Source organism: Myxocyprinus asiaticus, chromosome 8 (assembly GCF_019703515.2).
Source record: "Myxocyprinus asiaticus isolate MX2 ecotype Aquarium Trade chromosome 8, UBuf_Myxa_2, whole genome shotgun sequence".
NCBI lineage: Eukaryota > Metazoa > Chordata > Actinopteri > Cypriniformes > Catostomidae > Myxocyprinus > Myxocyprinus asiaticus.
This window is the reverse complement of record NC_059351.1, coordinates 45,923,225-46,067,403: the sequence shown is the minus strand read 5'-3', so window position 1 is coordinate 46,067,403 and position 144,179 is coordinate 45,923,225. Positions and strand designations below refer to the sequence as shown.

General features: G+C 38.8%; 1 pseudogene; it reads right to left on the bottom strand.

Moving 5' to 3' along the window:
* Nucleotides 1-42,851: 42,851 nt before the first annotated feature.
* Nucleotides 42,852-142,663, bottom strand: LOC127444786 (cilia- and flagella-associated protein 58-like; annotated as a pseudogene).
* Nucleotides 142,664-144,179: the final 1,516 nt, after the last annotated feature.

Below are 144,179 nucleotides of genomic sequence, written 5' to 3'. Positions count from 1 at the left end.
ACTTCCAACAAGACTCGGTAAGATCATGTGATGTATTTCTACTCAAAATACCCCCCCCCCCCCCGGGCGGGGTGTGGTCTCCGTGGTGTCTTCCCCTTGGGAGTGACACACGCCCCCTGACATAGACACTTATGGCCCCAAGCTGGTAAACAAAATTCCACTCTTTTTGGGGAGAAAAAAGAGAAAAAGAGGCCACGGCTGGGCTAGCCTGTCCCTATTTGTTGGGCAGGTTGACTTGTTCCCAAAGGACCGTTCGATGTGTTGGGGGAGGTTACGTGACGGCCTGGTGCACTGGCTACGAGGCACACAGCGGTCTGCCCATCCGCACCGCCAGTCCATGTAACACAGTTCAACTTATTGTGGCATTTCATATAGGGACCCCTAGTGTCACTACATCGACACAATGTAGAGTGAGTGACAGATAGGGAATGTCCTGGTTACTTTCGTAACCTCCGTTCCCTGATGGAGGGAATGAGACGTTGTGTCCCTCTTGCCACAATACTGAACTACCCGCCGAAATGGCCGGGACCTTGTCTTGGCTCCTCATCAAAAAACCTGAATGAGTGGTTGCGAGCCAGCTCCTTTTATACCCATATGTCCGGGGGAATGGCATGCAAATTCCCAATGGTCTTCTTTTCAAAATCATAGGTGTTTGGGGCTCCCAAGGGTGACCTCTAGTGTCACTACATCGACACAATGTCTCGTTCCCTCCATCAGGGAACGGAAGTTACAAAAGTAACCAAGACTTTTATCACTGACCTCATTTGCGCTGCTATATAATAATCTTTTAATGAAGGAAGCGCCCACCCTCCTTTATCCTTTGGCAGCTGTAGTGTTTTAAAGTGTACTCTAGGCTTTTTCCCTTGCCAAATGAATCATGAAAGCATTTTGTCCCATTCTGTGAATTGTTTTCCGGTTATTTCTACAGGTAAACATTGGAATAGGTATAGACATTTTGGTAATATGTTCATTTAAATTGCTTCAATCCTCGAGCTAAAACTGAAAAAAAAGGAAATTAAGTTCCATCTGGTTAAATCTTTGATTTTTACAATTAGCGGTCTAAAATTCTTTCTTTGTATTTTTTCTGTCTTTTTTCAAATGGATCCCTAAGTATTTAAATGATTTTGTATGCCATTTTAATGAATATGTATTTATAATATTTGCAGTGGGGTTATAATTATATGAAATTATTTCTGTTTTATCAATATTTAATTTATATCCAGAAAGAGGGCCAGAATTCTTAAATTTTTTCATGAGTTGAGGTAAGGACTTGGATGGGTCTCCAAGATAAATCAATATATCATCTGCATAGCAGGCTATTTTGTGTTCCACTCCTTTTATACTAATATCCTGAATTGTTTTATCCTGTCTGATGCTTTGTACTAAGGGTTCCAAATAGAGTGTAAATAGCTGAGGGAACCATGGGCATCCTTGTCTAGTACCACTTTCCAAAGTAAATTATTTTGATAAATAACCATTAATCGTTATTTTTGCAGTCGGTGTGTCATAAAGTGCTTGTATACTTCTGATTATAATTTCGTGAAGGCCAAATTTGTGTAGAATCTTATAGAGATTGGTCCAGCTAACCGAATCAAAGGCTTTTTCAGCATCTAGACTTAGAATCATTGCTTTTGGTTTATTTCTCCTAATATGGTTCATTACGTGCAATGTGCACCTAATATTATCCTGTGTCTGATGCTAACGAATAAAACCTGCCTGATCTTGATTTATTAGGTTAGGCAGGAATTCTTCCATTCTTCTAACCATAATTGATGTGAACAGTCTATAGTCAACATTTAATATTGATAAGGGTCTGTACGATCCACATTCTAACTTATCCTTACCTTCCTTAGGTATAATAGATATTACTGCATGCTTCCAGGATGGAGGAGTTGCCACATTCTTTAAATCCCAATTAAAAGTACGGACAAAGATAGGTATTAGTTCCTTTTGGAATGCTCTATACCACTCCCCAGTAAATCCATCCGGTCCTGGGGATTTATTAGATTTTAATTTGGTAATAACCCATTTCACTTCATCTGCTGTTATTTCTGCTATCAATGTTTTATTTTGCTCATCAGTGAGGGTAGGTAACTCCAGGGTACAAAACTGTCAATCTCCTGGCTTCTGTCTTCTAGCATTTTAGAATATCATTTTCTATAAAACCAAGACCAAAAACATCTTGAATATTCTCTTGTTTGGTCTGTGTTGTGTTGGTCACAGGATCCCTGATTTTATATATTGTTTGGTCTGCTTGTTGTTTTCTAAATTTCCACGCTAATACTTTCATAAATTTAGATCCATTTTCATTATATTTTAGCCTGGAAAACAATTTTATTCCTGTTATTTCTTGAGTATACAACATATTCATTTCATTTCTAATTGTTTTAATTTGTTGTAATTTTACCTCTTAATACTGCTTTTGCAGCATCCCACAATATGGGATGGGTCCTCTTCATTATCATTATTTTCTAAATAAGAGTGAATCTCATTTTTATATATATTTTTTGAAAGAGGAGTCATTAAGAAGGTTCAAGTTAAATTTCCACAAGGTATCCTTAGGTTTATTATCTAGTCTTACTGTTAGGTAGATTGGGGCACAATCACTGATATCTATTGTTCCAATGTCACAGCTTTTTACACTAGTTCTATCTCTATTAAACTTGAGGAAATAATCTATCCTAGTGTAGACAGAATGTGGGGGAGAAAAATGTGTATAATCCTTAGTATTCGGATATAAGTCTCGCCATACATCAATTATGCCAATATCATTCATCAATGTATTAATGGATTTAGGAAAAGCTGTTTTTTGTTTGAGGAGTCAAATTCAGGTTGTAGATGTACATTTAGATCACCTCCACAAATCAATATACCCTGTGTTTCAGAGGCCGCAATATGAAAAATCTTTTGAAAAAAGGTAACATTACTACCAGGTGGGGCGTAAATGTTAAATAAAGTAACAGGTGTTCCATTCATTATTCCATGAACAAAAATAAACCAGCCTTCTTTGTCAACAGATTCATATTTTCTTTTCCAAAATAACCTTATGGGAAATCAGAATAATAACTCCTCTCCTGTGCCCTGAATGATATAATGAGTAATAAATCTGAGTAAATCCCATTTTTTCAATTTTTCATGTTCAGTGTTACTCATATGTGTCTCTTGTAGATATACTATATGAGCATTTTCTTTTTTCATTTTACTTAAGATTTTCTTCCGTTTAATTGGGTTAAGTAAACCATTCACATTGAAGGAGATTATTTTTACTTCGTTATTTGTTATGTCTGTTCAATATAGCATCTAAATCTAAAGGATGGTAAAGGCACAGTCCCTGGAAAAGCAATATATGAACCAGTAAAGAGAATGCACACACAAAAAAGAACTTGACAAACATATTGTGATTCCAACATAGGGGTCTCAAACAAATGACCCTGTAACAAGCTAGTGGTGGCATCTACCGTGGGGGGAAGACCTTCTCTACCACAGTGGTGATCAGGGTCCCCCAGTTCACCATCTTTACATGAGATGTAAAAGAACATAACTCACATGTCCAACATAGTATCTGTCATTCAATAATGCAAAGAAAGAAGTTAAATACTCAATAGTTTATGGTCCAAACATGTGAGTAACCTCTACCTTTTTTTTTCTTCTCTCAATTGTAGAGGGCATAGTCAGCCTCAAATTATCTTCTATATGCCTGTAATCGTTCTCTGATGTCTGTCGATTTCGGAACCTTTTTACCTCTTGTCTTTTGTTGTGCAACAGTCTCCCAAGACGTGCGTTCGAGTTGTTCCACTAATGATTCTGTCGGTGGTGTTTTCTCTACATTGAACCCTCTTTTCACCATATCCAGATATGCCTCTTCAGCAGTGTGGTAGATATGGGTCCCGTCCTCGTAAAACACACGTAGCCTTGTCGGATATGGAGTCTGGAATCGAATCTTCTTCTCTTTCAGCACTTTCTTCATCTCAGATTATTCCTTTCTTTTCTGAAGAACCGCAGGAGGATAATCACGATCGAAGTAGATTTTTTGTTGACCTACAAAGATATCCTTTTTCTTCCACGCCTTCCGGATCACTTCTTCTTTCATTTTGTACCTGAGGGATTTCACTACAATCGATCTGAGTCTCGCATTCACTCCAGGTTTGGATATAAGTGCCTGGTGGGCTCTCTCCACATACAGTTCTGTATCCGGAGGAAAATCCGGATACAGAACTGTGCTGTGAGTGTCTCACAGCAATTGTTCAACGTAGTCAGTCATGGAATTACCCTCTGCATCCTCCGGCATGTTGTATATCCTTATATTATCTCTTCTTGACCTGCCTTCTTGATCAATCTGTTTGTTTTCTAGCTGAGACGGCAGTTTTATCATTTTTTGCATTTTTCTCTTCCAAGTTTTGCATTCGCATTCAATTGCTTCAGTGCGATCTTCTGCGTGACTGATTCTTTGATATGTCTTGTTTAATTCAATCTTGTTTTCATCCAGCTGACGATTGTTCTCTTTGTGAAAGTTTTGAATTTCCTCCAGGATTCATTCCAGATTGATTTGTGTGTTATCCAGGTGAGACTGCTGGCAATTAGCATCTTGTTTTTGTACTAATGCATGTGCCGTGCCACCTTGTTGTCTACCTTCAGTTTCCATGACCTCTGTGTTAGTTTTCCTAGTCTTCTCTCTTGTTTCCATTGTTGTCCCACTATGATAAGCTGTTTTAACTAAAAGTTTTCTCAAGATTTAGTGGGACTATTAGTTATATCGTCAGAGGAAACGATGAACTATGCTGCCATTCCCTCAGTCCCCGGAACCGGAAGCCCCGAATGTCACCCTTTCACATCCTTATTTCGCAATTATAAATGAGCGATTGTATAGAGTGATGCAGGATCCTCAAACAAAGGAAGATAAAACCCAGCTCTTAATACTGCAGAGCCATTGGGAAATGGTGTTCCAGGCGGCTCATTATAATCCCATGGTGGGTCATCTAGGGGAAAGAAAAACACTGAACCGCCTAATAGCCCATTTTTATTGGCCGGGCATTGACGGCGATGTCCTCAGGTCGTGTGCGGTATGCTGCGAATGCCAGCTGTTGAATCCACCGGCCACATAAAAGGCACCATTGCGCCCTCTTCCGCTGATCGAGGTCCCCTTCGAGAGAATTGGAATGGACCTCATCGGGCCATTGGAGCGGTCAGCTCGCGGACATCGCTTTGTATTGGTCCTAGTGGACTATGCAACGCGATATCCGGAAGCAGTGCCTCTGCGCAACATCTCAGCACACAGTGTTGTGGAGGCACTCTTCAAAATAATCTCCTGGGTGGGGATTCCGAAAGAAATCCTCACCGATCAGGGCACAACTTTTATGTCACGGACACTACGTGAGCTTTACAAATGATTGGGCATTAAATCAATCCGCACCAGTGTTTACCATCCACAAACAGATGGCCTGGTGGAGCGATTTAATAAAACCCTTAAAAACGTGATTCTTAAGTTCGTGCATGAGGATGCTAGAAACTGGGACAAATGGCTCAATCCCCTGTTATTTGCAGTATGAGAGGACCCGCAAGTCTCCACTGGGTTTTCCCCATTCGAGCTGCTGTATGGGTGGTGCCTGTGTGGCATGCTTGATGTTATACGCGAAGCTTGGGAGGAGGGACCTTCAAACAGTAAGAATGAAATTCAATACGTTCTTGATCTTAGAGCAAAACTCCACACTTTGGGGCAACTAACACAGGAGAATTTGCTCCAAGCTCAAGAACGACAGAACCGACTGTATGACAGGGGAACTCGACTGCGGGAATTTGCACCGGGAGGTAAGGTACTCATATTACTTCCTACATTGAGCTCCAAATTGCTCGGCAAGTGGCAAGGAACCTTTGAGGTCACACGATGAGTGGGGGATCTCGATTATGAGGTAAAGTGAACCAATAGAGGGGGCGCACGTCAAATATATCACCTCAACCTCCTGAAATTGTGGAGGGAGGCGGTCCCTGTGATGTTGGCTACGGTAGTCCCGGAGAGGGTGGAGCTTGGGCCAGAGGTGAATACAAAACACAATCATTTCACCCCGGTCACTTGCGGAGACCACCGCTCACCGTATCAACTCGCAGAGGTTGCCAAGTTGCAAAAGGAGTTTGCAGACGTGTTTTCCCCTCTACCGGGTCGTATGAACCTCATACAGCACCACATCGAGACCGAGCCGGGGGTGGTGGTACGTAGCCGTCCCTACCGATTGCCCAAGTACAAAAAGAAAATTGTCCGGGAAGAATTGGATGCAATGCTCGATATGTGGGTAATAGAGGAATCCCACAGGGATTGGTCCAGCCCGGTTGTGCTAGTTCCTAAGAGCGACGGGTCTGTACGGTTCTATGTGGATTATAGAAAAGTCAATGTGGTGTCTAAATTTGATGCATACCCAATGCCTCGCGTTGATGAGTTGCTTGATTGGTTGGGCACTGCTTGATTTCATTCGACACTGGATTTGACAAAGGGTTATTGGCAGATCCCCTTGACACCAATTTCCTGTGATAAAACAGCCTTCTCCACGCAGTTTGGATTACACCAATTTGTGATGCTTCCGTTCGGTTTGTTTGGAGCCCCAGCTATGTTTCAGCGTCTCATGGACCAAATCCTCAGACCGCATTCGGCTTGCACTGCTGCCTACTTATATGACATCATCATTTATAGCAATGATTGGCAGCAACACATGCAGCATCTGAGGGTGGTTCTGAGATCGCTGAGACTAGCGGGACTCACAGCAAACCACAAGAAGTGCGCGATTGGGCGGGTGGAGGTACGGTATCTGGGGTTCCACTAGGGCCATGGGCAGGTGCGTCCACAAATTGACAAGACTGCGGCAATTGCGACCTGCCCGAGTCCCAAGACAAAAAAGGGGGTGAGACAGTTCCTGGGACTAGCTGGCTATTATAGGAGATTCGTGCCTAATTATTCGGAAGTCACCAGCCTGCTGTCTGATCTCACTAAAAAGGGAGCTCCAGACCTGGTCCAGTGGACGGAGCAGTGTCAACAGGTGTTCATGCAGGTTAAAGCCGCACTTTGCGGGGGGCCACTTTTACATTCACCCGATTTCTCTCTCCCTTTTGTCTTGCAGACAGACACTTCAGACAGATGGCTGGGGGCCGTACTCTCGCAGGTTGTGGAGGGGGAGGAGTGCCCGGTGCTGTACATTAGCCGCATGCTCTCGCTGAGGGAGATTAAGTTCAGCACCATAGAGAAGGAGTGTCTTGCCATCAAGTGGGCTGTCCTCACTCTCCAGTACCTGTTGGGGTGGGCCTTCACCCTCTGCTCGGATCACGCCCCACTCCAATGGCTCCACTACATGAAGGATACCAATGCGCGGATCACCCATTGTTATCTGGCTCTTCAGCCATTTAAGTTCAAGGTGGTCCAGAGACCGGGAGCACAGATGGCTGTTGCCGACTTCCTTTCCAGAAATGGGGGGGGGGGGGCTGGTAGACAGGCCGGATGTCTTCCCGGCCTGAGTCGGGCGGTGGGGATATGTGGCAGCGGGGTCATATAAGCAGCCACGCCACCAGCAGAGAGGGAGAGAGAGTCTGGCACAAGGAAGGCCACGGTGCTCCTGAAGCTGCTATGTTTAATCTGTTATGTTTGTGAAGTTGTAAAGCATTGAAGTGACCGATTAAAAGTCCTACATGACTGCTGTTACAGTCTCCTATCCAGGTACTGGCCAGGCTCAACCCTGCTTAGCTTCAGTGGGCAACCGGTCTTGAGCTACAGGGTGATATGGCTGCTGTATATGCACTGAGTTACTCTTATGGTGATCACGTGTTCACTGCCATTAACTATGAGAGCCGAATGCTCTATTGAAATGAAATATTAGCTCTTGATTTTGATATTGATGCCAGTGATGGTTATGATGAACAGACAATATACCACACGAACCCGGAACCCGGAACCCAGAGGCAACAGAAAGCCTAGACCCATAAACCATCCTCTGAATGCATTTGATGGATATGATTGAGAACTTAGCTTATTTCTGATGGGAATCAGCTGCTGCCTTGAGGCGATGATTTTGATGGACTTGGCAAGGAGCGCGCTCCTTTCGCATTGGGTCGTGCATTCCAATTGTGATAGATGCAGTGGCTCGACTGAGGGAGGTCTCCTATGTGACTGAGACATGGATGAAGATCGAGGTTTGCTGATCGTTTACGCCCATAGGTTTGATGCGGGGCAGAAAGTTGTGATGAAGCGGCAGCATTGTTGGGGAGGGAAGGCGGGCTTCCCGAGATGTTATGTGAACTGGTTCATCTGTGGCCTGGAGAGATTGGACTTGACGGAGATGCCATTAACATGTCCATTATCATTCCAAGAGGGCCACGATCCTACTGACAATCCGGAAATTGCAGATGTGTGTTATGGCGAGGAGCTACTGATCCTGGATAAAAGGTAAGGAGCAGTGACTAATACATGTCCAGAGCTGTAACTCATCGGTGGAGCGAATCTGACCCGACGTCAGACATAGTGAGCTATCGAATGATGTTTCCGTGTTGGCATACTGAAACAGCAATGTGATAGATTGTGAGCAGGCTTATAAAGCGATGGTTGACGCATGATTGTGTCTTCACAACATTTGAAGCATTTGGAGCATTTGGAGCTCAGTTCTGTGAAGACAGTGGAGATGGTCATAGATTTCAGAAAAAACCCAGGCCCACCCACCCCCATCATCCTTTGTGACTCTCCAGTTGACATTGTGGAGTCCTTCCACTTCCTGTGAACCATCATCTCCAAGGACCTCAAGTGGGAGCTGAACATCAGCTCTCTAATTAAAAAAGCACAGCAGAGAATGTACTTCCTGCAGCAGCTGAAGAAGTTCAACCTGCCGAAGACAATGATGGTGCACTTTTACACCTTCATCATTGAGTCCATCCTCACCTCCTCCATCACCATCTGGTACGCTGCTGCCACTGCCAAGGTCAAAAGCAGACTGCAGCATGTCATTCGTTCTGCTGAGAAGGTGATTGGCTGCAATCTGCCATCTCTCCAGGACCTGTATGCCTCCAGGACCCTGAGGTGGGCAGAAAAGACCCAGGACACAATCTCTTTGAGACACTCCCCTCTGGCAGGAGGCTATGGTCCATAAGGACCTTAACCTCACGCCACAGGAACAGTTTCTTCCTGTCTGCAGCTGGCCTCATAAACAAGGCCTAGGACCCCCCGACACTGTCTCTTATCCCACCTCCGTAGACACTACACATTACATTAACATTACATAACATGTGTGAACAGTGAACATTTGCACATTCTATGGTTCATATTCTGCACATATTTTGCACATCCCTGCACAACTGCACATATTTTGCACAACTGTACAGCTCCTTTATTAAAACCAGTCAGTTTACTTTTCTGTATATACTTTATCTTAAATATAGTTTATTATTTATCTAACTATGTTTATTGTTTATTGTTACTGTATGCATCAACACCAAAGCAAATTCCTTGTATGTGAAAACTTACTTGGCAATAAAGTCAATTCTGATTCTGATTCTGATCCTGATTGGCTAGGAGTAACATAGCTAATGGTGTGATGATGTACAGCTGTGAGTCTTCCTGCTAGTACTACACTGCGCTTACATTTCCAGATGTTGAAATGGTTAATTACTTCTGTAATGTGTGAGACTGAACTTAGACGCTTGAAACAATGGGTGCATTTCAAAATCTAAAGAGCTGCCTACAGAAGCAGCAATTTAAACGATAAGTTCACAAAAATGAAAACTGTTGTTGGGACTCATGTATTCAGATAGAAGACAAAGGCAGGCCTAACCCAGTCGTAAAACCTAACTGAGGACCACATACAAAGTCATAAATTTTACTGATAAAAACCGCGCCAAAATCAAACAAAGGGAGTCCAAAACAGACTACAAATCCCATGAAGCCTTGCTCACTAAATAATCGAACTCTCAACTCCTATTGGATGAGGCACATGACAGAATGCTCCTCAACCATGACATCATCAGGAGTAGAAATACCTCTGAAATGCTTCTGGGATTTGCTTCCAGCAAGTTTGCTCACCTTGTGTAGATGCAGCTCATCGCTGCTCTCAGGTGTAGCCTTGTGGCACAAGGAAGTAATGTCCGAATTGAAACTGTGGCCATACAATCTCCATCTCACTGGACAAGTTGAGATTACTCTGTGTTCCACCAAACACTCTAACGGATCCGAAGGACACCGCCGAGCAATCCACATCTTCATCCGTTTGCCTGCAGAAGTGAAGAGAGAAAAGTCGATGTTGCTGATATCTCCGCCAGCCCGCCGAGAATCAGCAGCCGTACCGCCCGCCGACAGAGCGAGGAAACGGCCTCCCGTCATCACTCAAGCCTCGAGGAAACGAGTCGGAGTCAAATGACGAATTAACACACATTCTAGCTGCATCCTCATGCAATTCAAGTAAGAGGTTTATGTCTGGGCAGAGATAGAATATTATAGTGTGTTATTCTTGTGTACCAAGGTTATTGCTTGTACAGTTTACGGACCGCCGAGTCCGCTCATTGCTAATAATAATACTCAAGGTATTACTGTAATGACTTATCACGAATGAGATCTGCTGTGTTGTAGTCCAACCACATTGGACTGTTGTGCATTTTCGCCATCGCGGGTGAGACCGGCACACTGAGTTTATCCATTAAAGAATCAAAGACTGCGGGACGGTTTACGAGCCATCCACCGCGTCTCTGAGTGATAAACTAACAGCTGCTTTCTCTCCCACAATCGCGAAACCGGCTTTGGGGCCGTCACTTTATTCTCTCTCTCTCTCGTACTAACCACACACACACACACACACACACACGCGACCCCTCACAAACATTCTCACACACATTTTTGGCTAGTAGATAGCTTCGTGATGAAGCTCAGCTTTGTCCCTAAGCTATCATACAAGTGGATACACGCGGTAAACTGGCAGACGCCATTGACTGGTTTCTCTCCGCCCACATTCGCGGCCATATTCTCTGGCCGGAAGTCTCGCGTGACATACTCTCCACGAGAGTCACGTCCGCCATTTTGTGCGCGTCCCTCCTTACACACACACACACACACACACACACACACTCTCTCTCTCACACACACACACACACCCTCATGTGTTATAGGATTATTTTGGTTACCATATCTAATCATATCACTGTTAGTTTGTAGTTGTAAGTCGGAAGTTTATTGACTGCATTGTATTAATTATTAATTGATATTACTGCATAAATAAACTTTGTTATATTTTAAAGAGAAGTGTTTTAGTTTGTTTTGCATACACCTGTGTCCAATGCTGATGGGATGTCAGTGCTCGGATTCAAGCCTTCATTCATTGTTTTTTTTTTTTTGAAAAACAATGTCGATTTTCCTAAGAGAACAATCTAATGTTGAGACTGTTATACTATCTGGTTATTAGTCCCTGATTCCAGGGTGGTGCCCCGGCGAAATTAATCCTAATTAATATTCTATTGATTTTTTTGATAATTGATAATTATCTTTGATGATTGTTGAATTTGAAAGATCAATAAGCTAGTGTTAATTTTAATTAATGTTTCATCGATGTTAACAATTAACGATTATCTTTGATAATTGTTGATTTAAAGGATTAAAAAAAGCTAACATTGATTCAAATCAATGTTCTATTGATTTTAATAATTAATAATTATCTTTGATAATTATTAATTATTGCTAATATACAAACCCGCTCTTAAACGTAGCACACTACATTTACTGGAGCCCCATATGAGGTTTTAATGAGTTAGATTCTATTATTTAATTTAAATATTAATTAATAACTAAAGAAATAATTATTAATTATTTCTGATAGTAACACTGATCTAAACAACCAGTAAAGCCCTACACTGTCATCGTTTATTCACTTCATATGTCATTTCAAACGCCTATGACTTTCTTTCTTTCATGGAACACAAAAGGAGATGCTAGGCAGTATGTTAGCCTCAGTCACCATTCACTTATATATAAGTGAATGGTGACTGAGGCTAACATACTGCCTAGCATCTCCTTTTGTGTTCCATGAAAGAAAGAAAGTTAAAGTGAATGGTGTAATTAAAGTGTATTTAATGGTGTAATTAAAGGAATTAAGTGCAATTAAAGTGAATGGTGACTAAGGCTGTCATTCTGCCAAACATCTCCTTTTGTGTTGCAAGGAAGAAAGAAAGTTATATGGGTTTGGAACCACATGAGGGTGAATAATGATTACAGAAATTTAATTTTTGATTGAACTATCCCTTTAAATTCAGAATGAAACAGAAACATTTCAGTGATGACAATACCCTTTATTTTATTCCAGAAGGCAACAAAAACTGCCCTAGTGTCAGTGTGTTGACTATAGTGACTGACTGAAGAGCTGACTGACCTGAATAAAAAAGAGAAAGCATGATATAAGAATAGGGGATGATGGGAGGATGGGTGAATGGGGTCCTGTGGGGCAGTGGTGGGCATCAGGATTGCTGTTCCAGGACTTGAAGTGACATCTTGTTGTGCTGCCTAAGATTGAAGCCCCCTCCAATGAATCTGGGGCCATCCGGTCGCTGCGGCTGGATCACAGGCTGTCCTGCCTGGGCAAGACTTTACTCCTCCCTGCAGAGATGACAGAGGAAAGATAGAGATCAGATACAAGAGTTACGAGACAAACACAATGATGTCTTCTGGGGGCCTGGGTAGCTCAGCGAGTATTGATCATGATTAGTGGTCACGATTAGTGGTTCTCGCTCTCAAAGGGGCGTGTGGTAAATTGTGCATGGATCGCGGAGAGTAGCATGAGCCTCTACATGCATAGTCTCCACGGTGTCATGCACAGCAAGCCATGTGATAAGATACGCGGATTGACGGTCTCAGAAGCGGAGGCAACTGAGACTTGTCCTCCGCCACCCCGATTGAGGTGAGTAACCATGCCACCACGAGGACCTACTAAGTAGTGGGAATTGGGCATTCCAAATTGGGAGAAAAGGGGATAAAAATTATTTAAAAAATAAATAAATAAAGGATGTCTTCTTGGGTTCAATTTGCACTAGTTTGTATTTATTGGTCTCTCTCTCTCTCTCTCTCTCTCTCTCTCTAATATATATATATATATATATATATATATATATATATACAGGGTTGGGGAGTAACATAATACATGTAATGGGATTACGTATTTAAATACAAAATATAAGTAACTGTATTCCACTACAGTTACAATTTAAATAATTGGTAATTAGAATACAGTTACATTCAAAAAGTATTTTGATTAATGAAGAGATTACTTTGCATTTTCTTGTCATTTGTTTCATTTAATATTTAGTCCTTCCAGATGGAAAACATTTATTCATATAAATGATGCGATCCAAAGTGCATTTGAACAGTGGTGAAACACTTTCTTAAGACATGTTACATTCATTCGAGCAGTAAGTTTGGAGCAGAAGAAATAGAAATAAACCTTGTGTAAATTGTCAGATTTATACTAAGCTAAAATGCTATTTCTAGCCATTTTGCATGTACATGTTACCAGACATGATCATATTTTTTTATCAAGAAAATTCACGTTGGTGGCCTGGGTAGCTCAGCGAGTACTGACGCTGACTACCACCCCTGGAGTCGCGAGCTCGACTCCAGCCAGGTCTCCTAAGCAACTAAATTGGCCCGGTTGTTAGGGAGAGTAGAGTCACATGGGATAATTTGTAGGAAAACTATTTGCTCTAGAATTTATTTATTTATTCATTTATTTTGCTTGTTTATTAGGTGCTACTAGTTACAAATCAAAAAGGGAAATGGAAAATGCACACAGCAGTCACACGAGGGTCTCAGGAGGTTAAGATTGTGTGTGTACCTAAACAGTGAATTTAAGTGAAATTATAACTGGATGCCAATCGTGGTATTAAAGAATGCTGAAGAAAGAAAGTCACACACATCTGGGATGGCATGAGGGTGAGCAAATGATGAGAGAATTTTAATTTTTTGGTGAACGATCCCTTTAAACGTGTATGTAATTAGATCATGTGACAACAATTGTGTAAACTACCGTTTGAAATGTTCATCAATGCATATTTTATACTGTTCACATACTATTTTTAGAAAATAGCAGGCAGTATACACTATATATTCTGTAAGCAGTATTCTATTATTCCATTCTGAACATAGCCTCTTTCTACATCCCAATAGAGAACATCTGCTATCATCCAGCTCGCTTTCAACTGTGCTCCAGTGATCATAGAGCTCACATCTCTCGTTAAACTCACTATTATTCCAGGACCACACAAACACACACACACACACACACACACACACATCTCTCTAACTTTGTTTGTCCAGTACCAAATGTCATCAATTAATATTCACTGACTGTGTAATGCAATTTCACAGTGGGACCGATGAAGACATTTGGCAACAAGCTTGAACAAACAAACAGCTCGTCCAACCTTTGTTTCTCCCATTGGTAAACAAACAGAAATTAATACGATGAAATATGCTGATTCTTGGATGTGGGTCTAGACATCTGTAAAATGAGCTTGACAAGTATTGTCATTGTCATCTGAAACAAATGACTTCTGACAATCCGAAGATCGGCCGATTGATTAACAACTCAGGCCTTTGGCCAGGATGTGTTGAATGAGGACAATATGAATTAGCATCTGAGGAAATTATCGCTTTTGTCTGCACCAGGAATGAGTTGACTGGATGCAGTTCTCTGGTGTCATCTCTGTCTGATCTCTTTTGCCATCTTTACAGTTATATAGAAAATCACAGTAATCTAGACAATAGTACAAACAAAAACAAAAAAATCTACAGTATACTGCCTGACAAAGGCAAAATGCAGTAACTACGCCAACACTGAAACTGAGAAAAATGGCTTAAAATGTGGATTACACAATAGAATTTTAACATAGTTGAGCTCTCTGTCAAAGGACAGATCAAACTCCCAACTGAGGTTATGCACACTTTAGGGATTACATAAGTAAGTTCCAAGAGGTTTGTGAAAATAATTGTATTTTGCTATGTTGAGCCTAAAAAACAAAATGCATGTCTTCAAATAAAAATAACAGATATCAGGGATGAGTAAAAATAAAAATGTTCAGATTAATTGCGCTCTTCATTTGAACAATTCCAATACTGGTTTTTAAAATCCCAAGACTGGTCTTTTAATAAGCTAAGATAATGGATTAGTTCACCCTAAAATGAAAATTATCTCATCATTTGCTCACCCTCATGCCATCTCAGATGTGTATGGCTTTCCTTCTTCTGCAGAACAAAAATGAAGATTTTTAGGGGAATATCTCAGCTCTGTAGGTCCATAAAATGCAAGTGAATGGGTGCAAATTTTTTGAAGCTCCAAAAAGCACATATAGCCATCATAAAAGTAAAATCATTAAAGACTCCAGTGGATTAATTCATGTCTTCTGAAGCGAAACGCTAGGTGTGTGTAAGAACTAGATCAATATTTAAAACTTTTTTACTAAAAATGTTTGCTTCCGCCAGCACGTTGATGAGGGTGGAGTTTAAACTGCCTCTTATGTGACGTAAGCACGTAAGCTTAATCGCGGAAGCACAGTGTTGTTTACAGTAGAGGAGCATAGACAATCATACATAGATGTCTCATTTGGCTGGTTTGTATGTGTCAGTTGCACCGCCATCTTGGAATAGTCAATAAGGAGAGCTATTTGAATCGGTTTGAATGCAAGTGAATGGAGGAGATGCCTCAGACCGAGCTCCTTGCTCAGACCACAGCATAAACTGCTTTTGTGTGGAAACAGTATCATGTTCCATAGGAACAGCTGCTAATAAGTCAATTAAATTCCTCAATTTAATACACTTTCAGCTTTTTACAGTCACCAAAAAAACACCCAAAAAAGAAACATTTAATTCTAATTACACATAGGTTTGGTAAAGAAGCTCTCTCGTTAATATCTACTCAACCAAAACCAAGGAGCTCTAAAATACCTGGAGAAAGCTATTTTGTTAGCAATCCCATTCATTTCAAAGGCATCTGCTCAGCTAGCACAGGGTTCACGGAAGTACACAAACTGGAGGCTGCCATCTTTGCTTTTTGGACACTCATACATATGTGAGATCAGATTTCATTTGACCGAACTCTTGGTAAGGGATAGGGAAAAATAGAAGTCTCTTCATAGCCCTTCAAAAACAACTTGCCCCTGGAAAAAAGATGTACAATATTGAATTGAAATATATGCAATACATTTTTTTTTATATTATTATTTTTTTTTAATGGTCGTCAATAAAAAAAAAAAAAAAAATGTTTTGCCATCACAGTACCAGCATCTACCAGCCTACCAGCTAACAGGGAACTTCTAACCAGCAAATTCACTTCGGTCACATGCTCGCTTCTCCTTTGAACTGACAACATGATCACACTGGAAGTTGCCATGTAGTTTCCGAGAGCTCTGGAACACTAGGATTGGCCACATAAAGCTGACTCAGTGACAAGCCCCATCTCCTATCAGACATTTTTGCAATGTCTCCAGTGTGTTTATCTTCCCTTGTGGTGCGACTGGAAACGCATTACATCACCAGCGTGGGAGACCCAGGTTCAGATCCTGCATTGAAACCAGGCAGTAATTACATTTGCATAATCAGTGACGAGCGTGATTTGGAGGCTGCATTTTTCCCTCTATCATTATGTTTTTACTACACTGATGGTTAGGTTTATGTTTGGGGTTTGGGTTGAGAAGTACAGTTTATAAAGATGCATTCCTCTTCACTGTATTACAGCTTGTTCAGCTGAATTCAACTCACTTCACAACTTGATTTTGGTGCCCCTCCGTGGAAAAAACACCCGCAAAATGGAGCTCACACGTGCTCACACTATATATATATATATATATATATATATATATATATATATATATATATATATATATATATATAGAAAGCAAGTGGTAAACAGAATTTCATTAAAAAGTGATTTTCTATCTATCGTGGCAGCATTAATTCATCAAATAATGATGAAATGATGGAGAAGAGTGTTATAAGCGGGCATATTACGAGACACAAGACAAATGAGTGCACTTTGTGCATTTTTAAAGAGCCGATTTAGCTGCTTGGATCACAGTGGCATGATTCTGTACAGTCCATGTAAAGTATGCCAAAATGTAGTAATCTACTGCATCCTTCATAATCTTGCTCTCAGAAACAGCCTACAAGATGGGGAATTGTGCTGCGCAAATTGCGTTTTTTGGGCAAGTTTGTGCCGTTCACTGATTTGCATAATTCCTTCAGAGAATGGGGAACTAAAACAACACAAACAGCACACTATTCAATTTTAGTGAATTCCGTCCTGAATCAGACCTGCACACTGACTCAACAGAACCACAGGTTCTGATATCTCTTCCTGTGCTCTGACCCTTGTTGTTATTGCCAGTGACATCTAAATATTTCCCGCTGTGCTTTCCAGTACATTTAAATGCCAAAAAAAAAAAAAGAAAAAGTAACTGCGGTGACGTTTTTGTCCCTGGTTTCCAATTACACCGTGGCCCTCCATCAAATTAAATACATGTATTGTTTATTAAATGCGTGATTAATTCATTGGAGCAAATAAATCTATCAGCATGTTGAGCAGGGCTGTAATAACAGTCTACGGGGAGTTTCAAAATCAGCGAATTAGGAATCAGGACAGGAGCATATTATATGGAATTACGGGGAAAGCAGTTAGGTTCTGTGCAGAGTTTATCCAATACATCCACATGCAGGCAGGAATAATAAAGGGGAAGATATGGTTATTTGCCTGTCTTTCAAATCAGTCCGCTCACTCCATCAGGCTGATTATATGTCCCTTTACCATAGTAATTCAAATATGATCTATAGTTTCCTGTAGGCAGAGAGAAACAGAGAATACTGTAAAAAAGGGAGAGTGAGAGAGAGAGAGAGGGTGGGGAGAATGGGCACTCTAGATCTTGTAAATCAATAGCAGATGATGTGTGTGCTTGGAATGTGAAGGTTTGAAAATCTTTGAAAGTGAATATTTTTCTCACATGCTTTACTTTTGCTCCATAACCATTCATTAGTGGAATGGTATTTTCTATTAAAAACGTTTCTTCTTTACCACAAAACTTGCTCTCTTACTGTTAAATATTTAAAGAGTAAGGAAAGATGTCCAGACTTAAATTGTTAGCACGTATTAACGTCTACTCACTCTCAACCCTAATGGTATAATCAATGATTAATGAATAATGAAACACTGAGAACTTCAATCCAATAGACTTTAGATTTATTTGGTGGCATTTAATTCAGGGTATTATAATTCACAGTATCACAACTTAAATTGTGTTGGTGGCAGCTATTATGGTTTTATTGTCTAATGTAGCATTGACAAATTGTATGTGTATCTTTTTGTTTTGTGTGAGCAGTCTAGCCTGTCTAGAATCAACTTTTGTGCCATTTGAATAAATTTGGTTACTTTTAATCTCTCATTTCTTCTTTCATTCTCTACTTATTTCATGTCTCTTAAGCTACTTTTCCACCATCATGCTGAACAGTTCTTGTTGCAAAATCGAGCCTTTCCGTGCTGATCTGGGCCCTCTGGCAAGGTTTCCGTTTCTTTTTCCACTGTGGTGCTTGATTGTACATAACAAATTCATCAGTTGGCAATGAGAGGGAAGCATTGAAGAGGATGCAAATCATGAAGATACACCAAACATACAGTATTTTTATTTTTTTATTTTATTAACCTCACCATAGTGAACATTGCCAGCTACCTAAAAACAAATTAGTTACCTTGGCGTTGGCAAATTGACAATCGTGAGTTGTCACGTACTAAAGCCATTTTACCAGCAGGTTTGAGCACAGTAAAGCACAGTTAGGTACTGTGCTGAGAAAGTTGGATTGAGAAAGGTCTGTAATCATGCTGTGCCGAACTGTGCTCAAGTGGAAATGCTACTTGAAACCGTTCCTCACTGTGCACAGAACTGTTCCACCAGATGGTGGAAAAGCAGCTTTAGATGCATGTGGCTAAGTACACACTGCAGCTAAAAAAGGTAATGACTTCTCTGATGAATGCTTAATCACGTTCATGAGCGCTATGAAGTGCTAAAATGCACGTTTCCATATGAACATGCGTGCCACTGTGAAAGAGCTTCGCGCATAGCTCTCATGAACTTTCAACAGACAACTTTGGGTGAACTATTACATTAAATGTAGTTGCCACAACCAAAACATGGCAGTGTGTACAGGGCTGTCTCAAGTAAAGGACGTGGCCTATGGCGAAGTTGAATGTGTTTGGCCTCTTGCCATCTGATGTTGGGGGGGGGGGTGCGCATTGCTGTCCCTGTCAATAGTGATCACAGTCTTCCGGGGTCCCCCGTGATAGGGATCACCTTCCTTGGGAGTCCCCCTCAGTAGCGTTGTGCGGGGCCTGGTGTGACTGCTTCGATTGCGCCCTCATTGTGTACATGACCTATGTGTCTGTGTAAACAAATCTCCCTTTACAGTTTCATACACACACAAACACTCACATCCCCAGATGAATCCATGAAAGATTTGAAACGTATCCCCCTGTAAATCAAGTTTACAGAGACGTCAAACAGATCTATAAACTCCAGGTAAATGGACAATGTTATTGGACCCGAACATATTATCCCTTTTTGAACATCACTGGACACGTTTCAATCTAGTATCAACTGCATACTAATGATTCAAACATTGGAAGCTGCTGTCTGTGAGATGAGATTTTTCCAGAGTGCACAACAGAGGATCTGCATTATGTTTGGGCACAAACACAAACAAACTCACACACACATCTCACCCATGAGACCATGGTGTTTATTGTGATGGCCTGAAACATACTGCAGCAACACAGTGACATCCCTCACTCAGCAATGCAGCTTTGATTAGACTACTTCCTAACTACTAGACTTGGCTAAATGCCAAGGTCCACTCCCTAATTAAAGTTCAAAATGTTTCTTTTAAAATGCGGAGACAAAATGGCAGTAAGCGGAGCAATGACCCACCTCAATGCTAGCTAAAAAAATAGCAAAGGTTGTGTAAACCCAATACAAATCAGTCCCCACATTTGTGTTGTCAGGCAATCAGATTATCAAACCATCAAAAAGCTTTTTAATACTTTATCAGAAAGCCAGGGTCGGCGCTGGCCAACTTGATGCCCTATGCAGAGTTCCACAACTGTCAGACAGCTGGGTTGGAGGCGATGCTTGGCAATAATATGAAGTGGTGCAAGCTGCGATGTGATAATCTGTGTCCCTTGACTTTTATCGGGTCCTTAAATAATGCATAACATGCAAGGAAGGGCAGCCGGTGGAGTTTCTGGTGCCCCCTAAGGGTAAGATGGTGCCCCTCTAGGGAGTTGGTGCCCTACGCAGACTGCGTAATATGTGTATAGGGAGCGGTGGCACTGTAGTAAGCAACAAACACAAGATGTGCGTTAAAACATGTGCTCCCCTTTCCACACTCAAAATGTGCTTCTTTAAACTAGAACTAAAGTGGATGGTGATAAAGATATGGTATAATTGAGAAGATATACAGAATTATTTACGTATGATGGGAATACAAATTTGCTATCTTCCTCTTCTCTGTGAGTCCAGAAAAAGATCAGTAGCAAAGCTGACCTTCTACACAAGTTTGTTTCGGTATTTGGAATCCCGTACTGGTGTTGCTTCCTTTAACCATATAGTTGCCAAAAGCTACTGGCCACCTTGGCTGCCGGAACAACAGGGGCAGGCTAGGATTTGACCCAGGATTTTAAGACTGATCTCACAGTGAAATTGGAAACAGTAAGTTGACTTTTCTTTAGCTAAAATCAACCTGTGCTTACCGAAATGCAACAGTGCCCCAGTGGCCAAAATGGTAAGTGCTGTTGGGCGTATGGGCACATGTGAGCTCCATTTTGTGTATGTAAAAAACTCATGCTGCACGTCTGAATTTGCATACTGTCAGAATATGTACTGCATTTGATGAAGAATGTACTGCTCCGCCATTAATTATGTTCTTTTAGAATGAAGGTGAGTAGTATGAATACATTCCCCGAAATACTTTATACGTGATCATTGGCATTGTCCCTTGACACGAATATAAGGTGCAATACAACAACTGCAAAAAAATTATTTATTCTGGTTTTGTTAGTCAAATATATCCACAAAAAAAAAAAAAAAAAAAAATGTTCTTGGAAAATATTGTGCTTACAGTTAAAAAGAGCCAATCGTCTCGATTTTTTAAATTTTTTTATTCAGCATTTTTAATATGATATCTTCCCAGCTCCCATGTCAAAATGGAAGTGTCCAGTGGATGCACACTTAAAAATCTTACTAGATGTGGTAGGTCACACATGTCTTTCTCACCTACTCTTTTATGAATATTGAGGATTCAGAAATGCTACTCAATTGACATTCTGCTTTTAGCATACTATTTAGTATGGAAGGATGCATTTTCACACTTGGGTATGGAGTACTAACCTCCACAGACAAGATGGACAAGTCTGAATTTGATACATAGCAAATCAAAATTTCTAGTTCTTCTGGAGGCGACATATTTCCCAACCAATGATTGGACTGGAAACCCTCTTAAATCACCAAAGTGTGAAACAGTTATTTTTGTTCTGTGAGATGGGCACTGCATCTCACAAACATTGTAAATATTCTTCATTGGAAAACATGAACATAGTTCTGCTTTGTAGACAATTTATGTATCAAAAATATTGATGCCATTGTAGACACTGCATTTTAGTATGTTGAGCCTTCTGCACAAGAACCAGAGCCTTCACTGTAATTCAAGCTAGCTCTGGCTTTTTAAACTCAGTATGCATCTGTGTTGTCTGTCCAATACAGGCTGACACTAGAACAATGCAAGAGATCTTCCAGAGCTGGAGACTTTGAGCCATTAGAACAAGGCTTACTGTGTTTCGCCAAGTATTAAATGTTCTTAGATGAACATCTTTGTTGTTCTGAACAATCAATCAGATTTCAGGGTTAGTATTGGGGCTGGAGTTGGTGCTCCATGGAGTGGGGGTGTCACGATCCTTTCACTCTGTCAGTCTGGCTTTTTGTGTGACAGGGTCATGACATCATTGTTCTGTGTCTGTCTTGTTCTTCGTTTCTGTCTTTGTGTGAGCGCAAGGCTTTGGTTGAAATTTCCCTGCCGTGTGCTCCTCAGGTCTCTTGTTTCATGTTCGGAGCTTGATATCTGGATCCTGGCTTTCCTGTCTGGGTCAATTTCGATTGGTGTTGGGATTCGGACACCATTCGCGGATGTGCGCTCGTGCCATTCGGGTGTTTGTTTTGTTTCTGTATTGCCGCGTGTCTCTCAGTCTTGCGTCATACCCCGCCTCCTTGTTTGCCCATTGTTAGTTAATTTGTTACACATGCCCTGCCCATTAACCCGTTTGATTTCTCTCCTTATTTTAGTCTCCTCGTGTGTGCTGTCCAGTGCCAGTTCGTCTTGTTTCATGTTTCATGTTGGTCTCTAGTTGGTCCAGTTTCCCGTCTGTTGGTTCCGGTCGGTCCTGGACAAAGCTCGTATGCTCCCAGCCCAGCTTCAGTGGGTTTCCAGCCGTGACTGTGTTTTCCCCTATGGGGTACTTTTTATTTGCCTTGTTTTTTGTTAATAAATTCCATTTCACTCTGCATTTGGGTCCTGCCTCAGCTTCAATACTTGACGAGAGACACATAAGTCATGTACACAATCAGGGCACAATCGAAGCAGTCGCACCAGGCCCCGCACAACGCTACTGAGGGGGACTCCCAAGGAAGGCGATCTCTATCACGGGGGACCCTGGAAGACCCCCTTACACAGTTCAAATGTGATTTTGCACCAATGGAACAGAGAGACTGGCTATACATTTTTAATTTTATTCACATTTCACACATGTCTTTGATGAGGCAGCTGTCTTCAGTTTCAGATACTTCTCGAACACTGTATTGGTTCAACGGTGTGTTCTTGTACATGGGTCACTCCTTTTTATATGTCTATTAAATCGTTTGACAGTATTGTTTGTGTCTGCATTGAACAATGTTACGCAAGCACAATAATACTGTGTTTTATACCATTTTTAAAGCAGCATTTTGCATTCGACATTGTGTAACTTGATGAGGTAAAGGTTGTAGTTATGTAAAGTTATGTAGGGTTAGTACATGTTTATATATTTAAATGAATGTTAGGTGCTAGAACTACATCGAATTATAGTCCTTATGTAACATCTGTTTTGTTTACTGTATGCTTGGGGACTTTCTATTGGCTGTTGTATTTGCATAGTTAATTAAGTATGTCTGTGCCGGTTCTGGGGACTGTTGGAGTGTTATTAATTTACATTTAAAAGTAATTGGGGTTATAGTTATGTGTCAAGTTCCATTTAATTTTAATGATTTCATTTTATGTTATAACACGGGTTTATTTTCTAGTTACCCTGGGTGAGATTAGAGTTCCTTTGAGTTGTGTGTGATCCTGTTTGATTTAATTGAAGTCTAATGTATTGATTGCCAATGCAAGCCTTCAGTGTGATCATTATTTTCTAGTATCAACGATAGGAAAGTAATGACTCTTCATTGGGTTAGTCATTTCTTTCCAGCCAATTTACATGCTGTACTACTTTTAACACGTGTGCCAGAAGTGTGTTTATTTTCATATCAACCGAAGTTCAGTTGAGGAGTGGGCTAACAGTGGGGGGGGGGGCATGTTTGATTGCTTTGTCTTGCTAAGGATAATTTCATAGCTAACATTATATGTATACGAAATACACAGAATCAAATGATATTTTCCCTTTTTTTTTTTTTTTTTCATCATTTGGCAAAATAGCTACTTGATTGGAAATAACACCCAATAAAAATATTTTGCTTCCAAGTGATATTTACCCTGTTTTCTTGAAACATCACTTGTCTCGTCTCATTTCATGTGAAGCATGCTCTTCACTGACACTTTTGTCAACTTGGTCAACAAGTACACTACAAATTTGGGGAAAATGTCTTGGTCCCTGATGGAGGGAACGAGACGTTGTGTCGATGTAGTGACACTAGGGGTCACTCTTGAGAACCCCAAACACCTCTGATCTTTGAGAAAAGGCCAATGGGAATTGGCAAGTGGAATTTGCATGCCACTCTTCTGGACATACGTGTATAAAAAGAGCTGGCTCGCCACCACTCATTCAGGTTTTGTGCTGAGGAGCCGAGACAAGGTCCCGGCCGTTTCAGCAAATAGTTCAGTGTTGTGGCAGGAGGGACACAACGTCTTGTTCCCTACATCAGGGAATGGAGGTTACAAAAGTAACCAAGACGTTCCCTATCTGTCACTCACTCGATGTTGTGTCGATGTAGTGACACTAGGGGTCCCTATACGATACGCCACAACTAGCTGAACTGTGTTACGTGGACTGGTGGTGCGAGACTGCAGGCTATTGCGTGCCTCGTAGCCAGCACACCTGGCCATCATGTAACCTCCCCCGATGCTCCTACAAGTGTCGTACGGTCCCCTGCACCTCGAGGACAAGTCGACTGCCCAAAAATGGGGACAGGCTGCCCCAGCCGCAGCCTCTTATCTTTCTTCTCCCCAAAAGGAAAAATCGTTCAGCTAGGGGCCATATAGCGTCCGCGTCGGAGGGGTGTCCCTCCCAAGGGGAAGACACCGCAGAGACCACACCCTGCCCGAGGGGGTGGAAATTGTGTGAAAATACTTCACATGGTCTTACCGAGTCTTGTCAGCAGTGTCTCATGTGGAGAAGTCCCCATGGTAGGTCCTACCCAGGGGGGGAGGAGCTCTACAAACACGGCAACCGGGGGCAGAGGGGCCTCTGCCCAAGGAAGATGCGGGTTCACCAATGGGGGAACCATCTCATGGAAGATACATCACACAGGGTTACATATGGATAACCAGCGCATGTGGAGCACCTACCCCAGTACAGGGCCAAGTTAGCACACATACTGGGCCGGCAACGGCAACTCCTGGTGGAGTGTGCCCAAAGCCCCAAGGGGGGTGGCACATCCTGGGCGTGGTATGCCAAAGTGATGGCGTCAATGACCCAGTGGGCGATCCTCTGTTTGGAGACAGCGCTCCCATTCCGCTGTCCTCCGAAGCAGACAAAGAGCTGCTCAGAGCCTCTAAAGCTCTGCATGCAATCCAAGTAGATGCGCAAAGCACGCACTGGACACAGCAATGAAAAGGCTGGGTCTGCCTCCTCCTGGGGCAGCTTCGCTTGCAGCTGATCCCTAAACGGGGTTGTGGGAACCTTGGGCATATAGCTCGGTTGGGGCCTCAGGACCACGTGAGAGTATTCCGGACCGAACTCCAGGCATGTGTCCCTGACAGAGAACACCTGCAGGTCCCCTACCCTCTTGATCGAAGTGAGCGCCGTCAGAAGGGCAGTCTTTAAGGAGAGTGCCTTTAGCTCAACTGACTCCAGGGGCTCAAATGGAGCTCCCCGTAGGCCCTGAAGGACCATGGAGAGGTCCTACAAGGGGACGAGACGTGGTCTAGGAGGATTCAGCCTCCTTGCGCCTCTAAGGAACCTGATGACCAGCGGGGCAAGGGCTGCCTCTGCTACTTCTGTGAAGACGTGAGGTGACAGGGACCGACCGAAGGGGAGGACCTTGTACTGGACGTTGAAGTACGTGTCCTTCAGGTCTACCGCCGTGAACCAATCCTGATGCCAGACACTCGCTAAAATGCGTTTCCACATCAGCATCTTGAACAGAAGTCTGTGCAAGGCCCGGTTCAGAACTCGCAGGTCCGGGATTGGCCGCAACCCACCGCCTTTTCATGGTACGATGAAGTAGGGATTGTAGAACCCCTTCTTCATCTCGGCTGGAGGGACAGGCTCTACCACGTCCTTCCGCAGAAGGGACGCGATCTCCGCAGGCAGGGCAGTGATGTTCTTGCCCTGCATTTGAGGTAAAACGGACGCCGCTGAACCTGGGTGGGTGCCTGGCGAACTGAATCGCATAGCCGAGTCGGACGGTCCCAGTCAGCCATCGCGACAGGTTGGGGAGTGTAAGCCATGCCCCCAAGGCACCACGTTGAGGGGGCTCGGACCCCGAACTCGTGGCCGTGCTGAGTCAGGGGACATCAAAGCACTTACCTGGCTCCAGGTACCCACCATAAGACCGGTCAGTGACGGGGGAGGAGGGAACTGTCCTCGTAATCTGTCACACTGCCCAGGCGAGTGTGTTGTGCCACAGCTGGGCATGCAGGAGTGGGGCTTCCTGTGGGTGGCTCTACGCTGGTGTTGTCGCTGCAGGGGGATGCCCCTGGTGACGAGCAGACGGGGTGCGGGATCTTGATCCGCGCCAGGGCAGGATATGCTGAATAGCCTCCATCTGCTTCTTAACCGCCGAGAACTGCTGGGCAAAGTCCTCGATGGTGTTGCCGAATAGGCTGGGAGACAGGGGCATCAAGGAACCATACCTTGTCAGCCTCCCTTATCTTGACCAAGTTGAGCCATAGGTGGCGCTCCTGGACCACCAGGGTGGACATCACCTGCCCGAGAGTCCGCGCCGTGACCTTCGTTGCCCGGAGGGTGAGATCGGTCACCGAGCTAAGCTCCTGCATCAATCCAGGGTCAGAACTACCCTCGTGCAGTTCTCTTAGTGCCTTGGCTTGGTGCACCTGCAGGAGAGCCGTAGGCTTTAGTTGCCAGAGACGACGTAAACCTAGGCTGGACGGAAGTCTCGGACGGGTCCGCCAAGTGGCAGCGTTTTGTGGGCACAGGTGCACTGCAACCGTCTTATCCACCTGGGGAATCACTGAGTACCCCCTGGCAGTCGAGGGTAGTGAGAGCAGAGGAGCTCAGAGACCGGATCTGGGCAGTGAAAGGTGCCTTCCATGACCTCATGAGCTCCTCATGCACCTCCGGTAAGAAAAGGACCGAGGCGCGGCCGTGAGCAGCGCTCCGAGCCCAGGAATAAATCGCCAAGCTGTGAGGGTTCAGGGGGGAGTGGAACCCCAGCCCAACACTCGCAGCTGCCCGGGCAAGCATGGCCACCAGCTCCGCATCGTCCTCAGCGTCAGACTGGACCAGCCCGCTCTCCAATGCTGCGATTGAGAGCTCATCCACTTCACGAGCGCCAAATGAGATCACGAACCCGCCCTGAGACGAGCCGGCAGTCTCATCCCAGTGGGGCGAACGAGAGTACTGGGGAATGGGAGGTCCGTGGGGGGTTACCCAGCGTAGCGGCTCCCATTGGTGTCCCCAAATCGCCCCCAGTTCCAAACAACGCGGCCTCAAACCCGTAGATAGAAGGACTGAGGCGGGGAGTTGCTGGGGTGGCTTTCCCTCCAACGAAGGAAAGCCGCGGCCGCAACATTGTCATGGTCATGCTCTCACAGTGAGAACATGACCCATCCACGAACGCTGTCTCCGCGTGGGCAGCGCCCCAAGCATGTAAGACAGTGATTGTGGCCATCGGAAACGGAGAGGTAACAAAACACAGACGGAGAGGCATCTTTAAAAAGACGCTCTCCGTCAGTGCCACTCTTTTAGTAGGGAAAATATACTCTTTTATTGCAAGAATATATACTCTTTTAGACTGTCGAAGCACCCAGGGGTGTTCTCTGCACTCCACCAGTGCGCGAGGGGGAGATGCCACTGTAATGCACTGTAAATCCAACAGCTTTTGTAGAGGCGAATGGATCGGCGGAGGAATTCATCTCGCTGAAATACAATGAGAAAATCTGAATGAGTGGTTGCGAGCCAGCTCCTTTCATACCCGTATGTCCGGGGGAGTGGCATGCAAATTCCATTCCTATTGGCCTTTTCTCAAAGATCAGAGGTGTTTGGGGCTCCCAAGAGTGACCCCTAGTGTCACTACATCAACACAACGTCGGGTGAGTGACAGATAGGGAAACGCTATTGGGGCCAGTATTCTTTGGTGTGTTGGAAATGACGGCACAACTGTGGGAAAGTCGTAATTTTTATACAATTAAAAATTTCTTGAAATAAGTTTCACAAAATAAATGTTTACATTTTTTATGTTTGTTTCTTGTAATAGTAACATGTAATAATTAGTATTTTTTATTTTTTTATTTTTTTATTTTTTTTTTTATAGATTAAAGTGGTCATGGCATGCCTTTTTTAAAATGTTAATATGTTCCTTGAGGTTTACTTATAATATTAGTAATGTTTTTTGTGTTTTGTTTTTTTTTTTGCACAAAAAACAGTAATATACATATATTTGTAAAATATGATTATTTTCCACTCTCATTCCGACCCTCTGTCAGAAACGGTCAGTTTTGGTGCTGCTTTCCCTTTAAGAGTTGTCAGTAAATGGCCACTGTTATGATTGGCTCTCTGCTCTTGACTGACCTGGGCTGCTTTCCACTTCCAATTTTTACCCCCTCCCTTTGCTAACTTCCCTCCATCTCATGGACTCGGATATACGCCATTGCTTACGTTGCATGAGTGCCCACTACTGGCAGAATCTGTGCAATGGGTTGAAATGGAACTGCCTAAGCCCATAATCACTTGGAGCTTGTTACAACTCTTGTAATAGGGCTGATGTTATTTTTTGGAATTGTTTGGGGATTTTTGCACCCGATAAGACAACATCTTCAGAGATTGATGCAATCACAGATTCAGGTAAAGTTTAGTTGTGATTTCAGAGATTTATGTACATCTTGTGTCAAGTGTAATTAATTATTGTTAGAAAGGATTAATAAAGTTTTACATAAATAAAAATAGTAACACTGCAGTGTACACATAGGCTATGACTGTGAAAGTTTAAGATAGTTACAAGTATTATGCTGTTAAATCTCAATATAACTCTCCTAAACTGCTTATTTGACTTGCATAAATCATTAGAGTTGTGTGGGGGTGGAGTAGGTGAAGCACGATCTGCTGTCATATCAAAATCGAGTTGCATTGTAGGATATGGAGCTACCTGAAGCGTACATCTGAGTAGGCTTGCTCCCTTGGTAAAAATCAAGGGGTTGAAGGTCTGTCAACAGAAACTTCTCTCGCTCATTTAATTAAGTGGTACGGACTTCCAAAATGGTGGTGGGGATTCCCTGTGGCGAAGTGCTTAGGGGAGTTAGTGAGTGGAAGTGGAACGCAGCCCTGCTCTCTTTACTTGCCATTTAACTGCTCACCGCTACTAGGCAGGGCTACGGAAGTGATAAGGTAAAGTAAGTGGTGATGTGTTGTTTTGGAGGCAGTCAGAAGCAAATGTCTACCGCAGTGTGACATCACAATGTGGAAGTAGAGAATGAGTCATTTTGGCAGCTTGGTTTCAACAAATGTTCTTTTTGCCGTGAGGAGGAAGTTTTGAGTTCTGAAGTTTTAATATTACCTTCACGTCGAGATTATTTACATAAATGTCATTGCATATATAGAAATAATTTGTAATCAAATATTTGGGGAAAATCCATTGTCAGTGGAGTACACTCGTACTCCACAAATAACATACATTGGGAGTTACTGTAGCAGTCAGTGAAATGTCTTACAACTCAGGAAGTCTCACACAAATCTTTTTTTAAAGAAATTAATAGTATGTACTTGCTCACTCAACTGCTAAAACCTTATTCCTGAAGGTCTGTATTTGTGTTTATACAGTATGTGTGTACATATCCATGCTCAAGTGTTTTTGCACCTTGTCACACTTCATCAGGTCTCATTACTGACTTTTGTTTGCATCACATCTCATAAACACAGCTACTTGTGGTGCCCGTCTCCCTCTCTACCCGGAATGCAATAATCCACCTGTCCTCATTTGCATGCAGTTTATTGTGAACTTGTCAGCTTCACAGTTGCCTCCTGGCTATTCTCTCTTTGAGGCGGAAGGCATCAAGACACCATCGCTCATCACACATAAACTAAATCAGAGAATTTATATGGCAAGCCAGCTGTGATTACATTTATTTTGGTTCTGTACAGCAAGCGAAAACAAGAGTGGAAAAACATGGTTTCAAAATGAATGATTCGATGGCAAACAGCATTAAAAATGCAAGTCAGAAAGTTTGACATGTTTAAAATGATTTGTTTGCTTTGCAGCAGTTAGAGAAATATTGATGGCCTGCAACAAATCTAATTTGGAAAATATACAGTATATCCCAGCACTAAATATTCCTTAAGTCGATATAAATAAATTAATAAATAAATTAATTGATAACATTTAGGCCCTCAACAAGTGCTGTTTAAATATTCCTAAAAGCTATTGATTTTTTTTTTTTTTTTTTTTTTGCTGCTCTGACATTAGTTTGAAATAAATGACCTTCATTTCTATGAAAGCTCAAATAAGAGATCAAAGAAGGAAAAAGTTAAGATTCAGATGTGTGGTATGTTAGGCTTTTATCAATTGATAGACTGAGATAATGCTTTAAGTTTATAATTACACATTTTTCAGAGGTAGTGGGGAAGGAAACAAACAGTGTTTATTAGCTCTGCTCTCAACATTTTATTAATGATTCTATAAATGTGTGGGGGGAAAAAAGTTGGTTTCGGATGACTATTAATCCTGTGTGTGGAAATGGGGTTCAATAACAGAAACGTCTTTGAAATGAAGACTTACCGATCCACTTTCCTCCTGAAAATATTTTCTTTTTATTGCAATATTTAATCTTCAATTACATGTTCAATCTTATCCTCCTGAGACCCCCGCGTGACTGCTGTGTGAATTTTCCCTTTCCCTTTTTGATTTGTAACTAGTAGGACCTAATAAACAAGCAAATAATAATAATAATAATTTTCTAGAGCAAATAATTTTCATAAAAATTGATGTCCACATATGTGGACAGTGGGACTAAGTTGTGAAATTTTAAGTAATACCAAGCTATAGAAAATCAGATTTCTTTTTTCATCAAATAGTTTATTATGTGTCCAGGAGTGTTGGTTATTCATGTTTTTGAGACGTTATAGACATTACAGCTGATTTTCAATAAAGCTGAATTAATAATTCTTATTAAAAGTAATGACCAGCATCATCCAATCACAGCCAACCATGTTAAAATCAAATTATGCATTATAAAATTCTGAAGCTATCTACTGATTATCATTGTCCCATGCCTCCCAAACAAGTGGTCCAAACATCATCTGCAGCCTGAAACTGAACTTTTGGTCAGATTTTAGGAGTGAATGCACTTAGCTGTATAGAAAGCTATAGGATGCAGAATTGTTTCTCACCAAAACATATCATATGCCTTCTGAATACTTGAAATATGATGCACAAGTCTCATGGACTAAGTTTATGATCCTTTTAAGTCATCTTTTAAGCTTTAAAGCAAGGCACTATCCACTGCCATTATATTGAAAAGACAGATGTACATTTTAATTGAAACGGCATATGATTTGTTTTCCACATAAAAAAAAAAAAGAAAGTTACACAGGTTTGGAACGACATGAGGGTGAGTAAATTATGACAAAAATGTTATTTTCTGTGAACAATTTCCTTACAAGGTCTGTATACACATACATTTTCATGCTTTTCATTGGCTCATAACCCTTTTCCATCATTATCCTTTTTTAAGATTCCAACATGAATAGGATTCTGGGTTACTATTCCCTGTGTCTGGGCACCAAGACACTTAGATATCATTATGTACACTATGGCTGTGCACCATTCATGTCTGTGAGACATTAGCTTACTGTAAGCTTAACTCCAGACCTGGCACAAGCTAGCTGAGCCTTCGTGTTCACAAGTACAAAGAGGGTCACACTTTATACATGAAGCCAAGGTGCATGGTGCTAAAAACCACAGAGGAAGAACACCATTGTATGGTTAAGCAGCCAAGGTTCTGAGCGAGACAGGTGTGGAGCAGATGGAGCCAGTTACCACACCTCAGTGAAGCCGAACAGTACAGGCAGAGAGAAGGGAAAGGGTTTGAGATTAGGTTTTAAATGGTCGTGAGCACATGTGAAAAGCGAGGGAGAGAAAATGAGAAAAAAAGAGAGACAAAATAAATGTAATGAAAAACAATGACACTGAACATGAAAGACTCTAGATGAAAGAATGAACTATAAAATACAATAGGTAAACTTACGCAAACCTATAAAATAACACAAAAGTTATAGGTTAGCTTCTTCCCTGTGCTGACAGATTATCCAATTGTCGAATAACGTCTTATTTTTTATCTCAAATTAATTAGGGGAATTTCATTGGGTCTTGAAAGCAATAATGCAGTCATTATGAGTAAAGTTACTCAGTGCCAGCTCTTTTGATCAGAGTCTGCCATTAGGAACAAAGAGAGAGTGAATCATTTACTTTATAATGCCCCTGCTGATTCTTTGAAATGTCATTCACACTTTTTAACTCCAGTGCACAGTTACAACACTTATTTCCCAACAGAGAAATACAAAAACTCGAGCTAAATGTATAAATGTATACAGTACATGCATGTTTCAGTGATTCTGTGACACCGACGGCACCCTTATCCACCTATTTCCTGAACGCGGAAGTGTTCCACGATTCGACTGTTTTCAATTTCCGGTCTCCAGTGTTATCACTCGCATCAGCATATATTCTTAATGGTAATGTAATGTTTAAGGTATTATATTTGTAAAAATGTAAAAAAAAAACAAAAACAAAAAACATGTCGCTGTATAGTGTCGATACTTTACAGAGTCTAGATGACCGTTTTTTAATGACAGTGCCTCATCTGAGTGTGTAGATGACGTGACGCGGTGGTCCGAGGTTAGTTACGTTGATATCATTAACTACTTTGAGTTGTAATGACAACCAACAACAGCATAAATACATTTTTACTCCAAAAATCTTAAATGGTTGTTGCTCTCCATCTGGATCGCTTGTATTGATCATTTTTAAAGTGTGTCTCGAGACCAGAAACAGAAAACAGGCAACTAGAATCATCACGGCGCCGCCCAGTGGTTGCTCAGGAAAACTGTGGATAGTCTTAAACTGAACTTTATAGGGATAGTTAACCCAAAATTTTAAATGATGTCATTATTTACTCGCCCACATGTCATTATAAACCTTAATGCTTTTAGATTTCCATGGAATACAATGACTGTCAAATACATCTGTCAAAAACAACAGAGTACGGGTTTGGAACGACATTATGGTTTATAGGCTAAACGGTTAAACGGCAATCCACTGGTCAGAAACCCTTATCCACCAAGGTCTTTTATTATTTATTCTACCATTTAACTATCTAAATCTATTCAATGACTCATTTTGACCCATCTAAATCTTTTTACTGATGTTGCTATAATTGCTACTTTAAGCTTTGAATGATTTTTTGCCCGTTAAGAATGTAGACAGGGTGGGCTGCAACATGTGCTAGTGCTAGAAAGGTTAAATCAGCTAAGCAAGCAGATTTCCGTTCCCTTGATGCAGTACGCTCTTTTAATGCTCATGCCCGTTCCTCTCATTCCATCTTATTTGAGAAAATTCAACCACCTCCTCCTCGTTATGTTTGAGGAGATGTTCAATTGAAAATGGTGTCTAAGGCCAGAAACATATTTTATGCAAGCTGTGGTGGTAACAAACCTCAGTTCTCAAGGGGCGATAGAGTTACCTTTAAAAGTCTGGGCCATTTAACTGGAGGTGTTATTAGTGGAACGTTGTTACTCTTTGACCATGCGCTACACAGAGAGGTTTCGCTGTTGCGCACTGTCTCTGTGAGCGGCAGAGATTATTTTATATGTATGGAGATAACAACCTCAGTGGCTCTACAATAGGAGAGAGCATAACGGTCAGCTGCATGTTATGACAGTAAGTCACCGTTTACGGATACCATATAAATGAATGGGGAAATGAATGGGCCATAAACTGACACCTACCTGTCACAAAATCGTCTGTGACGTCTCTTATAAAACATCAATTTATTGTAGTAAACTCCACACAGAGTTCATTCCGAAAGGACTGTTTTGTGTAAAACATGTGGAAAGGCAGCTGTTTCCTCACAAAAGCAGTTTATTCAGCACACTGAAGCATCTCCTCCATAGACATCCATTAAAAAAGAATGGCCTCTTTTCTCCTCGCCATTGTACTGCCATAGAATGCTAAGCTTGTAGGCTCCCCTATTAGAAGGGTTCTGTTGAGTGGTTCCCATTGAACATGTTACTCTTTGAGCATGCGCTACACGGAGGGGTTTTGTTGTTGCGCACTGTCTCCGAAAGCAATTCCTGTTGAATGCGTTTACAAACACCTCCTCCCACGAACGTTTACGGGGTACAAAAGGGTGGCCTGCCCCCAGAAATTCGGTGTCCCCCTGCAGCCACAGGCCAAGGGGTGCCTGCATACAACTTGTGCGCTATATTCCCAAGTCTTCTGAAGCCATACGATAGCCTTATGTGAGAAACAGACTGAGGTTTAAATTGTTATTCACTGATGATCCTTTCCTCCGCTGCAGCTCTCAAATCACAATCTCCATTTCACATATATAAAAAAACATAACACCATGTTTGGCTATGATTGACACAAGAACCACTGGCATGAAAGACATCAGACCTGGCACGACACGCCTAAAGGCACTGTAAATGAGGCAATTGTATTTAAACTAAAATCATTAAAATTTTTGGGTGAACTAACTCTTTCACGTCATAATGAGTTTGCTAAATCATAAAACAATCAATTGATCGATAACCACTGTTTAATTTACCCAAGAGTTACAAAATCCAGGTGCTAGTCTTTCATTTAAGAACTGCTTCAATTCAGCTGCTTTGTCTTATATAGACTGCAAATCTCTAAGCTCTTTCCTTAAATATCTCTATCCTTTAGCTAAATGCCTTTATCCCTCAGTTACGGTGTGGAAAACAAGACGTTCTCCATTACTCAGTCATGAGCGACCTGTTTTACTTGGTGTGAAAACACAGGTATGGGATTTGTGTAGAATTAAGCCATTGGTCTGAGCTCACAAAATGTCAGAGAAAAAAAGGAAATCAATACACTGCCCATCAGCCAAGCTTAAGAGCAATGTTTAAACGTGCAGCCAGGAGAATTCAAAACAGCAAGACTTTAAAGGAGGAAGAGATGCCTGCGGTAGGCCAGGACAAATGGTTTCAAGATTAATATGTTTAGTTATTCCACAGATTTTGCCTTGGACTGCAGATTAAGATTTTTTTTTTCTTTTTTTCTTTTTCTGCAAAACATGACAAAAATACTGATTAAAAAATAGGACTTAGGCAGTTTAGCTAAACTGAAGACAATCTGCACACACTAGTGTTACTGAAGTGGCGTGGAGTGTAACGATGGTGTGTGCCTTCTTTGTGTGGACGACCCGGGTTCGATTCCGCCTTTTGTCCTACTTTTCCCCATCTTGTTTCCTGTCTCCACTATTAATGTTTCCGCAGACCCCAGAAAAGTAAATAATTAAACTCACGTTTTTTTCTTAATTATAAATCAAGTCATTCTCTGGAATTAAGTTATGAAAATGAAGATCATCAAAGATGACTGATGCTGTTTCATTTTCCTCTCATAAGGCACCACAAAAAAGCAGACAGGCATTCTCCTTAAACCCCCACTGGATGGTCACCATGTCTAAAATCTGTCCAGCTTGAACACAGTGGGGCATTCCATGAAGTGACAGGAAGTAAAGCAGTTCTGCTACTGGAGACTGGCCAGTCAGATCCAAGCAATATGTGCCAGTTGCCATAGGTGTGCCAACCTCTAACCAAAGAGTGATGTGTCCTCTCAACTTATTCAGGTATCACTGTAGAGTGACAGAAGGGAAATGTGGCCTGCGTTGGGCTTGGAAGATGTGCGAGGACTTTGACTAGCGTTTAAACTCAGATGTTGATAAAAATGAATCTGTGAATAGGGTTTATTCAGAGAACGTGAGTAATTGGATTCACCCACCCATTCATTTATTCATTCATTCATTCTTTTTTTTTTTTCTTTTTTTTTTTTTTTTGGTAATCAGGTGAATCTCACAAAGAAAAGTCAAAATAAATAAAATAATAGTATATACAGTATTTAAAAAAAATAAATTTGTATTTAAAGTGATTCTTTAGGACCATTAAGATGGTTGCACATTTTTAGCACATAACGGTTCTAAACAAATTTTATGAGAATTTTCTCATCACTGTGATGCAAAAAAAAAAAAAAATCACATTTTAAATACTGTAATAATACAGTAATAAAGTAATTAAAAAATCATGTTTTCTGGGGAAAAAAATACATTTAAAAAATAATGAATTTAATAAAACTTTAAAAATATATGAATATAATAATATAAATAAATGATTTTTTTGTATTATTATAATAAATTAAATTCAATATAACAAGTATTACCATGATGTATTACTAATTTACCATATTTGTATTTATTTATTATTTATTTTTTATTAAAAAAATAAATCTTTTTCACATTTTTTCACAGAACTGAGAATTGGGGGGCAATGCGCTTAAAATTCTCTCATAATTTACTCATCCTTATGCAGTGTTGGGAGGGTTACTTTTGAAATGTATTCCACTACAGATTACAGAATACATGCTGTCAAATGTAATTTGTAACGTATTTCGTTAGATTACTCAAGGTCAGTAACATATTCTAAATGCTTTGGATTACTTCTTCAGCACTGGTAGATTTTTTCACTTGTTTTGACTATAAAAACTCTGCCAGTACAGTAAGACAAAATACACGTTAAAAATACATTCTCTGAAAAACCTAAATATCTTATGCAGTGTTGTTTCTAAAACAAGATCAATCAAATTGATCTTGTTTTAAGGATTTTTAGATGTTTTTACAGGAAAACAATACAAAAATTATTATTAAGAATACGAATTTTGCCCTTATATCAAAGGTCTTACTAGAAAAAAAAGAAATTATGATCTAACATGAATTTTCTTGATAAAAAAATATGATTGTGCTTGGTAACATGTACATGTAAAATGGCTCGAAATAGCATTTTAGCTTAGCGTAAAGCTGACAATTTACACAAGGTTTATTTCTATTTCTTCTGCTCCAAACTTACTTCAAACTTACTTCTCTGTCTGCACGTATGAATGTAACACATCATAAGAAAGTGTTTCACCGCTGTTCAAATGCAATTTGGATCACATCATTTATATGTATCAATCTTTTCCATCTGAAAGGACCAAATATTAAATGAAACAAATGACAATAAAATGCAAAGTAATCTCTTCAGTAATCAAAATACTTTTTGAATGTAACTGTATTATAATAACCAATGATTTAAATTGTAACTGTAGTGGAATACAGTTACTTATATTACATATTTTAAATATGTAATCCCGTTACATGTAGTCCGTTACTCCCCAATCCTGTCCTTATGCCATCCCAGATATGTATGAATTTCTTTCATCTGCTTTCACATAAATGCATCATTAAAGTAATTCATACGACTCCTTTAATCCATATCTTCAGAAGAGATATGAAAGAATTAGGCGAGAAACAGATCAATATTTAAGTAATTTTTTACTATAAATTCTCCTCCCTGATCAGTCAATTTCTACTTTAACTTTCACATTCTTATTTTATTTTTATTGATTAATATTTTTCATGCATATTGCCCCCTACTGGGCAGAGAGAAGAATTTCTAGCAAAAAAGGACTTAAATATTGATCTGTTTCTCACCCACACTTACGATATCACTTCTGAAGAAAGGATTAAAACACTGGAGTTGTATGGATTACTTTTATGATGCTTTATGTGCTTTTATGGAGCATCAACATTTTTGGCACACATTCACTTCCATTATAAGGACCTACAGAGCAGAAGTATTCTTCTCAAATTCATAGTTTGTGTTCTGCAATAGAAAGTCATACACATCTGGGATGGCATGAGGGTGAGCAAATGATGTGAGAATTTTCATTTCTGGGTGAACGATTCCTTTAATTGTCATGAAAATGCGAAAAAAAAAAATGCGAAAAATAAAAATAAAAAATATATATATATATATATATATATAGATATATACAGGTGCTGGTCATATAATTAGAATATCATCAAAAAGTTGATTTATTTCACTAATTCCATTCAAAAAGTGAAACTTGTATATTATATTCATTCATTACACACAGACTGATATATTTCAAATGTTTATTTCTTTTAATTTTGATGATTATAACTGACAACTAAGGAAAATCCCAAATTCAGTATCTCAGAAAATTAGAATATTGTGAAAAGGTTCAATATTGAAGACACCTGGTGCCACACTCTAATCAGCTAATTAACTCAAAACACCTGCAAAGGCCTTTAAATGGTCTCTCAGTCTAGTTCTGTACGCTACACAATCATGGGGAAGACTGCTGACTTGACAGTTGTCCAAAAGACGACCATTGACACGCTGCACAAGGAGGGAAAGACACAAAAGGTCATTGCAAAAGAGGCTGGCTGTTCACAGAGCTCTGTGTCCAAGCACATTAATAGAGAGGCGAAGGGAAGGAAAATATGTGGTAGAAAAAAGTGTACAAGCAATAGGGATAACCGCACCCTGGAGAGGATTGTGAAACAAAACCCATTCAAAAATGTGGGGGAGAACCACTACGCACAGACGTATGCAAGACATGGGTTTCAGCTGTCGCATTCCTTGTGTCAAGCCACTCTTGAACAACAGACAGCGTCTGAAGCATCTCGCCTGGGCTAAAGACAAAAAGGACTGGACTGCTGCTGAGTGGTCCAAAGTTATGTTCTCTGATGAAAGTAAATTTTGCATTTCCTTTGGAAATTAGGGTCCCAGAGTCTGGAGGAAGAGAGGAGAGGCACACAATCCACGTTGCTTGAGGTCCAGTGTAAAGTTTCCACAGTCAGTGATGGTTTGGGGTGCCATGTCATCTGCTGGTGTTGGTCCACTGTGTTTTCTGAGGTCCAAGGTCAACGCAGCCATATACCAGGAAGTTTTAGAGCACTTCATGCTTCCTGCTGCTGACCAACTTTATGGAGATGCAGATTTCATTTTCCAACAGGACTTGGCACCTGCACACAGTGCCAAAGCAACCAGTATCTGGTTTAAGGACCATGGTATCCCTGTTCTTAATTGGCCAGCAAACTCGCCTGACCTTAACCCCATAGAAAATCTATGGGGTATTGTGAAGAGGAAGATGCGATATGCCAGACCCAACAATGCAGAAGAGCTGAAGGCCACTATCAGAGCAACCTGGGCTCTCATAACACCTGAGCAGTGCCACAGACTGATCGACTCCATGCCACACCGCATTGCTGCAGTAATTCAGGCAAAAGGAGCCCCAACTAAGTATTGAGTACTGTACATGCTCATACTTTTCATGTTCATACTTTTCAGTTGGCCAAGATTTCTAAAAATCCTTTCTTTGTATTGGTCTTAAGTAATATTCTAATTTTCTGAGATACTGAATTTGGGATTTTCCTTAGTTGTCAGTTGTAATCATCAAAATTAAAAGAAATAAACATTTGAAATATATCAGTCTGTGTGTAATGAATGAATATAATATACAAGTTTCACTTTTTGAATGGAATTAGTGAAATAAATCAACTTTTTGATGATATTCTAATTATATGACCAGCACCTGTATATACAGTTGTGCTCAAATGTTTGCATACCCTTGGAGAATTGGTAATATATATATCATTTTTAAAGAAAACATGAGTGAGCAGGCAAAACACATTTCTTTTATTTCTTATGGGATTCATATTCAACCGTAGGTTATAACAGAATGGCACAATCATAAAACAAAACATGGCAACAAAGAAAGGAATGAAGTGACCCCTGTTCAAAAGTCTGCATACCCTTAGTTCCCTATCTGTCACTCACACGACGTTGTGTCGATGTAGTGACACTAGGGGTCACTCTTGGCCCAAGACACCTCTGGTCTTTGATAAAAGGCCAATGAAAACTGGCAAGTGGTATTATAAAAGGAGCTGGTATGCAACCACTCATTCAGATTTTCTCTTCGGAGCCGAACGGTCGATGTCTACTGAGCTGACTGTTCATTCACCTCTGCTGGATCTGACGGAGCATTTCAGCGGCTTCTCCCTCCTCTGCACTGGTGCACTGCAGAGAACGCCCCTGGGTGCTTCGGCAGAAAAAAGAGAGTATATTGTCCTGAAAGAGTATATTTCTCTAAAAGAGCGGCACACACCGAATGTCTTTTTAAAGATGCGTCTTTTTAAAGATGTCTTTCCGATTGTGTGTTATTCCTGGTTGCGGTCATTACCTCTCAACTTCAGACGGTCACGATCGCTGTCTTTCGTGTCTGGGTTAACCTGGTTGAGATGGGTGAGGCCGACAAGACACGGTTCCTTGCTGCCCCCATCTCCCAGGCTGGCCTGTTCGGCGACACCATCGAGGACTTTGCCCTGCAGTTCTCGACGGTGAATCAGCAGATGGAGGCTATCCGGTATATCCTTCCCCGGCGCGGCTCAAGATCCCGCACCCCATCTGCTTGTCGCCAAGGGTGTCCCCCACCCAAGGGTGTCCCCCTCCCGTCTCACGGCCGGCCGCCAAGAACCCACAAACTGGCCCATCCAGACGTGGTTCTCGGACATTACGCTCCTTGCGACACCACGACACAGTGGACGGTAAGTCCTTAGGGAAGCACGACCTGATCATCAGGTTCCTGAGAGGCGCCAGGAGGGTGAAACCCTCCAGACCGCGCCTCGTTCCCTCATGGGACCTCTCTGTAGTTCTTCAGGGTCTACAGAGAGCCTCGTTTGAGCCTTTGCAGTCAGCTGAGCTTAAGGCAATCTCCTTGAAGACTGCCCTCCTGACTGCGCTCACTTCCGTCAAGAGGGTAGGAGAACTGCAAGCGTTCTCTGTCAGCGAAACGTGCCTAAAGTTCGGTCCATGCTACTCTCGTGTGATCTTGAGACCCCGACCGGGCTATGTGCCCAAGGTTCCCACATCCCCTTTTAGGGATCAGGTGGTGAACCTGCGAGCGCTGCCCCAGGAGGAGGCAGACGCAGCCCTGTCGTTGCTGTGTCCTGTGCGCACTTTACACATCTGTTTGGATCGCACGCAGAGCTTTAGGATCTCTGAGCAGCTCTTTGTCTGCTTTGGTGCACAGCAGAAAGGAAGCGTTGTCTTCAAGCAGAGGATCGCCCACTGGCTCATTGACACCATAGCTATGGCATATCACGCCCAGGACATGCCGCCCCCGGTAGGACAATGAGCCCATTCTACCAGGGGTGTAGCGGCCTCCTGGGCCCTGGCCAGGGGTGCCTCTCTAACAGACATTTGCCGAGCAGCAGGCTGGGCAACACCAACACCTTGCGAGGTTCTACAACCTCCGGGCGGAACTGGTTTCGTCCCGGGTAGTGGCACGCAATACAAGCGGATAAGTCCGGGATAGCCGGCTGGGTGTATCACTTGCACATAGTGCCTTTCATCTCCTTTGAGATGAAGACGTGCGCCATTAATTCCCAGTATTGTTCATAAACTTTGTTCCCTGGTGGACTTCCTCTGAGCCCTGTGGCAGTCGAGTTTTCGGAGAGACTTGCTGCCGGCCCAGTACATGTGCTAACTAAGAGCCCTGTTCTGGGGTTGGTGCTCCGCATGTGGCGGTTCCCTGTAAGGTAACCCCATGCGATGTATATCTTCCGCTGATTTGTTTCCCTGTTGGCAAACTGCGTTTTCCTTGGGCAGGGCCCCCTCTGCCACAGTCTCCATGTTTGTAGTAACTCCTCCCCTGTTGGGTAGGATCTACCATGGGACTTCTCCACATGATCAGCAAGACCATGTGACATATTTTCCACTTAAATACCCCCCCCCCCTCTCTCTGGGTGAGGTGTGGTCTCCGCGGTGTCCTCCCCTTGGGAGGGACACCCCCCGACTAGACCTGGTCGGCCCAGTCGGATAATCCCCTTTTTTTTTAGGGAGTGAAAAAAAGAAGGGGAAAAGAGGCCACGACTGGGCTAGCCCGTCTCTATCTTTTGGGTAGTCGACTTGTCCCCAAAGGGCCATTCATTACAAGGCCAAACATTTAAGGGTATGTAAACTTTTGATCAGTGCCATTTGGGTGATTTCTGTTATCATTATGATTTAAAAAGGAGCCAAACAACTATGTGATAATAAATGGCTTCATATGATCACTATCCTTAAAAGACAGTTTTTTTGCATGATCAGTGATATTTTCAAAATCAATGTCAAAATTTCACAATTTCTGCCAGGGTATGCAAACTTTTGAGCACAACTGTATATGTATATATATATATATATATATATATATGGACTTAAATATGCTTCATTTTCTGTATGCAAAATATAATTTCCTGTTTTGATTTTAAGGTGAAATATGACCCTTATATTTTCTTTACGGGTGTCGTGAGACTCACCCTGCCTCCCATATGTAATGACACTAATGTCTGCGAATGTGAGTGTGTGGTGAGCTAAAGTGTGATGGATGTGAGTGGTTGTGATAAGTGTGGGTTTGTGGGACTGTGTCAATTTGGGTAATATTAGTGGTTAGCAGGTTTATGTAGATTGCATACATACAAATCAATCTTCAACCAAAAACACACTCTCTTCCAATCAAGTATAGAAAATAAGGCTCTGTCAGTTTAAACGACACACATGCTTTCCAAAGCCCACACGATTAGTCATAATTTCATTAGATTGAAGGCCAAAATAAAAAGAACTTGGCAGGGTTCTACTAATCAATGCATCACTCTATAACTGCTTGTGTCACGATTTGCTCTGAAGAACAGACAAAATGCGAGAAATCTCTCCAATTGACTGGCTCATTGATTTCTTTCCAACTCTGAATGCCTTTTTCCATTTTCCCCCCTCTGACTGTTGTTTAAGGTACAATTTTTGGCCATGTCAGGGGATGTCATTCACGTCTGCTTGCTGGCAATATTGAAGGTCATTTTCTGTCAGGACCACAAAACAAATGGATACACACACATCACATAAACACACACAAATACTCCAGTGTTTTCTGCTGTCCTGACAGCTGTGGGTATAATGTTGCATTTTATGCTGATATGAGATATATGACTTCCACCTGAATCCACACACACACCCAAACACTCACACAGCCTCATTTTTTTGGTTTAGTAGATGGATAGCTCACCTATTTTCCTAGTCTCTCTGTTTCTGTGCAAGGTATTTTTTCTTGACCTCTTGAAGTTCATGGGCCAGACGATCAGTCTCATACTTGTAGTCCTCTGATTGGCTCTTGTGCATGTTGAGCTCAGCTGTAAGGGCCTGTAGAGAAAATATAGGGTTAGAAGTCAAAATGTTGTTATAAAACAAATAGTTCCATTCGTGTAATCTAAAATCTGATGGGACAAGCAATGTTTCCGACTGATAAATATTTGTTCTATGCATGCCTGTGAGCACAAATTAGCTGGATTCATTGTTAATGCGCCAGGTTGCTGCAAATTTGCTTCACAACAGAAATGTTTGGATCATATTTTTTAAATGATTGTATTGCATGGCCTCTGTTTTTGTGCTTCCAGTTACACTGCAAACCATCTTAATATCGCAAAGCATATAATTTATTAATTATTAAAAGCATTTATTAATTACTTTCTAATGTTACCTAAAGGTGTGCTCACCCTACAGTGTCCCCCTCTTTGCACTAAATGTATCAAAGTTTCTGACATCCAAGGAAGCTCCTAGTTGTACTGTAGGGATCTATCACTGAGGATGTGTTCTGCTGAAACACATGGTCACCTCATCTCTCCCTCTGAGCAATGAAGTGATTTCCTCTGCGGCTTCTCATTGATCTCTGTCAATTTTTTGCACATATCAGTCAAGGTCTAATTGTCTTTCCTCCAATGTGCTTGAAGCCCAGAGCTCAGCCCAGAGTTCAGTAATCACAAGAATGGACAGAGGAAGAGAGAAATGCTAAAATGAAGGAGGGATAAAGGACAGAAAGAGAGAGAGGGAAGAGGTAGAGTAATAAAAGAAGAACTGCCATATGCTCTGTGCTGCAGAGAGAAACTGGTGCTTGACTGGATGATTTTGGAAGGATATTGTACATGAGAGGAATTTGAAATGTTTTTGGTGAATTGAAAGTTTTTCCACATTAACTTGCTTATTAGGTTTTTCCATTCACGAAATTGAATGTGAATAAATTGCACATTTCACATGAAAATTGTCTAGCTGTGATGAATGGTTCATTGTTGCCACAGGTTTGACATAACTAAGGACGGGAATTATAAGGAATTTAATAATTCCGCTCTGATTCCGATTAGTCTTAACAATTCCGATTCTGTAACGTTTTTATTAACAATTCTAACTTTTCAGGAAGAAATATATATATATATATATATATTATATAATAAAAAATAGGAAATGCCATTTTTATTGGATTTATTGCCCTCAGCAGTCTGTTGCCAAATGATGAGATAATTTCAGATTTCAACATATCAGAAATAACAAACCAGAGATACATTTGATATAATTCTTGTAAAAAGTGTGTGTACACATTCTTTTAAGAGGCATAAATGCAATCAAATAATTGGTCCTACTGTTACTATATATTAAATAAAATTTTGAAACAAACAAAAACATATTTCATTTATTTATTTTTTTCTACAATTATATATTTTTTTCTAATAAAACAAAATTTGTAACGTTTAGGCACATCTTTAACTACACATTGTCAAATGAACAACCAGTCAGTAACTGTACTGCCTGTTTTAAGTGTCAGGAGCATTCAGTACAACATTACATAACATGGTAACAGTTCTTGTTTAATTTCAAGCTAGTCAGAGTCACTAAAAAGAACTGGTTTATAAGAGTCATTAGTTTGGGAACTGCATTACACTGGTTGCACTGTGTTTCATGCCATGAATTCATAAGATCTGGCTCATAAGAGTCATTTGTTTGGGAACCACACTACACTGGACACACTGTAGATTAAAAAGAACCTGCTCATAAGAGTCATTCAGTCTGGAATAGCATTACGCTGGTTGCGCATTCGATTAAAAAGAACTGGCTCATAAGAATCATTTGTTCATGAATCAAACCACACTGGTTGCTCTGCATGTTTCGTGCTGTAGATTAAAAGAACCGACTCATTAGAACCATTGGTTCCATAATCGGATTACACTGTTTCACATTGTACATTTAGTAGAGGGGCAGAAGCTGCTGACTGGCGCAGCAAGAAACACTGTCTTAGTTTTGTAGTACAATGTTCCATCCGCATCGGTGGAAAACTTATTGTCAAAAATGGTTAAGGGAACCAAAAGTCATGAGAATCATTCAATTCCGGTATTTTAAAAAATTTAACCTGAACATAGGTTAGGTTCCCAACCCTAGACATAACTGTTTGAAAGCCAGATATTTACCAAAGTCTTGCCAAATAACTCTTTGCCAGCTTTGGCAAACAGTCCATTGTTGCCAAAAGTTTGCTAAAGGTTCACCACTGCTGGTGATAAGCTGCAAACTTCTGGCAACTATTTTTGGCAAACTGTTTTTAGTTTACACAAACGCAGCTTTTGCAAGGGAAAATACAGCTCAAACAGGTTTGATGGAAATTCAGATTCAGGTTGAAAGATCTTTGAAGCAAAATATGTCCTTTTGGCACATAAATATTTAAATAAACAAAAATACTTTATCTGCTGTGAGGTTTTTATACAGCATATGATAATATGGGGCATGCTTCAATGAAAACAAATAGTCAGATGATTTACTCTTAGGCTCATTAGTGGGGCTTCTGTTCCAATGTTAACTACACTCAAGCCTGAGACTGAGTTCTGTTTATTTATAGCTTTGCCAGTGATGGTACGTAACTAATTTTAAGGCTGGTAATACATTATCAGAATGCTGAACTCCCAGCACCTCTACATTGGGGCCATCATATTTTTTAGCTCAGATACGCAAGAGATTTTTATACTCCTAACTGCAGATATTCTAATAGATCAGTTCTCAGTTTCTGCAGAGCTAAGGAGTTTTGAGTCTTTAAAGTCAGTTCCAGTCATTTCTTTAAAGAATGCCAAAGCACATTCTATTGTCCTGACTGCAGTGGCAGATCCTGAATCATTTTTCAGGATCCTTATTTTAGACATTACCTGTCAAAAGCAGACTGATCTCAACCTAAATCAAGGCCATATGGACATTATAGGGTCACCCAAAGGTCAGTGGAGACTCATAAGTTTTTAACTGCTCTTCTTTTTAATGGTACAGGAACGAAGCAGCTTAAACCAGACTAAATAATTAAAAATAACTTGAGCGCTAGCTGTCTCCAGCTGGACCTGGACTCTTAATTAAAGTGGTGAAGTAACTAATTATTCATTTTAGGGGAGAGGAGGGAAATAAGTTGAGGAGGATGAGGGGAGATGAGCAAAAGGAGGAATGATTTATGTGAGCAAAAGGCCCTCAGAACGAGGAGGAGGTCTAATAAAGATCTGGCCCCAAAAACACAAACTACTGGACCTGACAGAACACAGAACAACAAACCTATCATCACAAGACATTACCAGGGAGAAAACAAAAATAATTCTGCTAAATTTGCTATATATATATAATTTATCTTTTTTTGTAAATACTACTTTACAACTCAATTTCGATCAGTCCAACAGTGAGTCAAGAAGAGAAGACATGAGACGACACAAGTTGTGAAAAGAAGAAAAGAGATGAGAAGAAAACACAAGAGAACATAAGAGAATAGAAGAAAAGAGATGAGACCAGATGAAAAAGGAGCAAAAGAGATTAGAAGAGACTAGAAGAGGCAAGAGATGAGTTAAGAAGAGATAAGAAAAGAAGGGACCACATGAGAAGAGAAGAGATGAGAAGAAACGAGACAAGGAAAGAAGAAAAGAAACAAGAAGAGAAGAGACAAAAAAGATGAGAAAAAAGAAAGGAGACAAGAAGAGATGAGAAAAGAAAAGACAAGAAGAGACGACAAAACAAGAGATGAGAAGAAATGAAAAGAGAAAAGAAAAGAGATGAGACTAGAAGACGAGAAGATGAGACAAGACGAGAAGAGACAAGAAGAGACGAGAAAAAAGAGTAATAGGAAAAGAAGAGAAGACAAGAGATGAGACATGACAAGATGAGAAAAGAAGAAAACAGATTAGATGAGAGAGACAAGACAAGAAAAGAGATGATAAGGGAAAAGAAAAGATAACATGAGATGACAAGAAGAGATAAGAAGAGACTAGATGAGAATAGAAAAGAGATAAGAGACGGGAAGAAGCAAGACATGAGTCAAGAAGAGATGAGAAAAGACAAGACGAGATGAGATGAGAAAAGAAAAGAAAAGAAAAGACAAGAAGATACAAGACTACAAAAGAAGAAAAGAGATGAGCAGATAAGGGAGGAGACAGGAAGAGAGGATATAAAACAAGAAAAGAAGAGAAAAGAGATGAGACGTGATGAGATGACAAGAGACAAGACGAGAATAGACAAGAGAAAAGGGGAAAAAACAAGAGAGAAGACAAGAGATTAGATGAGAAATAAGAGAAGAGATGAGACAATAAGACAAAAGATGAGAATAGACAAGACAAGAAAAAACAGATGAGAAGAGAAAGGGAGAGGTGAGACAAGAAGAGGTATGAGATGAGTCAAGAAGAGATGAGAAGAGACAAGACTAGAAAAAACGAGAAGAGATGAGAAGAGACAAGACGAGAAAAAGCTAGATGAGAAAAGAACAAAAGAGATGAGATGAGAAGAGAGGAGAGGAGAAAAGATGAGAAGGTAGATAAGATGAGACAAGATGAGAGAAGACTGAAAAAGAAAAGAGATGAGAAGAGACAAAAAGAGAAAAGAAAAGAGATGAGATGAGAAGACAAGAGACAAGAAAAAAAGGAAAAAAACAAGAAGACAAGAGATGAGACAAGATGAGAAAGAATAGAAAAGATGAGCCAATGAGAGAAGAGAAGAGAAAAAAAGAGAAGAGAAGAGAAGAGAGAGAAGAAGAGAAGAGAAGAGAAGAGATTCAACCTTTCTTCATTAAGACAATTTATCTTACACATTAACATCTTTCACACATTTAGATTAGTATAAAATTCATAATTTAAAAACAAAAATGAAAACAGATTAAAATTGTATAAATACATGCATTTTTCAAATTCAGAATGTTTTAAATATTTAAAATGAGCTGTTCTTCAACAATGCAACATAATATTTCATTTAAACACCAGTTCTCTAAAAGTTGTCAAATCTCTCACCAGTTCATAATAGGCAAATTCCATCCTCAATCTACTTGCAACTAAGCCTCTCAACATTTTCTCTGGATCCACTCCACCTATCCCCAGTACCTTGTTTTTTCTAGTTTTCCAGATTGCCAACTTGGCTGTACCCAAAACATAGTTCAACAGACAAAAAGTTGCCTTTCTTGAAAACCTATACTTCACTCCTCCTTTGAAAGTATGTTCAGAAAAACTCTCACCAAAACCTTAAAACCACTTAGTCAGTAATCTAAAAAGCCCTTACAATCGTCTGCAATGCAAGAACAAATGTTCCACTGTCTCTTCCAGGCTACAGTTCCCTCACTCACCACTGACTGCTGGATTTAGGTGTGCCACATGTCTGTTTGTATCTATTGCCCTGTGTACAAGTCTCCATTGCAGATCTGCAGTTCGCTTCTCTACAGGAGGCTTATACAGGGACCTCCACTGATCTTTTAAGGGGAAGTCTGGCCCAAACCATCTTGTCCATCTTAATGGTTGCCGCTTTTTCAATGCTACTTGATGAATTGTAACACAAAAGCAATACATAACTTTCTTAGGCATTTATTTAAGTGTCCATGGTCCAGCAGTCTCAGGATCCTCCCATGAGGAGTCTCCTAGTTCACTGTCCTCCTTAAGATCACATACAGGGACAATCCACAAGTTTGGGTGAGAAACGTCCATCTGTTCATTTAAAGCTCTCCTCTGTATTGCTTCAAGGTAATGTCCAGGTAAAACAGAGTGTACTCCCTCTAACAATTTTGAAGCCAAGCGTGAAGACCTTAGTCCAGTTATGACCATTATCTCCTCACAGCTCAACAGATCCCTCAGCTTTATGCAGTTGTTCCTCAACATGTTAGCTCGCACACCCTCCAAGGACAACAATGTGCTATAAATTATAGGGTTATGGAACAATGGTTCCTCCAAAACCCAATGTGTGGAGAGGTGAGACTCTCTTCTAATGTTGAAAGTCTTTTTCCATGCTTGTAACATTGAATGATAGTATGGAGTAATCCTGATCAGGCCCACCTCTTGAAGTTGTACCCAAAAAAGATGTATATCATAATTGAAACCCCCTGCTCTTCACAAAATTGCACCTGCTGTCTGAGTCAATGTCAAATCAGTACTATAGAGAAGTATCTGGATTGCCTGTACTCAAAAAGCCTGAATTCTGCTCCTTACATCCACCAATACCTGCCCTCCCTCATGAGTAGGCAGGTAGAGCTGTGCAGAATGAGCCCAGTGTTTCCCACTCCAAAAGAAATCCACCAGTCTTTTTTGTATATTAGTGACTAAATCATCCAGGGGCTCCATTACCATCAATCTGAGCCACAATATGGAGACAACCAAGTTATTTGCAACCAAGACCCTCACCCTGTAAGATAATCATGGTAACATCCATTTACATCGAGACAATCGGGCAATCACCCTATCCAGCACTCCTTCCCAATTTTTCTCTTGAAAACTAGACACACCTAAAAACACAACCAAGGCTTTAAAGCCCTCTCTACCCCATTTTAAACCTCCTAGTAACTCTGGAAGCCCTTCAGTTACCCACTGACCTATCGCATACCCTATGCATTTGTCCCAGTTAACTTTAGCAGAGGATGCCTTCTCATAGACCTCTAGGCTCTTTGTCAGATTATTTACATCCTCTTTCCCATTTATAAATACAGTTATGTCATCTGTATAGGCTGACAGTGCAATTCCATTATACAACCCCAATTCTGAAAAAGTTGGGACAGTACGAAAAATGCTAATAAAAACAAATGTGTAAATTAAATTCACCCTTTGCTATATTGAAAGCACTACATCTAAACATTATATGATATTTTACATTGTAAATTTCATTGTTTTTTTATGTACAATAATTTCAAATCAGATGATTGCAACACACTCTAAAAAAGTTGGGACAGTCGAGTGTTTACTAATGTGAAACATCACCATTTCTTCTAATAACACTTATCAAGCATTTAGGCACTGAAGACACAAGTTTGTTAAGTTTAAAAAGTGGAATTTTCCCCCATTCATCCATTATGCAGGACTTCAGCTGCACAATTGTATGGGGTCTTCGTTGCCATCTAATGCGCTTCATAATGCACCACACATTCTCAGTTGGAGATGGTCAAGACTGCAGGCAGGCCAATCTAGCACCCGCACTCTCTGCTTATTTGGCCAGTATGTGGTTTGAAGTTGTCCTGGTGAAAATTACGGGACGTCCCTGGAAAAAAACAGTGCTGGATGGCAGTATATGCTGCTCCAAAATTTGTACATATCTGTCTGCATTAATGGTGCTCTCACAGTTGTGCGAGTTTCCCATGCCATGGGCACTGACAAACATCTTTTAAAATAAAAAGATTATCCATGATGGATCGTTCAGGAATACAGTATGTCTGATCACTGTGAATAACTGTATCCAGGTAACATTTCAACCTATTGCTAAACACTTTGCCAGTATTTTGTAGTAAGTGCATAACAGAGAAACAGGTCTCCAGTTCTATAAAAATCCTAAATCCTCTTTTTTTTTTTTTTGGTAAAAGGGATAGTACAGTCCCATCGGCAGCTACTTGGTAGGATTCCGTTTTCAAAATATTCTTTCATTACCTCAAGAAAATCGCCTAAAACAAGAGAAATTCCAGAAGTGTCAACAGAATTTTGCAGATAACCCATCAATTCCAGGCCCAAGGAGAGCTGCTTAACTGTGTCTTTGAGTTCCTTCAAGCTAATATCACAATCCAAGGGTTTTTTTTCTGTTGGGGTTGCAACTGTGGAAGATCTTGAAACAGATTTGAAGCATTCTCATAGTGACACTGCTCAGATCCAAAAACTTCAGAATAAAAATCCACTGTTTCAACTGGATTATTTGTAATTGTTCTATTGGGGTGCCGCAAATGTAGCATAGTCTTTTGTGGAATCACATTTCTCTCAAGCTTAAAGACGTATGCACTGGGAGCATCCATTCCCTTGATTGAACAAAATGTTGACCTTATTAAGGCTTTTAACTTGTTCTTGCAGAAAATATCTCAATTCCAACCTTTTTACTAATCTTTTACTAATCTTAGATCTTTCATTTATCCCATCCTCATTAGCAAATAACACTTTTTTCCCATTTCTCCTATTTCTTCTTGCAAATTTTGAACTGTATCTTTGACTTTAAATGACACTTGTGACACATAATTTTGACAAAAAGTTCTGTGCATTTTACCAACCTCCCACCATTAACATTTTTGTAACCTCCACTTTTCCCATAGGCAAGTAAACTTTTCATGAAAATATTTGTTGTGTAACAATTTTTGTTAAAATGCCAATAGTAATGTGATCTTAAGGTAACTTTGTTTATATCAATGGTTAAAATATGGTGATCAGAAAAACCATTAGGACTAATAATAACATCCATCACTCTATTATTGAACCAATTACTCAAATATATCCTGTCCAGTCTGGCTTGCTAATTACAGTATCACTGCATGTATACTGTTTTACCTCATTATTTCTGTTTCTCCAAACATCACTTAAATCACACTCCTGAATCACCTGAGAAAGTACCACACCTGACTAAAAATGCAGCTCATCTGCATTTCTATCTGTCACACATGAACATGGAGAGTGATGTAGTTTGAACCCAAATGCAGAGTTTAATGTAGAATCACCAAAAAAATGTCTAATATAACTAGGAAGATGATGGGTACAATGATAAACACAACAATGAGATAAATGTACATACTAATATAGAAGAGACTAGATGATGAATGATGAAACACGAGGGAATATATACAGACATGGGAAATGACAGCACAAGGAACAGCTGGGAACACTAATGGGAAACAGGTGAATGTAATGATGACGTTGCCTGCTGGGAAATGTAGTGTGGGGGAAAAAACTACCACATAAAAGTCCATGAAAGTGTCAAACTAAGAGTCCATGAACATAAAGGTATGGTGACATGAAGGGATGGTAACATGAAGGGGTGTGACACTATCAAGTTTAAAGTCCTCTGTACAGTTCTCCAGCCATAAGTACACAGGTGTCTTTATCACATTGATGAATAAAATTTTTAATTTTCAAAAATAATGCAACACGCTCTGAACCAGTATTAGGTGCGTACACATTAATAAATAAAAACATTATACCTTCCACCTCTGTTTTAATCAATAGAGTCCTCCATATCTGTACTTCTTCTACTGTTAAAATATCAACAGCTAATCTTTTTGAAAAAAGAATGGCGACCCATGACTTAAAACATACTTCCCATCCCACCACAAACCCCATTCTATTTCATATTCAGAGTGAGTTTCTTGCAGCATAATTATATCAATATTTCTATCACTCATGAATTCTGATAACACTGCCCTTTTATTCTGATCCCTTGCTCCATTTATGGGAAAAAACAGTAAAGAGCAGGAGTTGAAAGGATAGAAAAACTCCCATTGTAGTTTACTATTTATTTGAAGATTTTCTTAATTTTGTTAACAACTTTCTCAGACGGAACATCATTTTCTAATTTAACATGTCAAGCCCAACATTACGTTGCAATTTCGTAACGGATTCCACAAATTTGTCGACATCAGGGAAAAAATATTTCACGTCTTCAGTTTTTCCAGATGTCTCATCTAGGAAATCATTAATCTCTTGCAGAGAATAAAGCTGATCTTCCCAATTTCAGAGACTCCTGACACCAAAGACAGTGTGTCCTCATCTCTCGTTTCATATCTACTATCATCCTCTGGTACCACGGTTGTTAGTGTGTTTGATATAGATGGCAAATTGTCATTAAGCATCTCATTTCCATCTGTGTTCTCAACCTCAACACTCAAACCAGCTTCAGCAACAGTTTTTTGAATTTCTACAGACTGATTTTCTTTTTCTACCACATTTCCTTGTTTATCAACTTCATTATTCACACTCTCACATGCTCCGTTCATGGCCTGTTCTACTACTACTCTCACAGTTTTGGTCTTTTCAGTTTGTTTAGCTTCAGTTCCCTCACCAAACTGTTTGCCATCTTCCCTAGTGAACATCTCAACATTACCTTCCACATTAGTACTCTGGTACGCACTTAACTCCGTGGCGGAGTGGACGCTATTCTCGCACCCGCCAATCGAGATTAACACGCAGTATAATTTATGTGAAAAATTACTATGTGTAATATATTATTTCCTAAAATTTAACAAGTATAGAATAGAAAAACACAGTTTGAAATAAAGTAATAAAGTATAAGCAGACAGCTGAAACGATCTTCCCCACCACACCCTCCACCGCTCTCCTGCATCTCGTAAGAGAAGAGAAGAGAAGAGAAGAGAAGAGAAGAGAATATATCCATGAAAACAATGTAAAAATCCTCCGCTCTGCTGAACATCTATTGTTAGAAATACCACATGCTCAATCTTTTTTTCACCTTACATTTTGAGCCTCTTGAAGACTTTTTTTGGGGATTATTGTTTGTTCACCCTCAATAAAAAAAGAAGCATCATCGAGATCTCTTGTTTACCATTAGTCATATCGAACGCTGCCACTCTTTCATACATGCCTCAAAAGAAAAATTCTCCAGCTGGATTCAGATGCCTGACAGCTAATTCATTATGTAAGTTGGCGTTAATTATAGGAACACTTGAAGAAAAGATAGATGAATAGCCAAGATCATCTAATGACACATCCCACTCACACATACACACACATCTACCATTGATGTTGCTAATTAGAAAGGGAGTACTGACCAGTTTGAACTCATCAATGCTAATAGATGCAGACTGTCTGGTGTCTAAGATGATCACTAATATAAAGGCTCTGAATTTTCAACGGAATTTAAATGATGCGCCACAGGAGAAATCATGAATTCAGAAGGTTTAGACCATCTGAAAGAAGATCGTTTAGGATCAAAAGAATCTGCATTCCCAATGAAGATACACTCATGGCCTTAACAACTGCAAAATTGTTTTTTCCCTCAAACACAATGCTAAACACACTCACAAAATATAGATTTATTGTAAAGCCCGGAAGATTACCAGATTTTCCCTCTAAAGCTTTTTCTCAAGATTAGTGCTGTCCTTTTTCGCTCTAGCCCTCTCTTTTTGACTTTTCTTTATCGCCATGGTGGCCATTTCTTCTTAATTTCATCAATAGTGAAGTGAGTGTGTGTGTGTGTGTGTGTGTGAGAGAGAGAGAGAGAGAGAGAGAGAGAGAGAGAGAGACAGTCAATGAATGATTTATGACTGAGAAGTTTCTGGACTCTGATATACTGACTTTTATAGGATTACATTAAGGCAGAGATCAAATCCAGTCTCTGGCTCCACCTTACACCAACTCTCTCGCTCTCTCTCCTGCAAACATCTGCGCTAGTAATATTTACCAAAGAACACATCACTTTTGCATCCGAAAACATATTTCATGGACCTATGTGGGATGACCTTTGATAATTCTATTGAACTAACATGTGTGTTCAACAGAAAGGATGCCCACCAACCTGTCTATCTCTTCCTAGCTGTTATTTCTGCCTGTCATATTATATTTATCTTGAATAAAACACACAGAATAACGTCAATGTACATATTTTGGCACCTCAGTTTCCTGAAGAATATGTTTTTGCTCAGAAGTTGCTCTTTTATAGCTTGGGATTTAAAGTTGCACTCAGTAGCTTTTTGCTCATGTCATCTTGGACTTACAGTGACACCTAGTGGTGTGGATGCAGCATCATTCAAAATCAATAGTAGAAATTCACTATTCACAATCAGCCATGATTAATTTAATCCAAGAGTAAAAGTGTCCAATAGCAAGACTTACTGAGTTACTGAGATTAAGTGAGTAGTATTCAGCTGGTCATGTGATTCTAAAATGGCAGCCTCCATGAGGGCACCCCCATGCCCCATGTAGAATAAAACAGCTTTCATGAGGTTACTAATATGACTAGAGTCCTCATCTCATTTGAGTGGTCATGATTTTATACATATGTTTCAAAATTACAATTCATTTCTTTAGGAGTAAAACTTTTTTAATGGGGAAAAAATTACTGAGTGCACCTTTAACGGAGTTCTCAGTTAAGTTTCATTTAGTCTTGCAAAGCTGGACTTGAATATCAGCATAAAGTCCGGTCTACTTTGCAGCTTATTCTAGCCAAGAAGCAGCAATTTAAACAGGAAGAGGATGTTTGACTGTAAAGCAACCAACCACAGTTCACTTTGTTTTTATTTGTCGATTAGTGTCAGGAAAATCAGATATCAATCACACCACAATAATATATCGGTAATTAATAAAACAGTAGCACATTAAAATAACCCTTTTCCGTTGTACAGTCAAATATACTTGTCAATTTTGATCATAATTTGTGTCCATCCATATTGAATAAGCACCGATTATTTCAGAACAAAGTGTGTACAGTTCTAATTCAGTATATGGAATTTAATTTGATTTACTAATTTACTAAATGCCTAATAAAAAGATAAATAAATAAATAAATATAAAAAAAAAATGCTTCAAAAATATATGTATATCTTTCAAAGATTTGATGCCATGGGCCTTAACAAGCTTAGACTATGCCAGCAATTAGTTCTTGAGAAACGCTCTATCAATTGATAAGTACCTGTGCATCCAGACTCACGGAAGTTGTGTAAAATACAGCCAATCAGATTAATACTCAGTACGTTTACATGCACATATATATACATTATAATTGAGCTACATTGGATGTTCGTGTAGTCAAGAATCGAGAGTAAACATGACACAATGCTTAATCAAATATTTGAAGAAAAGAATCCAAATAGGCGAGTCAAATACACATAGTGCGTCACGCTGTCTTTCGAAGCATGTGTACAATGCAGTGGCCAGTTATGGTCCAATTACAGTGTAGCTATACATGTTGGATAAAACCCAGCTACAATAGCATTATCTAGGTTTGTTAGTACAACTTCACAAAAATCAGACTGGTACGATTTTAGTCAGACTAAAGCGTTTACATGCCATTTTAGAAAGGAGCATTATTGTTTAAATCAGACTAAAATCAAACCTTTAAAGTGCAAGTAAATGTACTGAATGATGATTTTAGCCAGCTCTTGCAATTTTAGTGTGTAATTTTAGAGTTCCATCTGTATCAACCAATTTCTCAGATATTTCTCCATCAAATCCTTAATTAAGTAAAAATACAAATGAATGAGACAATTGTTGACACTAAAAGAGCTAAACAGATATTTTTGATCACTGCGGACAATTAAATCAATTGAGATGTTAAAAAAAGAGCTAAATTTTAAGCTTTTCAACTAAAACATGAAATGACACATGAATGTGTTTTTACAGGGCTATATCCTATCCTGAAAGGTACCCCAATTTTTATTGATATGCCACCTAGAACAGCAATGTACACAACTCTATTCTTAGACCACAGCAAAAAGCTCTAGATTAAATGATCTACGGCAAAGCAAATCCCATGTACGCCTGAGGCAAACCAAGTAGGCACGATGCTACCTGCTAAAAATGTGCTTTTGCCACCTGAATAGAAAAAAATTTTTTTTTCCATAAATACTATCATCTGAATTTATCCATCCTCACTGAGTCAAAGGAAATGACAAAGAATACCTGGCTCTCTTCCAATGACCGTATCCGATCTTAAAATCCTTATCTCTCTTTTTCCTCCCTCTCTTTCTCGCTTTCTTGTTTCCCCTATTGCATTTCCATCTCTCTTTTATCCAACCACATATTTCAATAGCCTGCATTCATCCTCTTATGTAAGAAATATTTTTATACTTTGCAGGGTTCCAGACTAAAAAAAATTACTTAGGAGCCATTGGCTCCTAAACTGAAACATTAAGGAGCCAAATGGCTGTTTCTAGTAGCCAAATCACAAAATTACTCAATTTAGATTGCTGTTCAGAAACCAGATAGAAAGCCAAAGAAAAGGAAGACAGCTGATAACCCATTAATCAGAGGTTTAATAAACAGTATATACAGTTGAGAAGATAAGTTTGCATTCTCTTTTGTCTCATAAATGTTTACACCCCTTTCATAATTTATAGAAATATAAGAGACAAAATATTTTTTTTATTTAGTACTGCTCTTCAGAATCTACATTACAGATATTTGCATACTGTGTAAAGGTTTTAGGCACTTAAGATTAAAAAAAAAACATTTGTCTTAAGATGGTTATTTATATCTTCAGCTTTAGTGTCAATAGGAAAAATACATTTTAGACTCCAAAACATTACTTTACATTACTATATATATATATAATTGTAATTGTTTTAAAATATTGCTTTAGTCTTTCTTTACTCTTACTAGGTGGCCCCTGACACAGAGACTACAAGAGTGCAAACTGAATGAAATCCCAGATGCAGTTTTTTGTGTTACTCCAATCCCAATCACTAATTACCAGGAGAAAAAAAGTGGTACACAATACGGGACTTTTAATAATAAAGAAGACTGAAATACACTTGGGACTCTTATTTTGAAATGTTTGTGATCCCAGTTGTGAGCTCACTGATGGCTGATTCGCAGAGAAAGTGAATCTGATTCAAACTGCTAACCTGAGCTCCTGAGTTCAAACCTGCAGTTCTTATCAGGTGATTCATGAAAAAGATCCGGTTCAAAAGAGTAATTTGTTCACGACTCTCTCGCACTGGATTTGTTGCTGTGTGCGGTGCAGCGAGCTCATCAGAAACAGAACAGGTGAAAAGCGGCTCGAGACACACTGGTGGTGCACGCTCTAAGATGTATTCAATAACTCACAAGTTGGTATCTGATGAAACCGCATATGAAAGCACACAACCCGACTCTCGCCAGTGGCAACCATTGTCGCAATCAATCATTTTTGGTCACATTTGCAACCATTTTAAAAGTCTGGAGCCCTGCTTTGTTAGGAAACTTAAAGACCCCCCGAAATCACCAGACAAGCACAGTTTTCTGTCCTTTGTTGTAAAGGAATTTGGGGCAGGACATAGCATAAGGCTAATTAAATATTAATGAAATAGTCAAAAGACTTTAGTTACATCAAAGACATGAACCATGATCTGCCACTTGCTAGTTGGTTGCATGTGCATTTAAGGGGAGGGACATTCTCATTCCAGAGAGCATTAGATTGGGCAAAAATCAGTGTAGTGCAACATGAGTCATCAATATTTTGGGGTTATTTTATTGGAAAATAGAATTTGAATTTCAAATGTGTATATCTGTCAATTTTGTCAATTTTTAGGAGTACACTCATATTAAAATTGCTTCAATGGTAGTAGAAATGGATTTAAAGCCATAAAAGTGCAAATTTAGAATGTTTATGGGGCATTTAAAAAAGAGGAAAAGCAGCCAAGGCAGACCACCCCCCCCCCCCCCCCCCCCAAAAGAAACACAGGAAGTCACAGTGCATCATAGCCTCATTCTGACTTCGTTTCCTCCATTTCAGCCTGAATAATCAGAATGGACCACATGACACTGCATTCACCTGAAGTAACCCACTAAGGCTCACAGAGTTGCTCTGCTGTCCTGGATCCCCCCATGTGCCACAGTGTTCAGTAGACAATGAGTGTTTTAAAAGCAAACAGATGTTTTCTGTGTCACTCTGTTCAGAGATGAAAAAGACATGCTTTGGGTGACAGTGACAGGAACACACAATCAATTTTTGCACACCCACAACAGTTTTGTCTACCAAAGAACTCGGACAATTGCAAGTCTGTCAGCTCGTGCCGGCTCTAACCTGCCTAACAACTGTGACATCCTCCCTTGGCAGCTAGAGAAGATTTTGACATTGACAATGGCTTATTTTTTTATTTTTATTTTTGGAGCAAAAGTTCTGTCACAAATGAGTGAAGTGAGTCACAGTAACATCTCAGAGAGAGCAATCAACAGGTTTGGTGTATAATTACAACATCAGTAAGGTCATCATTACTGTATCCACACAAGCTGCAGGTTTGCTGTTGAGTCCAAAATAATTTGAGTGTGAATGTCATCACTGAAATTTTAATGTAGAAATTCAGACAATGGTGTAACTCATTATCAGAAGCAGTCTCAAATTCTTAAACTGTAGACTAAAACCACAGAAAATAATTATTTTAACTGAATTTTATTTAATCAATTAATTTAATTTATTAATTGTAAATTATATTAAACAAATAACAAATTTAAACAAAAGCCATCTGTTAGTTACCTTTCTGGACTTACGCGTTCATGCGCAGTCGTGCCAGTATAAAGATTATAGCAATTTTTACCTTCTATAAAACAGCCGGTAAAATAATCCCAGGTTAAGGTAAAAAAAAAAATTTGAATCTGAACTGTCTGTGAGCCCTTGGCTTTAATTATTTTGTTTCCTAAGTTCTCCATTTGTCTGAAGATGTTGCAGAAAAAAAGACGCGCTTGACGATTTAAGATTATCTGACTGTTGCGAATGGACAGATGCATGTTTTTATGCATTAAATGCAATTAAGTGTTTATATACCCATGTAAAAGAGAAACAAACTAGCATGTTTTCTTTTGATTAGGGAAATTAATGCACAAGCACATATTGTTATTTGAACAGAGTGAAGGGGAGAAATTAAGTGTTGTTCGGACACTGCAGCCTCTCGTTTCTGAACATGTTTTCGGGAGGTGCATACAAAAAAATACATTGTGAAGGATCTCTGTTCGTCTGGGAAAGGAGGATTCAGGAACCGGAGAAACAAACAACAAGATTTTAATGAGACACCAACTTAAACTGAAACATAATGACACACACATACAGAGCGGCCACATGCGTCTCTCTCTCTCTCTGGCGTCCCCGGCTCTTCCCTTATCTCCCTCCCGCTGATTAGGCAAATCAGCAGCGGGCATGCATCCTGTGGCCAGGCCACACCCTCTTCTTCGCCACATTCCTCCACTGCCCAATCCAGCTCAGGGTGCCATCCGGACTGGCTTACTCCACCCCCCCACCCCCATCTCTGAAGGGGAGACACTGCCCTTCCAGCCATTTTGCCACCCGATGGCCATCCCCCCCTCCTGTGAGTCTGAGAGAGACGAGGGGAGGGAGAGAGAAAAGAAAACACTCTTCTTCGGCTCCCGCAGGCACGCCAGTCCTCAGCCACTCTTCCGCCCCCTGGCGGACGACAGCCGCTCCTGCCTCCCCTGGTGGACGGCAGTGGTTCCTCTGCCTCCTGGCGGATGGCAACAGCTCCTCTTCCTCCTCCTGTCAGATGGCAGTGGCTCCTCCATCTCCTGGCGGATGGTAGCGGCGAGTTCTCCCAGACAGCATGCCCTTCCTCCTTTCCCGGGTTTCGGGACCAGTGTGAAGGATCTCTGTTCATCTGGGAAAGGAGGATGCGGGAACCGGAGTAACAAACAACAAGACTTTAATGAAACACCAACATAAACTGAAACATGACACACACAGAGTGACCGTGTACGTCTCTCTCTCTCTCTCTCTCTCGCTCTCTGGTGTACCCGGCTCTTCTCTTATCTCCCTCCCACTGATTAGGCAACTCAGCGCCGGGCGTGCATCCTCACAGCCCGGCCACGCCCTTCTCCTCGTCACATACTGTACATAATGTGAACACATTGTCCATATTTTTAATTAAAGATTGTAATATAAATTACAGGCTCGCTAATGTCTCCAGTTGTGTTTTAGGTAGGTGTATCTAGGATTGCTTCCTAGATTCAGTGCGAGTTTCAAACCTGGGTCTCCCATGCTGCTGCTGCTGATGCGTGACCGGAAGCGCATGCTGTAGACGTTGTAAAAATCTCTTACAGGACATGCAAAACTATTGCATGGGAATGCAAAACCTGCTATGGGAAAACGCAAAACTACTTTAGAATAAAAATTCCCTCCCTGCCCTCTGAGGAGCTCCATACAAAAAGAGACAATTTGCCCAAAAAATGAAGGTTTATCATCATTTGATGAAAGAAAGTGAATGGTGAATGAGACTCACATTATGCCCAACATCTCCTTATGTGTTCCACAGAAGAATGTCGTAATGGTCTGGAACAACATGAGGGTGATTAACTGATGATGGAACTTTCATTTGTGGGTGAACTATGTAAAGTAATTTGAAAATAGCAGATCTTATAGTAAATGGTATTGAAATCAAAAGTCTACCTATAGACTAGACTATCTATAGGATAATTTTGTTCTTACAAAAGCATGTTAAACAGAGTTTTATACCCTTTAAAAAGGTTATAAGGTTTCAGGTGGATTAAAATATATCCTAAATATTTCCCTTCAAAAAAGTCATAAATATACTTGCAACAAGCCATACATTACATAACTGAACCTGAGTATGTAAAAACAAAATCAACTTGGAGAAATAACTGACTTTGCTCACAAGAGCCTCTCAATATTTTAAGGGATCACTGCTAAAAACCAGAAGTGCTGATATGTCCATAGCACAGTTCAAATGAGAGTGTGTACAGTGAACAGTTTTTCATGTGTTTAAAAGACAGGGAGAGAGAGGTTTGAGGAAGAACACAGAATGGCTGAAGCATTCAAAAAAGTGCTCCCGCATGAGCTTTGGAAATTTAGGGTCATGACCCAGTTCTGACTGCTGGATCTACTGCAATTCATAATAACGCTTTGGCTTTCTGTCTATCCAAATGAAAACTTCGGTTCGGAGAACTGAACCTAGCTCAACAGATTCTGATGCAAAAGTTTCAGAAAGACCTTACGGCACATTCATGATATGCATATAGTGTTATATAAGATTAACTGTGGTGCAGAATAAACACTGTTTAAACGCTGTTTGAAAATATACCTAGAAATAGAAAGAAACCTTTAGAAATAAATCTGGCTGCTGTCCCTCAGATGTCAATACAGCAATGTGATTCACCACTACGCATGAATAAATAGTTAACCTACTAATCACCTGTCCAGATTTGCCCGCACGAATACTAACTGACATGATATGCCCCATGCCTCTTTTATTATTGGACTGCCTCAATGCAAATAATGTAGCAATTAGATGCTGCATTGGTGAGGAAAAACAGCCCCTTTTTGTCATCTGTTCTTTGTTTGTCAAAAATTGGTGCATTGAGAATACTTAAAGACCATTCTGCCTATCTATACTCTATCTATAATGGTCATTCTATTCAAATTGGCACCTGTCTCTTTAAATAACCACCAGCGTATCTACAGGAAAACCTAAATTGTGTTTGCTGCTATGGCTTTTTAATATTGTGTTCTAAATGGTGGTATATTGTATATGCTGTCAAAATTCTTTCCGAGAACTGCTGTAAAACAATACAACAATACACTGCTGTTTAATGGTTGCAGTGGGGCTGTTTTAAAAGCCATGGAAAGCAGCACACATTTCTTCTCAGATGGCCAAAGGATCTGCCCAATAGAAATAGATTAGAGGGAACAAAATTAGAGGGAACATTGCTGTGCCCTCCTCCACAGCTTATGTAAATATTGATGGTGAGCTTTGGATTGAGCTTAAGAAGAGAATCTATTCATGACCTGAAACAAATCAAGCAAGTGTTATTTCAAATGATCTCATACCTCTGAATGTCCAGAGATTGTGAGCAAGTGTCTGTTGAGCTTTATTTGATACATTGAAAGGGCCCTTTTTAAACCGGCTGTCTGTCTGATGTTAATGGGATTTTGAAAGCCCATTTTATCACTTCTACTTCTTCTGAGCTGAAACTCTGAAGTGTAAAAGAAAAATAAAGTAATCATTCAAACTGAACTTCACCATCCATGTCTGTCCATCTCATAATGGTGACTGTAAATTGAACATCAACTTCTAGAACATTTTGTCTGTCTCCTTCAGACAAATTGAGAACTTGTCTTGTTTCTCTTGCAGGTCTATTACCTGTCTGATTAGTTAAAGGCATCATTTCATACATTTTGTATAATTAATTTTTTTCCCCTTAGGTCCACTTCTAATGTTAGTCAAGATGTTTAGCACTAAAAACAGTCATAATTTAGGATTTACATTAATACTTCCACCCTCTCACTGACCCTTAGGGGCTGTTCAAACCAAACACGTTTTTGCCATTCATCTGTGTTTTTAATTTTCAACAGTGTGATCTCATGAATATTATGTGACCATGGCAACATTTTTGCAAAACGGAATTATGTTCCTTATTACACATTTCGTTGCAGTTTCCCAGTGATATATCCAGAGGAGGGCGCCAAAAGCAAGTGAAATGGTGTTGTAATCAGATATGGTTTTTAAGGTGAATATAAGATGAAGGTTTTAACGAGTAAAACGTACCTCCCTCACCTAAAACTTCAACCTAAACCTAACCAATAGTGTCCTATAAGACATCCTTACCCTAAACCAACACTTAAACCTAACTGATAGTGTCCAGAAACAAAATGCAAAATGAAAAGCACATTTTCTGAAGGAACCCCATCATTTTGCGTTGCTTCTATGACACTTTCATCTTACGTGTCAGCTTGCATGCTTTGTTGGACTCCCAACGTGGACTTTCAAGTGCAAAGTCCAACACTCTATGAAGTGAGATACTTTGGAAGCTAATCACATTGGAATAAGTGTGTAAGTGGGTCTGTAATTCAAGTGTTAAAATGTATCTTTTTTTCAAATGATGCATTATAGTAAAAGTGCTTCGATATCATAACAGCAGTGTGTGTGTAATATTGAAAAAAAAAGTGTTTTTAAAGTCATAATCAGCCACTGTATTCGTGATTTGTGTGAAAGTGAATAAAATGCACAGTTGTTGTAGCATCTCTAGCGGTAATTTCACCACTATAAATGTAGAATTGTTTTTAATTTACATATACATTTAGTCATTTACCAGATGCTTTTATCCAAAGCGACTTAAAAATAAGGCATCACACAGGAACACTACGTTTTTAAGACACGTCAAATTAACCCTCCAATGGTATTGAAAAATGGCAACTCCCTTTGGTATTCGCGGTCATTTTTGACCAGAAGTGTTACCCTTTTTTTTTTTTTTTTTTGATGATGATAATGATACCATTTCTTCTCTGAAGTGAGAACAATAACATTTTACCTTTCTTTTGGAATTTGATGCTATTTTGATCTTATTTACATGTAAATGTATACATTTTACTAAATAAATAAATAAAATAAAATACAATTCAGAACCTACACTTCTATAAGTTGAAACTTGAAGAAAATATGAGAATATGATATAAATTGGTGGCAGGTTGCTGCCATCTGGTGGACAAAATATAAATAATATGACTTGAAAACCATGTCATGCCAGTAACAGCCAGTAGATGGCTGTAGCCACCTGGTGTGTAGTCTGATGGCTTGTTGTAATCTAATTTTATATTTGATCACAAGATATGCATTTGGATATATATTTAGACATTATCAAACTATTATTTGTCAAAGTTTAGCATTTTACATTCGATTTCAAGTGTCAGTTTTTGCAGTTAATATCATTATGCTTGCAATCAAACCTGACCATGTTGTTACAAAGAGAAGACAAATAATAAGCATTTTTCTACCAATAATTTATTTCAAACATAATTTAATAACTCAAAGTAAATGCATAATATTGTCAAGAAAAATAACATCAAGAAACAGAAATTAACTGCAAATTCTGCAAATTCAATTAGACAGAAGAATTAGAGTAAGCATTTGCAATATCAAACTTTCTATAGTAAAAATTTATTTTTCAAACATGTATGTCTGTGTCTGTACGTTTCAATATATTTGCGCGTAACAAATTTGTGAAATGTGCTTACTAATATAGTGAAACTTGTTGAAAACCCACTAGTGAGGACATTTTAGGTGGTCCTCACTAGTAAAAAAGGCCCATAAATCAGCCAAACCTTGTTTAGCTTTAAATCTACTGATGTGCACAGGTTTCTGTGAGGGTTAGGTTAGCCTGCTATGAAATCAATGGAAGTCTATGAGATTTCCTCACTTATATAGTGAAACAAACCTGTGTGTGTGTGTGTGTGTGTGTGTGTGTGTGTGTTCTGCATTGTGAGTGTTTTATCGTCTCACCCCTTAATTTCTGAGTGTGTGTGTTTAGCATTGTAACTAATGAATTAATTAATAATTTTTTTTGACAAATGTAAAAAACAAAGTTCTGTCTTATAGTCTCACCGGTTCTTTTTTGTGTGTATAAATGTGGTTGTGTGTGAGTGGGTGTGTGTTTTGCACTGAGGATGTTTTAGAGTCTCACCCTGTAATTGCTGTCTGGTTTTTTTTTTTTTTTGTTCGTCTTTGCCATTCATTTTCAGTGGTCTGTAAATTCTGACCGTGAATACCAAAGGTGTCTCTTTTTTTTTTCTTTTTTTTTTTTTTATGACCACGTAGACTTACTGAATCAAGTCCAATTTAGTTTATTTGTTTTTCCAGTACAAATTAATAATTATTTACTAATTACTAAATTCAAAAATGTAATCAGTGATTCAAATATCACAGTCTTAAAGTAGTATACTTTCACCATTGTTACTTCTGTATTATCCCAAGGCTAGATATGTGAAAACAAGGCAAAAAATGTTGACCAGTGGAAGAGAGTTCTTACCTGTAGCAGAAGCTCTTTCTCCACAACCTCCGAGTCTTTGCTGTCAGCCTCCGCTGGAGAGAATGAATTTTCTGGATCAGTTCAAATGTGCTTGGATCAATAGCCTACAGAGACAGAGAGACACTCTAGAGTACAAGATCTTTTTCAGTGAAATGGATAAACCGCATGCAATTACAGACTCATTTTTTTTAGTTGATGTGTCCAAACTTTTGACTGCCCGTGTAAATGAATTTACTGTTTTGCAAGGCTTTTGAACAGAACTGTATGTTTATTAGTAAAAGGCAAATTTGAACTCATACCTCTAGTTTTCTCCAGTGATGTACTTTCAAATGAGTACTGAGCTCCTCCTCTAGAGCTCGACATCTTGTCCTCTCTTTCAGCAGCTCTCTCTGCATATGAAACACTTCCTGTCTGCCATTAGAATAAAGACACAGCGGCAGAGCTCTGGTTTGCAAGTCATAATAAAGTCAACAATAATCCACTAATTTACAGTCCGTCATTTAAAGCCCTCTGCATTCTGGCAGGAGGAAACAGCACTTTGGAAATGAGTTTGTGCATAAGGGGTTTTAAAAGCCTGCACTTCACATTTACTTATGCACTGTAACAAATAAGAAAATGCAAACAAGAGTGCAAATGAGAGAGAGAAACAAATCTTCTTGTATCATATATTGAAAGGTCATGGCTCACAACAGAATCTGAGCTGACCGTTCCCTCTCTGCAAAAAGCCTGTTTAAACAGACAATCATAGATATATCAGACTGATCACACTGCGAATTTGGCAAAGGTAGGTCGAAAGTTTTGCTACAGAAAACAGACTGTTCTAAACGAAATTCAAATTACTGCACCCCAGTGGCCAAAGCTGGAGTTGTTTTTGAATATATGGACATGTGTGAGTTGTACTGTATTTTTTTTATTTATTTATTTTTTGTAAAATATGGAATATAGTCAACAGGAATGCATATTTTTTTAAGTTTACCCCCCAATCCAAACCCCAACCCTAAACTTAAACATCAGTGAAGTAAAAATGTAATTCAGAGGGAAAATGCAACCCAAATCCAATCCGAATCACACTTACCATTGTTTGTTTGAGCATGATTGCTTCCTTGTTCCCTCGAGACCAGAACCCGAGTCTTTGAGGTTCATCAGTAGCGCTAATGGGAAATGTATTTACACTTGAATTGATCCAAAAATGGCTGATGGATGGTGCTTGGCAGTAATTTGGTCAAATTGGGGTTGATTTCCATACATTGGACTCAGTAATGGAAAGTCTAGACAGTTTCTTCCTTTGACTTGCTACAGTGATTCAACTCTGCAAATAAACATCTTGAAAGCTCCATCTGCCAAACTATTAGCACTACTTTTTTGCCGGTGCCTGGGAAAAGCAAATTAAACTATTTCAGCAACAAGAGAAAAGCCCTCTTGAAATACATTGAAAAAAAATAAATGACAAAATCATTTCTCAGGACAATCTAAACTATCTTCCTTAAGAGGACATCTCATAGAAAACAAGAAAGGGGAGGGGAAAAGTGAATGGAAGAGAGATACATCGAGAAGAGAGTAGTTTGCTTTGGCTCCTCAAGTCACATAGATGTGACAGAGAGCCATATGGTAACCAATTGAGTGATAAACTGAAATTATACGATCCTTTGTTTAATCTGTATGTCCTAGAACTTTTCTCTAAAGCAACAAAGAGAGATAAATGATAATAGCATACAGCTCATTTACCTGTGTGCAATGCAGGTTGAGTTTATGAGGGTGTTAGCATTTAGCATGCTAAATTGATCAATAAGTCATTTCCTTTGGGGAAAAAACACTAGTACTAAAATCTTCAGTGAACTATCATTTGTCTAGCAATGCAAGTAAATTGGAGAGGTTTTTACAAGCGTTGTTGCACTGAGAACACAGAAAGATTGCTTGTAAATGTCATGGATTGATTTCTCAAGACCTGCAAGGTCTTTCTCGTCATTGACGATTCAGACAAAATCGATGTTGTATAAGGTTTGTGGGAGAAAAATTGGCATGGTTGCATTCCTATGTCATCTTTAATGTTCGTAACTGTCATAATGTCAGATTTCTATTTTATATATGTGCTTGAATAGGACCTAACCAGAGTCTTTCATAGAGTCTTTGTAGATTCAGATTGATGGCAGAGATGTTTGGATGTGATCAAACAAGATGGGCACTGATGTGAAGAGGCATCCTCTTGTGCACCTGTTGCATTATTAACAGCCAAGTAAGTACACATAAACACTCTTTCTCTGTTTTCTATGTCTGTGTTCACACGGCAGCAGAATACCACAAAGTGTCACAAAAGAGCTTCAAAAAGAATTAAGGAAAATAACTAACCTGAAAACAGGAAATAAAATTCAATTAAACAAGCTTAACTTTGCTAACAAAAACAGAATGAACAATATCAAATTAGCAGGGCAGGACATCCCTACAGACCTAAAGAGTCTATCATAAATGGAGGTCAGAGCCAGCTCCAAATGGGTGGGCTTTTGCTCCAAGTGTCGGGTGGCCAGATGTCTCGTTTTTCCCAGGACAGGATTTAAGCACTTTTTCTAGTGTCCCGACTTATTCTGAACAAATCATGTTTTGTCCTGTATTTCCCCTCTCCTAAAATGTATCTATCGCCTATGCAGCTTTCTCAGTCACGTGAGTATTCTGATCAAAGGTAGCCAAGGATATGGCTTGTAAAACCAATAAAATCACACCATGTTATTTGAAGTGCATGATTAAACTATCCAATCACAATCCCCTATCAATAGACATACAGTTAGTGAACTGATTGAAGAGTCAGTTTGAAAGAGCACATAGATGAAATTGCAGCTGGAAAAATGTCAAGGAAGCGTGCATGTACATTTAATGAGGATCTTCAAAAAGAGTTAAAATTTCTAAAAAAAAAGGAGTCACAGACAGAGCCTAGTAAAGTGAGGTGTGAGATTTGTGGAGCTCGCTTTTTCATCGCCCATAGAGGCCGCACAGTCATCGTGCAGCATGTTCATACAAAAAAGCACGTGGATGCTGCTAAAAGTAAGTGTGCCACACCAAGTGTTAGCAATCCCCTATCAATAGAATTTGCTTCAATTTTGCTTCAATTTGTGAAGCAAAGTTCGAATCTGACAAGGTGCATGCAAGTGAAGGACTTTTTGCTTATCATTCTGTTGTGCACGGCCATAGTTTTCGGTCGGCTGACTGCACTGCGAGGTTGATAATGAAATTGTATGATCCGAAATTTTCTTCTGCCCGCACCAAATCTGAAGCTGTCATATACAACATACTCGCATTTTGTGCAACTGGACTATCAGAAATTACTGCAGCATGGCAACACACATTTCCTCTCTCTTGGTCCAGCTCTTGAAAGAATACTACATATTTTCAATGGTCTGCATGCATACTTTCTTTCTCAAAAAAATGCCCAAAGTTTCTAAGAGACATTTTCAGCGATCCTTGCACTAAACTTTGGATTGTCTTTGCATTCAAGCAAACAGCCACTTTTAACCGTGCACTGTAGATATTAGAGCAAGACAACATATCAGCCACAGAAGTGGCTTTGCAAATTCATGACCTGAGAAAAGTCTTGCAGGCCAGGCTGGAGGAATCATTTATACCCTCTGACATTAAAAAGCAGTTGGATGCCCTGGTTGAAGCTGGTGACATGCGAGCGGATGATTTCTTTAGTGCAGTCAGAAACTTTTATTCAGCATTGGTGGATTATTTCCAAAATTGGAGCCGCTCATTGGAGAACACAGAAAAACTTGTGTGGGCCCTACTGAGAGATATCCCAGAGTGGAAAGACATTCAGAGCAGCCTCGAACACTTCTGCTCCAGAATACCTGCTCTCAGTTTGATTGACGAAACCACACTCTTTGATGAGTGGGCTTGTACGAAAAACATTATAAAACGTTGCATCACTGAATGGAGCATAAACGAGATGGCCGTGTCTAAGAGATGGACAGATGTTTTTCGTGGGTTGGAGAGCAAGGCCATCACCTTCGGAGTCTTAGCCAAGGTCGTGGAGTTTGTTTTATGCCTGCCTGGGACATCTGCATCTGTGGATCGTGTGTTCTCATCAATGAAAGTAGCATGGACACCGGATAAATCTCGACTTAGTCATGAAGGCAATGCTTTTCATATGTCTTAATTTTGGACTGGACTGCTCTGCATTTTTCTATAAACTCTTGAAAGACAAGCGCACGCTGACAAAAATTTCTGCCAGCGAAAAGTACAAGGTGACAACAGTTACAGATGCGGATGCACCCTCTACTTCTCATTGATCTGTGCCTAGGTAAGGATATGTCAATTTCATTTTTGCTGGGAGGGGGCTGTCCCATTTTTCACAAGCAGGAATCTGGTCACCCTATCCAAGTGGGCTGTACAAACATCCAAAGGCCTTTGATTGGTTCATTCCATTTTACGTATATGCGCTGTGGGATTCGGCGGCAAATGGCATCCTGATGGAGTTGAACAGGTAAGCTACATTTTTTTTAATTTGCGCTCAGAAATGTATTTCAAGCACAGATCTATAATATGAAAAGTACATTTTGTTAGCGACTATTGCACAATGTTTGAAGCGATTGATAGTCTTTATCAGGTAACATTGTTCAACAAGAGTGAGAGAAAATTTAGTCAAAGAGTTTATTTTGCAGTTAATGTGTTCTCTGCAACATATTCCAATACAAATGTCAATCTTCAATGTTTCTCTCATGTCAGATTTGTAATGTTTCTGCAGTCCATTTCTACAATCTGCTCTCTGTGTTATGGATACTGAAAACCATAAGCAGGTAATGTCTTGTGGCACTATAATTTTAGAATTTTAGGACTGCACAATATTCAGTTTGCTTATGCATCTCTTAGTTTTTAATATTTTTGGTGATATTTTTATAATATGTTATAATACAATATGATAGCGTATTATTATATAATATGCTATCAGGAAATATATACAAGGCGGTGTGTGAAAAAAGTTCATCAGAGACTCCAGCCACCCGAGCCATGGGCAGCTCTCACTGCTACCATCAGGCAGGCGGTATCGCAGCATCAGGATCCGCACCAGCCGACTCCATGACAGCTTCTTCCCCCAAGCAATCAGACTTCTGAACTCTTGATCTCCCACGATCAAAATACATCAGCAATGCACTTTATTACCTTTACTCTTATATCTCACACCGGACTGTCATAAATTATATTATTATTATATTATATTCTCTCTTAACAACTGACTATCAACCGACAGCCTGAATGTCAATACAGTACAATACTGTACATTCTATATTTACTACTATATATACTTTTTTATATATTTTTATTTTTTATTTTTATTGAATAATGTGTATCTATATAGTGCGTATTGTATACTGTACAGTGTATGTTATTATTTGTATATTGTTGAGTGTAATTATGTGTATATCAGATGTTTAAATTGTGCTGTGTTAATTTTATGTTATTGTAAATTGGTATATGTCTCATCACTGTCACGACTGCTATGTTGATCGGAGCTGCACCCAAGAATTTCACAGAATTTCACACACCATATTCTTGGGTGAACTATCCCTTTAAAGTAACAAGGTAACCTTTTCCATTTTAGTAGTGTAGTCAGATAACTTTTAAAGCAAACCTCTACAAGCAAGGCATCACAGACATGCTTAATGTGTTTCTTGTGAATCCACTAGGTTATGCTGGGAAGGGCAGACGAGGCAAGCTCCAGGGCATTTATTCAGATGCCTTGTGTCCAGAATTTTGCAACTGGGCTTGCATGCAATACAAATGTGCTAATGAGTGACATGTTATTGTATTTGTAAAGAAAATGCTTCTCGAACTGTGCCACCTTAATAATCTGGACTGTTGAATTTTTTAAATGTTTCAATTTCTATGAGCCACTTTTACATGTTTTGTACCTGTAGAAAAGATTTGGCAACTGTGGTGCCTTCCCTTTTAAATATGCTTTTTAATATATTTATGAAATACTCTTCTGTGTTGTTATAATATTGTTGTGAATAGATGGGTAATGGAAGATTTGACTGATGTAAAGATTTCATTTTACTTTGCTAAAAAATAAAAATGTAATTTACCCTCAGATTTCAAACTTATGACTTGCCTTAATTTATTGTTACATGTTAGGCAGAATGCAAATCTATCAGCATTCATTAAATGAGAAAATTATGCATTGTAGGTTAATTTTGACAGACTACATTTCTTAACATCTCATTTTGTGTTCCAAAGAAGAGTGTCATACTAGTTTGGAGCAACATGAGGGTGAGAAATTGATGATAGAATGCATCCGTTTCAGGGTAAACTATACATTCAACTTTTTTAATGCGTGACCTTAGGTTAAAAAATAAAAAAATAATTTTTACAAAAGTAAATCATTGACTTTAATGTAATTTACACATTCAACTCACCTCACTGAGTGCAGATATATCTCGTTTTGTTATGTTCCTTTCTATCTTGATATTAATTATTCAGATTTAATATTTGATATTAGCCAATTCTCCAGGTATAAGCTTAAGTGTTTTCTGTTGTGTGTCAAAAAAATTATATTACAACCTAATTGTTTTAATGAGATACCATCAACGTGTGCACGTATGGCAAAAGATGCAACTTCAGTGTAAATTGCATTAGACAAACACACAAATCACTAAGTTTTAATCGTCGTTTTTCAAGCTCACTATTAAGTTTTAATCGCTGTGTTTCATAGGGATTTCCACCTACTTGCAGCATAAACCCCTCCCACTTTGAAGCACCTGCCTACTTGCTGCATAAGCCCCACCCACTTGGAGGTGAGCCTCTCCCACTTGGAGGTCTCCGGTCTGCAGCTATACATACTTGGACCTAACTGCTTAATACATTGAGTCAAAAATACATTGACTACATGCGAATATCCATATTTACCTACTAAATAGTATGCTAAAACAGTAGGCCAACAGAGTAGTATGTCTGAATCCACAGTATTCATGAAGCAAGTTAACGAGAAGTACACGGATGACCTACTATTTCTGGTAAGATTCTGAAATGCGGATCAACTGGACACTTAACGGTCCCATAATCCCTAGGGAGCTGAGGCGACGTCACATTCAAAACATTGGATTTAAAAGGATGGTGGTGAATTGCGAGTCGGATGGTTCTTCTCAACTGTAAGTGCTATATAGATATATATATATACCAAGATAATTGTTCCCTGTGCCTAAATGGTGCTTGTTTAAAAAAAACCTGATGGGGGCCTGGGTAACTCAGCAAGCAAAGACGCTGACTACCACACCTGGAGTCGCAAGTTCGAAATGCAGGGCATGCTGAGTGACTCCAGTCAGGCTTCATATGCAACCAAATGGCCCAGTTGCTAGGGTGGGTAGAGTCACGTTGGGCTAACCTCCTCGTGGTCGCTATAATGTGGTTCTCGCTCTCGGTGGGGCACATGGTGAGTTGTGCGTGGATGCCGCGGTGAATAGAGTGAGCCTCCACACGTGCTAGGTCTCCGCGGTAACGTGCTCAACAAGCCACGTGATAAGATGCGTGGATTGACTGTCTCAGATGTGGAGGCAACTGTGATTCGTCCTCTGCCACCAGAATTGAGGCGAGTCACTACGCCACCACGAGGACCTAGAGCGCATTGGGAACTGGGCATACCAAACTGGGGAGAAAACGGGAGAAAAAAAAAAACCTGAGCAGATAGTTTTCGCAGTTGTTGCTCTTATGTCATATATTTGGATCACGAGACAATGCCCACGTACCCAGATGAAGTATGTCCGAAATCTATTCATACTACTCGCATTCATACCTAAAAGAACGTACTGTGCATCCTTCATCAAATACAGTACATACTGTGACAGTACGTGGTTTCGGATGCAGCTAAACACTACTACTGCGTGCGTGCGTGCAGTGGAAACAGTCCGGATCCGCAACCGCTCGCATCTGAAAAGCAGCACAGGAATTTTATTAGGCACACAATCAAGAACAGCCAATGGAAGGTGGAACCAATTGCGAATTGGCGGCACCTGGAACAGACTGAGAACGCAAACAAGACAAACACCCACACGCTCAGAGAAAGAGAGCGGAGCAAGAATTTACAAAACAACACAGGGCGTAACAGTCTGAGGTAAAAATTAAAACCAACCAAATATTATTTATTCTTTAAAATATGAGTCTTTAATTAATGGAAATGAAAGGCCATTTTATGTTTAATAAAATCATTTTGGTGGTACCTCTATCTTTCACTTAAAATACAAATGCAGTACTTAGCCAAAAGTATGTAGACACCATCACACTCATATGTGCTAACTGAACATTTAATTTCAAAACCATAAGAATAAATAGGGTCCTCATAGTGGTCCTCATAAAAAAATTTCTATAAGGAGTTTGCATGACTGTATTGATTTTGTGCATTTTTTATTAATGTGAATAGCTGAAGAAGTCAAACTCGTTAATTAGAAGGGTAAAGTAGTGTTCATGACAGAAAAACTCTTTTACATCTTCTGTTTTTCTACACTTTGAAAAGGAACTACAGTATATATGAGACATAAATAATAACACAATATGTGATATGAAAGCATAATAACTGACATCATTGGTTTTAGGAGACACAATTAATCTTAGTCAATGGTCATTTTATTGCGGCACACACAGGACAATAGAACCCCGAAAGGATCACCTGTACAGATTGGAAAAATAACAGGCAGCCTTTCCATGTGCTTGCCTATTGCTGGTTTTGGATTTAATTTATGCATTTTAATTGTGTTTTTGGCAAAGCTTTTGTTTTTCCTGTCCTCGCCATTCTCTCTTTACAGCCGCATTTCGCATGAATACATCACTGTCCACTAAAGCAAAGCAAGCCATCCATCTTTCACTGTCAACAAATGAATTCCATGATGACAAATAAATAACTGATTTAGAATGGGAAAAAAACATTCTTTGCCCATACCTTTCTCTGTTTAGAGTGAGATTTGCATTGAGATACAGAGGGCGAGAGAAACAGTGGGTTAGGGAATATAGATCGATTTATTCAGGAAGGCAGGGTTGATATCACAGACTTAAACTTTAATCAACCTGCTTATAAAGTTCAGGACTCTCTCACACAACGGCACACAAATCCACAAACACAACATATACCTACTTGCATTCCATGGCTCCACATTGATTCTGTGGATATATACACTATATATGAGTGTGAGGTTTTTCAGTGGCATTGAGCAGAATATGTGCAGTCAATCGCCGACAAGTAAACAAAACAAAAGGCAAGAGTGTCCAGAACTGGCCTTCTTCCAGAGTAAAGGCCCAATTATCATCAGCACCATAAACATCAACATCCACCCACCACCATACACTAACTAACAATATTAACAATCGCCTGCTATAGACTGCAGTTATTTCCCAAGAAATACAACTGTGTTAAAAAGTCCCGGTTCTCCCAATGGCCTGTCCGCCACTGCTGACCTAAGTATGATAGACTTCATTGTACTTCCTATGACCCAAGAAATGTAAAGATAGAATCATGATTGTAGACAAAAGATATCCAAAGTTAAAAGAAGGTTTTTTTTTTCAACCACTAAGCGGTGCTGCGTAGATATTCAATGAAACTTGCCATTTTATTTTAGTTTAGATTAAAAAAATTAATAATCATATTAAAATATGTCAATTAGAGTGTTGTTTATCTTCATCAAAGCAAATAAAATCTCTGTTAAAAACATTTAAGCGAATAATAAAATATTAACTTAAAAATTACACTTAATGATTCCGGCTCTGCAGGCGAATATATCTCCGAGATGATATGGTGTACAAGGGTAACCTCAAACCATGAGATTCATCTGCCCTGAAGAGCAGTGCTCAAACACAACTGACATAAATGCACAAAACAATGATCTTCCGAAAATGACTTGCAATTTTAAGTTTCCACAGATGTCGATAGAGAGCTTGAAAGTGCAGCTTTAAATTCACCAAAATCATTATCAAGGAACATACTGTACATTACTGACTTTAGCAAACTGATCTGACCATATGGGCACGTGTGAGCTCCATTTTCCAGATAAAATGTCCATGGAGGGGCGCTAAAAGCGAGTTGTGAAGCAAGTTGTTTAAAGCTGTACAGGCTGTAATTTAGTGAAGAGCAATGCATATTTTATGAACGGTACCTATTCAACCCAAACCTCAAACCTAACCATCAGTGGAGTAAAAAGTTTATGTTAGAGGTAAAAATGCACCGAATAACACTCGTCACCGATTATGGAAAAAATAAAACACAATCGCGCTCGTCATTGATTATGCGAACACGATTAATTATTGGTTTCAACGCGGGTTCCAAAACAGGTCTCCCACGCTGCTGACACAACACGCTTCCAGTCGCACCACAAGGAAAGGTAAACACACTGGAGCCAATGACATATCTGATAGGAGATGGCACTTGTCAGTGAGTCGGCATAATGTGGCTGATCCTAAGGTAACAATGGAAACAACATGCTGACTTCTTGTGTGATCATGTTGACTTTAGCCAAAGTCTTTCTAGAAAGTCAGTCCACTGGTGGCCATCTTTGGAATTCTCCCGGGAGGCTATTTCCAGTCATGACAGTGCAGCTCCTATCTACTTGAATGGGGGAACACCAAAATCTAAAAAATGGTTGGTCAAGATTAAGATCAAAGAACATATTTCAAATCAGCAGTAAAATCTGACAACGCTGGTTTCATAAAATGCATGTTCTCTAGATGATTGGCGATGTCTGTATCTAAAAGGTGATTGGCTCTTTTATCTGTAAGGCGGGATTTTATTTCTACATCCGTTGTCCATTGGGCACTAGAGCTTAGTTGGGCATTCCAATTTCTCCAATTAATTTTAATAGAAGTGGCGCATCTCTGCTAAATAGTCTCTGCTTTAGCCTAGGCTAGAAGATACATCATGTACAGGCAATTTCTCATTAACAAGTGTGTCTTATTGTGGTTTGACATCTTGAATAAAGCCTATTCAAGGCTGTATACAGTATACAGAAATTGGATCATAAACACCCTTCCTAATCTTTTGAGATTACTCAAACACCAACCTGCAAACTCATCAACGTCACTTAGTTAATTCTAGAAGAAGTGCAAAAACCTTCGCCTGTAACTTTTGTCAGTATGGTGATTAGATTTTACCAGCTGTCAGGACCACATGAAAGGCATGAAATCCTTCTATCTGAGGAACTGGATCTCCTTGATCGAGCAAATGGTCTGTTATGGCATGCTCCAAGAAAAGCTCAAGGCAGCTCATCTAGCAATTAGACAATGCTTAAGGAATGTTTATTTAATGCTTATGAAATATTCATGCTGATCTGAATGGTAGCAGAATACTGAGAATCCATCTGTCAGGCTACCACTCAACTGCTTTTTAAAAAAAGTTGGCATTGAACGAGCCAGAGCATGAGAGGAACATATGGTCTGTTCTGTGTGGTTCACCTATCCCAACCAAAGGTGGATGAGAGGCAGAGAGAAATGGAGAGAGGGAAAGCAGGGATCAAAAATGAGGATGGCCTGACGGCCCGAGGCTGTTAGATAATGGTTCAGGCAAGTTGAGGGAACCATAACTTACCCAGTCGGACCAGTGCTTCATTTGTGCCATCAGTTCAGTAGTCTGAAAGTGCATAGAGGTGCTGAGCAAGGGATCACACAGGACATGTTCTTGCATTCAAAAGCAGTTTCAGATCACAATGGAATGGAACAGAATGCAAGCGTCTCAAGACATGTTTTAAAACCTCGAACTATTTTAAATCACCATCTTGAACTTCGGTCTGTTTCTCACTCAAAGATATCATATGTATTCTAAATACGTGGAATATAGCACACAAGTTGTGTAGACTACTTTCATGGTGCTTTTGCAACCTTTTGAAGCTTGAAAACTTTAAACCCCTTCAACGAAATTGGATGGCAAACAGCACAATCTTTTGAGTTCCAGGGAACACAGTTTAGCATTTATTGCTAAACTGAGGTGATAATCTGTCAGCTGCGAGATGATCGCCTGTTATCGGGTCCTTGAATAAAGTATAACATGCGAGGAAGGGCACCCAGTGGAGTTTCTGGTGCCCCCCTACGGAGTTGGTGCCCTATGCAGACTGCGTAAGATACGTATAGGGAGTTGCGGAACTGAGAATAGGGTCATCACTACAGCATGTTTATTTAGAGTCCTGCAGACACCCTACACCAAGCCCTACCCCTACACCTAACCCTAACATTCCCTTACAAAAATGTACCATGGTTTTACTACATTAACCATAGTATTACCATGGTATTTTGAGGTAAAATCATTGTAAACACAAAATTAAACATGGTTACTATATTAACACCATATTATGGTGGTTTATTTTATCCAGATCAAACCTTTCAACCTCTCAACTCTCCGACCTTCACTGTGACCAAATGACTGCGGGAAAATCAACCTTTACAGTGTATTCATTTGTATTTATTATTATAAGTAGTATTAAAGAAAATATTAAGACTGGAGACAGGAAACAGAATGAGAAAAAATGGAATAGAACCCGGGTCGTCCGCACGAGAAAAGCGCATCCACACTAGTTTGTCTTCAATTTCTGTGTTTCAAGTGCTATTTACACCAAGTGCAAATAGTCTTTTGCCTCAGGACCAGTGAAAATATTGCCAGGGCAAGTAAAATATTGAATTACTGGCCCAATCGAGCCAGCAGAATTTGTTATTTTTTTTTAAATCCATATTATTGAGACCTGAAGGGGAACCTAGTAGAAATAAAGTAGAATCTAGTAGAATAAAGGTAGAGACGATGGAGAAGATCTATTAAGTGCCAGTGAGAGAGAGACATAGGAAAAATAGAAAGAGTTGAAACGTTACAGAAATGAGCCTACAGCAGTACACATATAAAACAATGAGAGTCCAAGGCCTTTGTGCAGAAAATGTGCACCACTGAGCTGAATGTCAAATGTAAGGTCTATCTGTCTTACTCTCTCTCTCTCTCTCTCTCTCTCTCTCTCTCTCTCTCATTCTGTTTTTCTTTTCTTACTATTGCTTTCCTTTTTTTCAGAGAGGCAATTATATAATTTTTCTCTAATAAAATGAAAAGGAAGATAAGTTTGAGAGCAGTAGAACTTGTACTTACATTTCTCAAGAGCTCTGTTAATTGATGTGAAGAGCACATAAGGGTAACCCTGTGATCCATGCAGATTTAGCCAAACATCATTTATTTTCACGTAAGGGCTCTTTGAAATAACTTGAAATGGAAAGACCTCCTCATTACATTAGACAAACATCCAACACAACAATTTGGTTCAAAGCTGGATCAAAGACAACCCAGACACACTCACACACACACATACTTTCGCATCATTGGTCCATGCTCTGCTGTATTGTTCCTTCCACTCTCTGATTTGAATCATCTAATGAATATCACAAGCCAAATAATGCAATACTGTATAGTTCATTATAGCATAAATTATGGCCAGATTTAGTACAAAATTGGTACATCAAAATCAGTACCACATTTTTAATTAGTGATGCATGCTATAGCAAGCATCACTATTACTATTGCTCATACTTAATTTGCCTGTGTCGGGCAATAAAGCACCACTCAGACCAAATTTCATCAGTAAGGGGCCGGTCAAAACAAATTTTTTCATCCATCTGCACTGTTTAAAAAAAAAAAAAAAAATTAATGCAAACATGTGCTAGACTGATGTTTCTGACTGCTGTGTCGTGTCTCGCTGTAGTTTCAGTTTCTCATGCATGAGATTTTTTTAGATGGCATGTTAAATTAAAAGTACTTTTTGCACAAAAACATACTCAGTCTGAACAGCTCCTAAGGCTTTGATTGATAACGGTTCTACCTTTCTAAAACTGTATTGGCAAGCCTCAAACCTTATTAATAAATGTGGGCAATACCTTTTCATGATAAAGGTGACTTGGTTAAAAGCCTGAGACCGTATCAATTTGTGATTTAAAACGGTGTTCATTAAAGTTATATGCATGGTTCATACTACAGTACATGAATAGTTGAACTCCCACTAATCTCTTCCTATGAGATTTCAATGGGAAATTTTGACACTGCCACCCAAGAAAGGTGACATAAAGGGATATTTTCGCCTCAAATTCTGTCATTATTTATGTGTCACATCATATCATTCCAAACATAATGAAAATGAATGAGTACAAGCTCAACTCTCTATACAATTTAGAGTGTTCATATGGGCATGACATAGTGATAGGATATCGGCCTTGGCAGACTAGATTTGCTGGGCTACTGCTGCAGAGCAAGTACGGAGACTTGCCACTGCTAGAACATACACAAAAATACTGAGATAAGCATGCTGCACAATTAGACTGAATGGCATATCGCTAATGATCTAAGCTAGAGGTCTGCATTCCCACAGAACACCTGCAGGACCCATGGGACCCGATTAGATTTCTTGCAGCACTGGATTAAATTTCAGAGTTGAAGGCGGTATAGCGGACAGTACGTCCATGAGTTGTGGATGGGAATGGGTGGTCAGAGAATAACCAGAAAAGACTAATGTGGATTGCTTTTTTTAATGAATGCAAAAAACAAAAACAAAAAAAACAAAAAACAAAAAAAACAACTATTATTATTTTATTTAACAACTCATTTATTCTAACAACAAACACAAAATTCAATGCAAAAATGTGCACACAGCATGTGCATCCAGTTATTCAATATTTAGGGCTGGCTATGCTGGTAGTCAATGGGGCATTAGAAGAATGGCAGAGCAAAGTGTGGACACACTGTGTTATCAAAGGATGTGAAACTTCTTTGTGTACACGTATTGTCTATTTGAATGGCTTTTGCCCAATGAGGAAAACAATTGCAAGGTAACGAGAACGGTCGGGAAGAAAAGCACTGTGGGCAGAGAGAAGGTGAACATGGACTAAAATTCAGTGGGAGCATTCAGGCTCAGGATAAAAACTTGCAGGAGAGGCAGGGTGCTAGATGGAAAGAAACAGTCCGGTGCAGACCTCTAATATACTGTAAGCCTCTATGTGTGCCTGGGCCTGCTTGGCTGAAAGGCTTAAATGACTAGTGACCTGGCTCATAATGTGTATCTGGACCAGAAAGCCAAGAGCATATTTAACTAGTGACTTTAATTATGTTAGGGTTAGGGCCTAATTATGTGTGAATTTATTTAAACTAATTACCTAGGATAGTGATCAAAATCAAATCAAATCACTTTTATTGTCACACAGCCATATACACAAGTGCAATGGTGTGTGAAATTCTTGGGTGCAGTTCCGATCACCATAGCAGTCGTGACAGTGATGAGACATATACAAATTTACAATAACATCAAATTAACACAACACAATTAATGCCTAATATACACATAATTACACACAACACAATATACAAATAATAACTTACACTGTACAATATACAATACACACAATATAGATACACATTATTCTATAAAAAAAAAAGTATATATAGTATATATAGAATGTACAGTAGGTTGTATTGTACTGTATTGACATTCAGGCTGTCGGTTGATAGTAAGTTGTTAAGAGAGAATATAATATTATAATAATATCATTTATGACATTCCGGTGTGAGATATAAGAGTAAGAGTAATAAAGTGCAGTGCTGATGTATTTGATCGTGGGAGATCAAGAGTTCAAAAGTCTGATTGCTTGGGGGAAGAAGCTATCATGGAGTCGGCTGGTGCGGGTCCTGATGCTGCGATACCGCCTGCCTGATGGTAGCAGTGAGAACAGCCCATGGCTCGGGTGGCTGGAGTCTCTGATGATCCTCCGAGCTTTTTTCACACACCGCCTGGTATATATGTCCTGGAGGGAGGGAAGCTCACCTCTGATGATGTGTCTGGCAGTTTGCACCACTCTTTGCAGTGCTTTGCGGTTGTGGGCTGTGCTATTGCCGTACCAGGCGGAGATGCAGCCAGTCAGGATGCTCTCTACAGTGCAGGTGTAGAACCGTGTGAGGATGTGGCGGTTCATTCCAAACTTCTTCAGCCGTCTCAGGAAGAAGAGGCGCTGATGAGCCTTCTTCACAATGACTTCAGTGTGGATGGACCATGTGAGTTCCTCAGTGATGTGGACACCCAGGAACTTGAAGCTGCTGACTCTCTCCACTGGTGCTCCAATGATGGTGATGGGACTGTGTCTGTCTTTTCTTCTGAAGTCCACCACAAGCTCCTTTGTCTTACTGACACTGAGGGAGAGGTTGTGCACCAGTGTGTCAGAGTGTGCACCTCGTCTCTGTAGGCTGTTTCATCATTGTCAGTGATCAAAACTACCACCGTCGTGTCATCAGCAAACTTAATGATGGCATTGGAGCTATGTGTTGCCACAGCCCTGTGGGGCTCCAGTGTTGAGGGTCAGTGATGAGGAGATGTTGCTGCCTATTCTAACCACTTGGCATCTGCTTGACAGGAAGTCCAGGATCCAGCTGCACAGTGAGCTGTTTAAGCCCAGAGCCTGGAGTTTCTCATCTAGCCTGGAGGGCACTATGGTGTTGAATGCTGAGCTGTAGTCTACAAACAACATTCTCACATAAGTGTTCTTTTTTTCTAGGTGGGAGAGAGCAGTGTGTATTGTAGATGCAATGGCATCATCAGTGGAGCAGTTGTTGCGGTAAGCAAACTGCAATGGGTCTAGAGAGAGAGGCAGCACAGTGCAGATGTAATCTCTGATTAGTCTCTCAAAGCATTTGCTGATGATGGGGGTCAGAGCAACAGGACGCCAGTCATTTAAGCAAGTTATTTTGGATTGCTTTGGAACAGGCACAATGGTGGATGTTTTAAAGCATGTGGGGACTACAGACAAAGGAAGGAAAGAGAGGGAAAGGTTGAAAATGTCCGTGAAAACACCAGCCAGCTGGTTCACGCACACTCTGATGACGCGGCCCAGAATGCCGTCTGGGCCCGCGGCTTTGCAGATATTCACCCGTCGGAAGGATCGGGTTACATCCGCTACAGAGACAGAGAGTGAACTAACCTCTGTAGCTTGGGCGAGAGCTCTCTCCATGAGGGCGGTGTTATTTCCCTCAAAATGAGCATTAAAAAGTATTTAGCTCATCCGGGAGAGAGGCAGCGATGTTCATGGCGGAGTTTTTATTCCCTTTAAAGTCCATGATGATGTTAATTCCCTGCCACATGCTTCTAGATTTGGTGGTGTTAAACTGTCCTTCAATCTTGTTCCTGTACTGGCGTTTTGCTGTTCTGATAACTGGCTTGTTTATGCTCCTCCGCGTTCCCGGAATTAAAAGTGGAGGTCCACACATTAAGTGCCGCACGAACATTGCTATTTATCCATGGCTTCTGGTTTGGATAGATCCATGTTATTCTGGTTGGAAAAACATCCTCTACGCACTTTCTGATGAAACACATTACGCTATCAGCGCAAAGCTCGATGTCGTCATCAGAGGCGGACCGGAACATCTCCCAGTCCATGTGATCAAAACAGTCTTGTAGCGTAGAGTCTGATTGGTCCGACCAGCACTGGATCGTTCTGAGGGTGGGTGCTTCCTGTTTCAGTTTCTGCCTGTAAGCGGGCAGAAGCAGAATGGAAGAGTGGTCCGATTTGCCAAATGGTGGGCGGGGGAGGGATTTGTAGCCATCCCGGAAGGGAGAGTAGCAATGGTCCAAAACCTGATCCCCTCATGTGTTGAAAATAATGTGCTGGTGGTATTTTGGTGCGACTGATTTGAAACTGGCTTTATTAAAGTCCCCGGTCACAATGAACGTGGCCTCAGGGTGTGCGGTTTCCTGCTTGCTTATAATCCCATACAGTTCCTTGAGTGCCCGGTCTGTGTTGGCTTGTGGCGGGATGTACACAGCAGTGATAATGACTGCTGTGAATTCCCTCGGTAGCCAGAATGGTCGACACAGAAGCATGAGAAATTCCAGATCAGGAGAGCAGAAAGACTTGATAGAATGTACGTTCCTCTGGTCACACCAGGATTTGTTGATCATAAAACATACACCACCACCTCTGCTTTTACCTTTGATGTGTGCCAATGCCTGATTTGGATATGGCTTACCTTGATTAAGATGCACTTCTATATGTCATAGCTAAAAGCAGACCTTACCATGCAAACTGAGAAAACACTTGCAAAGCTAAACTACTGTAATGCTCTGTTGGTCGGCTTCCCAGCTAGTATGATTAAGCCACTGCCGACAGTCCAGAATGCAGCAGCAAGTCTGGTCTTCAATCAGCTAAAGAGGGCTCACATCACACCACCCTTGATTTCACTCCACTGGCTACCACCTTCAAATTGAAGGCTTTGACTCCGGAACAGCACCTTCTTACTTCAGTTCACTTCTCCAAGTCTATGTCCCATCTTGTTCTCTACGGTCAATGAACAAGTGCTTCTGGTAGTCCCATTGCAAAGAGGCACAAAGTCTTATTCACAGTCATTCACTTTCTCTGTTCCTCTGTGGTGGAATGAGCTTCCAATCTCCACATGGTCTGCTGATACCATCTCAACATTCAAGAGCTAGCTGAAAACACATCTGTTCTGTGAGCACGAAACCAATCCATTAGTTAATATAAACTAACAATGAAACTTTTTTGGTTAATGTTAATTTAAACAAAGTCAGTCCTGCCACATCAAGTGTTCTGTTGAAAGCAGAAGGTTGCGAGTTTCTCTTGAGACTTTCATCTCATAAACTTGGCCCAGGTACTCTTAAGGCTAAAAGAAAACATTGCTTCACAGCCAGATCACATAGTCAGTTTCTTGGAGAGAGGCACTGATGACAGCAATAATTACACAATTTTGCCACCTGTTTACCATGGAGGTTTGTACATCTACAGAGAACATGGCATCCAAATTTGGCATCAAGTCAACCCATCTGGCACAGAGGCTGCTGGCTAGTTGCTCTGAAACCTTACCACTGGTTTAATGACCCTCACATATGTTTTAGAGCAAAGGGAAGACAATGACACATGTACCTTTTACTGGAAAGGACATTTTCACCCAAAAAAGAAAATTCTGCCATCATTCACACACCCTAATGTTGCTCCAAACTAGTTAAATGCATATGACCTTTAGAAACAGGCAGCTGAAAAACAAGAGATCATGAAAGGTAATGTACAGTTATTTGATAATAGTCATGTAAGACATGGTATTATGTACAGTCTACTGATCATTTTTGCAAAATGAAAATGAGGGTCATCAGGATCACCCTGTAGGGGTCTTGTACCACCCAAAAAAGGTTTATTTTGCGATAATGACTGGCTGATTGTACATTATCCCGCTAATTATATGGCGACGTGCGAAATAACTACATGTACATGAAAAATATTATTTGAGCTGAAATTATTGTTTTAGTTTATTTATTTTATTGTGTGAAAAGAGTGATATATGAGAGACACAAAACTAGCACAGCTGTTTAGGAAATCAGTTGCCTTCGGCTGTATTCAATTAAACAATGCAGCTTTCACTTTACAAAAATATTTCTCACTGATTAACTAATCAGAATCACATATTCCAGAGAGCCTTTTAATTAATAGCTTTTTTTTCTTATTATGTTTGTTTTAAGTTTCTTTCTAAAGCTAACTAAGAGTATGATTTAGATTTTAATGATACTTTTAGATTTGTGCTCAAGTGGTCATTAAAGGTCTCTTTAAAGTAAAGCAATTTTCTGCTTTTTCTGTAGAAAACCTTTGAAAATGTAATTAAATAATTTCAGGTCATGGAATTATCAGTGCATAATTCAGACTAATTGAACATTTAGTGATTTTGCATTGGCATGAGACAGAGTGGCATCTGTGGAAAAAGCGTTTTTGAGTTGAAATGGGTTTTATTACTTTTGATGCGACGCAACACTCAAGTCCAGTGTAGACAGGGTGTAAGAAGCAGCATCTGTTATGGATCTGGTTTGCCTTTAGATGGGAGAGACCTGCTTGTGCTTTCAGTCGTTAACTCACTTTCCCCTAAAACAGCAAGTTGTTGCCATCTCCTTTTTACTCAGCTAAGAACTCCTATAAAGGGGTTTTTATCGCTTGTCCTTTGTGATCAAAAAAGTAACTGTTAATGAGAGTGGTGAATTACAGCTTTTGAAAATATCAATAAACATCTCACTGGTCAATACTGAGAAGAGAATTATTCGACATCACCCAATTAGCTCTGTCTCTCAGAGTGGTATGTACTTTTGATGGAGGCATAATCGCTATGTCATTATACTACCACAGAGTATGTTAGAGTTTCCCAAAAGGAATTAAACACCTGTCAATGAGATGTTTTGAGTGTTTAACTGCAAGAAAGAAAAGTTATGGCTGTTTAAATGTATGGTTTGATTCCATTGCCCTCCTCCTGAGCCTGCAGGTACTTGGTTCCAAACCACGGAATGTTTGCATCATCAAAGTATCACAGTTAGTACTAGAGACAGCTGCTTATCACTAAAAATAGGTAACAACTCAGGATAAGGCAGAAGTTTCACTGTTTTTCTCATGTTTCACCCTTTGATTTTAATACCAAAATGTACATGCACATGCATCTGTCTGCTGCAGATGCTTTGAAAGCGATGCAAATTATGCAAGCTGCTCGATGAAGGCAATTTGCATACAAGAAGCAATGATAAATGCATTGTACTATGAAATGAAATCAAAAGCAGTTCACTTCTGCAATTACGACCCATCTTAGACTCCACATAAACTGTACCCAGACCCTCTTTACAAACGGACTTTGTTGTGCTCAGTTAAATATAAACCATTTCCGTAGAAAACAACTTGTACAACAGCCAAACAAAATGAAATTCAAATCTTAGGCTTTTTTGCATTTGCAGCAATGTCAGCAGGCACGTGTTAAGCTTTCACACAGTGTCTGCCGTGTAACAGAGCTGCTGCTCTGAACAGAAAAAAACTCAATTTCTGGGTTACAACACTGAGAATTTTCTTTGATAGTGGCCATAATGTTATTTTAAATTAAAATATGTTGACAAATACTGTAGGTTTACAGTGCATTTTCACTGTTTCAGTTCAGAAACGTGTGCAGTGTGAACGCTGTAACCTGTTAGCAAGGGCGCCAAAATAAAGAGAATGCTGATCCTCTTCAAGTTATTTGTAGATATGTACGTTGTAGATAGAATGAAGACTGCGAAGCGAGGTGGACTTCCAAAGTTCCTCACAATTGACACGCCCTTTGACTGTGCTTGATGACGTGGCAGCCGAGATATCCAGCCTAACTAGGCTGCAGCCTTCTGATTGAGAAGCACCGATTGTGTGAAACAGGCTTTAGGGGCCGTTCAGACCAAACAAGTTTTTGCATTAAAAAGCTAGAACAGCACAACAAATATAACAGAACACAGGTCTCTCAAGTCTCGCTTTTAAAAGTTGCCATTATTTTTAACCTGATACGGCATCTAAAAAAAGTGCTGCTCCAGAGCAAAACACTGACAAAAACAGCTAAATGTGGCACAATGGTCAAAGACGTGCATCTAGTGCATGTTTACATTAAAAATAACAACAACAACAAAAACGTGGAGATAAATGCAAAAACATGTTTGGTGTGAACGGCCCCTTAGCATTCCAATGTGATGTTAAAGGGATAGTTCACCCAAAAATGAAAATTCTCTCATCATTTACTCACCCTTATGCCATGCCAGATGTGTATGACTTTCTTTCTTCTACTGAACTCAGATGAAAGAAGTCGGATATGCTCAACTCTCTCATTGTACTGCATCTCACCCTTGTTCATTATGGACTGCTGGATTTTTATCCTTTCATACAGTAATGCCAGCGCTTTGTTCCTCTTTACCAACTGCGTCCCCAGGAGGTCTCGCTCACATATCACCTTGACAACGGAGGCCACACCACGAACACAGATAACAAACAGCTTTCTGTGAGAAAAACCTAAAAAATGTGGTTTCACCTCTGACTGATGTAAGATGATATATTACAGAAATAAAAAGGCAAGTGTCTGTGTGTTCCCTACAAAGATTTTATGAATCAGCACAGCGTGGCAAGGTTTTCAGGATAACAGCTAATGACAACATGTTACAAAATATGTGGCGAAAGTTTTGGAAAATGACTCAAGAACAGTCTGCGTCATATTTCACCCCATATTCAAAAGAAACAAAATAACTATCTTTTGCATAAAGGGCCATTCAGATTATGTATGCATTGTGACGTTGTTTTCGATATATTCATTTAAGCACATTTCTCTAACCAGTTCTCAGTAGCCTACTGTGATGTGAAACATTTCATTCTCATTACTGTAATGCAAATAAAAAAAATTAAAAAAATAAAGATGTATGTATTTGTAATTATATAACTTACTGGTACTGCCTTAAATCTGTAAATGTAATTATACATATTATAAATTTTTCTTATGAGAATGTTTTTTTTTCACAGTACAATAATGAGAATGCAATGTTTTTGCATTACAGTACTAGAGCGCAACAGTAGGGTAGTGTAAGTAAGTATCCCATTCATTTTCTCCATAGGTGAATTGATTTTAACTTGTGCCATAGCTACTGGTAGAGAAGGGCGTGCAGCCGTACCGGGGCCCAGGGTGAGAGGGGGGCCCGTGATGTCCGCCTGAAAGGGGGCCGACAGGGAACGTAACATCCAAGTTACGCCACTTATTTTAATGATAACTTATAATTAGTCTGTGTAATTTCAACTTCATTTGAAAAAACAATGACGTTTTATAGTGGAATTTGTGTTGAAGAACTACACTACCCATGATTGTTGCAAACATTCTGCTGCAAATGAGCTCAGCAGTGACCGCCCACTTCCATGACACAGCTCGAATGATGCAACCAAGGTGGTCTCCCCATACTTTCAAAGTACTTATAAATTATTACATAACTTAATATATTGCAGTAAACTTAAAATATATTTGTAAACTTTCCAGCAATAAGGAAGCGGGAAGCGGGGTGGCAGTCCATGTAAGTCAGCTTTTTATTCAGCGTTTTCAGCTTCACAATCAGAGTTTTGGCTTTTCAGCTTCACAATTGACATATACACTTTAGCTTTACAACAAACATACACTTTAGCTTCACAATAAATATAAACTTCAGCTTTACAACTTTGTGTCTCTGTCTCTGACTCTTTCTGTCTCTCCGGCGTTCTCGGCAGCTCTTTCAAGCCCGTCTCTGTCATCACTGTAATGAGACACAGGTGTTAAGCATCAGTAATCACCAGGTGTTGGCCCTTACCGCTTCCTCTCTCCCCAGTGACAGACACACGACCACATCCTGCTCCACATACCTCCACCACCCGACTCAGGCCCGAGCTCCGCCCTCTCCAGAACTACCGTCTCCATGGACACGGGTACTGCCTCTCTCCATAATTTAAGGAGGTTGAGGTGGTAAATTTGACGTGCTCCGCCTCTATCCATTCGCTTAACCTCATAATCGAGATCCCCGACTTGCCGTGTAACCTCAAAAGGTCCTTGCCACTTAGCGAGCAATTTTGAGCTCGATGTGGGGAGTAATACAAGTACTTTTTCTCCCGGTGCAAATTCCCGTAGCTGGGTACCCCTATTATACAGCCTTTGTGTCTCTTGAGCTTGGAGCAAATTTTGTTGTGACAACTGACCCAGTGTGTGTAGCTTTGCTCAAAGATCAAGGATATATTGAATTTCATTCTTGTTTTGGGAAGGTCCTTCCTCCCACGCCTCCCATATGACATCAAGCACCCCGCGGGGCCGACGTCCATACAAGAGCTCGAAGGGGGAAAACCCCGTGGAGGCTTGCAGGACCTCCCTGACTGAGCAGAGGTAATTCGGATAGAGTGCCCTTTGAATCTATCTGGCCAACTGCTAACCTTTACCAAAGAACCAACATTAGCAATGTATAGCAGCAGATATTAACATTACATCCACTTTATGATCTTTATTGTGAACCAGTTAGCATTACAAAGGAAGCTGCTGTAAGCCTAGCAATGTTGTTATTGAATAAGTGATAGAAATGTGTTTAAGAAAACATGTTTTTTCCACAAATTTCTGTACAAGGGTACGTATTTTATAAAATACTGGTTATATCAAGCTATTTACATTTTGAAGCTATTTATACATGCAGTGCATGCAACAAACTACATTAAAGGGATAGTTCACACAAAAATGAAAATTCTCTCATTATTTACTCACCCTCTTGATACCCCAGGTGTGTATGACTTTCTTTCTTCACCAGAACACATCTGAAGAAAAACTGAAAAATGTCTTAGCTCAGTAGGTTAAGTGAATGGAGATCTCTCTTTTGAAGTTCCAAAAATCACAGACAGTCAGCATAAACTTCATCCACGATGGCAGCTGTTAAATTAATGTTTTCTAAAGTGACATGATCACTTGTGGTGCGAAAAAGATAAATTACGTTTTTTAACTCTAAACCATGCTTCCGTTCTGCAGTGGTAAATGCGTGTGACATAATTGCATTGGCATTTGAAACACGTGAGAACTGACGCACATGAATCACAGCCGGAAGAGCAGCACTGTTCACAACTGTGTAGGAGGAATGCTGCACAGAAGCTTCATTGGTTTTGTTTTAGATATGTATTAATCTGTTTCTTTACTCACAATGTTGTGTTTGTGTGCTTATCTTGGATGTCTCAACCAAGTGGAGAACATGAGATTAATTCTGTATCATAGCAACGGAACATGTCATACTAGAGAACGCTTGGACTTCACCCTCTCGTGAAGCTTACCTGAAGCAATGGTTTATAGTTAAAAAGTACTTAAATATCGATTTTTTTTTCACACCATATGTGATCATATCACTTTAGAAGACATTTATTTAACCACTGGAGTCGTATTGATGACATTTATGCTGACTGAATGTGATTTTTGTAGCTTTAAAGAGAAATCCCCATTCACTTCATTTTAAGGACCTACTGAGCTAAGATATTTTCCTTCAAATATGTTCTGGTGAAGAAAGAAAGTCATACACACCTGGGATATCATGAAGGTGAGTAAATAATGAGAGAATTTTCATTTTCGGGTGAACAGTCCCTAAGAACAGATTTATGTACGATTTACACAGAAATTCGTTCTGATTGGGTTTCATAGAGAAGGCCCATTATCTGTGTGAATGGCATTTTTAATGCATTTAAAGGAATATTCCGGGTTCAATACAAGTTAAGCTCAGTCAACAGTATCTTGTGGCAAGATGTTGATTACCTTTTCTTTAAAAAAAGCAAAAATTGAGGTTAAAGTGAAGCACTTACAATAAAAGTGTATGGGGCCAATTTTTGGAGGGTTTAACGGCAGAAATGTGAAATTTATAATTTTATAAAAGCACTTACATTAATTCTTCTATTAAAACTCATGTATTATTTGAGCTGTAATGTTGTTTAAATTGTCATTTTTACAGTCATTTTAGGGTTTTAGGGTTTGATGACATTACATCGTTATGGCAACGAATTGTAAAATTGGCTATAACTTTACACAGAAAAGGTTAGTAAGTGATTTCATCACACAAACATCATATTTACATGCATATTGTTTATGTCTTGTGGCTATACTTTTGAAAAAGTGAGTATTTAAACATCCAAAAATTGGCCCCATTCACTTCCATTGTAAGTGTCTCACTGGAGCCCAGATTTTAGCTTTTTTTAAAGAAAAGGAGGGGCAAGTCATGTGGTAACAAATATTGCCACTAATGCTGTCAATTTGTAGTGAACCCTGAATATTTCTTTAAGAATAACTTCAACATGTCAACATAAAGTCAACATGAAATCAAACTTTACCCTATTTACTTTCGTAATACATGTACCTTATTGTGAACAATTCATCGGTGCATGCTATTCTAAAATAAGTAATTGTTTGGTAATCAAAAATAATCTGTAATCTAAATGTAACAACTTGCGACTCCAAAGACATCATGAATGCCTCTTACTTTTCAACACCTCCCATCCAAACATATGGTCCCACCCAGCAGTTTTTCTCATTGAAAATATGAAAACATTTCCCTCAGAAATATGTCACATTAAGGAAGTATGTAGGATTAGGGTTAGGTTTAGGTGGGGTTAGTGTTAGGATTAAGTAATAATAATAATAGATCAAGACAGAAAAAAGTATGTTACATCTTGACCCATTCTTAGTGCCCACTGTTTGCATCATTTGTCTGGTCAATTAGTAAAACATCTTAGACTGCTGACTTACTAAGATCAGAGGCACTAAATATTTCAAAACGCCAAGTCCAATTTAAGCCTCCAAAGTGTCCCCGCTCTCCATTAGCTCTTGCAGTCTTTAAACAGAGGTTGACCCCTGGTCCCACCAGACACTGTCAGAAATGTGACTCCAGGTCTAATGACTTCTGAATGAACCTAGATTACTGTCTCTTTCATCGGTGTGTAAATAGTGGAGTGGCTACTGGAAGTCCTAACACTAGGACACATGCACACACACTCCAACAAACCTTCCACTTGTGTATACCTGATCAAGCTCTTTTTTTCTGTTGGAGTTTCTCAGCATCAGCATCTGCTATGATCTTCAGCAGCTTGCGTTCTTCTGCCTCGTGTTTGTCAATGAACTGCCTTGTCTGCTGAGACTGTTGCCTCATCTTCTGTAGCTCAGTCTGTAGGTACAGGGAGATCCATCCATTTAGAAAAGAGAAAAGGGTTGTATTTATTAAACGTATGGTCGGCCAAAAATGAAAATTCTGTCATCATTTACCCTCATGTCGAAAAACAACAGTTAACGTAGAGAAAGCATTAGTAAACATTACACATATTCACAGAACAGATGCCCTTTGTAGCAGTTTGCATAATGACGATCGAATATCTCTGTGATTTATGTGTTGTTAGAGCGAGAGGTTCAAAAGTACAGTTCTGTTTCCTTCTCGTTATGTGTAGTAAGAGCTCAGTGTGTCCTCTTTCGTTAGCAAGGTCTTTCTGTGTCTGGCTTCCTTTATGTCTGGGCTCTGTCAGGACTTTTTTCAAGTTCAGGGTTGGTCAAGGTTGTCATGCATTTGGATATTTTGCATTCTGTTTAGACAGAAAGCATTATATTTTGCCTTCTTTTGTGATAAAATCTTAGAGAAAATGTTGGAATCAAAATGGACCCTATCTAGTTCAGCATTACATTTCCTGGGTCTTACATTTTATACATGATAAAATCCCACTCAAAATTATTTCCTGAATGTTCTGAATATTCTGTTCCATGTGGAAATATGTAAATAATACTTTAATATTAATAACATATCATTGTAAAAATATATTAAAAAATGTAATACATTTAAATATTTTAAAACTATTTTTAATGTTTATATTTGAAATATTTAACATGCTGTGCTTCATGACACTCCTCGGGTGTAATCTCTTAATAGGTTTGAGCTTTATGGTGGAGTTTTAGTTTCAGTAGGTATGAAATTTAATGGCCCTTTTAGGGGTCATAGCCATAATATTTATCTGCAGATATTATTTGGTGTTCTTAGCTGCATTCTTACAGAAATGTCCCTTCAGAATCTCAATACGGTGTTTGTCCATTTAGTAAATTCTTAGTTTGTGTGTGGACCCCAGACCTCAAATCAATAGAGTGCAATGGGCTCTATTATAGATTTCATAAATTTTGGTCACATTCTGATTGGGACGTCGATTTTGATACTCCTTATGTTGGCAAATAAATCTCTTTTCGCCTCATCCCTTAGGAATGTTCCGGATTCAATACAAGTAAAGCTCAATTGACGGCATGTGTGGCATAATATTGATTACCACAAAATTAGCATGAGCACTGTGTTAAGCGTAGTTCGAAACTTTGAAAAGCCTGTCTCAAGATCCCTACATTCAGTTGTGCTCAATCCAGCTGTCATAGGGCGCAAGAACAGGTCATCTGTGGAAGGTTGTGCTGCCTGCTCACTGGCTTAACGAGGAGTGTTGCCTGTACAACTGGATCGCTGATTGCCCCCAACTGTATCAAAGTGATACAGCATAGGATGAGAAACATATCGAAATTTGAGAGGCTTGTTCACAGTGGCTAACATGTGCACGCTGTTACACCTGTGGCGCCTGCTACCTCTCCTGTACGCCACCAGAGGTCACCATCCCCTGAGTATTAACATCTCACGAACTACATTTCCCATAATCCACCGCTCAGACTGATTACTCTCACATCTGTTTCACATTAACTCCGGTTATTTAAGTTCCCTGTTTTCTGGCATTCAGTGTGAAGTCTTGTTTGCTTTGTCAACATTCCTGAGTGTTATTTACCTATCCTGTTTTCAGACTCCTGCCTGTTCCTCGTATTCCCCAGCCTGCTTGTGAGTTTTGTGGATGTATTGCCTGTTTATTGGATTACCCCTCTGCCTATCGGATTTACTTAGTTTGCCTTTCTGGACTGTCTGCCTGTGTACCGAACCCTTGCCTGCCTTTTTGTTTTTCCTTATTTTGCTACTTTGTTTTACTATTTATTCTGTTATTAAAACCGCACATGGATCTTAACACACCTGCCTCGGTGTCCTTGCTACAGAGCGGAGGATTATGGGAAATGTAGTTTGAGACCTCCGGTGGCGTACAGGAGAGGTAGCAGGCACCGCAGGTGTAACGCACGCAAAAAATTTAAATGTTTAACACAACAACTGTTTAAACAATGCAAGTTGCACTGTGATCAAGCTTCTCACGTGCAGTTATGAACAGACAATGGATCTCAAGATTTTCATTGAATTAAATGTCTAAGATTTTTTTTATATATATATATATATATATATATAATGGTGGTGTTACTCACCAAAACCTATTGTATGCCTTCTGAATACTTAAATATGAAGCACAAGCCTCATTTTTGAAACAAATGTGTTCTAAGGTGTCACTATAAACTGCCAATGCACTTACAAGACAAATTGAGATATTCATTAAAAACAAAATCCTTTTTCCCCCATCCAAATAAAAATAAATACATTTAAAAAAATGCATGCCACCGTTATCTACCATGAAAATATCATTACTTAAAATTGTATTTAAATCAAAACATTATAGTTCTGAAAAGACTTTGCTCTTCATCATTAATCCATTACACTTTTTCAATCCCAATCCTTCCCCTTTTTTGTAGAGTCATTATTGTCATTTTGAGTAACATCTTATGTATGTCAAAAGTGCAAGAGGTCAAAATTCTGCAGTAGTCCATCTATCTTGGTGGGTAACTGCAGTCCTTCATCAAAACATTTGTGGTCAAAATCCCTCTCCGTCTCTCACCCTTCTACACTTTGACACTTTGTTTGGTTGCCTTCGGCAAATGCAGTGAGGTAAACATATACTGTAGGTCTGAAGAGAAGGTACAGTAGAAAACAGACACAAAAAAATGTGGATGAGCAAGATAAAGAGAGACAGAGGGAAGAGAGGCATGAGTGCTTTACACTTTTTTTGATCCCCTGAGAAAGAGAGAGACAATAAGAAAGTGAGTGTCAGGTTGTAAGAGCTGCAGATGGGAGACTTACAGACCAAAGAGCCTGATCAGTACCCAATTCAGGTGCACTCTAGCTGGTGTAGCTCTTGCCCTAACCACTAGACCCACATGTTGACATTTAAGTGACCTAAAGTGTATAGCACAGTGTTGTCTTGTTCAACGCTTCTAGTCTGCTAATTACAGCTCTTTTTACACATTATACGTTTTTTTAGAAATAATGTATGAGAGGCTATGCAGTATTATAAAATAAGCAAGGATTCAAACTCATGAGAGGTGAAAAAGATAAGGCAGTCACAACAAGTGCTGTTGGGGTATATATATATATATATATATATATATACACACACATTAAATTAGGACTGTTGATTTCACGTGTTAATTCAGTGCGATTAATTATCTAAAAAAATAACAGGTTAAAAAAATGTACGCAAGTACCACCTGTTTTCTCCAGGGGGCAGTAAGCAAAATTATATAATATATATATTTAATCATTATATATTGAATTTCTCAGCAAAAATGTATATATGCGATTAATTCAATTAATTAATCGGCATACCATGTAATTAATTTGATTAAATATATATATATATATATATATATATATATATATATATATATATATATATTTTTTTTTTTTTTTTTTTTTTTTTTTTGGAATGCCCAATTCCCACTTCTTAGTAGGTCCTCGTGGTGGCGCGGTTACTCACCTCAATCCGGGTGGCATTGGACTAGTCTCAGTTGCCTCCGTTTCTGAGACAGTCAATCCGCGCATCTTATCACATGGCTTGCTGTGCATGACACCACGGAGGCTCATGCTACTCTCCGCGATCCACGCACAAATTACCATGTGCCCCATTGAGAGTGAGATCCCCTAATCGCAACCATGAGGAGGTTACCCCATATGACTCTACCTTCCCTAACAACCGGGCTAATTTGTTTGCTTAGGAGACCTGGCTGGAGTCACTCAGCATGCCCTGGATTCGAACTCACGACTCCAGGGGAGGTAGTTGGCGTCAATACTCGCTGAGCTACCCAGGCCCCATTGATTACATTTTTTTTATCAATTGACAGGCCTAATATATGCAATGCAAAATATTCTTTATTGTTCCAAGGAAGGAAGAAAGTCTTCGAACAGCACTGCCGAGCATTCATCTAGCGAATCTCCGCTCTCTTCCTAACAAAACGGACGAACTACATCTCACCTGTACAAACAAGGACTTTTCAAACTCTGCTGCCTTGTGCTTCACAGAAAACTGGCTGAGTGAAGCCATTCCGGACAGCGCATTACATCTGCCGGGCTTTCAGCTGTTCAGAGCGGATCGCATTGCGGAGTTAACAGGGAAAATGAGAGGCAGTGGAACATGCTTTTGCATCAATGAAAGTTGGTGTACAGATGTAACAACATTAAAGAAGATGTGCTGTCCTAATTTGGAAGCGCTCTTTATTAACTGTAAGCCTTTCTACTTGCCACGGTAGTTTTCCTCTTTATTCTGGTGAGTGTTTATATTCCTCCACACATGTGCGTGAATGCAGCGCTGCAACAGCTGGCTGATCAAATCACAGACACGGAACAACAATACCCGGATTCAGTTATTATTATTCTTGGGGATTTTAACAAAGCAAACCTCACACATGAACTGCCCAAATACAAACAGCACATTACATGCCCCACCAGAGACAGAAATATACTGGATCACTGCTACACAACAATAAAGGATGCATATTACTCTGTCCCTAGAGCAGCTTTTGGACTCTCTGATCACTGTCTGGTTCATCTTCTTCCAACCTACAGACAGAAACTAAAATCAGCTAAGCCTGTAGTAAAGACTGTAAAGATATGGACCAATAATGCAGAGCTGGAACTACAAGCCTGCTTTGACTGCACTGATTGGAGTGTTTTTGAAGCTGCAGCCACCAATCTGGACAAGCTCACAGATACTGTGACATCATATATCAGTTTCTGTGAGGATATATGCATTCCTACTAGGACTTATTTAACTTTCAATAACGACAAACAATGGTTTACAGCAGAACTCAGGCAGCTTCGTCAGGCCAAAGAGGATGCTTACAGAGGTGGGGATAAAGTCTTGTACAATCAGGCCAGGAACACACTGAATAAGGAAATCAGAGTGGCTAAAAGAAGATTCTCTGAGAAGCTGAAAAACAAGTTTTCAGCTAACGACCATGCATCAGTGTGGAGTGGCATGAAACAACTTACGAATTACAGGACTCCTGCCCCCAACCCTGTGGTGGACCAACAACTGGCTGATGACCTGAATGTGTTCTACTGTAGATTTGAAAGGCCCAATCTCACACCCCACACCCACTCTGACCTTCACTTCACACAAACATCAACACCTCCTGCAACCCCCCTCCTACTACTCAACCTGCACTTAAGATCTGTGAAGAAGAGGTGTGCCGTGTCTTCCAAAAACAAAAGACAAGGAAAGTACAGGGCCCAGATGGCATTTCACCCACGTGTCTTAGATCCTGTGCTAACCAGCTAGCCCCCATCTTCACACACTGATTTTCAATAGATCACTGGAGCAGTGTGAAGTCCCATGCTGCTTCAAATGCTCAATCATCATTCCTGTCCCAAAGAAACCAAAAATCACAGGACTTAATGACTACAGACCTGTCGCCCTGACGTCTGTGGTCATGAAATCATTTGAGAGATTTGTGTTGGCCCACCTGAAGGACATCACTGAACCCTTTCTAGATCCCCTTCAATTTGCTTATCAAGCAAACAGGTGTGTGGAGGATGCAGTCAACATGGGATTGCATCATATCCTGCAACATCTGGACAGACCAGGGACATATGCAAGGATCCTTTTTGTGGACTTCAGTTCAGCCTTCAACACCATCATCCCAGCTATACTCCAGCCTAAACTACACCAGCTCTCTGTTCCCACGTCTATCTGTCAGTGGATTACCAGCTTTCTGACAGACAGGCAGCAGCTTGTGAGACGGGGGAAATTCACTTCCAGCACCTGTACAATCAGCACTGGTTCCCCCCAGGGATGTGTGCTTCCCTACTACTCTTCTCCATCTACACCAATGACTGCATCGCCAAGGACCCCTCTTTCAAGCTCCTGAAGTTTGCAGATGACACCACTGTAATCGGCCTCATCCGAGATGACGATGTGTCTGCGTACAGAAGGGAGGTTGAACAGCTGGTAATCTGGTGCAGTCAAAACAACCTGGAGCTGACCATGCTCAAAACGGTGGAGATGATTGTGGACTTTAGGAGGAACACCCCAACACTGACCCCCCTCACCATTCTAAACAGCACTGTGGCAGCAGTGGAGTCATTCAGGTTCCTGGGCACTACCATCTCACAGGACCTGAAGTGGGAGACCCACATTGACTCCATTGTGGAAAAAGGCCCAGCAGAGGTTGTACTTCCTTCACCAGTTGAGGAAGTCCAACCTGCCACAGGCGCTGCTGATACAGTTCTACTCAGCAGTCATTGAGTCTGTCCTCTGCACTTCAGTAACTGTCTGGTTTGGTTCAGCTATGAAATCGGATATCAGAAGACTACAAAGGGCAGTTCGGACTGCTGAGAGGATTATTGATTGCCCCCTGCCCACCCTTCAAGATCTATACACTTCCAGAGTTAGGAAAAAGGCTGAAAAAATCACTCTGGACCCCACTCACCCAGCCCACTACCTTTTTGAACTGTTGCCTTCTGGCCGACGCTTCAGAACTCTGAGCACCAGAACCGTCAGGCACAGGAATAGTTTTTCCCCTCAGGCTATCCAGCTCATGAACAGTTAAAACTGCCCCATTAAGCAATAATAATGTGCAATTCACCATCTAGTCTTTTTTATATTTATCTAATACATCCAACCTCTTCTGTCATTACATTCCCTTGCACTGTATATAACAGATTTGTATTTAGTTTTGCACTACATATGTGTATGTATGTATGCATGTATGTATGTATGTATGTGTATATATGTGTATATGTGTATATATGTATAGTCTTATTTTGTATTCTAGATATAATTTATTTTCTATTCAATTCAATTCAATTTTTATTTATTTTATTATTTATTTATTATTCAATTTTTAATTATTTTTTATTATTATCTATGTATTTTTGCTGTTTTGTATTGTTGTGCACTGGAAGCTCCTGTCACCAAGACAAATTCCTTGTTTGTGTAAGCATACTTGGCAATAAAGCTGATTCTGATTCTTAAAAACTGGAGGACACCTATTAGAACTCGGCTGCATTCTTAACACATAATTACTTCAATTTTTACAACATTAAATTCCAAAACTTTCTTCCCTCCACTCTCGGTTCGATGCTAAAGATTTGCAGACAGTGTCTGGAGCATGTAATAAGATTTCTCCAAGATCGATCTATAGCCTCTCAGCATGCATAACAACCAGTTGAACTGGGGCTGGTGCTGAGAGCAGACTCTCCCCTCATTACCCCCTGCTGTACCCTCTTGTGATGAGAAAGTGTAGTCCATTCATTAACATGCTAATCAATTCTTATGAAGTGGCCTAATTGTTTTTTCATAGGGTGAGAGTTAGCCAGAAGACAGACTATGGGAGAAGTCTCTGTGCTGGGATGCTTCAAAGAACACACAAGCTTCTTCTTGCTATGTTTGTCGAGGTTTGAGGTAATAAAACAGCAAACAACAAGAGCTGAAAGGTCTATGTCTTGGCACAGTAGTCTCGGTGTAAGGTGACAAGGATGGCAACAGGACAAAAGGCCATTGCTTCCTACCTGTCTGACTGAGAACTGGACTTTATTTTGTCTTCCAAATAGTTTATGGTTGTTATTACATGTGTCAATAAATGTTATATTAAATTAAAGGGATCATTCACCAAAAGTGAAAATTCTGTCAATTTACTCACCCTCATGCTGTTACAAACCCATCTAACTTTCTTTCATCCATGGAACACAAAAGGAGATGTTAGGCAGAATGTTGGTCACAGTCACCATTCACTTTCACTGTATGGGGGAAAAAATCTGCAATAAAGGTGAGTGGTGACTGAAGTTAACATTCTGTCTAACATATCATTTTTATTCCATGGAAGACATTCATAGGATTTTAGAACAAACTGAGAGTAAGAGAATGATTACAGAATTTTATTTTTTTAGTGAACTATCCCTTAAAGATTATCCTTTTTTTTTTTTTTTTATACTATGTAGATACTAAGTCATAAAATCAAAAATTGAGTCTGTTTTGACAGTTAGACATATTGCTTGGTTTGAACCCAAGTTTGAGTCTATCAACTACATTGGGTATTCACAATGACTCTGGCAGTGCACAGAGACATAGATCTTATTCTTTTGCTACTAATCTGACTGTCAACACTCAAACAACATTCTTTTAAAGTTTCACAGTCATTGACCCTAACCATTAACAAAGCAATTGTTTATCTTCAATGCTAAATGAAAGTGTTCAAAGTAAAAAAAAAAAAAAAAAAGTAGATACTTATGAACTCTGCTCTCCTTTTGATTTACCTCTACAATATACAGTATATCTAACAGTGGTGAATTCCTTTTTTGTATTTTCAATCGCTTTCCACTCCTAATTCACCTACAAGCGAATAGGGAAAAACAAAAAATGTATCCAATCAAACTGTATTCCTTGACGCTTACAAACAAAGTGTGACAGCTAACATTCTAAACTACAACTGGCAGCATGCAATACATCACAAAGAAAAACTGGATTACAGGGGTATTTAAAAATAATTTAGAAACTTTAAAAATAAAACTCATTATTTTGCATTAGATTCAGGTTTGTGGTGACTATGGAAACATGCTTTAGAATTCTGGTGAGGGTGCCCTCTGCTGGCCAACTTAGGGACTTACAACTGTATTCTCAGTATGGCCAACTCCCAGCTGCACTTCATGACAGATCTGTCACTAAAACGATGTTCTCTATGGACCGGTCTGAGCTGGATGAGTCCAAGATGTCTTCGACTGACACCCATCACCTCCTCTGGTGTGTACCCTTTCATACACTCACCTAGCCAGACCTTATATAGTATAAGGTTTGGTCTACACTGCAGCTTATTCTGGCCAAAAACAGCCCACTAGACATGCCGTTTTAGGGCGGGTTTATTTGAGACAGATGATACCACAGTTATAGACTTAAGAAATGAAATGGTAATCCCTGAAAACAGTTGTACAGAAAACACATTGTAATTCAAATTTCTGCCTGTCCAAAAAGTACAGACTATTTCACAGACATAACTCAGGAAACAACAATGGGATATGCAGTTTTGCTCATGGTTATCTAGTTCACTTGCAACTAAGAGCCTCAAACAAAACTCAAAAGCATTTGATGCCACTAACCTGGCAATCTTTTTTTCAAATCCGATGATTAGTACTTTCTCAAAAGTGCTCATTGTATCAACCCAGTACCTTTCAGCAAGACATGTTCACAAATAAAGAGGAAGATCAACTTTAGGTGTAAAAACGTGGGTACAGTAAGGCACTCCAAGGCCATGATGTTTGTGAATACCAATACCTTTTTTACACCTTAAATGATATAATAGCACTGGTGTGGCAGTGACTTGTAGCCCCATTGTCTGGAAAAAGTACACCTTGACATTGACACATTCTGACAGGATTTGAGGAGATGGGGAAGTTATACGTGAAGCCATTAACGAGTGCTATGACAGCTCTCCATGGAAATGTAATGAACCAAAGTTTGTCACCATTTACCAAAGGGTGATATTGACTTTCTGTCAGAGGTGTAATATTGCTGGCAATTGTTAGATATGTGGGTGAGCTGACAGAGCGTATATGACAAATTAATAATGGAGGTGACAATGACAGAAGTGCAAATAAATATTTTTTTTTCAGCTTGAAGAAGTGAACAAACTGAGACCTTTCAAGATGCAATGATTTATGCATACAGCAGAACACTAAGATGTCATCTAAGAAAAAGAAAAAAAAAAAAAAAAAATATATATATATATATATATATATATATATTTTTTTTTTTTTCATCATAAGTCCCATGACTTGTCAACAGCTAATGATGACATTGAATTTGGCTCATAGTCTTCTCTCTTTTTTATTTTGTTAAATACACTATCTGTCAAAAGTTTGTACACACCTACTTATTCTTTATTATTACTACTTTCAAAATTTTTGAACAATAGTAAAGTCATCAAAACCTTGAAATGCACAAATGGAAGTATAGGAATTATGTAGTCACCAATCAATGTTAAACAAATTAAAACTATCTTTTGTAAAATCTATTTTTTAAAGTAGAAAAACGCTTTGCACACTCTGGGCATTCTCTCAACCAAGTACATAAGTAGCATCCATATTTTAAACAGCATTGAAAGAATTCCCATATATTCTGGGCTTCAATAACTGGCCCAGTTCATCCATGTAAAAAATAAAGAAGAAAAAAAATGTAATTACAAATGTAGTTTTTAATAATCATAATAATAATGATATGATAAAAAATTAATGATAATACTAAAATAATTGATTGCAATAATAATAATAATTGTTATTATTATTATTATTATTATTATTATATTTTATTCATAATATTTTATCATAATTATATTTAATAATAATTATATTACAATATTTTTACAAAATGTATATATGTCTAAAAAAGACAATTAAACATAAGCCTTTAGATCAAAAGGTTTTCCAGACCATGAGAAACATATTCAGTAAAGTGTGTCCAAACTTTTTTATATAATATATTGTGTATTAAAAATAATATGAACAGATTTTTTTTACCATCAATATAAACCCCAAATAGGGAATCAAACTCCAGTCATCCAACTAAGCAGTTGAACAATCAGTCAGCCACAGAATCTGCCTGTCAAACTGAACACTCCCTAGCTTTGCGTATCTTTCTTCCTTGTTCACCATGAATACATACCAAAGACTAACCAAGAGACATCTGTAATAATAATAAATTAGATGAATTAAGGATTTATGACAAAATGGGCAAATGGCATGTACTTCCGCCTCCCTCCATCTACACGTGGCCAAGAACTTAACTGAATAATGAATCTCATATTCTGTGGCCTTCTATCTAATGCAGGGTAAAAATGACACATTTCTTGGAAAAAAGCATTCTGACTACAAGTCTAAAAATGGAAATGACTGGTAAAGGACTAAAAGGCTTTGAACCGCTCACAGTTACGTATTGCTCAAGCTTATAAGGTGAACTAGATGAATGACATTTTGAAAAATTAAACATATGACATCCTATGTTACATACAACATGGTATAACATAGGCAAACTACCACAAAGCAAGTGATACTGCTTACATTGTTTGTAGGATTGGGAATCAGTTCTTATTCAGAACTGATATATTTTTTGTTTTTTATATGCTGGTTGCACACAACATCAATCACACTGCACAACCAGTGTGTTCCAATTCGCAAACAAATGACTCTTACAAGCCAGTTCAAAACAACTCACAATGACAAACTCATCAGTCTAAAATGGTTCACTCACTTAATGAATCAGTCGGTGCAGAGTCAGACACGAAATGAACCAGGAACCATACCTGTATAATGTTAAAGTCAACATTCACTGATATCCCTTCTCTTCTCTGCTGATGTATGCGATATCTCTGAGCAACAGTCAAATCGTTTTAGTCCGTTTTAAGACCGACCCTTCAACAACCTGTCACATACACAAACCTGCCGTCAAAGCAGCAAATGCACAGATGGTGAAGAGGTGTATTTGTGACTGTTTCCCTCCCAAAACTCTCTTTCCTTCCCCAAACTACCTTGGTTACCGGCCCGCTGGCTTGAATTTTTACATTTCAAAGGAGGAATAACAGCAAATTTGCATTTGTGTTCGATGCATTTCACGTCTGAACGTTTTCAAGGGTGATCACTTCTGAATGGAACGCGAGTCAGATGCGGAGAAAGTGGCTGAAGTTTCTTCATATGTTTAATACAGCCGTTTATCTTTAAATTAAGTGTACTGTGATTCAAAACATTGAAATATTCATTTGCTTTGAACTTGAACTACAATGACATTTTTGTCTAAACTACCTCTATATGTGAAATCGGATTTAGAATCAGACTCGTTTAATTCCTTACAGTTCCCATCCCTAAAGGTTTAAATATACAAATCCTGTCTTCATTTATATGTTCTGCATCTTTCTTCCTATTGTTGAAAAGGGAAACTGAGATTATGTCTTTGACTTTGCAAGTGATGGAAAACAGGAAGGAGAAAGCAGAAGAACCAGTGAAGAAAGCCGAAGAAAATTGCAGCTCTGTGGTACCTGAATGCTGTGCACTATAAAAGGCAAAGGGTGAGACACAGGCGCACGGAAACCAAGAAAACAAATGAATGAAGGTGAAAGAAAGGAAATGCCAGGGAGGGTTACATAAGCCGGCAATGAACTCCCTATCAATTTAAAGTTTTCTGCATCATATCCCTGCGGCACCTCAACACATGAAAGATTGACTTTGTTCGTCATTTCTCACACTCTCTCTAGTTGTTTGTCTATCTCCTTTGCTCTGATTTTCTACCCCATCAAGTTCCTTTTGCTCATCTTTTGTAAAGAAATTCCTAAAAATGTATACTCACAAGTGTCATTACAAGAAAACAGGGAAGAGTCAGATTTTCATGCAACTCTGTCTAAAAGAAGACTTGCGTTTTCAAACAATGATATAGCTAAGAGTTATAGCAATTATATGCTTTAGAAGCAATTACATGAAAAGTTGCAGATTACATAAAAATGTATGTAAAATGTCAGTTGATGAATGTTTGGGTGAAACATAAGAAAAAGTCTTAAGGATTGTTCTCCAGTTTTTCTTTTTAGCTCCAGTTTTCTTCCAGTCACATAACTTAGACAACACTACTAATGTTGTTTAAATTGCAATGAAAAAAAAGAGATTTGATTACCAAAGCAATATTATAACTGCACCAGGCCTCATAACAACTGCTGTCTTATTGCCGCATTCCATTTAATTCAAGAAAGTCTAGTGTAAAAAGCACCAGTTGATGTTGGACATCCAACTCAGAAGCTCAGACTTTGCTGAACTGTTGCAGTATTATTTAACACGAAAATAGCGGAATTTAATAAGACATTTCATTGAGCTGCGTGATTCTGGATGAACTTCAGTTCACAATCACAATTTATTATTTTTTTTGCTTAGAATAAAGATCACTGTTATTTTACAATTTTGAAGAAAATATTTCAGTGACTTACAAAACCTGAGCAATAGTCTACAAAAAAAGTAACATTTTATTTAATAAAGGTTCAGTCGTTGCTTCAGTCTATTTGAAAAATGCAATAAACAAAAATTAGGAATTGTAAGTTGTAAATCAAAAACATATATCAAAAAGTCCTGAATCCACAAGAGGGTGCATCTAAGGGCCTATTTACTTCATGCGTTTTCACTGATCAGTCATGAAAAGACCAGGTGTAAATGCCCTCTGAAACGCATTCGAGACAGATGAATCCGATCGTTCAGACCACTTCAGGAGGTGGTTTGAGATGCATTCCAGCAGAAACTGGTCAAGTTTAAATGCATCTGGCTATTCAAAACACATATGTAAACTTTACTCTGCCCAAACAGCGCTACGTCAGCATAGGAAAAATGCTAAATATAACAGCTGCTACTGAGTATTTTCATAGGGGTCGCGTTGCTAAATAAATAATAACAAATTAAGACACGGCTGCACGATGTAGGAAAGACAGGACATTTTTCTTCATTTATTTGATACAGATCACTGAAGAAACTGAAACTAAACACTGACAATGAGCGCAGCTGACGTGCATATGCATCTTTCCTACGAGAAGCCCACAGGAGGAGAAAGACACATCGCACACACAAACGGAAACACATGTGCACTGTTCAAAGTTGCTTGGAATCAAGTAATAAATCACATCTTTTACATTTTCTGCCCGACAAAAAAGAGTTCATGAAAGTGAACTGCTTGTTTTTGCATATAGCGTGAGAATTGAAGATCGGATACATATCCGTTTGGGGAGACACAATGATGTGATCAGGTGTAAATGGAATGAGCTTATTCAGTCGGATAGCTATCTGATCAGTGAAAACGCATGAAGTGACCAAGTATAAATGTGCCCTAAAATATTATAAACCAAACACCACTGTGTTATTATTGCTATCTGTGATCTGTGTTATTATTGCTAACTATCATAAATCTGTGATTGATGATTGTGCTGGACCAGCACTCAAGAACTCGTGATATGATAGGTGTGGGGGAGAAACAGATCAATATTTAAGTCTTTTTTTTAATAAATTATCCTCCCTGCTCAATCTCAGCTTCACTTTCACTTTCCTTTTGTTCTTCTTCTGTTTTTGGTGATTCACATTCTTCATGCTTACTGCCCCCTATTGTTCAGGGAGGAGAATTTATGATAAAAAAATATTACTACAAAATTGATCTGTTTCTCACCCGCAATCATCATATCGTGAAGATGTGGATTTAATTACTGGAGTCATATGGATTACTTTTATGCTCCCTTTATGTGTATTTTGGAGCTTCAAATTTTTGGCACCCATTCACTTGCATCACTGAAATATTCTTCTAAAAATCTGAATTTCTATTCTGCAGACGAAAGAAAGTCGTACACATCTGGGATGTCAGGAGGGTGAGAGAATTTTACATTTTGGGTGAACTATCCCTTTAAGTAGACAACAGAGTTATCAGTGCTGTAAGTTTTCAGTAACAGTAGCAATTAAACAATACAAAATTATATATTTATATAAAAAATTATATAAAAACATTTAAAAAAGTAATATAATGCAAAATAATACAACATCAATTATTGACAATCTTTACTGTGTGATTATTAGATATACATTAATACTACATTGATGCTACATTGACTACATTGATTAATACTACATTGATGATTAGGCTGCATTTACACATCACACAGATCTAATATTATGAAATATAAGATTTTTGTCCCATCTGCTTATATATTAACAGCTTTGTTTACATTAATATCGCATCAAGAGAGGCATTTTGACTAACAAGACATCATTTGGTTGTTCACACACGCAGCTGCATTCATCACAGGACACGAGCGCACGGGCAGACATACGCATGTGAGCGTTTGAAAGTAGCCAGCTTAAATCAAACAGCGTGTGGTACCGAATTGAGTCAGAGCTTGATACTGCTGGTATTTTTTAGCATTAGTAGCTATTAAATATTGAACTGAGCAGAGATTTCGTGGCACCCTTATCCAGTTGTTGTGGCACCCTGCAGTTTGGGAATCACTGTTCAAGATCAACATCTTTCGCCGTTGTGTTTCCTAGTTTATTCAGCATCTCGTGCAGGACCGCTGTTTTTTAGATGCCATATCAATTTAAAAAGAACTTCCGAACTCCGAAATTACATTTGACTGCTTTACAAAGGCATGCCATGGGGACGTTAACATACATAGCTGAATCGTTGTCATTTAGGAATAAGATCGCATGGGTGTCTGAATCGAGATTGCGGTCTTTTAACGATTAATCGTGCAGCTCTAATATATCAGCCTGATCTCATTATTATCCATAGGTATTCATACGAACATTTTTGTACGTTTGGATAGACGCTGAAACGTACAATATAGATGTATTGATGGCACTTAAGCATAGATATTTTTACGTACTGTATTTACAGCTGCAGATATACAGTAATGTGCAAAAGTTTTAGGCATTTGTGAAACATGTTGCATAGTGAGGATGTCTTCAAAAATAATGCCATAAATAGTTTTCATTTATCAATTAACATCATACAAAGTCCAGTAATCATAAAAAAAGCTAAATCAATATTTGGTTTGACCACCTTTGCCTTCAAAACAGCCCCAATTCTCCTAGGACACAGTTTTTCTTGGTTGTTGGCAGATAGGATGTTCCAAGCTTCTTGGAGAATTCACCACAGTCCTTCTATCTATTTTGGACAGAATTACTTCTGTCTCTTCATGTAATCCCAGACTGACTCAACAATATAACAAAAGTAACAGGCAGATTAATGTACAGTGACAATAATTTTAGTTGCAATTTACTATTATATAGATATTTTTGAGCTGCTAATCACGCTCCTAACCCTAAACCTAACCCTAACCTTTTTTTAACAATAATCACAATACTTTTTTAACATTAATCACAATAATTTATAGTAAAAATGGCAAAACGCAGTACAAAAGTAGTCCAAACGGCAATGTGCTGAATTCAAAATACTCTCTGACAGCATACAATAATTTGTGTGAGGTAGAGAGTGAAATGTAAGTTTTTAAATCGCTGAAATTCTTCACATTCTCATTGATTATAAAAACAATAAAAACAACCGATTACTTCCATGAATTCACATTTATACGTCTCTAAAGTTGTTTTTACGCAAAACGATTTACATTTTAGATGCTGTCAATAAGTCAATATTGTATGTTTCAGTGTCAATGCAAATGTACATCTAGAACCACACTTTACATAGGAATGCCAATGAATACTCATGAGATAACCTTGTATACATACAGTACACAGATATTAATGATATTAATGTATATGATATATGTTAATAAGTAATCTATTAAGCAAATAAAATGCATCAATGAATCAAGTTATTATAGGAAAATCTGTTAAGTGAATGTTTATTGAGACAGGTGTAAAAAGCCATAACCTTAGACATTTTCTCAACAGCATGCATAAATCTATATGATTCAGTTTTTCTGATTGTGAATTCCTGTTTGTGCATGGAAGGCTTGAATTTTTACCAAAGGAACTTTTATGAAACTCTTTGTACTCTGGAAGTAATTGCAAGTGCTCTTGTGAGCTTGATTATGACTGGTCGTTTTCTACTCTTCAGGCTTTTGTTCATTAGTACTGGAATCCAAACAGAGGGAGTGTTGGGCTCAGCTCAAACATGCCTCTTACTTTGATTAGCAAGGGTGAGGCGTGCTCTCCAAAGATTATGTTGATGTCTACCATGAGAGTGTCTGCATTTGTCGAGTTCACAGACTTCACTTTGCTTTGGTTTCAGTCTCCACTCTTTCTCCAATACTCACTCTCTCTTATCTTTCCATCTTCCTCGATGTTTTTCTTTTCTATTGGGAGCTTTGCCATTTCACTTCATGGTTCAAAGGAGAGGTGAACATCACAGCCATCATGCTTCCTGAGAAGCAGTCAGGGCACCAGACAGCACCTCCTGTGGCATGCTGGGTAAGCTGCTCAAGTTGGGTAGTTGCCCACCAGCCCTGGAGACCCATGTTCTTTTATTAATGAATCAGTCTAGCTCTTTACTTATGAACATACCATATCTCATCCAAAATGGGCTTTTAAAGATCTTTAACCATGCTTAAATGAATATTCTGGGTTCAATACAAGTTGAGCTCAATTGCATTTGTGGCATAATACTGATTACCTCAAAAATGTATTTAGACTTGTCCCACCTTTTCTTTAAAAAAAAACAAAGATCTGGATTACAATGAATCACTTACAGTGGAAGTGAATGGGGCCAATCCCTAAACCTTAAAATACTCACTTTTTCAAAAGTATAGCCACATGACATAAAAAATATATGTGTAAACATGATTTTAGTGTGACAAAATTGCTTGCTAACCTTTTCTGTGTAAATTTATTTGCAATTTTACAACTTTGTTGCCATGACAACTTAACGCTAAAACCCTAAAACGACCGTAAAGTGACGATTTAAACAACTTTACAGCTAAAACAATACATGATTTTTAACAGAATAATTAATGTAAGTAGTTTTAGAAAACAATAAGCTTCACATTTCTGCCTTTAAACCTTCTAAACTTGATAGCATGTGCAAAAAATGTACGAGCTGATCTACAGTATTTATTAGTCTTCTGAGAAATGCTTCTTTCAGAGGCGCAAAACATCTTTGTCTTTGCAATTTTTTAAATGAATATGTAATTTAGAAGCATGCCTCTAAACGTGCGAAATAAAAAGTGATGTCCATGCAAATGGATTAAATCTCACTCCTAAAGTTATTTATTATGCCAGAAAGTCATTTCAGAAATGCAAACTGCGAGAGCAAATTAATATGAATTAAAGGCAGGTATTACTCTGATTTGTGTTGTGCATTATGCTGTCATTGTGGCAAAACAGCGAGTTTAAGAATGGAGAATACATAGAAAACCCATTGGTGACACGCATTAATATGATATTAAATTATTTAATAAAAACTGTTTAATTCAGTTATTTTAGAAATTGAAATCATAACTGATAACATCACTGATGATCATACAGTACAATTCTTATAACTCGTCTCCTAAAAATGTATGTATAAAATATAAACCTCATTAACATTAACTTTAATCACATATACAGGTGCATCTCAATAAATTAGAATGTCGTGGAAAAGTTCATTTATTTCAGTAATTCAACTCAAATTGTGAAACTCGTGTATTAAATAAATTCAATGCACACAGACTGAAGTAGTTTAAGTCTTTGGTTCATTTAATTGTGATGATTTTGGCTCACATTTAACAAAAACCCACCAATTCACTATCTCAAAAAATTAGAATATGGTGACATGCCAATCAGCTAATCAACTCAAAACACCTGCAAAGGTTTCCTGAGCCTTCAAAATGGTCTCTCAGTTTGGTTCACTAGGCTACACAATCATGGGGAAGACTGCTGATCTGACAGTTGTCCAGAAGACAATCATTGACACCCTTCACAAGGAGGGTAAGCCACAAACATTCATTGCCAAAGAAGCTGGCTGTTCACAGAGTGCTGTATCCAAGCATGTTAACAGAAAGTTGAGTGGAAGGAAAAAGTGTGGAAGAAAAAGATGCACAACCAACCGAGAGAACCGCAGCCTTACGATTGTCAAGCAAAATCGATTCAAGAATTTGGGTGAACTTCACAAGGAATGGACTGAGGCTGGGGTCAAAGCATCAAGAGCCACCACACACAGACATGTCAAGGAATTTGGCTACAGTTGTCGTATTCCTCTTGTTAAGCCACTCCTGAACCACAGACAACGTCAGAGGCGTCTTACCTGGGCTAAGGAGAAGAAGAACTGGACTGTTGCCCAGTGTTCCAAAGTCCTCTTTTCAGATGAGAGCAAGTTTTGTATTTCATTTGGAAACCAAGGTCCTAGAGTCTGGAGGAAGGGTGGAGAAGCTCATAGCCCAAGTTGCTTGAAGTCCAGTGTTAAGTTTCCACAGTCTGTGATGATTTGGGGTGCAATGTCATCTGCTGGTGTTGGTCCATTGTGTTTTTTGAAAACCAAGTCACTGCACCCGTTTACCAAGAAATTTTGGAGCACTTCATGCTTCCTTCTGCTGACCAGCTTTTTAAAGATGCTGATTTCATTTTCCAGCAGGATTTGGCACCTGCCCACACTGCCAAAAGCACCAAAAGTTGGTTAAATGACCATGGTGTTGGTGTGATTGACTGGCCAGCAAACTCACCAGACCTGAACCCCATAGAGAATCTATGGGGTATTGTCAAGAGGAAAATGAGAAACAAGAGACCAAGAAATGCAGATGAGCTGAAGGCCACTGTCAAAGAAACCTGGGCTTCCATACCACCTCAGCAGTGCCACAAACTGATCACCTCCATGCCACGCTGAATTGAGGCAGTAATTAAAGCAAAAGGAGCCCCTACCAAGTATTGAGTACATATACAGTAAATGAACATACTTTCCAGAAGGCCAACAATTCACTAAAAATGTTTTTTTTATTGGTCTTATGATGTATTCTAATTTTTTGAGATAGTGAATTGGTGGGTTTTTGTTAAATGTGAGCCAAAATCATCACAATTAAAAGAACCAAAGACTTAAACTACTTCAGTCTGTGTGCACTGAATTTATTTAATACACGAGTTTCACAATTTGAGTTGAATTACTGAAATAAATGAACTTTTCCACGACATTCTAATTTATTGAGATGCACCTGTATGTCTGGTGGTCACTGTTAAACTGGTTTCCAAGCTTGAAGGACCACACTGGGTTCTGTATTAATCTGCCAACCAATAAAGCAACCCCTGTCCCTGGAAAATCAACAGTTTAACAGAGCAGAACTTCTACAGAAAACAACATACTGTATTTACAGCAGTTGATGACTTTTGTGCTGAGAACCTGTTGTTCGACTGATACAACACCCCTTCTTTTCTCATTGAGGTCTGCGAAATGTTCAACCCTTTCCAGAAGCCCACAACCCTTCCCCCATGTGTGGAGGAACCTTTCAGTATGAAACCATCTGTTCAGATCACTGTTCCACACTCCTCTGAAACAATCTGTCCATATGAAAAGAGCTACTCAACAGTGCTCTGGATACAAACATACAGTTTCATCCCATCGTTTGATGAAACTTGTAACAAGGTCAGTTGAGTGCATGAAGCATAAGTGTGGATTAGCTACTGTAACAGTACAACCTGCATGTAGAGCTTAACTAGACTTTGTATTGCATCAGTTAGCCCTGTAGAATTATTGATCAAACATTCAGTCAGTCTCTCTTTTTCTCTCTCTCTCTCCGGCTAACCTTTATCTATCTGACCACACCCCTTGAGCCTATACCTCTGACCATGTGTAATTTAAAACTCTAATATCCATCAAAAGCATTGCATATTCATTAAGTCTTTAATGTCAGTTGTTGAATTTGAAAGTGCATGGAGTCAAAGCCCTCTCTGAACTCACATATACTGTATATTTCTGTCATAAAATATGGAGTGATCTTTTGTGTTTTCTTTTATTTCATTTTATTTTTTTCGTACCATCCTATTTGATATTCCAATATTATCCTTTGTGAGGGTGATATTGAAAGCTTGTGATGGGGAGAAAGAGAGATGTGCTATTCTATTTTATAAGCACAAAGATCTGAAAACTAATAATGAAAGGATTATGAGAAATATTTCCACGTACAGTCGATGAATACAAAGGTTATTTTTCAAAAGCTGTCTGGTCATATAACTCACATCAAATAAGCACCTATAAAGACATTGAGCGGTCTATCACAAAGACTTTGTAATGAAGAACAAAGCTAAAGATATGCCTCAGCTTTATAATCAGTACTACTACCCCTGTAGAACTAAAACTGTTACTAATCATACAATTTTTTAGTTTTATTAATCAATCAAAGCTATAAACTAAATAGAGACAACATGATCACAAGGGAAGTCGGAAGCAGTTCCGCAAGTTTTTGTACCCTAGGATCGGCCACATTATGCCGAGTCAATGACAAGCGCCATCTCCTATCAGACATTATCGCATCCGCTCCAATACAACTGTGGTGCGACCGGAAGCACGTTGCATCTGCAGTGCAGAAGAACCAGGGTTCAGATACCGTGTCGAAACCAGGAAGTAATCGTGTTCACATAATCAGTGACAAGTGCATTTTGAAGATTGCATTTTTCCCGCTAACATAAAATTTTTACTCCACTGTTGGTAAGTTTTAAATTAGGGGTTTGGGTTCAGGGTACATTTTCTGAAAAATGCATTCCTCTTAACAACTCTCTTTACAACTCACTTTTGGCGCCCCTTTGTGGACATCACACCCAAAAAATTTAAATCACATGTGCCTTACAGCCAATAAAACTTACCTGTTTGGCCACTGGGGGCACTGTTTCGAATTTCGACAAGCACAGAATGATTTTAAGCAGTGCTTGAAATGATTTCAATCATATGGGGGGTCCCCACTCTTCATAGATCTTTGCATTGGTGGGGTGGGAGTGGGCTGTTCCGTGCGCTTAGCGTCGGCGGGGGGGCGGTTGCACTTAGCGGTCTTGTGACGTAGGGGCGTTTACATTTTTATTTGTCATTATTATCTTTATTAAAATAAAAATATTTGGGGACCCCCCCAAGGTCAATTTTTTTTTTATAAGGGGGTCCCTAATGCATTATGGGGGGTCCCAGATTTCCCCAGACCCCCCTCAATTCGAGCACTGATTTTAAGCACAGTTCAGATTTTTTTGCCATGAAAAACATGAACAAGATTTTAAAATAAAACCATCTTTGAAGTGAGTCCTAAAAAAAAAATAACAAAAAAAATAAAAAACATAAAAAAAAAAAAAAATTATTGTTTGAATGGAAAACATATTTTTTGTATTTTTCATTTTTGTGGGAACTATTCCTTTATGCCAATTAGACAGAGCATAATGATAGACCTGTAGGTATACTGAAAGAGAGATATGCGAAAGATGTTGCAGTTAAGTGAAACAAGTTACCTTGAGAGCTTCCCACTCTCTCTCTCCATGCACTGGAACTCCTTGTGTTCTGTTTCTAGCACTGCCTCTTTTGTGGTGATTTCCTCTTTTAGCTAGTCGAACATATGGTTCATGATCTTAACCTTGCATTTCATCTCAGCGTTCTGATCCTGAAAGTGAATGCAGGTAGGCGGGTAAGAGGTTGCCCAAACTTATACAGACACAAAGACAGCCAGGGAGACAGAACAGCACACAGACAGACAAACGCACTGGCACATTCACACTCAAAACACCCTCAAACGCTCAAATAGTCTTCAGAGCGGCAAGAATAAAGGCGACAGAGCAGGAATGGGTCATCAAGGCAAAGCTGACAGCAAAGGACAAACCCGAGACCTGAGAAATATATCTTATAAATATATCTGAGTTTTACTCTTGAGTTCTGCAGCTGACTGCAACAACAGCCTTCCTCACGGCAGTTTTAAAGGCTTGTCTCGCTATTCTCGTATGATATCAGTCAATGGATAATAATAATAATACCTCTAATAACATTTACAATTTATGTCTGAATAATTGTTGAGATGTTAAATGACTAGAGCTGCTAATTAGGCTGGAAACATTCTCTAGAGTCTTGGCACAAATGCAACAACATGATCTCACAGGAATTCAGCATGCTGTTTCCGAAAGTTCCGGTACCCTAGGATCGGTGACAGTATGGCGACTCACTGACAAGCACAATCTCCTATCAGACATTTTTGCATCGGCTCCAGTGCGTACCTTCCCCTGTGGCATGCCCGGCAGCGCGTTGCATCAGCAGCATCAGTGACCCGGGTTTGTATCCATGTTGAAAACAGGAATTACTTGCGTTTGCTTAATCAGTGATGAGCGTGATTCAGAGGTTGCACTTTTCCCCCAAACAATTAATTTTTACTCCACTAATGGATAGGTTTAGGTTTGTGTTGGAGGATAGAGTCTGTAAAATACACATTCCTTTTCACTGAATTACATCCTGTACAGCTGAAAAGAACTTGCTTCACAACTAGCTTCTGGCGAACTCTCCTGGACATAAATGGAGCCCTACAGCACTTATCGTTTGGCCACTGGGGGCAGTGTTTTAAATTTTGTTAAGCATACACAGATTTTTGCTATAGAAAAGTCGACCTACTCTTTCCGTTTTCACTGTGAGATCAGGCAAACGAAAATGTGCATTTTTGGCGAGTGGAATGTTCCGGGTTCAATACAAGTTAAGCTCTATTGACAGCAATTTACCATCAAAAATAATTAAAAAAAAAAAAAAAAAGCAGCAAAAACTATGTTGATAGTGGGGCAAACTTCAGTAATGCATAACCAGAACTTCATCCACCTATGAAATATATCCACCTCAAAAAGCACAAATTAAAGCTCAGATAATAAAGAGTCTTTATATTAATAATGTAAGTGCTTTCACAAATATACAGGCATTTCAGAATTCTGGCCTGATTTACTTCCATCCATTTACATAACAACTTTTTTTTTTCTTTTTTTTTAAAGTAGGGGATGAATCAACGTTCTTTCTTGTGGTAATTATAATGCATCTATGCGTGACAAAAAAAAAAAAAAAACTTACATAGCTAGAGGCATTCACTTACATCTGGAGTATGTCTCAGACCTAAAGGACCATTCATACAGAACAGTTCTTGCATAAAAGAAGCTAGACACAGTGCAATGAATGGAAAAGGATACAGGTGTCAAGAAACACGTTTTTAAAAGTAAAAGTTCTTTTAACAAGACACGGTGACTTCAAAAGACACTGAAAAACATATAGAAAAATATGTTTATATAGAAAAACAATAAAATAAAAAAACAGTGCAGATGGACGCAATTGCATTTAAAAATTGCATTTTGTGTCAACGGACCATAGGTTTTCACAGCAGAGAGGTTGCCTATTATTTCCTAATTCCTACATATGGGGCAGATTCCTGGACAAAGATTAATGTTCATTTACACAAACTTCCCCATAGGCTCTTGTGGGGAGAAGACACCCAATGGATTTTTTGGCCTCTATGTCTGCACTCCTGCTCATGGTGCACAGATCTACACACACACACTTACCTTGGCCTCAATGAGGTTCTTGCTGAGGAGGTTCCTATCTGCCCTGACATCCTCATAGAGATTCTGCTGCTGCTTTTGTTTTGTTCAGCCTCCGCAATTCTCTTCTTATGCTCAAAGATCTGCATCTCCTTCAGTTTAATGTCTTCAATATTCTCAAGAACCTGTAGAGACAGAGAGAGAGAATAAGGTGTAACCAAGTAAACAGAGAAGATTATAGCTAGTTATTCTCTAAAACTTAGTAAGCTCGCTGTCTTGCCGTCAGCTACAACTAACAATTCACAGTTATTTCCGATAGATATTATTGGTAAAAAAAATAAATAAAAAAAAAAACATTACAATTTATTTACAAATGGAATTGCAAAATAATAATAATTAAAAAAAAAAATGCTTTCAAACTGATTTTTGAATACACCCTCCTGAAACATTTAAATGCATCTGAAGCTCAAATCCAGCATTCACAGCGGGTTGGACGTCAAAAGGAGCTATCTTATATAGGAAGCCTTTTTATGCTGCCTACTGTTTGGAACAGTCTTGACAATGTGCCTATGATGGCTAAAATGTTGCCAGTGCAGGCAGCTCACTAGGTTTCAGAAAAGAGCTTAAATTCTCAGTCACTAAGGGGTTATGCGACCTTGCACTGATGGCAGTGTGACATTGGCTCAAAAACTCCATTTAACTTTCTTCCAACCTTGTAATTTTTCGGTTTCCATTATTTCGTTTTTACCTCAGGTACATTCACAAAATATAGATTAGAAAACTGCACAACTTTCCTTTATTGGATTTCACTTCAGTTTGAATAGTTGCCAATCCATGTCAACCATGCTACGCCGTTTCAGTGGAATTTCATTCAAATATCACTAAAACATACAGTATATATGTATTTTGTCCTGAGCACAGGCTTAAGGATTGCAAGGAATTTAATGTTACATTGAAAGCAAAATGTATGTTTGAATATGGCAAGGCTATAGGTCATTCAAACACATATACGCTGTGTATACAAGGTTAAAATGTTTCTGTAGATCCAATATGACAACAGCTTTCAGAGATATAACAAACACACTCCATGATGGCAAGGGTAAAGAAAGACGCACGTGTAAGGTGATAAAGAGTATAAGCTGTAAATAGTCAGCCCATTTGCAATAGTGTGTACATAAGAAAGCAAAGCCAAGAAATTCACATAGGGCAGGATTATATATCGAATGTTCACAATATATAAACAATGATTTTGCTGGCTATAAAACATTATGCAACACTGTGAATATTGCAATGATTTTAATGTTTTTTATTTGGCAACTACATTTTCTAAAGAGCATTTCATTAGACTAGTTAACTATGAAAGTGTTAAGACAGACATTATTTAATGGTGTGATTTCAACTTAAGTTGCAAAAACAGCTTTAAAGTCGGTAGGTCTGATTCATTTCCATAAATCAGTTACAGTTTTTCTCAATCGCTTTGGCTCAATTTCATTCTTTCATCGTGTGAGCCATCACATGCAAAATTATCCATTCATGTATATTCCATAAAGTATCTATGACATGGAATGTATGTGATGTCTGCTAAATCTCTGGCCAGACCAACAAGAGCGAAAGGATGTCCACCAAGAAGATGGGAACTTGTAGTGTTACGTACTGTGAGGAGGTACAATTTATTGTTTTTACAGAACTACCGCGGGTTTTTTCCTTGTTGCGGGTTTTTTATTTTTTATTTTATTTTTTTCATGGATGTCATTTTGTGGCAAATTTTCTGTTCACTGACAAGTTCACTGACAACACTGAAATGTCTAAAAATGGACATGCAAATGTGAATTTTCTGTTTACATGTAACACATTGCTACAAAAATTAATTTACTGTACACATATAAATGTGCATATCCTTTTTCTGTGTACTACAGTATTGTGCAGTACCGACTTTTCCCAGTAAACTTTTACCTACTGTTGAAATTGGTACCTAAAAAGCTCAGTGTGATGCGCAATAACATTCAGCTAGACAAAACTGACATTCTTGTATAGTACAGTAACAGTCAGTGTCAACAAGAAAGTAGAACAAAAATTACCTTTGTTTATAACAAACATTTCCAGGGTTAACTGCCATGGTGAAAAAAAAACATTTTGACCAGTACGGCTCACACGATGTTGGTGGCATTTGGCCAGTTTACTGACACAATAACTAGGTTTGAAGCATGAATTCAATGTTTTGGGTGAGTTACTACATTTTGCAGATATGCAATAGAGTTGTGATGTCCCATAAAACAGTTGCGACAATTGCACTTACAGTTTAGAGATTGTTAAAACTGTTTCAAAAAATGAGCCAAAGCGACTGAGAAAAACTGTCAAATTAAAAGATTCAAAACCCAAAGAACTGATTCAATGATTCTTTTGCGTCGTCACTCAGTAATGTTCATGGAAGTTTTGGCATGGCATTTTTCATGTATGAATATACACTACCGTTCAAAAGTTTTGAAACACTTACTCATTCTATATTATATATTTTTTTTTTTTTTTTTTTTTTTTTCACATTTTAGAATAATAGTAAAGTCATCAAAACTGTGGAATAACATAAATGGAACTATGGGAATTATGTTTTGACTAAACAAAATCCAAAATAAATCAAAACTGTGTTATATTTTAGCATCTTCAAAGTAGTCACCCTTTGCCTAGAATTTGCAGACATGTACTCTTGACATTTTCTCAACCAACTTCTTGAGGTATCACCTTGGGATGCTTTTTAAACAGTATTGAAGGAGTTCCCATCTATGTTGGGCACTTATTGGCTGCTTTTCTTTATTATTTGGTCTAAGTCATCAATTTAAAAAAAAAAAATTTTTTTTAATAACATTTTAGTTTTATAATGAAATAAATTAATATGGTGGCACAATTATATTTTTCTCTACAAAACTAATTTTAAACATATAAGCATACGCCTTCAGATCAAAAGATTTTTAAGATCATGAGAAACATTTCAATCAAGTGTTTCAAAACTTGACTGGTGGTGTATATATATATATATATATATATATATATATATATATATATATATATATATATATATATATATATACAGTAAATAGATGGCTACAATGGCTTGAATGTCATCAAAAGTGAGAAAAAAATATTCAGGTATAATTTGTTTTGGCTATATCGCCCAGCTCACAGTCACTTCTTGTGAATTCTTAAATACACAAATCACAGTCAATTCCTAAGCTCTATAAATCAGAGCTGTGAACCCCATAGCTTTTACTCCATCATTCCCAACATTAAATCTTGCTAAACTCATTGATCTGAACCTGGCAAAAGTCACACTTTTTTTCTAAAGTACTACACATAATAAAGTGTTTGGCCTGGTCCACTGGGTGATTCGCATGTCACAGGACCACCAAAGTGAACAGAGTCATCAATCCTGTCAAGAAAACAGTTAAACCGACTGTTTGATCTTAAAGAATCTAACCTAGTTATAGTACCATGTCTTTGATTACATTTGCATATCTAGTACACAAAACTAGATTCATATTTCTATCATACCAGGCGTTTTCATAAGGTATTTCTTTATATAGGCTATACGAAGGAACTTGCATGCTTTCATAATTTAAAGATATACCAATATTCTCATTCTAGTTTGTTTTATTGGACAAAAATGTGTACATGCCTCTGAGTGCAAGAAGAGTCATCAATATTTTTGGTTTGTTTTCTGGATGAGAGAGACTGCACATTTAAATGTGTTTAACAGCTAAAAGTTCAATTATAGGTTAGCATATAAAGGGCCTCAAAGCTAGGCAAGGACTAAAAGCCACAAAACTCCAATTTTGATTTCATGAGGTCTTTAATGGTTTTCTGTAAATAACATGCCACAAATGTTGGTAGAACATTGCTAAAATGTAATGAGACAGAGTCTTTTGGCTTAATATCCGTTACATAAATGCAGAAGATCAACAGAACTGTTGAAAATGAAACTTGTAAATCAAGTTAGCTACCGATGCAATTTTCAAAATAACTGGTTAATAAAAAAACTGGTGGTAACACTTAATTTTGATGGACCCAAGTAGATATTTAATTGACTATAAGTGACTTATCAACTGGCTTGTTATAGCTAGTAAACAGTGTTTCAACAAACATTCAGTAGACTTTCAGTAGCCTGTATATAGATCTCTATTAATGACCAACTTACATTATTGTTGAGAACATCAGTTCATTAAAAGGTCATTAATAAATATCTAAATACAGGCTACTGAAAGTCTACTGAATGTTTGTTGAAACACTGTTTACTAGCTATAGCAAGTCAGTCGATAAGCTGTTATTTTGCTGCTGTTATACAGGCTATTGATAGTCTACTGAATGTTTGTTGAAACACTGTTTACTAACTATAGCAAGCTATAGCAATGGACTGTCTAGTTCAGTTCTATTCTTAACTGAATAATGGCATTTATTACATATATCTTACTGTATAAGCACAACTGATCTTTCTGTCTTTTTCATCAGTCACCTGTCAATGCAATAGTCTCTTTTTTGGCATCAATGCCCCACTCTGGGTGGAAATATCCCCCTTAACTCTAACCCTGCATCCCAATTCACATACTGTTTATACTATATAGTAATCAAGATTACAAATAGTGTGTCCCAAATAATGGTAGGTATGAAAAGAGTATGCCAGAACTGCATGGATGGTCGGTGGTAAAATGTGCATCAGTGCATGCTTTTAGGTTAATATACCATGTGCAATGGAAGAGGAGGAATCCTTTTATGATTTTTTGACTAGTGGAAAAGCATCACATCACTTTAATAGATGATGGCTAGAAGTTAATAATTACATGCAAACACAAACAAAATGTGACAAAGGGGTCTGTGGTATAGTACTGTATACTGTCTTAATAATTACTCAAAAGAAATTACACCACATCTAACATAAAACTTGACTGTGCAGGTTTCGAATGAAAGGACAACTTTGAACACATCAAAAAAGCACAGATTGTTTAACGATGACCTATTAGCCATTCTATGAATTGAGGACAGAACCTTTGCATAATTGAAACCATGTGCATTGGTTGTATCTAGATCACATTTTTAATACTTTGTCCAAGTCAGGGGAATATTTATTCACTGCAAGGTGCTAGAAAGCTACAGCGTGGAGTCAGACCTCAGGAGGCAATCTCAAAACCATTAGTTAAGAGCTTTTTTTAACACTTGGCCTCACAAACACTCACAGCTGAGCATTTTTTACCTGGAATAAGATTATTAACTTGCCAAAAGGGGGGTTATGTTTTCAAAATACAATACTGACTTAAAGAAAGCAAACGTTATATATATATATATTGTTTTTTTTGTTTTTTTTTTCACATTTTAGAATAATAGTAAAGTCATCAAAACTATGGAATAACAGAAATGGAATTATGGGAATTATGCTGTGACTAAAAAAATCCAAAATAAATAAAAAATATGTTATTTTTAGCATCTTCAAAGTAGCCACCCTTTGCCATTTATTTAAACCAAGCTCCAGAAACAGGCTGTTTGGAATTTGTGGAACTTGTGACGTCGCAAGGACCAAATACATCTGCATATGACTGCCTCTTTAGCGAGACATTTATTTCATATGTCATGACTTCTTTGATAGTTTATGGTGCTGCTTGATTGAACAGTTTAATATATTCAGATGAAATGTGTTGGATGTGGGTTATATGTTAATCCTGAAATTTAATTTTGTATACAGTATGTTGTGGTCTTGTGGAGTTCATTTTCTTCAGGTTGTGTTTCAAATATAGCTGTATTGGAAGGGCTGCATGATGTTAGCCAATCATAACAGTGAGCATTTACATTGAATTCTTAAAGGGCCAGAGAGCTTAAAACCAAGCATTTCAGACAGAGGGCCAGAGACAGGGTGGGAAATTATTATATATATCTAAATGAAAACTTCACTAACATTATAAGTGGACATCAGGGAAGTAAAATAAAATAAAATAAAATTAAAGAGTATGTCATGACCCCTTTAACTTGATAGTTGCTTATTATATACAAGCTTAGCCATAAGTGACTAAATGTTACTGCCTGAAGAGTACAAACAGCTGCAACTATGCATACACGCACAGTTGCGATAGCAACAGCATTATTTGGCTTGACTCACACATGCATGCTGAAGTACCACAGAATAAAGAAATGCCTTTAGGGATTACAAGCCAAAAACGCAACACAGGAATCAGTCTGTGCTTATTTATCAGTATGTGTACCAAAAGCTATGAACTTACAGAGATAGTTAACCCAAAATATTTATTTATATCATCATTTACTCACCATCATGTTGTCTGTGGAACACAAAAGGGAATGTTAGGCAGAATGTTAGTCATGATTACCATTCACTTTCACTGCATCTTTTTTTTTTTTTTTCATTCAACAAAAGTGAATGGTGATTGAGGCTCTCACTCTAGCTTCAAAAGAAAAACACAGATCCAAAAATAGAAACTGGTTGGATGGTTGCTGGTTTTGTGTGTGTGTGTGTTGTGTTTTTATGGTCTGATGATGAGCCGGGTGGTTCGAAACTTCACCAAGGTGGGAATATATTCAATTTATGTTTTTTGGTGCTGTGGTGTGCCGACTTTTTCTTTTGAAGCTGTTTTCCCTTTTTTTTGAGCACTTTTGCCACTGGATGTGCTTGCTTTTGCTAATTGTTTTGAGGCTCACATTCTGCCTAGCATCTCCTTTTGAGTTCCATGGAAGAAAGAAAGTCATTGAAATTTGGAACAACTATCCGTTTAACAATTATTTTTATGCTACTTCGCCATTTTCATAAAAAATACTTGTATTACGCAGAAGTTTGAGCTGCATTTTCCGTCTTCATTATTATACCATCAGTAATTACCTTCTTTGTGAGGTCGCTGACCTCGTTAATGTATCGATCCGTCTCTTTTTCCAGCTGAAAGATGATCTTTTGCTGTTTCTGGGCTTCGTCCCTGTAGTTTAAGATCTCCTGTTCAAGGGTCCTCTTTGACTGTTTGTGTAGCTTCACAATAGTCTGCTGTTTCTCTGTTTCATTGGCAACCTTGATCACATTCTGAGAACACACACACAGAGACGAAGAGTTTACACAAAATATCAATTTGTAAACTTACCAAGAGTGACTCAAGATATTCAGAAAATAGATGTAGAAACCAAGCTTGAAAGAAGGATCTTCATAAAAGGAGTTTATTCTGTGATGTATTCCTGTTCAACAGATCAAAGGCATTATTCTCTAAGGTATGCCGATAGCAAAAGCCATGTTTGAATGCCACAGTGTGTGCGGATACGAGACAGAGTGTCTCCTGTGCAATTAAATATGAATATCCTGTTATTTTCATACACACAATAGCAATGCAATATTCAACATGTCAGCAGAAACATCATACACCTCTTCTCTCGTCTCAGATGAAATCCATCTGTGCATCTTAACATTGTGGGGAAGCTATGGGAGAACTCAACTTAAGGAAAGTGATTCAGTCTGTACTTGTTGATGCAGCATCAGTGTAAATGAATGAATTATACCTGAAGCAAAATGAAGCGCAAAAAAAACAAAACAAAAAAAAAAACCCTCTAAGAGGACTCTTGGCATTAAACAATGACATACAATGCCTTCCCAATGCATCAATTATGTAATATTTTGTTTAAACTAGAAAAGAGCAAAATAAAATAATTTTTTATTTTAACTACTTTCCAGATTACAGAATAATAGTAATCAACACTTTAAATAATATAAATTGAAGTATAGTAATAATTATGTAGTGACTAAAAAGAAAGTACATTTTTCAAAGAAGCCACCCTTTTGCCTTGGCATTCTCTCAACCAGCATGCTTTCTGAACAGTATTGACAGAGTTCCCATGTATGCTGGGCATTTATTGGCTACTTTTCCTTCACAAAAAAAACAAAAAACAAAAGACAATTTTAAATTAACAAATGTAGTTATGTAAAGAAATTTGTATATAGGTGTTTCTTCAACTTTGGGCAATTTCATGTCCCAGGGGTTGATTTTTATTAAAACAAATTTACATTTTGTTATTATATATTTATGTATTTATTTATCAATATTTTTAATTTTATTTTTTGTATGTAGGCCACATTAAAACTGACTTGAAAACTTTTTACCCAGCCTTCATCATTTATTTTTGGCACTTTTTCAGATGCCTTTTATGTACAGATTTGACTGCTTTAGCCTTATCTTAACCTAGTATTAAATTATGAAAATTCATTATAAAAATACAAAACACTACAGATTTAAAACCATGATAATCTAAAAAAAAGAGTGAAATAAACATAAACTCTTTCAGTATTTATTGTGTGAAAATGATTTCTATTTATTTATTTATTTATAATCAAAAACTAAGACTTTTACCAATTAGCTTTTAAATTAAAAGGTCTTTAAAGGAATATTCCAGGTTCAATACAAGTTAAGCTCAACCGACAGCCTTTTTTGGCATAATGTTAAGCACCAAATAATAATAATAATAATAAATAAAATAAAAATAAAATCTCATCCCTCCTTTTCTTTAAAAAAAAGCAAAAATGTAAGTTCAATTAGTACTGAAGTGAGGCACAAACAATAGAAGTGAATGGGGCCAATTTGTAAACATTAAAACACACACAGTTTCAAAAGTATTGCCACAAGATGTATTTTCCCGGTTCTCCCTATAGCCAGTCCACCCTTGTGCGTGTTAACATGATTTTGATGTGATAAATTCGCTTACCAACTTTCTGTGTAAAGTTATATGTGAAGGCTATGTAAAGTTATAATTTTTAACAGATACATTTATGTAAGTCCTATTATAAAATTATAAGCTTCACATTTCTGCTTTTAAACACTCCAAAAATTGGCCCCATTCACTTTCATTGTTAGTGCCTCACTGTAACCTCAGTTCCTTATCTGTCACTCACTCGACGTTGTGTCGACTCGCGGAAGGGCGAGACCCTCCTACGGAAGGGTGCGATAGAGCCTGTCCCTCCGGCCAGTTTTACAGCCCACACTTCATTGTACCGAAGAAAGGCGGTGGGTTGCGGCCAATCTTGGACCGGCGAGTACTGAACCAGGCTTTACACAGACTCCCGTTAAAGATGCTCACGCAAAAACACATTCTAGCGAGCGTCCGGCATCAAGATTGGTTCACGGTGATAGACCTGAAGGACACGTACTTCCCCGTCTCAATTCTACCTCAACACAGACCCTTCCTGTGGTTTGGATTCCAGGGTCGGGGCGTATCAGTACAAGATCCTCCCTTTCGGCCTGTCCTTGTCCCCTTGCGTCTTCACGAAGGTCGCAGAGGCAGCCCTTGCCCCGTTAAGGGAAGTGGGCATTCGCATCCTCAACTATCTCAATGACTGGCTAATCCTAGCTCACTCTCGGGATCTGTTGTGTGCGCACAGGGACCTGGTGCTCTCGCACCTCAGCCGACTAGGGCTTCGGGTCAACTGGGAAAAGAGCAAGCTTCTCCTGGTTCAGAGCATCTCTTTTCTCGGCTTGGAGTTAGACTCGGTCTTGATGACGGCGTGCCTCACGAACGAGAATGCACAGTCGGTGCTGACCTGTTTGAAGGCATTCAGACAGATGACAGCGGTTCCACTGAAACTGTTTCAGAGGCTCCTGGGTCATATGGCATCCTCAGCGGTGGCCACTCCGCTCGGGTTGATGCATATGAGACCGCTTCAGCACTGGCTTCAGACTCGAGTCCCGAGATGGGCATGGCACCGCGGGAAACATCGCGTGGCCATCACACCAGTCTGTCGCCACCTCTTCAGCCCTTGGACCGACCTCACATTTCTACAGGCAGGCGTTCCCCTAGAGCAGGTCTCCAGGCACGTCGTGGTTACAACAGACGCCTCCAAAACGGGCTGGGGAGCTGTATGCAACGGGCACGCAGCCGCCGGCTCCTGGATGGGCCCGCGGCTACGTTGGCACATCAACTGCCTCGAGTTGTTGGCAATTCTGTTCGCACTGAGGAGGTTTCGGCCTTTGATCCAGGGCAAGCATGTGTTAGTTCAGACAGACAACACGGCAACAGTGGCATACATCAACCATCAAGGTGGTTTACACTCCTGTTGTATGTCACAACTCGCCCGCCGTCTCCTCCTCTGGAGTCAGCAGCACCTCAAGTTGCTGCGAGCCACTCACATCCTGGGCGACCTCAACATTGCAGCGGACGCGCTGTCACAACAGGTTACCCTCAGGGGAGAGTGGAAAGGAAGCGCTGTCTCCAAGCAGAGGATCGCCCACTGGGTCATCAACGCCATAGCAATAGCATATCACGCTCAGGACGTGCCGCCCCCGGCAGGGCTACGAGCCCATTTTACCAGGAGTGTGGCAGCCTCCTGGGCCTTGACCAGTGGCACCTCTCTAAAAGACATTTGCAGAGCAGCGGGCTGGGCAACACCCAACACCTTCGTGAGGTTCTACAATCTCCGGGTGGAACCAGTTTCGTACCATGTAGTGGCAGGCACAAGCAGGTAAGTCTGGGACAGCTGGCCGGGTGTATCGCTTGCGCATAGCACCTTTCACCTCCCCTGAGCTGAAGACGTGCGCTGTTGACTCCCAGTAGTGTTCACAAACTGTGTTCCCTGGATGACTTCCTCCGAGCCCTGTGGCAGACGAGTTTGCGGAGAAACTCGTTGCCGGCTCAGTACATGTGCTAACTAAGCCCTGTACTGGGGTAGGTGCTCCGCATGTGTTTGTTCCCCATAGGTAACCCCATGCAACGTATATCTTCCGCTAATTTGTTTCCCTGTTGGTAAACTGCGTCTTCCTTGGGCAGAGGCCAATGGGACTTCTCCACATGACATACTTCCGACAAAGCTCGGCAAGACCATGTGATGTATTTCCACTCAAAATACACCCAATATGCCACAAATGCTGTCGATTGAGCTAAACTTGTATTGAACCCGGAATATTCCTTTAAGATCATAAGAAATATACATTACAGTACATTCAGTCAGGTGTGTCCTTACTTTTGACTGGTACAGTAGGTTGCTGACATTACAAGATCTAGTCAGGGGACGAAAAAGAAGCAATAGTTTAGCCCTATTATAAATTCATTTTCCATATGGAGACCTCTCTACAAATTGGATTCATCAGGTTATACCATTCATATATGCACATTTTGTAGATTAGTAAAGCATTTCCACACACACACTCACTCACTCACTCACTCTTACACACACACACACACACACACACACAAACCTTGTTCAAAATGTCTCTCTCCCATACCAGCTCATCTATGGCCTTCTTGTCTGTATCCTTCTGATTTTTTGAGCTCTCCATTTCTTTGAAAAACAGAAGAAAATGCACATTTCTAGCTATTCTTTCAATGCTAATTTTTTCATTTCTTTCTGAAAGTCTTTTTGCTAATAAGGTTGTTTTCAAAAGCACTTTCCACAGCCTGTGAAGTGCCAACGTAAAATAATTACACAATTAGAAAAGCCCATTATACGCCTGCAGGCATAAGGAGGTAGAAAAGAGAACTGGGACATGGAAAGACAGAAAGAAAAAAGATAAAATGAGAGAAGCAGCAGAATAGCACAGAATTGGAACAGTGCCATATATAAACCGTCAGCTAACAGGCTTGCATGAATGAGTGGACATGGCTGGGCTGCGCTGTCATGTGAAATGGCCATTCCATGTTCTACCCTCGGATAACCCCACCTCCACTACTCCTTGGACAGGCAGCTCACTGACCCTGCCATCACAGCCCATCTCATCAATCACCCAGCCAACCCTGATTAAGATGACAACATCCATCACCGTGGAAACCCCAATTAAGATGGCAACAGGACTCCATCCATCAAGCGTCCAAACACCCTCCATCCAGACCTTCCAATCAGAGCCTGGAGATGTTCACTAATATAAGGATTTCAATGACTTGCTTGATGACAAGTCATATCATCCGTCATACTGTCCAGATGGGATCAAGGACACTAAGCTAAATTAAGTAAAGTGAAAGAGTTTTGCTTTTGTCGTTGGTCAAACCATGCAAATCCATGAATGGATGCTCCACAATTCCAACAACTCCGAAGAGCACCTTAGATGTGTTTGTTCCCATGTTTGTTAAGTTTTTTCCCCACATCTTTTGTTGTTAACGTCAAAGGCTATGCATCCAATCAAACTTTATGGTATTTTGGTGCAAATTCACTTTGTAGCATCTAGCCAAAATAGATAGATGCCAACACGGATAGTGACTAAGGTGGTAGAAAAGGCAGATAACCATTTAATCGGTTAATAGTTTTTAAAATCGATTTATAGAATGAAAATAAAAAGAATACATACTTTTCTTAATCTTTCCTTACTATGATGGGCACAGACAAAGAGGTAACAAGAGTACAAAATTACTAAAATCCCAGATGCAGTTTATTGTGCAACCAAAATCCCAATAATAACCAGGAAAAAAAAAAAATTGATTTGTTGCATAATGCAGGACATTTAACTATAAATAAGCCACACCAGGGACTCTTATTTTGAAATGATTGAGACTTGGCTCTGTTACAATGCTCTGAGTGTATTTACCAAGCTAAGCTTTTTATAGCATATATATTCACCAGACGAAGGGTTTTGTAAACATATTTCATCATATAAGGATTAATTTTTAAGATTTGTAGTTGTAGACATTATGTATGTGCTAATGTGGAATGTTTCTGTATGCTTGCATTTTTCTTTACATGCCCTGGCTTCAATTTAGAACACTTTATTATCTAATCAAAATAACAAAATATGCTTTAAAGTCAGGATAAAAAATAAGGCCGATATTATACTATAGGACCAAGGTTTACACCTAGTATTAAGATGAGTTTTGGGTGATCCGATCACATGTGGTCAGGTGAGACAAATCACTGTTTACACCTGGTTGCTTAAATGCGTCTCCTGTGACCACTTGTGATCGGATTTGGAGGGGAGGGACTCTGTTTCATGACGACATACATCAATCACTATGTCAGTGTGTTACTGCATGATAATAAACTGCAACAAAGCGTTGCGCTATTTCTCCCAGATGCATCTGAAATTTAATCTGCTCACTCATGCAACATTTCAAGCAGAATTGTCCCATATTTTAGTGGATTACCTGTATTAATCTGAGCTGCAGATGTTCATGCTTCTCATAAGCCCATGCATGTTAATTTCAGATACACTGAAAAAGATCCGTGAAGTTCTTGGGTTTCTATTTGAATCTCCTTTTTTTGATTTTACGAACAGACAGTCATTTCCTTTTAAAGCCGCTCGTAACTGACAAAGTTTAAACTCTTGTTTTAGCACAGCGGTTGATTGACAGGTGAGGGGTGGCGCGTCACTGCTGCCGGGACACATCCAGGACGAATTAGCGTTTACACATCAGATGTGTTGCGGTTACATGCGTTTTTGACCACATACATATGTGGTTTTTGTGATCCGATCACAAAACGTTTTAGACTCTGTTTATACCTGTATGTAGCGCTAACCACATGTGATCGGATCACCAAAAACGCATCTTAATACCAGGTGTAAATGGTGTCAAGATGTTCTAACTGCAGAATTCTGCAGCGCCAGCCACAGAGAAACACTATCGGGATGGATTTTTTCCTATAACCAATAGTTCTAAAAAGTGACTATTGGCACAGATCGGTCTATCCCTTCATCCTCAAAAACCCGAAACAAGACTATGCAAAGGAAAAAAAAAAATCAAAAAAACAAAACAACCCAAACTATGTGAAATACGCATTAAACATTGAGGATAAATATTGTGACACGATCAAATACATCAGCAATGCACTTTATTACCCTTACTCTTATATCTCACACCGGACTGTCATAAATTATATTATTATTATATTATATTCTCTCTTAACAACTGACTATCACCCGACAGCCTGAATGTCAATACAGTACAATACTGTACATTCTATATATACTATATATACTTTTTTATATATTTTTATTTTTTATTGAATAATGTGTATCTATATAGTGTGTATTGTATACTGTACAGTGTATGTTATTATTTGTATATTGTTGAGTGTAATTATGTGTATAACAGATGTTTAAATTGTGCTGTGTTAATTTGATGTTATTGTAAATTGGTATATGTCTCATCACTGTCACGACTGCTATGTTGATCAGAACTGCACCCAAGAATTTCACACACCATTGCACTTGTGTATATGGCTGTGTGACAATAAAGTGATTTGATTTGATTTGATTGACAACTACAATTCATTTTGTGTGGTCAGTTATTAGCTGCTGAGATCATGAAACCATCAAAATTCAGGAATCATTTAGAAAACAAAATTGTCAATTTTACAGTTTAGCTTATGGCTTGTTAATAATTTTGCATATTATTGAAACTATGCGGTGAATTGTCATTTTAAGGACACTTTTGAACGATAAACAATTTTGTGTTTGGTTCCCACTTGATGTCCAATATAAAATCTGGGTCCTGAAGCAAGACTAATTGTGAACTCCTGCGTGATATCCTTTACAACTCTTTCAAAGAGACAGATTATATCCAGAAAACGTTATGCTGGAGTTACATAAAAAGATATAAGATTCTTTTGCATAAGTAATATTTGCCTACAGTCAACATTTAATTGACTGAACACACACTCAAAACAACGAACTTTAACTATCGTCGGTTTTACTCAATCCTCCCATGTTTATATTACTAAAAAAATTGTCAACAAGAGAACTTAAATTAGCTAAGTTAATTTAAATAAGTGTCTTGTCAGTTTTACTTTTCATTTGCGTTGGGACAACATAAATATTTATTGTTTGGTAACCTGACACTGGGCAGAGGATTTCTAGTTCCCAGCATGATTTGCATGGGACTCAACAGGGAGAGTAAATGTTAAAATTAAGTGTGTTTGTATGTGTCTTTGTGCAAGATGAATGTATTGGCCTGTTTCATTGACGTCCCTGTAGCCGCCATATTTGTGACCATCAGCAGGAGGAAACAATGGCGGTGAATGGAAAATCACCCTAAAAACAATATCAAGAAAAACATCAAAAGTTGCTTTTGATCCATACCAAGTACCCAGGAAAAGTTCATACAGGTCTGAAAACAGCACAAATATTACCAAATTCAACTTTCGTGGACATATAAAGATATTTCATCCACAATTCATCCATGGATGCAGGCGAGTCTGATGTGTGACCGGTGAGTACACATGCCCACCGGCACATCACCATAAACATCTCTCATTCAGAAGTTAAAAAATGTTTTTTGTTGTTTTCTGGTCTAATTTCGTCACAGTACTAAAAAACGTCTGTGATGATCCCATCTGTATGAATGGAAGAGCCTCTTTTATCTCCTGAAGAAGGTCTTTGTCACATCTCACAGTGCAGCACAATGAAGGTACATGGAATATTGGTCACAAACATGGTGGCGTGGTCATACAGTGACGTCACATGAAACAGGTCAATGGGGAGACTCGTTAGTGTTTTATGTTTTGTTATGTAATGTTGAGATTTAGACGAATGTCTTTTATTTTGGGAGTTACCATCATGGTGAAGAGTGAAGCTTGAGCCAAGGTTGAGGACTAATACATTGTGAGTATTTTACATGATGATTTATCCATTGAGCAATAGCTGTTTTAACCATAACATAATGACTAAGTTGCACTCAGTAGTAGGTATTTAGCCTGGTAACATTTCCTGTCTCTAGCTAACATTTCACTAAAAGAGTTTCATTTGAGTTACACTGACATGTTAAATTTTGTTGGGTTTACTTAATTCAGTTAGGTTCTACTTGAGGTATTTAAGTTAAAATAACATTGTAATTATATTTAAGAAAACTCATTTTAATTTGATTGAATCAAGTACAGCCAAAGATAATATAGAAGCTTTGTGGAAGCCCTGTGCTACTTACAACCTGCTCAGACACTTGTAGCCCAACATTCTCTGGCTTGCAAGTCAGATAATTGAGGACACTGATGGAATCGTCCAGCAACAACTGCCCTAGGGAATCCCTGAGCAGAGTGGTCTGCATGTGTGGTGTGAATACTGTGATTATGCACCAGCACTGAACTCGCCTACACAGACTTGGCAACTGCCTCGGCTTTTAACCGACACTTTTATCCAAGGTGACTAAGAGGAACAGTATCCTCACAGCAAACCAAGCGCCTCACCCAAGAGCACAGCAATGGTAGGGATTTCCCCTCATAGGGTTTGAACTTGAAGCCCAGCCCAGATCTTTAATCACTACAATACTCAGTCAGAGTTTCAGTACTTAGGATTGGACATCATTAGGGATATCATTATGCGCCTTTCGTCCATGATGTCTCTGATCCAGATCCAGGGTAGCATCAGGATGGTGGAAGCTTGCGTAACCTGGGGAGAGTTCATAGTTGGTGGACGAAGATAGATGGATGAACAGAGGGCCCTGAGTCCAATCTGTTATAAGAACAGGTTCAATTCATACAGCATGCCATTCATTGTTTAAAGTGTTTTGTATCGTTCCACTGACAAAACATTGAAAAAAAAAAAGTCTTTCCAATAAATTTCAGTAGATTAAAAATTTACATTTTCACTTTAAAATTAGATTTGATTGAGGAGCATTTTACAGCTTTACGCATTACTGATCGGAACACGCACAGTATGTGTGATGCAAATTTCGTCATTAGTACAGTCTGTGCAGACTGTTCATGTGTGGCCTAGATTTTCACGACACGCTGACAGACCTCATCTGTGCGCATTGAAGGCGCATCCTCAGACGCATTCGAAAGTGCTTTAGTAAATGCTTCAACCAAAATATGAACTAAATATTTAAACCCTGTGGATTCTCTTGTAAATTATTCTAACACTGATTTTGCTTTCCCTACTGAAAGATGAAAGAAATCACATCTGTCTCTAAAAGACAGCAGCCGTTACAGCCATACTGTAGCCTGAGCACCAATATTTGTTCACCTCAAATCGATTGCCAACACTTCTGTCATCAAATAGTTATGCATATTTTTGGAATGAGTGAATAGTTAATTAGAGGCGTTCATACCAGAGCACTCACAAAAATAGAAGACAGGGAGCCTGAGGAGATGGAAGGATAATTTAGCATGAATTAAATAAAGGATATATAAATAATTAAAGCATGAATTAAGAGTAAAACTGTCCCCCACTACTCTCAATTTAGATAAAGTTTGTACAAGCAGGCTTACCCATCTCATCTGAAATGTCTAAACATTCTCAGATGCAAACATTTTCATGCACAAGTTGGATTTGACAATTTTAGCAAAAAAAAAAAAAAAAATGTATTCCTTAGACTTTTACCATGTTTAGGTAAGATAGGGTTATTTAGGTGTTTGACAGCATTGGGGAGTAATTAACTAAAATTTTACACAGCGCTCTGGAAAACTCTTTTCTGATTGGTCAATGGCGCCATCTAGCGGTCTGATATCTCTGAGTAACAACCGCGCATCCGGGAATTAAGACATATCAGACTGCTCATCCGTGTATTGCGAGTCATCTTTGCTGCGTCTCGGAGCACTGTGTGATCTCTACAAGCATGTCAATAAAATACTCAAATCAATGTTTCATGCCCATTTATTTATTTATTCATTTGGCAAGTAGTCTTGAATTAAGATGCATAATGAGCAGTCAGACGGTCATTATTTACAAAATAAACACCAACAGAACACAAACCAGAGGTGGATTTCAGCTGTTCAGCGATTTATTACTTCTCACATAATTACATAATATAAATGCGAATCAATATTTTATGTCCATTTATTTCTTTATTTGATTAGTAGCTGTGTAGTTAGTGGGATACAGTCTGACTAGTAGTCTGACTGTACATTATCCCTTACAAAGTGATGCTACTAAACTACATTTTTCAGGAATGTGACAATGTAACTTTTCTATTAACATGCTCCGTTTTCAGATGAAAATTGGTGTAACGTGACTAAAACGCTACATTTTTATTTTTTTTATTCAAAACTGTATTGCGCACACACTCATATTAGTGTTGGGAAGTCCGATTCATTTGAGTGAATTGGTTTGTTTGGACGTTTCATTTAAATTAATTTTTATTTGTTTATTTTTATTTTTGGTAGCGAAATATTTTTTTAAATACTGCTGGAAACAGAAAAGACCAGAATTATAGGACAGTATGTGCCAGTTAGAGAGAAAATAAAAGAGATGGAGTGGAAAAGAGAGAAGACAGATGAAAAAATTAAATTAGACAAAGCATTCATTGTTTGAATGTGATTACTGTCAGTTCTCTTCTCCCTCCAAATGAATTACCTCTGTTTAGAAACAGAACAAGAAAAAAGGAAAATGAGAGAGGTTATGAAAGGAAAGAGATAAGATAAGTCTTCCCTGAAGTTCAAGTGTAATGTTGGTTGAGGTTTCTTTTACCAAAAGCAGTTATAATTGTATTGTAATATCCACCCTTTTTCTCTGACCCTTATATTTAAACAGGCTTTAACAGGTTTTTGCAACTGTACCCTTAAGAATTCTATGTAGTTAGAGCATATAAATGTGGAATATTATTCCAATACAATAAAAATTAAATGTACGGATTAAACTAGTTCAGTTTGGTGAAAGTCCAGCTGAGTTGAGGACAAAGTTGAAAGTTTACTATAAGTTTAAGAGAGTGTGTGTGTGTCCTCTTGCCTCACTCCAGTCCAGTGATCTGATTCTTGAGTGTGTCTCTCTGTTTCTCCACCTCAATCTTCTGCTCCTCCACCTGTCTGAGTCCCCTCTGCACCCCCTCTCAGAATCTGGTCATCTTAGATATTTCCTGCTTCAACTGGATTACTTCATCCTCTTTCATCTAAACTGCACATGGTACAAGATGTTACTGTTTGTGTATGGAAATTTGTTCAAATTTGTCTGAGTAAATGAGTAACTATATATGGTACATGTGTGTTACTTGTCTCAATTATAGCCTTAATGGTCCCATACATTTACACAGCAATTACAGTAGCATACATAATGTTATAAGATTGATGTTTAAAATATAAAATTACAAATATAGACATATGAAATGAATACAAATATGAAATTACACTTAAATATGAAACTACATTATGAGATACAGTATATGCTCTATCGTGTGACAACAACACAGTTTTTGGGTCTTAAATTATTTTCAGCTTACATTACAACTTCTTAAGAGGAATGAGCATTGTAGTCATTTAATATTTGCTTGGTTATGCCTAAAGCTCCCTTGAATATGGTCTAGATCATTAAGGCATAACGTTATGGTGCCTGTGCTTTCATACATAAACAATGCCTGTAAAGTCACTGAGTGGATATTAAGACAGCAAGGCAAGCTGCCTTATACTGTAGTAGGTTTCAGACACTGCCACTGTGTGGTTATCACAGTGCTAAAACTTTGCCCTCTAGTGGCCTAAATGAGGACTTGCATCATTCATTTACACAGTTGACTAGCATGGAAAGGTGGGAGTGTCTAAAGGTACAAAAAGGCACAATAAATAAGAAATGGGAATCTGGTCTGAAGAATTGTTGTGCAAGTGCAAGTTAACACTGTCTTTGAATTTTGAATTGAGTCTGATTTAAATCTTGAAGGCTCTGTCTCTTTCTTTCTCCTTCTCCTTCCAGAGTGCCATAGGAAACCAAGAATAGTACAGACCCTCACTTTGTTTATACTCTCTGTGAAACAGCTTCCTACTGTGGCAGAATTTTAGACCATGTGTTTTTCTTTGTTTTTCATTGACCAACAATACTATACTTCAAAAGACATAGCTATATTAAACAGAAAACTCAACAATACAGCTACAGCATATCCTGCAGAGATGTGCACTGAACCCGGCGATCACCTGCTAGAATCAAGCCACTTCAATACAAGCCAGAACAAAGAGAATACAGGGCATTTCATTAAATGTAACATTTGCTGTATTAACCCCCACTGTGATTCAGTTAGATGCCTGGCGGAAGTTCTGAGCAGGAAAGATCCATCAACAGTCTGACGGGGAAGAGGATGAGGAGCGTAAACCTTCATGCTCTAAGGCTCTAATTATAGAAGAGCGAGACAATTTTGTCAGATTTAAAGAGGCAGAGGCCAGCTCTATAAATCTAATGTTTCTGTGTACCCACAGTTTGATGTCTAGAACTGATTGCCAAGTATGCGTCAATTTAAACCCAGAGTTGTGAGTTATATATATATTTATTATTCTGAAAATACAAAAGGTTTTTCTAAGCAATATTTTGGGGGTAAATTTGTTATATGTCAAAACCTTATTTTATAGAAAAAAAACATTATAAATATTACATTAATAAATAATAAATGTAATAATGTTTTTCTTTAAAATAGAAAAACATTATTTAATTTATTTAAAATTGTTCGAGGGGTAAGGCTAGGGTTTGTGATAGTTTATAGTATTTAAAATTAGCTTGTCCTCATTGTCCTCATTTAGCTAAGTAAACGCACGTGTGTGTGTGTGCGCGTGCGTGCGTACTCATACCTTCAGATCTGATGCTCGATGCTGGTTCTGTAGGGAGAGCTGATCTAGGCTGATGGAGCTTTGTTCATTGTCCTGTTGAAGTTTAGTGTTGCGATGTTGGAGGTGTTCTATTTCCTTATTGGCTTTCTCATTCATGATCTGTCAACAAGAACACAAATTACTCTCAGTGATCATAGGCACAGGTTGTGCATGTGGGTTTTCAACCTAGTTATTTAATTAAAAAAAAAAGCTAGTTTTCTTCTAGGGGTATTAAGATGAGATGTCCTACCACATACTCCACATCAGTCCAATCTTTTATCATAATGTTACAAGTGACATATCACTGACTTCAGACTGGTCAGCCCTCACCCCGTGAACCCAAATCAGAATCTCTTACTCTGTGTTCCTGGAGCTGTTGTTCCAGTTTCTGCTGGTCCTCTTTTAAATGTTGACTTCACTTCAAATGTGATTTCATTTCTAATTGTTTGGACTCTAGCTCTGTTTGAAGCTGCTTCACTTCTTTCACCAACTTCTCCTTCTTCCTGGTCTCTCGATGAACCTCGTTCTGACACACCTAGATGTCCTGCTGGAGCTGTGTGTGTGGATAGAGGGGAGAACAATGCGATTTTTCATCTGAATAAATGAATATAAGGTTCTGTATATACAGTGCACAGGAAAAATTAATTTATTTAACCTGGGAGGTGACAGTGGAATCATATCTGTCCGTATTTACAGGTTTAAATGCCACATTTAGAGGGTTTATTTTCCACTTAAGAAGAGAATTGACTTTAACTGCTAGAAATTCTTAAAGTTTTGAAAAGTAACAATTACCTGACTCCATATTTCTTATACTGATTTGCTTGCAACGTTTTCATTGAAATTTAAAAAAAGAAAGAAAAAGCAGTAAAGCACTGCCAATTTTGAAATCAATTATTAAAGAGTCAATTACAACTTTTAATTAATGTTTTTATTATTGTGTGGGGTGAAAAAACATCTTACATTTAGTACAGTATGTAGTTTTAATATATTTCTAATGATCAAGCTTTATTACAGGTATTCACTACTCAAGTGGCGCATTCAATCAAAAGGCCTGACCAGTTTCCTCTTTCAGGCTTATGCAATTAATTGCATGCACTGTTAAGGAATTGCAGTGCTTGCAATGTAGCACTGTGTTTATATTATTCAAACACAAGTTTACTTTATAAACTTTAGACTTTTTAAGAAAAGTGAAATTAATTATTTGAGGCCACGTCCACACTAAAACGTTTTCCGGTTGAAAAGTCCATTTTCCATATCCCAACGTCAGTATGCAGTAGTAGAGATCATTTTTGAAAGTTTTCATTTTCTATGGAGGAAAACGACATTCCGGTGTGGATGAGAGGTGTAAAAGTCGCAAAATCAATGTGTTGTCAACTGAAAACCTATAAGTCTAGATGTGCCCTTATAATGGCCACCAAAAAAAGAGACTTTCAAAAATGCTCTCCAATATAAAACAGTGATGTTAGAAACCCAAAAATGGAGTTTTCTTCTAAAAACATATTAGACCACACCCAGGTACTAGTGAGTAAGTTTCCATGTTCGATTGAGGAAAATGGCGTTCCAGTGTGGATGAGAGACAAACGTAGCAAAATCAAATTATTCAAACTAAAACTATTAGTGTGGATGTGGCCTTACAACAGCCACCGAAAACGGAGACTTTTGAAAATTCTCTCCAGTATCAGGAAACCAAAAATTATTTTTTGTATTTGACCACTTCCACACTAATTTAATAAGTTAAATTTTTAAACCTCCGTTTTTAGTTTTCTCACGTCATTGTTTTCCATGGTATGCTGTACTAGATTGTGGATGAGAGGCGTAAACATAGCAAAATCAATACATTTTCAAACGAAAATGGATTTGTTTGGAAGTGGCCATTGATAGAAAGTTCAGCATTTATATTGTAACCGACAGTGATGCCATCCTCGCCATACTTGCATATAATCTTCTTTCTTACAAGCATTTTCATACCGAATTGTGATTGGCCTTGGTGTTATTTAACCCCATTTATCCAATTCAGCATTTATTAATGCAGAACCAAAGCGTAAAATTATAAGCTTACATAAAACTGTAACATCATCCTTCGCTGCCTTGCCAGCACTGGTATTTTCAACAGGAAATGCATATCTAGTTATCCTGTAAACTCACTGACATAATGTTACCTCAAGAGCCAGGGATATCACAACAACTTTTTCTGTAGTACCTGAGAGATCATGTCCATTGCTTTGTTCTTCTCAGCCTCTATCTCCTGCTGAGCACTGGTGGCTTTAGTGAGGTTCTCTCGGAGTGTCACCACCTCTGACTGCAGCTTGCCCATCTGCTTGATCAGGTCTTCTTTGATCTTTAATAGATCACCCACACTAGAAATATTCAAGAAGGTTTATGAAGATGCTTTGTTCTTCATCCCCACCAAAAACCTACAGGAACGCCTCAAGAACATTACAGCTTCTCTGAAGTCCATCAATCATTGAGATAAAAGGGTGCATGGTACTTAACTACCTGGGATTCAACTTTTAATTCAAAAGAAATTCGAAGAATAGGCTAAAAACGTATAATATCAATCACCTGTGTCCTTGGTCCTCAGAGACACCAGCAACTTTTTCCACAAGATTGTTGAGATTGGTTATGTCCTCGTTTACATTTTTGATCATTTCTTTTGCCTTCAACTCCTTTACATGGGCAGCTTCAACCATGTTCCAGGCCTTCTCAATTTCCTAACCAACAGTAGTGAAGTGTGGTGAAGTAAACAGGATTATGTGCTAGGTCAAATGATGTTGTAACAGTTTTAGAATAAGGCTAAAGTTCTACCAAAGTGTGAGGGCATTGTCCATGAACCATCCTTTTTTTTTTTTTTTTTTTTTAGTCGAGAGGCAAATTAAGAATAGCTTCCATTTAAGAGTGTCAAAAGTCCTGGTTAATGTACCTTTTTAAGGGTGGTGATTGTGGATTGATCTTCATCAACTAGTTTCATGGCTGTGGATAATTTGACTGAGTTGGACACAATCTCAGCATTCAGCTCCCTGCATTTGGCCATCAGTCTCTTTTCATTCTCATGGGACTTCCACAGGGCTTTGCCGACCTTCTCGTATTCCATACGAAACTGCTCCAGGTTTTTGACATCCTCTAAGTCTAACTCAGTTAAAACCTCCTGGAAGTCTGTGTCCAAGGTTTCGAATGAGCTTTCCTCGGTCTGAAAATGCATTCAGAGTGTTAGAGTAGCATTGAAAATGTTGTGAGGGAGAGCAGGGATAATTGTAACACTTTTTGGTTTTCACAAATTTATTTAGCATATGTTTAGCCTAAACCTTTCAAATGTCTATTAAGGCCAATTTTACATTCATAACAACCACAATGTATAATAGTAATGGTGGTATGTGTTAAATGTAGCAGTTAATGGAAAAGCTCTGTAATGAGAGTAATTATATGTAATATGTATACTAATGTTTGTCAGTACACAACACAAATGTTAGTGAATTTGGTATTGTATGGCGAAACCCACTTCACTTTGAGGCTTACTTTGGTTTATGGATAGCAGAAACAGCGCTTGTCAAAGCATTGGGCTTTTCACTTTTTCTCAAGAATAATCTGGGGAAGGAATCAAAACACTGCAGATAGAAAGATGCAAACTCACATAGAATGAGAATATGAGCAATCAATCTGCAAAATATCTACAAAGATCTACACTTTAAGAGGTATATTTATTATTTTGGCATATATTTATATTTATTTATATTTAAATATGTACATATTCTGGCTAACTTTGTTTTCATTGATTTTTTTAATTGAAATTTTAAGCATTGTCATCAGTGTCCTGCTGTGTGACACATCATTTTATGATCTTTTATAACTATATATATATATATATATATACATATATAATATATTATTATTATACTTGTTTCCACAACCTCATATTAACTAAGACAATAGTTATTTGCACTTCTAGAAAAAAGTTGAAAGGTGATTAAGATCTTTAAAAACTTTGAAGAAATGCTGACTTGTCACAGCACCTAAAATACACACTTTCCCTTGAACTTGCATGTACATTTTAACCTAACATCTGTATGTTGGGAAAAAAGTTTTCCAACATGTTATTTGTCTGAGCTATAAAGTGCTTATTTTTAGTGCCTTCTCTAAAAAATCCAGTTTTATATGTTTTAAAGTTATGACAGTTTTGCACTGGTGGGGCCCGATGTCATGACTAGCAGTCAATAGAAATTATTTACAAAAAAATTTGAAATTGAGCCGGAAAATGAAATCAATGAGCCGGTGTGTTATGGTGTGGTGTGTTGCGGGCCGGGTTTGGTGGGGTGCTCTGGGCCACTTTTTAGTCCCAGTCCGCCCCTGCTGTTGAGGCAACTTTTAAACACATATTTTAAAAGTGTATCCTGTGTATAATGATGCATACATCCCCGGATGTCCACTGACCCTAGAACTGCCCTCATGTAAAATCATGCTTTTTTTTTTTTTTTTTGTAAAGGTGATAATGAGTAATGAACAAATAAATAAATAATTAGCGCAGTGTTGCTCTTTTCCTCCTCAGTGCTGTTTGGTAAAATATACTCTGAGACTGTTTTTGTTTGCAACATATATTTATTTAAAAATAAGTAAATAATCTTGGGGATTTATAAACTGAACTGGGGCCAAAATTTTTTGTCCGTATTTATCTTCCCTAACACTTTTATTGTAACTAACATGTTAACATGTAAAAACAAAACGGTTAATAATGTGTTTATTTACATTAAAATAGTATTTAATTACGTTAAAAGAGGTATTTAAATACAATTTTCAAGGTCTGGACGTTAATTCCTTCTTAAGATCTGGCTGAACAACAAATATGACCTTACATCCTCAACTAACAAATAGGTTTTGATTAACTTTACTTTGAAAATAAAAACATACCAAGTAGGGTTATTGTTCATGAAAACTGAGAAAGAATATTTAGATCTGCTAAAGTCTGTATCTTTGTCAATATCAACACACATAAGAGAGCAATGGCAATTTAATGTAGAACTATCTTTTTATTCAAAATAAATGTAGCCTAAAACTGAAAAAATAAAAAAATAAAAAAATAAAAAAATAAAAAAATAAAAATAGAGCATCATGTCTGTTTTTCCTTTTTTAAATTTGATATTTGTGCAGATAGTAATCATTAGAAACGGTGAACAAACTAATTTGATGATGTTCAGGATTGAAAACGATGTAGAACTAAACACTTTCAGGATATATGCATAGGCAAATTCAATGACAATTCACATAATCTTTTTACGAGCACTACAGAAAAGAATGGAGAATAAAAACAAATTTTCCAATGTATTTTCTTTGAAGTTTCGATTTTCATCATCGTTTTGCCTCTTGTGAAAAAAGGTGTGCATATGAGCATTTGAGCAGACATCACTTCTGTAACAGCTTTTTTTTAAGTCTGTAGTCTTGACTTCACCCAGCAGCTAAACAATTTGCATAAATACATTTGAGTGAATAAGATGCAATACAATGTGCTCACCCAAACGTTGCTGGTTCATGTTGGAGAAGAGTGAAACTGAACTATGTCCAGACAAGCTTAACCCTTGTGCGTCGATAAAAAAAAAAAAGTTACTCAGAGTCAAAAAACTGCCATAAAAATATTATATATTAAGAATTACTTTCCACTTTCACTGACTTAGATTTTTTAACCAACATCAGTCCTGATCATAACTACCAAATATTCATTCATTTTCAGGATTTTAACCCTTTAAATGCCAGTTTGTTTATTTTTTACACGCACACACAAATTTCTCAATACACACATACAAAACACACTCTGACATCCATAGCCACACAATTTTATCTGTATCATTTATTCAATTGGCCTGCAGTGCTCTACAATACAGCAAACAAAAAATGGGGGGGAAAAGCATGTATTTGCTCCATAGCCTAAGCATGAGGAAAATGGCGCCATCTGGTGGATATATATATATATATATATATATATATATATATATATATATATATATATATATATATATATATATATATTGAAGCCAGGGCTCCGGAATGAAAGCATAATATAACAGAATTCATGATTTTATGCTGTAATGGCACTGGGATCAAATATTGCAGTTAATGGGTTTCAATGGGGAAATTTTTGTCCTGAAGGTCCTGAGTGTAATTATTCTGTGTACACAGTGTATTATAGATGTATTATAGGAACTGAGGTTGAAATATCAAAATTCCACAAGGTTTAAACACGCGCACTCCTCCGGAACTGGACCACGGATAGCTTGACGAGCGCTGATGCTGTTGCACGTGTTGAGTGTTGTTAAACTCACCGCTGAGTTTTGCTCGTTCGGATGTTTACCGCGATTATATCGAAATCATTTGGAAGGTCAGATAAAAGTGATTGGCTGAAAAAAAGCTACAATATTAACGCAAAACACAGGAGATGATAATATGAACTACTGTTTATTATTTCACTCCACAGTCCACATAAGTTTGAGGTCAACATACCTCCATTATGACTGTTTATTGGTTTACTCCTAAACTCAGCGAGATGTTTTGTATTTAATGACTTGTAACACAGATGATGGGTGGGTGGGTGAGTGTTGCTTCGTCTTCACCAACATTCACTTACGACCCTGTTTTTTGGTTACCAAGCATACGCGTCCAGCCACAACCTTCGGTTCAATTACTTTGCATCAGGAAAAGACTGTAACGGGGCATAGCGCTATCAATACCAACAGAGCAAATTACGGAGCGAATATTTTTCTCAAGAATAAGGCATCTGATTTGGAGAACAATGTGTCGATTCAGTGTTCTTGTTACGTTATTAGTGAGTGTATCCTGGTTTTTTTATGTGGTGTTCTTTACACTAGGTGGCAGCTTCTCACAATGCAAAGTCCTGTAAAGAAGTGTAGTGAACATTGTAGAATCAGTATTAAACATTTAGAGGAGACAGGAGCTAGTTTTTCACATTTCATATATAACAATATAATCAAACCATTGTTTTAGCCAACAGATAGGCCTATTGTAATTCATAATTTGAATAAATGTAGCTTTAACTTAAAATTTACCTTAAAGGAATAGTTCACCCAAAAATTTTCTCATCATTTAGGAAAATATTTCAGCTCGCTAGGTCCATACAATGCTAGTGATTGGTGGCCAGAACTTTGAAGTTCCAAAAAGCACATAAAGGCAGCATAAAAGTAATCCATATGAATCCAGTGGTTTAATCCATGTCTTCAGAAGCGATATGATAGGTGTGGGTGAAAAACAGACCAATATTTAAGTCCTTTTTTACTATAAATCTCCACTTTCACTTCCACATTCTTCTTCTTTTGCTTTTTATTTTGGTGATTCACATTCAGGACAGAGGTGGAGATATCTATCAAAAAATGACTTAAATATTGATCTGTTTCTCACCCACACCTATCACATAGCTTCAGAAGTTATAGATTTAACTACTGGAGTCTTATGGATTACTTTTATGTGATTATTGGAGATTCAAAGTTCTGGGGTCTGTTCCAAAACTTAGTGAGCTGCCTCGCTGTCTCCTACCTACATAGGCAGCTGTCTACTATGGCAGTATCCTTACTGAAATGATGCCTCATAAGAGACCAATTTGGAACACTCTACATAGGCAGCAGCTCCGCGCATCATTCAAATAGCACTCCTCATGCGCAGTGCACGAGACTCGACTCACAACTGATTTCAATACAGGTGACAGGAGAGAAACTACGCGTTCCTTTAATAAGCATAAATACGCACAGTACACACACATTTTGGGCAAAGTAGTCCATTTTGTATCATTTTAAACTGTTATTTATCTATACTTTTCAGTACTGAAAGGATTATTAGTATATTTATCATTCAAATTTCTCTCGCTTCGTCCACCATCTTGGGTTTATTTTTCCACCGAGTTCATTACGGTTCATTCTGGGATCGCCTACCCGGGGAAGGATACATTCGATGCTACCTTAGAATTTGGCCAAAACAAGGTACAGTATGTTAAGAGGCTGCATTATTTAGATAG